Consider the following 118,012-nt stretch of genomic DNA (forward strand, 5'->3'; position numbering starts at 1 on the left):
CAAGGAAGGGTGCGTGGAACGAGATGTAGATTCATATACGCATGTATAATGTATTACTACTTATCAAACTTGTTTCAAAGGTAATGGATATCTTAGTTGTGGCAGATTTATATGGGAAATATGATGGTGTGCAAGAACTACACTCCGGAAACTGGCAAGAGCAAGGCAATCAAAGTGGGTGATTCTGTGCATGTTTTGACGATGGTTTCCTCTTATGATGAGTGCGTCATTTAGCATCTTCCATTCAAATCTTGGAAGATGGTATGTTCCAAATATTGTAACATTAGCTTTCTATATTTCTGATTCAGTTTCATCAACTGATTTTGGTATTGTACTGAGATATTTAGTAATCTTCAATAAAATATGAATAAATATTTGTAAATCTGTTGATTCAGTTTCAATAACTAATTTTGGTATTGTACTGGGATTTTGAGTAATCTTCACTAGAATATGAATAACTATCTGTAATTCTGTTAAACTAATCAGATTCAGACAATTACAACAGATTTGTTACCAATGGCCAACCACAAAAACATAAAATTAAAGTGGATATGAAGCATTGGTCAAAATTTCTTTTCATCTCATTGATGTGTACATCCAATACAAGCTCTCACAACTTTACATGAATGGTACAACTCTAGTGCACCTAGTGTACACCTAACGATATTTTACATCGTAAAGTTGGCAGTAAACAATTGGAACTCCCTTCTAAACTCGTTCGAAGAAGGATTATTAAAGCTGATGCAATTTGTGGGGCTAGAAAGGTTGAACTATGTAGCTTGCCGGAGCATCTGTTGAAGTTGCATTACTTGTTGCTGTTGATCTGGTGGCAGTAAACTTAGCTGCTCCGGAGTCAGATTTAGCAGTTGCTGAAGCACGGAAGGATCCAAGTTGGGGGGAAGTTGCATCTGTAAACAGCAAAAATTTAGTCCTCTCAAAAAAAATTCACCAAAGATATCAAACATGTTATAAATGCATATTAGATCAAGATCTGATGAAGTCTCTCCATCTTCAAATGAAATATATTTCGAATAAAAACATAATGAAGATGAATTTGAATCATAATAAACAATAATAAATCCAAAAGTAACAAAAACAAATTCATAAGTTTCACACGTGTCTACAAGCAAGTAAGATAAAAATAACACAATTTGAATAAGGATGGATTTGAAAGATGCATCATGCAGAAATTAAGTACCTGAGTTTTCCCAGTGTCTGGAATTTCTTCTGTTCTTGGAGGTTGTCGTCCTGGAATTTCTGAAGACTGGAGTGGTGCGGACATAGGTGAAGTTACGTTCACAGCCTGTGAAGGAGTAGCTCTTCCATCATTCAATTTCACCAGTTTTGCTGCTCTATCAATCTGGCTTGTCTTACTAGGGACATTTAAAGCATGTCCTTTCAAATCCACATCTTCCATCATCCCAGAAGATGTTGAGGTGCTACGCTGTGTCAGCAAAAAAAGGAAATGCACAATTTTCTTCAAGATTCCAGTATACAACTATTTATCACAATTTTTTAGAACACTAAAAAAAGCGTAATGTATGTGAAATGAAAAACTCCAGGGAGTGAGTTCTAAGGAAAAATATGTTTTAGAATCTTTGTAATAGTAATAATACTTCTATTTGATCAACTAACCAAGTAATAGTAGTAAACGTCAAAGGCATAAACTTTAAAGTTACTTTTATCAATGATGTGTGTTATTATTGCTTAACTTGAAAGGAAGATTCTTTGAGGAAAGCATTTTTGACAAACATGAGCAATATGGTATTTTAAAAGGTGGCACCGCACAAGATGTATGTTAAATTTTTTAACTCCTTTGTTATCAGATTGACCAAAATTCCATACCTGAAAGCCTGTCGCTGAATATTGTGGATTTACAAGCACAGAAGAAGCATAGGTGGAAACAGTCTGAGACCTTGGCACAGCATTGTACCCTGAACTCACAGTCGGAACTGAGCCTATATTTTGTGACATGGGATGTTGCATTTGCTGGTTGAAAGAAGAAGTTGGCACTGGAATTTGCTGTACAGCTGACAAACCACTCAATGACTGAGGATGCATAGAGGGAAGGGAGGAAACTCCAGATAGTGCAAGCAGCTGAGCTTGCTGCAAGACTTGGTTCTGATTTAGTTGCGGATGTTGAATCTGAGTTTGCATAGGAAATTTCTGGAGTGCAGTATATTGGTTTGGTACACCAGCAGATACTCGACTATCTTGTGCAAAAGGCAGCGATCCTAATTGCATTTTGTTTTGTGGCAGTGGGGGTAGCCCAGAAAGAGTTTGAGAACTTTGCACCAAAGGCTGAACTGGTTGGTTCGAAGCTTGCCGAATATTGGGTGTCTGCAACTGAATAGTTCAAAAATTCAAATATACTAACTTAAACATAAAAGCTTGTAGCAAAACCTAGCGAATGGCAAACTGTGTGAAGTGAACATACCATTTGGGGTGACACTACCCCAAGCATAATCTCAACCTGAATTGAAGTCGAACAAAAAGTTGATCAGCATAAATAATGGCATATAAATAATGAATGGAAGAAGAAAAGCTAATTACTTGGATAACCTTAGAGATTAATAAATGTAATTTACTATGTGCATTAGATGGATGTTTAGTACCAGTAATTAACAAAAATAAAATAAAGGACAAACTGCAAAGTGCTCATAACTATACATAAAACTATCAAGGGGTGATGAGAACCTGGAAAATAGCTTTGGACAAGTTGGGGATACCGAGCAATAGTTTCCGGGCTTGTTCCTTATTTTGTGTAGCCAGTGCCTGTCAACACCATATGATGGTATAAGATCATAAATCCCAGATTGACATCTATACAAACAATTCCCAGTATTTCTCTAAATTTTTAGCCTTTTGATTTTTCGAAGTTATTTGTCATACTTAGGTCGTGAGTACTTTTAGGAGGCACATATTTAGTCACGAATCACGATTCACGAAATCACTTCTGTTTAAATCTACGATTGGCTCACTATTTTTTTTAACTTTCTTTGGGGAAAATAAAAGGAAAACACTCAGGAACAGAGTTGGTCCAGTTAAATCTATCCAGTTTTCCAGGCTGACTTGTGTTTAGATAGAGCCTTACCTTAAGTTCAGACAAAACCTCTGTCAGCTGACTCCTCGACATTTTGGCCAAGTGTCGAGTCAGAGGATCACCGCCTAACAAGGACGGGTTCTGTAATCCAATCTGATTTGGTATGCTAGCAGTCTGAGCTGATCCAAGAGCCCCTGCCATAACACTTGCAGCAGCTGTAGCAACTGAATCTCCTACTGGCTGATGAAGACTAGGATGTCCAAGGACTGCTTGACCCCCAAATTGTTTTGGAGCATCTGCAGGCAATGTGGGGATACACTTGATACTAGAGAAATGAAACTGAAATCTTAGCCAAAAAAGTGACTTCCTAGCTCCCCGTCTTCATATAAAATAATGAAATAGTACAAAATTGAATATTTTATTTACCAATCGAGCCAACACCAGGACCACCACGTCCCTGCAAGAAAAAACAATCTTTGAGAAATTAAAGAGGAAAACGGCATGTTCTGTCTCGAGAATGTTTGATATAACAATAAGAGTACAAAACATGATGAGCCTATTCACTCACACAAAGAGATAAATACATAAACTATTTACCTGTTCCCGGTTCTTGTCAGCATTCTTGTCATTCTCAGCAAAGTCAACTCTTAGCTGGCGGCCATTTATCTCATAACCCTGAAGATTCCGACGAGCACTCAAAGCTGTCTCTTCGTCCTTGTACTCACAGAACCCATAACCCTTTGGTTTTCCAGTTTCTCTATCAGTAACTAATCTGAGATGGCAAACAGCACGATCAGAAAAGTAACACTTAGTGTCATGGAAGACACAATCAAATAGTGATGTTGGGACTTGGTATAAACTATCGCTAGAAGCTTTCACTTATCCATATCTGAAGAAATTGGCAATGCCATTCATGACCTTGTTCCAACTATACATCATTATAGGTAAAATTCAGATGTAATAATTCACAAAAACGCAAAGCCCTCTCTACGCAACAAAACCATCAGTCAATCTAGATAACCTAAATTCGAATCAAACTCACCTGAAGGAAACAACCGGGCCAACCTCCTCGCATATCTGAATGAGTTGCTCTTCAGTAGCATCATACGGTATATTCCCAACTGCATACAAACACCACACTTCAATTAGCTAAAACTCTAACTCTCATCACTAATCACCAAAACAAAATTACAACCCGAGCGCAGTTTAAAAGCGAATTTCCCAATCAATAAACCAAATCTCGACCAGAAATCAAAGCACTTTTGACGTGAGCATAAATTATAGTAAAAAAAGAGAGAGAGAAAATACGAACCGAAAACGCAGCGATGCTGAGACTGTGCATTGGTGGCCATGAAAAAAAAATTGGTCCTAAAACAAACTGAGCCTGCAGCTGCGATTGGGATCTGGCATCAGCTTCTTCGCCTTTATCTATTACTCCACCAATCACGTAGCTAATTCTAGGAATCACGCTTAATTTTTACCCAAACCAACCTTGGAATGAGTATATTTCTACTGCTGCGATTGTATTCGAGTCGGTATACTGGCAATTAAACGCTGGCAATCAATTTCAATTGAAATAAGAGACTGAGAGTTTGAGATGGGATGAACTCTTGATTCGAACAACAATTTTTATTTATTTACAAACAGGAATTTGGAGGAGAGGGTGGGATTTATAGAGAGATCGAAAGGGTGTTTTTGTTGGCGCCCTTCATAGATTTCCTACTCCTTTTTTGGATTCACCTATTAATATGCAAATTATAAATATTAGGGGAGAATTAGAAAGAAAAAAGTATTGGGCTTCGTCTTTTTATTAAGTTGGGCTTCCCATATATACTGGGCTTTTCTAGTTTGTAAATTTATTGGACTATTTAATTGAATATTTTTCATAAATCATTATTTATTTTTCCGGTCTCTGATATGCTACTAGTAAATAAAGTTTTTAGCTATGAACATATAAAAAATTCAAACTACAAAGTATATAATAATTTAAAGCAATAAGAATGCAATTATGCAACTACACTAGAGGCTTTAGGCGAAACTTTAAATTGCAAGAATTCATAATATTCATCAATTTATAAAATAAATAATTTATTGATATATAAGTTGACAGGAGAACATAGAGTTTAGTCATTAAAATTATGAATTGTCATTCAATTTTGATTTCTAGCATGATTTTCAAATTTGAATAACTTTTAATTTTTCTTATTTTTCTAATAATGAAAAATTATAGTTAAACAATATTGTTAAGTGACATACGAAGTAAGAACACAATATTGTTTCATTTAGAGTTGCCATAGATATGAATGTCGGGTTCAAACATTCGGCCCCCGAGTGCGCCCTGCGCGGCTGCGCCACATTCGCACGAAATTAGAGGGTTGGGTCCGGGTGCACAAATGTGCCAAACACACGGGCATTAGAAAAATTGTGAAGAACCAAAAGTCCGTCTCATCTAAATTTTTTTAAGTAATTAGAGAAACTAAAATAAAAATATAAAATTGGTTACTAGGCTACTACCGACGATTTTATAATACTCCTATTTCCGATTTTGCCCAATTTTCTTTCTGCGGCGGCGCCAATCGCTGTTTTTGAGTTTCTTCCGCCATTAATCCTCTCCCACTCATACCTCAAAACCTAATTGCATAATCGCACTACCTCACCGCCACCACTTCTCCTTCTCATCTCCTCTGATTTATTTGGAATACCTAGATTATCCCCTTTGCAGATCTCATTTTCTTTTCTTTTCTTTTTTTCTTTAAAAAAAAATTCTATAGCTGAAGAGTGTAAACCCCGTGGGTTCAGCTGCCCATCTTTGCCAGTTCTGCAAGTTTTCACCAGGTGATTTTATTATTTCCTTCAAATTTTGATGTCTACAGATTTCTGTATGTTGATTATATGAATGACTGGAGCTGTTCTACTTTACTAGCGCTTTTTCTCTTCGGTCGCCCTTTTTTAGTTCAGCTGCTTTCAATCGATGAAGAGTGTGTATAGAGTTATTCAGTTTCTCCGTTGCTGACAACTTATCTAGGGTTTATCGATTTCATGAATTTATGTTCGTATGTTGCTATGGCGCTAGGGTTTGATATTGGTTATCGTTTGTAGATTAGAAAATGCTGGGTTCATTGCCTATATTGCCCCTACCGGCACCCCCCGAGGACGGAAATCTCGGCCCATTACCGGCTTCTCAAGTAACTGAGGATTCTGATGATGAGAAAAATTTGGAGAATGAAGACCAGAAGATGGCCATTGATAAACCCAGCTCAGCTCCACTGTCAGTAGCAACACACACGAGGTCGATAGGAGTTATACACCCACCTATAGACATTAGAACTATAGTGGACAAAACTGCTCAGTTTGTGGCAAAAAATGGACCAGAGTTTGAGAAAAGAATTATCGCAAACAATGAAGGGAATGCAAAATTTAACTTTTTACGAGCCTCTGATCCTTACCATGCTTATTATCAGCACCGCCTAGCTGAATCTCGAGCACAGAATCAGGCATCTGCTACACAGCCTCCTCAGTCGGAGCCTGCTCCTGAATCAGTTAGTAGTACTCCAGCGGCTGATGCAAATGATGCCTCAGCCAAGCCTGACCCTGCGGCTCAATTCCGAACTGTACGTAAGGTTCTTGATCCACCGGAGGCAGAGCAATATACTGTTCGGCTCCCTGAAGGGATTACCGGGGAGGAATTGGATATAATCAAGCTCACTGCTCAGTTTGTGGCAAGAAATGGGAAGTCTTTTTTGACTGGTTTGACTAGCAGAGAGAGCACCAATCCTCAGTTTCATTTCTTAAGGCCAACACATAGTATGTTTATGTTCTTTACATCTCTTGCTGATGCTTATTCAAAAGTATTGATGCCTCCCAAAGGGCAGTCTGATAAGCTAAAAATTAGCGTCCTTGATATGACTACTGTCCTGGAACGCTGCTTAAATCGCCTTGAATGGGAAGGATCGCAAGAGCAGGCTAGGCAAAAAGCTGAAGATGAGATAGAGCAGGAGCGGCTGCAGATGGCAATGATTGATTGGCACGATTTTGTAGTGGTTGAGTCAATAGACTTTGTTGATGACGAGGATGAGGACTTACCTCCTCCAATGATTCTTGAGGAAGTCATAAGAAGAAGCAAGATGTCAGCTATGGAGGAAGAAGATTTCATTGAGCCTAGCAAGGAGGTAGAAATGGAAATGGATGAAGAAGAGGTCCAACTGGTTGAGGAGGGCATGAGGGTGGCAAGTCTGCAGGAGAATGGCGATGCCAAGAGTAATGAGGGCAAGGTATATTTAGAAGAGAACGAACCACCCATGAGAATTGTGAAAAATTGGAAGAGACCTGAAGATAGAATACCAGCTGAAAGGGATCCTACTAAATATGTTGTCTCTCCAATAACTGGCGAGCTTATCCCTATAAGTGAAATGTCCGAACACATGAGAATTTCTCTTATTGATCCCAAGTTTAAGGAACAGAAGGATAGGATGTTTGCTAAGATAAGAGAGACCACCCTTGCGCCAGACGATGAAATATCCAGGAATATTGTAGGACTTGCAAGAACCCGGCCTGATATTTTTGGTACAACAGAAGAAGAAGTTTCTAATGCTGTGAAGGCTGAAATTGAAAAGAAGGATGAGCAACCAAAACAGGTCATATGGGATGGTCACACTGGAAGCATTGGCCGAACGGCCAGCCAGGCCATGTCTCAGAATACTGGTATTGATGACATGAGTGATGGTTCAAACAATGAGGGCTGGAGCCTTCTGGGTCCAGCACCTCCTCCTCCTAGGCCCGGTATGCCATCAATTAGGCCGCTACCTCCACCTCCTGGTCTTGCCTTAAATATTCCCAGGCCTCCCACAATGGTTCAATATCCAAACCCAACTGGCATTGGTAGTGTTGCACCACCACCACCTGGGCCCCCTGTTGTCAATGTAATTCCTTCTATTCGCCCTCCACCTCCTTCAGTGCCTATGATGCACGGACAAAATCTTATGGGCAACCGCCCTCCAATGCCGCCATCTATGCCCATAAATTCTAATATCCCTGTTCCACCACCACCTGGATCACAGTTTACACCTTTGGGAGGTCATAGGTTCCAACCAGGCATGCCTATGGTTCCTCCACCACCCATGCCCCTTGGCATGCCTCCACCACCACCACCTGAAGAGGCCCCTCCACCCCTTCCTGAAGAACCAGAGCCCAAGAGGCAAAGGCTTGATGACTCTTTCCTCATTCCGGAAGAACAGTTCCTGGCAAAACATCCGGTATATAGCTTCCCCAAGTCTTTTGTTACTTCTTTATAATCAATTTAAATTCAAGCTGATACGTTTTGGGCTATTTCTAATTTTCTGTTTAATGTGTGTAATTCCAGGGTACGGCTCGTATTAGTATATCAGTGCCTAACACTGATGAAGGAAACCTGAAAGGACAAGTGTTGGAGATTGCTGTGCAATCCTTGACTGAAACAGTTGCAAGCTTGAAAGAGAAAATTGCTGGCGAGATCCAGCTTCCTGCAAATAAACAGAAGCTTAGTGGGAAGGCAGGGTTTCTCAAGGACAATTTATCTCTTGCTTATTACAATGTTGGACCTGGAGAGGCACTATCACTTTCTCTTAGAGAACGTGGTGGTAGGAAGAGATGAACTACATCACAATGTAGATCTTGTGAGACTCTCATGTTAAAGCTTCTGGCGTTTCCATAATGATGGTCTTATTATGAAGTTCTGAGACATTTTTGTTGTGTCTTTGTTGATTTTAGGGATCTTGATGGTTGTGTACTTGTTAATCTTCGAAACTTTAAGCTAGTGGTATGGTATCTATGAAATATCTGGCATACTGATAACTATTAATTGGTGTTGCATACTTTTTGTGTGGCTGATCTGTTTCTGTTATTCTGTGTTCAGCTTCTTGTTGCACTCCTGGTATTAACTTAGGGTTCGGCCCAGTGCCCTGCAACGCGTGTTGTGTCCGTGGCCGGACTGCAATCCAGGCCATGTCTCATACTGCTCAAGGGGTCCAAGTCCAGCTTGGGCCAGACCTGTCCTGCTGCAATGCATCCGAGCCTGACCTCACAGCAAGATTTGTAGTCCGGCCCCACATTTGTGTCCCATGCATTGTTGATACCCTTATGACCAATTCAAAGTTCTATTGCCAGAATTTGATCTTATAGCCATAGGTGTTTTTATTTCTGAAATAATTCTTAGATTAGGACTTAGTAGGCCCCAAGTCAATTCCGTGTGGCTTAGGTTGAAGCCACATATCAGTTCTAGTATCATTTTCTTTAAGTCCAAATCACATGGTAAAAAATTATTTTATGCGTTTGGTACAGTGTGTTTATTTTTAACAATTAACAAGTACTCTAGTAGCAGTAGTAGTTTTTTTTACATCTACTCTTCCTAATATATAGATCTATATTATAAAGATTTAATTTTTATGTGATTTGTAATACTAATAGAGAATTTCGTTTTCATATAATCAAACTGTATTTATGGAAATTATAATATTGAAAAAGAAGATTTTGTCCCATTAACAGCTAATCTATTATGACCAATTCAAAGTTCTAATGCCAAATTTAACAGACTAGGGAATAGGGATTGCTTGGCTGAGCTTATATGTGTTTTTTTCTAATCAATTTTTTGATTTGGACTTAGAAGGACCTCCAGTGAATTCCTTGTATCTTAGGTTATAGCCATATAGTTCCATCATTTTCTTCAATCCAAATCATATAGGCCCACTTGTGGAATTTAAAGAATATGGATTGTCTTTATTTAAAAAATAATTAGTCTTTCAAGTAATCTGTCGTAAAAATTGTTTATATAAGCCACATGTAACTAGTTAGCTGCAAGGCAGTTTGTTTCCAAAAGAATTATACTACTATCTTTCACAATGTTTCCAAAGTTCTTGGTGTTGTTCATTTGTATACTAATTTCTTCCTTTAATTTCACTACTCATTCCTTCAATAACAAATGTCTTCACGATCAGAAACTGCTGTTGCTTCAACTCAAAGATGAGTTGATCTTTGACTCTTCTATCTCAACAAAACTGGCGCGATGGAATGAAAGTGATGAGTGCTGCACATGGTCCGGTGTGCAGTGTGATGCTTTTGGCTACGTCGTTAGTTTGCAGCTCGATGGTGAGGCCATTTATGGAGGGATTGGGAATTCGTCAAGTCTCTTCAGATTCAAATATCTACAGAAGCTTAACCTTGCCTACAATCGCTTCAACTTCAACGTTGATCCCATTCCGAAAGGTATTGGCAATCTCACCTATTTGACACACTTAAATTTGTCGCGTGCTGGTTTTGGTGGTCAGGTTCCTTCTGAACTTTTATCGTTGAAGAGATTGGCTAGTCTCGATATCTCCAACAATTGTTCTTTAAGTCTTAAGCGCCCGAATTTGGAGATGCTTGTCCAAAATCTAACTGAGCTTCGAGAGCTGTATCTTGCGTGTGTTTATATCAATTCCACGTACGAAACGAGAGAATGGAGCCACATAATATCTTCATATTTACCTAACCTTACCTCTTTGAGTCTGGTTGCTTGTGGTGTTTATGGCCCTATTTCTAAATCCTTTTCCAAACTCCATTCCCTTTCTATTCTTCAGCTTGATCATAACCCTCTATCAGTAGTAACAGATTTGGACTTGTTCACGAATTTTCCAAATCTGACTACCTTGACTCTTGCTGACAGTGGATTGGAGTGTTCTGTTCCATCCAACTTTGCTAACCTAACAAAGCTGATTCGTGTCGATTTGTCACGAAACCAATTAACCGGCTCACTTTCTCCCACGATGTTTAAAGGTCTTTCCAGCCTTGCTCATCTAGATTTGTCAGAGAATTTACTATCTGGTAATGTTCCCGACTCTCTCTTTGCTCTCCCTTCATTGTTGGAACTTGATCTTAGCTACAACGGATTCAATGGCACTTTTCAACTTGAAAACTTTCGAAACCTTGCCAATCTCACATTCCTCAGTCTATCTCATAATAGCTTGTCGATAGAGGTTGGCAACGTCAATTCAAGTTCATATGGATCTTCCCAACTGGAAGTGTTGAGACTAGCTTCATGTAACTTGCCCCATTTTCCTGCTTTCTTCAAACATTCGAAACTGGAAGAATTGGATCTGTCACACAATCGGATTGCAGGGGAAATACCTAGTTGCATTTGGGGAACACAGCTTATGTATCTAGACCTCTCATTTAATCGTCTAACGGGTCTGCAAAAGCCTTACTCTGTCCCTGCTTCTCTAAAGGGCATACGCTTGCACTCTAACCAGCTTAGGGGCGAGTTGTACATGCCCGTTCCACTTGAGTCTAGAGTAGAGTTCTTGCGACTTGATAATAACAGTTTAAGTGGATCGATTCCAACTTCCCTCTGCAACGCCACGCACCTCTTATCGCTTGACTTGTTTGGAAACAAATTAAGTGGCAGCATACCCCCTTGTCTATTTGAAAGCATCAACATGCTCAACTTGGGGCGAAACAACATCAGCGGTAGCATTCCAGATATCCTTTCTATGGATTGTAGGCTACAATTTTTGAATCTCAACAATAATGCTTTAGGAGGGAAGATCCCAATGTCCCTCGAAAGTTGCCGGTCGTTGCTGTTCATAGACGCTGCAAACAACAACATCAGCGGCAGCATTCCAGATATTTTTCCTCTGGATTGCAGACTAGTTTATTTTGATCTCAACAATAACAGTTTAGAAGGGAAGATCCCAAAATCCCTCGAAAGTTGCAGGTCGTTGCAGTTCATGAATGTTGGGAACAACATGATCGACGACACTTTCCCATGCATCCTATCATCAGCCTTGCGTGTTCTGGTTCTGCATTCGAATAGATTTCATGGGGAAGTGAGATGTCAAAACAACTTGACAAGGCTCCAAGTTCTTGACATATCTTCTAACCGTTTTAATGGAAGTTTGGAATCAATAGACTTCGCTAGTTTGAGGGCAATGAAGATTCGAAGTCTTGGCGAGTACTCATTGTTTATGTATAACTCATCATCATCATCAAGTGTGGCATTAATCATCAAAGGCATAAATTTAGAGTTTCAAAAAATTTTGCCAGACTTTGGTAGCATTGATTTCTCTTCCAATAACTTCTATGGAGGCATACCAAATGCAATTGGTGATCTTACCTTACTTCATCATGTCAACTTCTCCCACAATGCCCTCAACGGAAGCATCCCAAAGTCATTTGGCCAGTTGCGAGAGCTTGAATCACTCGACCTCTCTGGAAACCAACTGACAGGGCTAATACCGGTGGAGCTTGGAGAACTCACATTCCTTGAAGTGTTGAACCTGTCCTATAATAAGCTGGTCGGAATGATCCCAAATGGCCGACAGTTCCAAACATTTTCAGTTGAATCCTTTGAAGGGAATCCTGGCCTATGTGGTTTCCCTCTCCGCACAAACTGTAGTCATACTGATGGCAATGACAGTGACCATGATGGCGCGGAAGAGAAGAGGGAGATTGAGTGGGAATACGTATCTGTTGCAATTGGATATGTTGTGGCCTTAGGAGTCATTGTATGGCTACTTCTCTTCTGCAGAAGCTTCAGTGATATATACTTCGACAAACTTGATGAGATTGTTGAAGAGATATGCGATGGCAGAAACAGGAGACGAAGGCGTGCAAGAAGAAGGCATGCACAAGCACGAATGGTGGAGGCGAATCGAGTGAGGAGACAATAGTGTTTTCTTCACAACCTGTTTCTATATATGTCTGTTTGTTTTGTTCTAAATAAGTGAATGTTGTTTTCATATGAGCTTTGTTCAACTACTTGTACAAATTGAAGATACATTGCTAAAAATGTTATGCTATTTTAGTTTCCTTACTTCTGTACTAGTAGTTCACAGCCAGTTTCTAGTTGTCCAATAAATGTCATCATAAAAAACAATTAACAGCATAAAATCGTTTAAACAAAAATAAATAAATAAATAAATAAATAAAGAATATATAAAATCATCTAAACACAGAATTGATAAAAGAATATATAACGAAATTCTCAAATTATTTACTCCTAGTTATTGACTTTTATATCTGCTCTCATATTTAGAAGAAACATTGTAAAACTGCTATGGACTATGGTATTTATTTGCTTATGTTTCTTTAGTTCACTAGTCAGTGTAGCGTGTACGCATGATTGTCATAATTAATAAACAACCCATTCTTCTTAAAAGAAAGCTTAAATTTAATGTGAATTTAAAATTTATAGATCATACTGTAATTATTAATATTAATACAAATTATTACATCTTTTAATTAATTAAATTTAACTAATTAATAAATTCAAAATTCTAATAATCTTCTACACATGGACACTAATCTCTCATCAATTATATTTTCAAAAATTATACTCCTATTCTGAAAGAATTTAATTTCCGAGACAAACAATATCACCTATTTTGTAGAGCTCTTTCTACTTTTGTTCTAGTCTAGTAATGGAATTCCATTTTAATGAAGATGTTTAGATGTATTCCGACTCATGGAGTGACGCACAACAATTATGCGTCGTTATTAATGAACGACGCACAACCCTTATGCGTCTTTGGTTAATGACGCACAAGGGTTATGCGTCGTTCAAAGACGCATAAGAATTATGCGTCTTACCCTTGTGACGCATAACCCTTATGCGTCACACTGGTAAGCATTTCCACCTGTTACCCGGGTGACCCGGGTTCGATCCCCGGCAACGGCGCAATTTTTTAAGTGATTAGTATTTGATAAAAATGAGTTATTCTAAACATTTATTTTTGGCAAATAGATATTACTCTTATAAAAGAATTATGCGCCTTTGCCGGGGATCGAACCCGGGTCACCCGGGTGACAGGCGGGAATGCTTACCAGTGTGACGCATAAGGGTTATGCGTCATTAGGGTAAGACGCATAATTCTTATGCGTCTTTGAACGACGCATAACCCTTGTAGTCATTAACCAAAGACGCATAAGGGTTGTGCGTCGTTCATTAATAACGACGCATAATTGTTGTGCGTCACTCCCTGAGTCGGAATACATCTAAACCTCTTCATTAAAATGGAATTCCATTAACATGCATTACCCAAAAAAGAATTATTCCCTATTTTGTATTGTCAGCATGCGTTTAAAAGTTTGATGTTAGTATAGTGGGGACTCGTCACGTCACGTCACGTCACGTCACGTCACGTCACGTCATACAATATTTCATAGCTTTGGCATATGAAATCAATTCCGTGCCACATAAATCTATATCATTCGAATGTAACGTCTCTCACAACAACACCTCCTCCGCCGCTAGTCTCAGCTGCAAAATTAGGCCATGGCAAAATCGACAACGGCGGCGTTATCTCTGCTGCTTCCGCCGCCGCGGCGCTCCAAAATCAGAAATCCCGTTGGCAGAATTGGCTTTTCACGCACGACGACAGCATCGGCGGCGGTGAGGTGCTGCTGCATTGACGGTGGGGTGGCGGAGGCGATGAGGGAGGCGCAGCCGTATTTTGTGGCGCATCGGGGTAGTACTTTCGTGGTGGTGCTCGCCGCTCAATTTGTTGATGGCCCCCACCTGCCGTCTATTCTTCGGGTGCGTTTGTCGTTTCCCATCTTTTTTATTTTGCATGTGCTTAATTCATTAATTTAAACTTTTATCTAAGTACCAAGTAAATATCAAAATTAGCGCTATATCTTTTTTTTTTTTTGAAAAAATTTCACCACATTAAATTACTAGGAATAATATTCCGTCCCTAGCTTAGAGAGGCGTTTCTTCTTGTGGAGGGATTTAAGGAAAGAAGTTATGTGAATGAGAATAAGTATAAGAAATACTCAAAGAGTGTCAAAAAAGAAAAAAAACTCATTTAACAAGAGGAAGGGAATGAATATATATTGTGAAATACTTCAACTATATTGATCTATCATTTATTCGTCAAAATTAGTTCTATATGGAGTATTTATTTTTGAAAAAAATAATCACCACGTTAAATTACTAGTAATATTATAGTATTAGAGTAAATGTCAATTTTGATCCCAAACATATAGTATGAATTTGGTCCAAAAGATTTATTTTTTGAAAAACATGTCCATAACAAATGAAAATGTCGACAAAGTAGTCCTTTTTTACGGTTTTGTCAAAAAAACTAAATGTCTACGCTAATTGCATAGTGGTATGATCGTTAGTTTTTTTATGGAACTGTCAAAAAATGATCATTTCAATAAGAATTTCATTTATTATGCACCTATTTTTTAAAAAGTGAATGTATTGGACTAAATTCGTATTTTGATCATAGATCAAAATTGATCTTTACTCGTTATATTATAATGTAATCACATTATCTAGTACTATTACTTTAACTAATTTTTTCTATTTCTTTCGCATATTTTATTAATATCATTTATTTCAATTGTTTTAAACAGGGGTGTAAATTTTAATGCTTCTTTTTCATACAAATTTGTATATTTTTGTTGTAGGGGACCCACAAATAAGAGGGTGTTCAATTTTAATGTTTCTTTTTTCACAAACGTTTCTGTATTTTTTCGTGGTAGGGGACCCACAAATATTCGGTTGGTATATGTGCATGAGCGTAAAAATTATAAACGTGGTATATAGTACTATACTGTTTGATACTGTACTGTAAAATTCCTTACATTATCACATATGATGACGTGAATGATGTAATAATATCAGTTTTTTGCTTTTGTATAAGACTCTTAATTAGTTAGGGCAGAGTTTTAAAAAAATATAAATAAAGTGAGTTGAATAAGTTAATGAAATATGAGTTTCACTTATATATATTATTTTTATAATAAATGTGAGTGAAATAAATTGATGGAATGTAGAGCCTAATACCATTTATGATAAAAGTGAAATATAACTCTTAAATTGAGACATAAGGAGTAATAATATACTTCATTCGTCTCAAGAAAGTTAAGCCACTTTTTTTACATTGGTTTTAAAAAATTTGTAATAAATAATTAGAGTGAAGTTAAAGTAAAAATAATATACAGAAGCTATATATTAATAATTTATAAAAATGAGTGATTATGTTAGAGAAAAAGAAATGATTTAATTATTGGCTGGCCGTCGCGAATTATATAGTGTACAGGCTAGCTAAAATTCAGGTATTGATGTTGAAATCAATAAATTAATAATTCACACAATAATCACGTGTTAATTTCGATAGGAAACATATTTGATAGAAAGAACTTGGATTCGTGACGTTCCTGATGAGTTAATATGGATGATTATGTTAGAGTAAATTGGTTTAGTTGCTCGTTAAGTCCAGTTAACAAGAATGTGACTCTATCAAAGGACTCAAGATATATATACAATTCAATTAGAAACCAATGTTTTAAAAACTGGACCGATAAGCGAACCGACGTCGTTATTGGTTCACTGGTCGAACCATTGGTTGAACCGGAATACTATATATATATATATTTATTTATTTAGTAGTAAATAATAAAATTTAATTAAATGTTTTATCAATAAATATAGTGTTATACATTTAATAATATTATTATAGAAAACAAGTCTTGTACTAGTAATATTAGAATATTTAATAACGTTAAGTTTAAATACAATAATAAATTATAATACACAATATTAAAAACTAGTATTAAACTCTATGTATAATTATAAACTCCTATATTGTAAAATATTAGTGATTCTAGAAGTATAATTAAAATATAAGAAATATATTATAATTAACAATTTCTTAAAATATAAGAAATATATTATAATTAACAATTTCTTAAAGAATATAAAATTAAAATGAATTATTAGTTTTAGTGGAAAAAGAGTTTCAGATTTAATGTATAAGGATAATTAATGTTCATAATATTTTAAAATGACCATGTGGTAGAGACCGGTTTCCAGTTCACGGTCGGACCGGTCGGTTCCACCGGTTCGTGGCGGTTCAATGTGCTAGTGGTTTTTAGGGGTGGACCGGACTGCCTGCCGGTTTCCGGTCGAACCGGTCGGTCAGATCCGGTTTTTAACATAACTCCTTATTCATAACGTATTCCCTCGATTAAAAACATATTTTAAGGAGTAAATCTTATTTTTTCAATTATAAAAAAGAAAAAAAATAGTGTGTATTTGACTAAAAGAGTAATTGTTAAAAAAAAACGTTCTTATAATATAATTTCCCCGTAAAGTCGTAAAACAGAGTGTAAATGCGTTTTAGGACGTATTTTAATTGTAAAATAATTAAAATTACTCAAAATCGTAGTAAAATTTAGGTATTGAAATTCCAAAGTAAAATTCAGAATTATATAGAGCAACCGCAACACAGTACATAGAATTTGAGTTACAAAACCTCATTTGATGAAATGAGGTTTTGTTAATTCTTCTCCCTAATCGTATTACCGGCGGCTCTGCAATCCAATGGCCGCCCTATCTCCGAGCAACGCTACTCCAATCCACAGCTACCAATGTCGTCGTCGTCAATCAATTTTGTTTTCCCGCTCATCTGCAATGCCGATTACTAATTTTGGAGGGATCGAATCCTTAAGATCTTCGTATTTTGGGGCTAAATTTGTTCGCGGAAAGAAAATCAATGTATGTGGGGAAACAGAGGCTTCGGAGATAAACGACGATGGGAATGCTGTCACAGACAAGCTGTTCGTGCGATTCTTTCGTGAGGCGTGGCCTTACTTTCGGGCCCACAGAGGGAGTACTTTTGTCGTAGTGATATCTTCTGACATTGTCGCTAGTCCTCATCTGGATCATATTTTAATGGCAAGTTTTGTCCTTTGTTTTGTTTGTTTAGTTTTAATTTCGTCATCAGCTTAGCTGCATTTCTTGTTGCGTTTCTCAACTGATGGACGAGTTTAAGATTGAAAGTTTGATTCTTTGTATGTGATCACTTTATTCAGTCAAGTCTGTTTAGCAAAATTAGTTGTTGAAATATGTGTCTGATTAATGAAATTCTCGTGTAGGATATTTCTCTGCTTCATGGGCTCGGAATCAAATTTGTTCTTGTTCCAGGAAGTCACATCCAGATCGACAGGCTTCTGGCGGAAAGAGGTCTTAAATCAATCTAATGTCTTCCTGTAGTTTGCTGCATGACTGACCTTTCATCTATCAAAATAAGTGCTAGATTTCTGCTCGTTGTTTTAACTGTTAGAGCTGAATCTGGATGATATGCCAGCTTTCGTCGTTTTGGTAACTTGTTACATAAAATGTAGTATTTTTTTTGTTTCCTCAGGATCTGAACCAAAGTATGTTGGTAACTTCAGGATTACTGACTCTGACTCGCTTAGTGCTGCACTGGATGCAGCAGGGAGGATTCGTATCATGATCGAGGCAAAACTTTCCCCTGGACCTTCCTTAAGTGGTATCTATCGCCATGGAGATAATGATCGTTGGTATGATGGGGTCAGTGTTGCCAGTGGCAATTTTCTGGCTGCTAAGGTTAGACTACTGTGTCTCACTGGAGGATTTTCTATTATATGAAATGTATTATGTATGTAATATCAGTTATTTTGTTCATTGCTTACTTATTCTACAGAGAAAAGGAGTAGTTGATGGAATTGATTATGGAGCTACAGGAGAAGTTAAGAAAATTGATGTTTCTCGCATTCGTGAGAGGCTCAATCAAGACTCTATAGTTCTTCTAAGCAACCTTGGTTATTCAAGTTCCGGTGAAGTGATAAATTGCAAGTATGCTTAATTGCTTTTATAGGTATTTTTGTTGCCATATGCACAGGATAAATGTATGACTTAATTAACTAATTCTTGAACTATCATTGATTGTTCTAGACTGATGAGATGATAATATGATTGCAATATGCAAAAGCATAGTTGAGTTATCATTATATACTTTTACAAAATTTATGCTTTTGGAACATGCTATTTTATTATGCATGTTCATTATTATGCATGTTCATTGTGATTTAAACTGTAAATGTTGGTTTGTTAGTTATTAAAAGCCACCTTGATTTTGAAGTTCTGAACACCATTTTGTCTTCTGTATATTGTAGCACGTATGAGGTTGCAACAGCATGTGCTCTGGCTCTTGGAGCTGAGAAACTCATCTGCATCATAGATGGACCAATTCTAGATGATTATGGGAGGCTTATTCATTTTTTAACTCTTCAAGAAGCAGATTTGTTAATTCGTAGGCGAGCTAAGCAGAGTGAGACTGCTGCAAATTATGTAAAAGCTGTTGATCAAGATGATCTAGTCTGTGCAGCCTACAATGATGCAAGTGATACAGTACCTTCTCTGAATGGGAAGGCATTTGGTCGAGCCAAATTTCAAAATGGTGTTGGCTTTGACAATGGGGATGGACTTTGGTCTGGTGAGCAAGGTTTTGCGGTTGGAAGCCAAGAAAGACTGAGTGGGCTAAATGGCTACCTTTCTGAATTAGCTGCTGCAGCTTTTGTCTGCAGAGTAAGTTTCCACTGTTGGGTCATCAAACTCCTAATCAGTCAATCAAGAATTTTTGCTAACAAAGTGTTTCCTTGTTTATTACTGTTCTTACGTGTTACCAATTTTTGTTTCTGAAAGCTGTTTGTTGCTGAAATCCACCTTTTTTATTCGGATATGTTACATGAAGGTTACAAGCTTGAATTACAGCTGCATCCTTCTCTGCTTACAGGATGCATTGATTTTCACTTTACCATTTTCAGACAGATTTTTTGTTAAATTATTTTTTTCACTTTTCTATTTTCTGCTTACAGGATACATTGATTTTCACTTATACATCACTCATTTTGGGGTTCTAATATCATTTTCATCTGAATAATAGATGTTGATGTAATATTAGTCCCATGGTGTCCTTCCCTTTCTTGAAATAAAGTCCCAAAAAGCACCATGTTTCAGCCAAAAAGCTTTCTCGTTACATATGTGATGTTGTTTGTCATCAGGGTGGTGTCCAGAGGGTCCATTTATTGGATGGCACAATTGGTGGAGTGTTATTGAAAGAATTGTTTCAGAGAGACGGAGTGGGTAGTGGGTACTATGGTTGCTAGGTATGTCCCTCATTAACAGATACTTTCTCAAGCTATTTTCAAGAATATTTGTATTCTCTTGAATATTAGTTTTATCTCAGCTTAGCATTTAAAAATGCCTGGAATATACTATGTTGTCAACTTCCTGTGCCTTTTTATTCAGCTCCAAAACTGCAAACTAACTTGGGAAGTAAACCCCTGCCTGTTGCAAATATTTCTTCTTCTTTTTCTGGTTAATAGTAATACCAATATTTATGATTTAGCCTCCTTGTTCACCATGGAGTTTCTTTCCCTCCTTACAAAGTTTCGATCATTTTTTCTTACCATCTGTGTATGAGTAGTGATATCTGAGTCCTCTGTCTTCAGATTGGTAACTCCGATGGTTAGAAATTAAGTTTGAGGAGATTATTTTGTTATTTGATTATTTCTTCCAATTCCTTCCAGTGATCTTTATGAAGGCATGCGGATGGCTACTGTCGCAGATCTCCATGGAATTAAACAACTTTTGCTGCCTTTAGAGGAATCAGGCACTTTGATAAAGAGGACTGAAGAAGAGGTTTGTACATGTGATCTAGCATATTATTTGACATTGCAGGTATTTCGCGCATTATGTTTGTGAGTTTGATCATCATTCCCACAGTGCAGCTACTTAGAGCACTGGATTCATTCATAGTTGTAGAAAGAGAAGGTCAAATAATTGCTTGTGGAGCTCTCTTCCCCTTCTTTGAACAGAAGCGTGGAGAGGTAGCTGCTATTGCTGTTTCTCCCGAGTGCCGTGGGCAAGGACTGGGAGACAAATTACTTGGTATGTTATCTGTGAATCTCTTCTATTGTATTTTACCATTCTTGTTGAATATGAAAGTGTATAAATCCATGTCAAGTTGCATGGATATCTTTCCAACTGATAGTTCAGATTCGGATTAACTATGGCAAAAAATCTACCAATGGTATCTAATATGGTTCCAGTCTGTAGCAGCATGTTGATGGTTTAGTTTAGTCTAGTTAGCAGTTGAAACATAAATGTTGCACTCCTTATATGAACATTCCTGTGCATCTTATTTTAATGGCATGGTGTCATCCATCGATCTTTCATCTGTACCACACTCATCTTCACTGTGAAAGAAACATCTAGAATTACCTTCATGCCCACTGCCCTCACTTGGTACTAGAATATTTCATGAAAATAACTAATTATCCATTATCTTGTCACATATCTTGTCCATGTTTTTCATGTACAGTTAAACCTCTCATTTATGATAATTCATTTGTTGAACGTGATTAGATTACATTGAGAAGAAGGCATCATTACTTGGACTAAGAATGCTTTTTCTACTGACAACTCGCACAGCAGATTGGTATGCACTTCTTATTCTAGCATTATAATATTTGCTTGGTGGCAAGAAAACTTAAGTTATTCAGTTTTCTGTGTATTTCTAATTTATATTATTATACCATACCTTCTTTAGTTTTATTTCTCAGACTTGGATTTGTAAATCTGAATCCACTATTCAGTCACTTGCACTGTGAAATACTTGCTGGCTCTAGAAATAGGGAAATCTTGAATTCTTGATGAGTAGAGAGAGCTTTTTCCCAGTTACTTTTTTTCCTCTCTCTGTTGGTATGAAGGCTCAAGCCCATGTCGTCTTTGCCATTTGGTTTTGAATCAAAGTTGTTGAGTAGTCTTGTAATGTTTGTTGCTGATTTGACAGGTTTGTAAGGCGTGGCTTTTGCGAATGCTCAATTGAGTGCATACCAGAGGAGAGGAGGAGAAGGATCAACGAGCTGCGCAGATCCAAGTATTACATGAAGAAACTTATACCTGATGGAAGCGGTATCCGTCTCAATGGCGCCTTTGCATGACAAAAAGCAATATCAGCAGCAGCAGTTGCATTCCATATCATATGTTATGTACATTCAGAGTTGCCAATTGGGTCATCTTCTTGTATAATTATAGTCCAATGTTATCGAGTTGGATGGATTTTACCTCTTGCATATATTATTATGCATGTAAAGGATTAAGATCCCCGACTTTGCACTAAACACAGAAAACAAAATTAGTACAAATATACAAGTGGTGTTGCAATAACTATTTTCTCCCACATCCCTTTTCAACTGTTACTATTTTACCGATTTAATTGGCTTTTGTTTCATTTTCATTATTTTAATTTAGTGTACAATTATTATGATGTTTCTGGATCGTAAATGAGGATTTGTTTAGAAACCTAAATTTTGAATCTTATAGGTTTGACAGTGAAAATGTATTGGTTATTGTTAAGTAAAGAAATGAAAACAAGCCTATAAAAACAAAAACAACATTGTTTTCTTCAATCATTCTGTAATACATAGGTGTATCCTGTCTTACAACAACAAATGAAACAAGTGCAAAGTGGACTGGACTGAACCTCTGCACAAACAAAGCAAGCATGAAGGAATCCCATGTTGTAGTATGATTTATTCATTCGAAGGATTACACGAAGTACTCATCCTTGGTCATTCTAAGCTAAACCCCCGAGCAAAGGATAAAACTTGAAAAATTAGCTTGCCTCAGACGCAGGAGGGCCCTTCCATTTGAAGTTGTCTGCGTATGCCTTCACCTGCAAACCAAGTAGGAAGAATACCATAAGTCATGAAAGACCTCAAATGGAGTATCATTTTTAATTCATCGAGCGGGGGAGAATGTATATCTTCTAGAACAAAAAAAATAATTACTAGCAACAGAAAGTAATGGTCTCACAATCACCAACCACACACTATACCAAACATAAAATTCACCATAGGTGAAAAGAAAATATACAACATATAAAAATTTAAGGCATTTTATGTACAAGTTAAACCACAATCACAGTAAGAGTTCAAGTTTCTTAATAGATTGTTGCTAAATCACTTTGAGCTGCTAAATTGTTAAAATAAGGATATCTAACCTTCAATAGTGGGGTGTGGTGCTTCTTGACCTGTGAATAAGAAGCAATATGAAAACATAAGAGGACTTGATTTCAAAGTTGAAAATATAAGACTAGAATTTTCAAATGTTAGAACCAGTGAAACAAATATACATGAAAACAATTCAATAGCACTACGATTCACTCCTGACACAGTGCCATGTCTAATATCTACCCTTGCAAAAAGAGCCTAAATGAAAGTGCACAATTTTAAACTTTTAGTAATTTTGTTCACTTGGGATCTCAGACCAAGGAGACCATACCGTGTACTCCCAACCATGTCTCTCAGCAAATGATACTGCAGCTTCTTGACTGTCAAAGCTTAGTGCAGAATCTCCGACATTGGCATATGGGTCTCCAGTGGATGTCCAACCCATAAGTGGATTCTCCCATCTGAAAATCAGCAACAACAAATGCATATTGACAACCATAATGATACAAAAATCAGTTAATAAATTTATCATAAAACAGAATTGACCAGTACGAATCTGAGGAGAAGAATATATCCCTCCTTACCGCACAAAGTATCAAAAACACAACACCAGTTATAAATAGACTGGTTTAAACAAGCAGTACCTATTAGTTGATGAGTGCAAAGCAAATGGAACATCTACTTTATGAAAAATGTCATGTAAAGACACCCAATAAACCTCCGTCCTTCAGAGGGGGGCCTTTTCTCCACTCAAAATACACCAAAAACTTGTATTAAAACCCATGCCACACCCCCATTAGGCCTATTTTTAAGGGATGAAGAAAATATATAAAAAAATAGTGTAACCAACAAATTATTTGTCTAGAAACTTGTGCTAAAAGATTATCAAAACATTATGACTATTGATAACATATTTAATTGTTAGAAAATCAAGAAATATTTTCTTTAATTCCTTAGCGTGTCAGTCCCTAGAACCATCATTTTTATGAAATCCTTTCTCATCTTCATTTCATTCATAATTTAATCTCATTCCTGTAGAGTGAATACATTTATCTTCTCATTAGTGGACAAATACTTTCCTTTATATAGACATATCAACTTATATTCTCATTGTCGGTAAATGTTTCAAGTACAAAGTTGCAAGAAAGTGTTAAGGCAAGTATTTGGGCAGAATAATATTTACATCAGCCTACATGGATATAATAGTTCAACCCATATGGATCAACTTCTCCCCTTCTAGTACTAAAAGAGCACTGATTCAGCAAAGGCAATCAAATTGATAATATTGGAATCAAAGAAGGGACTTGATGGAGTCAAATGAAAACTTGCTAACTCCAATGCTCGTAACACCATTAATTCAAAATTTCAAATGCAGGAAGTCATCGTCAGCTCAAAAGTCTAGCATCAACCACGTTCCTAGAAAGATAATGGAAACTACAACCTGATCCAGCTCAAATTTGACAAAGTGAACACTTTTCCCAATAAAGATCAAACAATACGACATGAAGCCCGGTTTATATTTGTTTGAGAAATGTAAACAGTGGGTGCCAATTCGTCAAACATAAAGGCTGATTCGACCAAAGAAAAACTTGCAATCAAGAGAAGAAAGACATACTTTTGCGTGGACAAGAAATTGATTTTCCATCTACCGACCTTCCCAGCTCCTTGCTGAGTAGCAGTCCGGGCAGGTGAGAATATCATAACCTATGCGATACCATAACAAATCCAGAGAAAAATATCATGCATCTTTCAAATATATTAACCTACTATTAACTTTTAGACTCAATCCAAAAAAGATAAATACATAAAATTCGAGGGATTTGGGGAAATGGATGTCCTAGACAAAGTTCATATGCATAAAAACAAAGGCATAGCCACTAATACTAAAAAATGCATTAATCGAGAAGAAAATACGAATAGATGAAATTCATCTTCTATTTAAAAATTTTCAAAACAAATCGCTAAAATGAAAGTATACCTTTCGCCGGAGGTGCTCTTGGGGGATGCCCGAAACAGTGCCGATCTCGCCGGGTTTTGTTTCGACCAATGCGCTTTCCGTCGAGAATGCTCTTGGAATCGCCGATCGAGAAATCACGGCGGAATTGCTCGCCAGCCGCCGCAGAGAGCTCGCCATTTCGCGATTGGTAGAATCAGTGCACAGAAATGGATTCCTAAGGTTCTTGTTTGAAGAATTGGGGCAGCAAATTTTTGGGGCACTGAAAATATATCAATTCCAACGGAGGGGCAAAATGAGAAGTTTCATTTTTTTTCGTTTTTCTAATGAAATTAGGAGAATTATTTTTTATTACAATATGATTTTAGATGAATATAAAATTATAGTATATCTATCCAGAGATATTTTCAAATAAAAACATTGCTTCACTTTCTAAACAAAGATTTTATTGGCTTTATTAAAATTATGCTCTATTAAATTCTGCCTAATCGTGTATTGCAACATGTCCGTATCCAACAGTCGTGTGTGCGATATAAGTATGTAACTCGTGTCAATTATTATAATTGCGTAACTATGTCAACTGTATCAATATTACATAACGTCAATAGTTTAATCGAGTCAACATATGGAATATCAATATACGCGACATTCAGATATCCTTGTATTTATGCACATTTGCGTTAAAAAAAACATAAAGTAGAAACACTTAACTTATTTCTAGCTATCATTGTTATGTTTAACGACTTACATATAAATTTGCTATAATTTATTCTAATAATATTCGAAATAAAATAATTAATATAATCTGTTATTGGAAAACGAAATGATTTGGTAATTGGTACTACAAGGTACGCTGAAGATTCTTCGAGAAGAAACTCTGCGGCGATTAACCACAAACTGAAATCTCAACCGGGAAATTCCCCCCTAATTCTTCGTATTTCAGACTTCCTTCCGATTAAGGCTTCGATGCTTCTCAATATACTGAATTTCAATTGCATAAATCAGTCTTTTCATTGAGTATTTTTCGAGGAATCACTCGCCTCTGCTCCGGGTATGGCTACTGTATTCAGTTCAAGGCCTTTTCCTTTTTCCCCTTTTCACACACTAAATTGCGTCTCCCCTTTTCACAAGACGACTCATTTTTCACTTGGGATTTTGATTGTGTAAAAAATTTTTTTTGACTCTAGTGATGGAATTGTGTAGATTGAATATGATAGGGGCCTGAATAAACATCTTGAATAAATGTTTAGTTAGCTCCAAAGGTTTTCTTTCATGTTGCAGTTGATTTTGATGTTTGGCGTGGAAAAAAAGCTGCTCTGTTCACTATCATGCCCTAATGTATGTATGAGTGTGGAATTTGTGTGATAAAATTGAACCCTTTAATGCCTTTTACGTTGAATTTTGGCTTTCGTAATAGTGGGACGGACTAAGAATCAGTTTGTCAATATTATAACTCAGACATTCAAGGTTATGTGTGTGTGAATCGGCCAAGTGGTAGAATGGTAATAAGTGAGGTGAAAGGTCTTAGGTTCGAGTCCACCATGGCGCGTCCTTTGATTTTATATTCATTTGCCCATAAAAAAAGACATTCAAGGTTGTGTGTTTCTTGTTAACGGCTCATACTGGCATTAATTTGAGTATATGGGTCGGTAGGGATAGCTTTTCTGGTGCAATTCCCCTCATTGTTGGAGTTTGTTTATGATTTTTTGTAACTTATGATCAATTGCAAATGCCACATTCTCTATTCTTGATCAGTTGTACTAAAGCATGCGTAGAATCCAAATAATTGTAGCTTATACTGGATTCGTTGATTGCAGTAATTTGAGTGACGGTTTTACCATAGTACTCCATGATTCTTGCATATCCAAATGTGATATGCAAAGTATAACAGGTGAAAGGTTGTTGCTTTGGGATATTATCTACCTACTTAGGATGATATGCCTTAATCTTTTGATTGATTATATTATTCCTCTTATTGTGGTGATTCAGGAGTCATTAAATGCTGAGATAATCATGTTTAAATTTTAAAGAAGTTTCCTTGTATGAAACATCGTACTTAATAGTTTGATAAAGATTAATCTTCTCTCTATAATGATTTTGAGCCACTTCATTCTTTATTTTAAGTCTCAATTGGATTTCTCCTCTAATTGTTCGATGACTCTGCATTTGGCAGGTTTTAAAAACTAGCATTACTCACTGGGTCATTGTGTGAAAGATTTGGAGTTTCGATGGGTGCTCCTAAGCAGAAGTGGACACCAGAAGAAGAAGCTGCTCTTAAAGCTGGAATTCAAAAATATGGAATAGGAAAATGGAGTACTATACTCAAAGATCCAGAGTTCAGCACAGACTTACGGTCACGTTCTAATGTCGACCTTAAGGTACTAATTACTAGATTTTTATCTTATCCTCTGCATTTGCAGAAATTAATATCTTTCAGAGGACTTCTTCTGGTTTAGGATAAATGGAGAAATTTGAAGTTCATGGCAAATGGTCTTGGATCCCGCCATAGGGCTAGAGTTTCAATTAAAAGCAGTCAGCTTGTCATCAAGCAAGATGAAGACACTACGACTAGAAGCATGGTGGTTCATAAGGATATGGAAGTTATTGGTGTAACTTCCATTGCTGCATCCAATGAATTATCCCAGGATGTAATATTCAAGAAAAACATACCAAGGTTGGAATATGTGATCTGATCAAGTGCCTATTTTAAATTGGTACATTAATATCCAACTTCTTCATCGCCCACCTTTCTTTCTAAATATTTTGATTTTAAGTTTTCAGAACTTGGCCAATCAATTAAGAAAGGTAGTACATTTATTGAATCAAATTTTAAAGGCTCTGTTGATTTTTCCATGCCATATTTCTTGTCAGTGCAGTGGTTATCTCATGTAGCAACTGCTGACATTATACAGGAAAACAACATTCTTTCATTTATTAGTTTTCAGATATCCGAACTAGGAGCTTCAGAAGATTGATTTGGAATTTACCATTGGTTTTTCTATGTATAAGCATGATTGGGGATAAATACTATTTCTACAATGAATAATTCTAGTTGCTCTTTAATACTAAAGTCATTTGAGGCTTCTGGCTGTGAATGCAGGATGGGTGATGTTATTCTGGAGACCATAACAAAGTTAAAGGAACCTCGAGGATCTAGTCGGGCTGCAATTATGCAATACGTAGAGGTACTTGTTTTCTGTCTTTTGATGTACGTTGTTTAGACTTTAGAATAAAATGACTAAAAATGAAGTCTGTTGAAGATTGAGAAAATGCTGGTGTTCAATAATGTCTTGTGATTACTAAAGTTTTGAAGGTACATAATTTTCTTTGTGTAAACTTACATATAACCTGTCCTATAAAATAATTGGATTATCGTCACTCTTTCTGCCTATAATTCTTAAGTGAGAACAGCCACTATATGATTCAGTTGAAGCATAACTTCATGAATAGTTCGTCTTACCTTGAAGGGCCCGTTTGGTACACGGAATTGGAATTGAATTGGAATTGGAATTATATGGAATTGAATCGGAAGGAATTAGAATTCAATACCAAATCCTTTGTTTGGCAAAATGAAATTATTGATATGGAATTGAATTTGAAAAATTGAATGTGTGCAGTGTGTGTGAATGTGTGTGTGCATTGTGTGTAAGAATGGGTGCAGTGTTTGTGAATGTGTGTGTGCAGTGTGTGTGTAAGAATGTGTGCAGTGTGTGTGTGAACTGTGAATGTGTGTAAGTGTGTGCAGTGTGTGTGTGAACTGTGAATGTGTGTGTAAGTGCGTGCAGTGTGTGTGTGAACTGTGAATGTGTGCAGTGTGTGTGTGAACTGTGCATGTGTGTGTGAACTGTGAATGTGTGTGTAAGTGTGTAGAGTGTGTGTGTGAACTGTGAATGTGTGTGTAAGTGTGTGTGTGTGTGTAAGTGTGTGCAGTGTGTGTATGTGTGTGAACGTGTGCAGTGTGTGTAAGAATGTGTGAAGTCTGTGTGAATATCTGTGTGCAGTGTGTGTGTGTGTGCACTGTGTGTGAATGTGTGTGTAAGAATGTGTGCACTGTGTGTGAAGTCTTTTGATGTAATACAGTGTGTGCAGTGTGTGTGTGAACTGTGAATGTGTGTAAGTGTGTGCAGTGTGTGTGTGAACTGTGAATGTGTGTGTAAGTGCGTGCAGTGTGTGCGTGAACTGTGAATGTGTGCAGTGTGTGTGTGAACTGTGCATGTGTGTGTGAACTGTGAATGTGTGTGTAAGTGTGTGCAGTGTGTGTGTGAACTGTGAATGTGTGTGTAAGTGTGTGCAGTGTGTGTGTGTGTGTAAGTGTGTGCAGTGTGTGTATGTGTGTGAACGTGTGCAGTGTGTGTGTGTGTGCAGTGTGTGTGTAAGAATGTGTGCAGCGTGTGTGTAAGAATGTGTTAATGGTTGTGTGCAGTGTGTGTAAGAATGTGTGAAGTCTGTGTGAATATCTGTGTGCAATGTGTGTGTGTGTGCACTGTGTGTGTAAGAATGTGTGCACTGTGTGTGAATGTGTGTGTAAGAATGTGTACACTGTGTGTGAATATGTGCAGTGTGTGTGTGTAAGAATGGGTGCAATGTGTGTGTAATTTAATAAATATTTGGAATTTCACTACTTTTAATATGAAATTTGTTACGGACTCAATTCCCACATCGGTTGTGAGAACAACTGATGTGGGGTATATAGACTAAATGGGCTCTCTCTTCTAATAGGCTAGTCTTTTGGGATTAGTTCTCCTGTTTGGTCTGTATCAATTGTTGCTTTCATTGAGAGCCCAAACGGCTTGGAGTGGTGGCCTGGCAACAAACTCGCCGTGAGCAACGAGTGCGTTTGGGACCGCACGGAGTGGTGGCCGGGCAAAGAATCCGCCGTGACCAACGTGGCCGTGACCAACGAGAACTCGGAGTGGTCGCCTACGGAGTGGTGGCCTGGCAAAGAACCAGCCGTGACCAACGTGGCCGTGACCAACGAGGACGTTGGCCCTTAAAGGAGGGTCGAATGTTACGGGCTCAATTCCCACATCGGTTGTGAGAACAACTGATGTGGGGTATATAGACTAAATGGGCTATCTCTTCTAATAGGCTAGTATTTTGGGATGAGTTCTCCTGTTTGGTATGTATCAAAATTCAAGTTGTGGAACGGGAGGATTTGGAATTGAATTACAATTCCAAATCCAAGAATTTTTATGATACCAAACACTGGATTTGGAATTGAAGGTTCCAATTCCAATTCCAATTCCACACCTCCAATTCCGTGTACCAAAGAGTTTTCTATCCGCTATGAGAATGAGTTTCTGAATGTGAAATCATATATCGTATATGTGTAGGAAAATTACTCGGTCCCTGCAGATCATGAGAGGACTTTGGCTGCACATTTGAAGATTTTGACAGAAAATGGACAATTGACTAAGGTAGCCTTTTGAAATAAATTAGTTTCCTTTTCTTTCTGGAGGAATCTCAAGTCTATATGTCTTACAGCTGTAAGTTGCAGATTATTAGGTAGTAGTAAGTGCCGATTAGGTGTCTAATAGCCTTCATCAAATATATTACTCCCTCCGTCCCATAGTAGATGTCACACTTGGGAGATGGCACGGGATTTTAGGGATGTTATTTTGTGTGTTAAGTGGTGAGAGAAAATATAATTTTATAATTGATGTGAGAGAGAACTTTTTCTAAAAGAGGAAATGTGACATCTTTTGTGGGACAAACTAAAAAGGAAAGTGTGTCATCTACTATGGGACGGGGGAGTACTACTATTAGTTGTTACAGTACATTTGAAGATTGTGATTGGTGCTTTGATTGTATCAAGAGTGAAACACATTTCCGAGCTTTTGCTGGCATATCAAACTTTTTTACCTTTGGTTTTCGAGTCATATATACAATATGAAATCAAATGACCTCTACATAGATGGAAGTAAAAAATGAAGAGGTCGAGTAGCTATGATCTTCAACTCGATAATTTGTAGTGTCTGATTGACAGGTTAAGAATCAATACAGAATTGCACCAAAGCTGGTCTCGTTTTGTGCTTTGGAAGAACCAAAGTTGTTGTTACTTGAAAATGGAGCTACGAAGAATACTTTTCAAGCAGAGAGAAGCAGCGACGTTGTACTTCTTAGTAAAGCCAAGATTGATGCCGAGCTAGAGGAGATGAGGAGCATGTGCACTAAGGAGGCTGCTGTAGCTGCTGCAAGAGCAGTTGCGAAGGCTGAAGCTTTGATGGCAGAAGCTGAGGTGGCAACAAGGGAAGCCGAGGAAGCCGAGGCTGAAGCAGAAGCCGCACAGTGTTTTGCTGATACTCTTGCGAAAGAATTGAATTGTCAAGCCATCCGTGTCTGGTAAAGTTGAAAACTAACTATTTCTGCTTGCTTCAACGATTGTCCAATATTTCGACTTGTGTGTCTGAGATTGCCCTGTTTGATTCTTTCTGTGCAGATCATCTGATTACCTGTCAAGAACCTCATCTTTTTGCAAGCATATATGTCCATATATTGTATAGATAAGATGCAGATTTTGAATCTATGAATTGTCCCCATAATTGTAGTGACTCGAACCCCCGCCTATTGGTTGGAGGAAAAACGCCATACAACCTAAGATGCACTTCACCGTCCTCAACAATCTATAAATTTTGCCCCCATGGTTAGTGGTGACTCGAATCCCTACCTATTGATTGGAGGGAAATGTCTTACAAACTACTATGTTGGTTTTCATCGTCTTCAAGGAAGTATTTTCTTGTGAAACTCCATGAGAATTGAGTTGCATTAGTATTTTGCAAGCATATATGTCCATATATTGGCAGGATGTTGAACCTATGCATTTTGTCATTTCCAAAACTCTCATATCCAAGCATCCATCCCTATGTTTATCCAATTGCTTTGCTTTTTTTATTTCTTTGTTTCTCTGTATATCTTTTATTTTCTTCTATGTTTCTTTTTTTCTTTGTTTTGGTTTTGTTTAATTTACTTTTTTTGAATTATTTTACATTGTTATAGACTTAGAGATGTTGCAGAGACGCATGTGATTAAGAAGTATGGTGAGGACGAAGATGACTGAGCTGGGTTTAGGGTTCTAAAATTGCAGATGCTGTATTTTATTTACTTATTTTTGTCATTATTATTACTCCTATAAAAATAATAAAATATCGCAAAACTATTAGAAATATCATACATTTGTCAAATTATATTTTAAAATTCAGTTGTTAAAAAATCGTTAATTCTAACATTTTTCTAATTTTCTCTCGTGATCTATTTTAAATGAAATTGTATCTACGTGACATTCGAAAAATTCTACTACAAAAACTAAAGCGTTCATGTATATCACTCAATAAATAACTCAATTTTGTCACTAATTTAAAAAATATAGTATATCAAATTAACTAGAATAGAACTTTGAAAATATAAGAAAATTGACTTAAAAAAATAAATTTTAGTGATTGAAATTGGACCTAATATGTGCTTCTTCAAAAATAAAAAATGTTGAAAGGGGTTAAATTGCAAAATTAGAATGCTGAATGGGTTAAATTGCAATTTCCCTTTCTAAGGAAATGCTAAAATAACACATGTTCTTCATTCATTTCTCGATTCAGGAATCGATTTGAGCGAGCTGTGAGTTGTGGCGGTTAGCTGTTCATCGTGATGATCTCCCAGTTCTTCGTGCTTTCGCAGAGAGGCGATAACATCGTCTTCCGAGACTGTATGCTCCTCTCTCTCTCTCACTAACTTGCACAGATTTGTCTTGTTTCAGTTTTATGTTTAAATTGTAGGGTAGTTTCTTCTATACGCTTCAGCTGTCCGATCAATTAATTATTTTCAATATTGTCATCTGGTAATTGCTTTGAACTTCTTGCCTTACTTTCAGATTCAGCTTACTCTAGGAATGTGATGTTCGTTTGATTTTCGAATTCGATGTTTTTTAAAATTATGTGCAGATCTGTTACTTAGGCAGGAATCACAGTGGTATCTTAGTTAATAGGTATAGCCGTATAGGTGAGGGGGCTTTATATTTGCATGATGATAATTCTTTAGAGTTTCAGTGAGCTTCTGAGGAATGTCTTATGTTGATTTAATCTCTGATCCCGAATTATTGATTTGATCTTCTACTCGCACCTGATGGAAGTTAGTTCTAAGTATGATCAGTCCATCTGATTGACTATGACTTTTTTTCATATTTCATTAACCTATCTTTATTGTTTTTTGTTAGTGTTTGCTTTTAAAAAAAAACTTTTACCTGATTATAATGTTGCAAATGCAGACCGTCGTGATGTACAGAAAGGAAGTGCAGAGATATTCTTCCGCAAAGTAAAGTTCTGGAAAGAAGATGGCAAAGAGGAAGCACCGCCTGTATTTGTGGGTATTTTTAGTGACATATTTATACTTTCACTCCTTTTATTGATAAACATTGTTAATAAAGATTGATATATTTCAATGCATAATAACATGATTGAGGTGTTTGTATATATTCTAACAGTGTTATTGAAGTGAAAAAGTGCCTCCATGGCTTTAGTTGATTTGCTTATGAAATCACACTTAATTTTCTAATGGCCTACTTTCTGCTATGTGCTACACAAATATCAAGACTCATCACTCCCAACCATATCCTTTTTTTTTTTCTAGAATGACTTAGCTAGCACATCAAAATAATGCTAGAGTTGGACTACTAATTTTATTTTGTTTCACGTCTTCATGAACAGAATCTGGATGGCGTGAACTATTTCCATGTGAAGGTCGTTGGCTTGCTCTTTGTTGCAACCACAAGAACCAACTTGGCCCCTTCCTTAGCTTTAGAGCTTTTGCAGAGGATTGCGCGTGCCATCAAAGATTATCTTGGAGTTCTTAATGAAGAGTCTATGCGAAAAAATTTTGTGCTAGTCTATGAGCTTCTTGATGAAGTTATAGTAAGTATGAACCAAAATATATGGTATTGTAGTTTTTGTTGCCCTAAGAATAATATGCTATCGACATTTGTCTATTTTTGTCTGTAACGTAGAAGTTATAGATCAGTTTAATACCACATTGAATTAAGCAGGAGTTAGTGGGATAATATGTACTGACATCCCAATGAATCTTCCTGATATTTCATACGTACTAGTAGTTTTATATAAAAAAATTCTTGTTCATTCTTAGGAGTTATGATCCCTACAATTTATATTTCTGGTTATTTGCCAATACCTATCTTCTGATCACAGGATTTTGGATATGTTCAAACAACATCTACTGAGGTATTGAAGTCTTATGTCTTCAACGAACCAATTGTGGTTGACGCTGCACGCTTGCCGACCCTGGGCCCTGCAGCCTTATTTATGGTATTAAGTTTATGATAAATTCGTGTAAAATATTCAAAATACACGTTTTTACTAATGTTTAATGTCTCAGTTGAATATGGCTGGTGTAAGTATTCATGAGCCTGATGGCAGCTGTTTTGTTTTATTCAGCAAGGAAACAAAAGAATGCCTGGTACTGCTGTTACAAAATCAGTCGTGGCAAATGATCCTGGGGGCAGGAAAAGGGAGGAAATCTTTGTTGATATCATTGAGAAAATAAGTGTTACCTTCAGTTCCAGTGTAAGTTACAGTTTCATCTCCTTCAACTTGCCTATGTTCTTTTGCTGATACCCTTGACTGTTATTTCTTGAAAAGACTTAGTGCAATGTTGTAATTTATTCTAGATTGCGAATTTTGTTTAATACTTTTTCCTCATTGAGTATGTAACTAGTTAATCCACTCTCATTTGCTGATGGGAGGATAGGAGCTGCCTAGATTTAAAGTAACATACAGATTACGTCCAGAATCGAATGTTGTATATATAGTTATTTTTGTGGGAATTTGAGCGGCAAAGATGAAATGATAGAGGTCTAATCTTGTACTACTATTTCTTTATTAGTCCACATTTAGTACATTTAACATCTTGTTCTAGGGTTTTTATCATCTCTTGTTCAAACTTCAATGTGAAAGTCTTTAATATGTTATGTCACTTAAGTACTGACCTAAGCTAGGTCAAATGATGATGAACAGGGATATGTATTGACTTCTGAAATTGATGGTACTATCCAAATGAAGAGTTATTTAACGGGGAACCCAGAAATCAGATTAGCTCTCAATGATGACCTACACATTGGAAGAGGCAGCGTACCGAGTTTTGGTATTCTCTTGGTTGATCTTTTGGAATTACCAGTTTTTATTTTGTATATTAAACTTACTCTATTAGCATACTAATGTCGTCTGATTCAATTACAACGTAATCCTGTTTTGATAGTCAGCTTTTAATATTTTTGTATATCAGTACCTTCGTGAAATGTGATAGTCTGTGACATCAGGGCATTCGCCTTTTTTTTGCGTAGGCTATAGTGGTTCTTCAGGGACAGGAGCAGTTATTCTGGATGACTGCAATTTTCACGAATCTGTACATATGGATAGTTTCGATATAGACAGAACACTGAGTCTGGTAAGAGCTGTAGTTTGCTTTGCAAGATTCTACTGTTTTGATGTGGTCTTTTAATTTATTTTCCCTAAAGAGGTGTTGTTTTTTTATTGTTTGATGTTACTAGGTACCACCCGATGGGGAGTTTCCTGTCATGAATTATCGCATTACTCAGGAATTTAAGCCACCCTTTACAATCAACACCTTAATTGAAGAAGCAGGATCACTAAAGGTATTGTTTATTGGAACTGTATTATGTTGTGGATACATCATGAGCTTATTTAAGTGATGTAACTACTTAATTTTTTTTCTTTTGCTATTAGGCTGAGGTGATTCTGAAGATACGTGCTGAGTTTCCTTCAAGCATCACTGCTAACACTATTTTAATAGAAATGCCATTACCAACATATACAACAAGGTAAAACTTTGCCCGTTAGTACTTCTATGACAGAGTTGTTCATTACTGGTACTAAATCTTGATTGTTTCTCAATGCATTATCTTTTGGTCCTCCAGTGTTAGCATAATGACAGTTCTTTGTCTAGATATATGGGAAATTCTTCACCTCACTGATCATTTCCTCAGTTCTAGCCTATCTAGAGGAGTTGCACAACCTGATGTTTTTTATATCTTGGCTTACTAGATACTTTTAATTGATAACTTGATCTCCATCAAGATTGAATAGTAAAGAAGGTATACACTACAGACCCGTGTATAATTCAGGTTTCAAGCTATAATTCAAGAATGAGCTTAACTAATTCATCTTGAGATTTAAAATATCTAAAGACGCGTGTGTTTTAGTACAAATCTCTGTGCTGTTTTAAGTTCTGGTTCTGTATGCATCAAACCTATTGATATTACACCTATGCCTGATTGAAGTTTGCAGTTGGTCTCAGTAATGATTGTCTTGAAGGCACTGCATGCCCTTATAAATAAATATTTTAAACAAATCTAAATTGGGAATCTGAGATGATACTTGACTACTTGAAAATTGATATGACACTTGTCCACTTGAAAAAAAAAATCTCTCACGGTCATTCTTCCTTTTTGACATGATTTAACGATTGCTGAGTGTTATCATTATTAGTATCCAGATGCGTCATGCTTAGATTCTATATAGTCTACTGCTTATCAAACCCAAAATACTCCAATAATTATTTCAGTTGCATATGTAGTTCTTTACAATAGCATGGCATTCTAGATCTAGTAGGATATTTCCTTTACCAACATCTGTAGAATGAATTTATGAGCATCTACCAGCTGCTTTTATACAGTTTCAGTCCTATTTGTGCTCGTGAAATACTAAAAAACTTATTTTTTGTGTTGCATTTTAGAGTCAATTTTGACTTGGATCGCGGTATAGTTGGTCAGAACGCTGATTTCAAAGAATCGCAAAAGAAACTTGAATGGAACATCAAGAAGGTAACATCTCCTGCTACTGAATGAGTCGTGCGTGAATTATGTTTTTATGTTTACTAGTAGTCATATCTTTCGAAATTGTTGCTAATAAGTGCTCATGTTCAACAGATTGTAGGGGGTTCAGAACACACTCTACGAGCAAAGTTAAATTTTTCACAGGAATTGCACGGTATGTTTGTGTAACTTGTAAAATTTATGCCTGATTTTGTTTGCATTAGCTTGTATTGTCTTGCCTTATATCTAATGCCATTGTTACTTGGTTTCACAGGAAATATCACTAAAGAAGCTGGGCCTGTGAGTTTGACATTCACAATACCTATGTACAACCCTTCAAGACTACAGGTAAAGTTGACGTTATGATTTCAAATTGAAGTGATGCTTGTTAGAAGTCTCAAGATTGGCTTGATCAACCAAGAAGGAGATGGCTTGATCAAGCCATCGATCAAGCGTGTTGATCGTGGTCGTAATGGCGGCCAACTTGAGACTTCTAACAATGCTTCCTGATCTATAGTTGTAGGACTAATCTTCATACCTGCTTCATGCTATGCTATTGGTCCACACAGATAAATAAATAAAATAAAGCCTAAGGGGGTGTTCGGTTGGCAAGATTAAATCTCATGATTAAATATGTATCATGTTTGGTTCATAAGATTGAACCCTTCAACTTAATTCTAGATGGATAGTCTCATGATAATAATTAGTCATAGCCTCCCTCCCCCTCCAACTAAAATAATCCCACAACTTAATCCTAGATGAATAGTCTGATATTAGTCATGGCAACCGAACGCCACCCAAGTGGATTACTTTGATAAATTTCTTATGACACAGGAGTCAAAGCTCAGTGACTAAACAAATAAAGAGTATTTACGAAAAGTGTTCAGGACTTCATTTCAGCCAAAAAAAAAGAAAATGAAAATGAAATAAGTACTCCTCATTTAAAGTTTTTAACCTTGCCCAGAATGATTGGCTCAGTGTTCATTTAAATTTCCCTACCCATGCATACAAATTCTCTTGTTTGTTGCATTGGCATAATTTACCTACTTGTTTCTAGTGAGAACTTACATTATGTCTTATGAGGGAGTGTTATATTGCTAACTTAATACTTAATTGCTAACTACAATGAAATAATAGCCCTTAGATATTCAAATCAAGGGCATAGATCATCAGCCTCGGAATGTCAATACGATAAAAAAAAACGTCAATAAGGGTATTAAGGTCAATTTACAACAAATAAGTTGTAACTAACTTTTGAAAAATATCACATAACTTTAATACGCATATAACTTTCTCGATTTAAATTATTTTTTCGCACAACATACATCAAATTAAAGATAATTTCATAAGGATTCAAACGAGATCTCACTAGCATATGTTCTTGCATATGTTCCGATGTCAAAATTTGAAAAAAAAAATTGAAAATTTTCAATTTTTTCGTACAACAACAAATGTCAACATAGTATATAAAATATGTAAATATAATACATGTAGAATGTCATTCTTAAAGCAAACGCATTGGGTTCAAAACACTATATTGACATTTTCATCTAAAATCCTAATTTGGTAGTTTTTTTTATCTTTTTCGATTTAATTAATAAAAACGAAAATTGTAACCACTAGATTTCTAAAATCCTATGGTTTTAAATTAGTTGTAGTTCGCAACTTGAGGGCAAGTTAGCAATTGATCACTCCACATATCTTATGATAGTCTCCTCCGCATTTCCTTTTACTAAATTATGTGCTCATGTTTTCTGTTGTTACTCGAGTCACCATTTTTAGTGTCGTTTCTCAGTTCAAGCATTTTTCTTTTGAGAAATTACACACAAAACAGACATAACAGAATCGGAAAACGCACACACGTGATTGCAAACCACACACCATCAACAAAAGGATCCGACCTCTGTTGACGCCGAGTGGTTTATATACTTGCACATACACCCTTTGATCAAGCATTTTGATTGTTGTACATATTAACTTTTAAAGGATGATGTAAAATGGTAAAGATTATAGTTTTTGGGTGATTGTAACCAAGTTGATGCGTGAATACAGGTGAAGTACTTGCAGATAGCTAAGAAGGGCAAAACTACCAACCCGTATCGGTGGGTGAGATACGTGACTCAAGCTAATTCTTATGTTGCTCGCATTTGAAAATAGACATCTCTTTGCATGTGTTAATTTTCTTCATGACATGTTTACTACAGCGAGATCGATTTTATTAGATAATTTTCCTTTCATTTCCCCCCCTTTTATTGCATTGTATTTATCATAATAATAACATACCTGGTGTTGTTACTTGACTTAATTGTGCTACCTATACCAATTTAGTAAGTCACCACTTATGTTGTTGTTCGTGGTTCAAGATTAACTTGTCCTGAGATTGAATTTCCGAAATTACTCAATATTAGTCTGCATATATGGCATTGTTCCAATATTATGTTTTATTTATGTAAGTGAACAGCATTGATAAGTCTCCAATGTGTATAATTCAAATGAATATATGAATAAAAGGAAGCGCTGTTAAGGTATGGATGAGAGTGAAGTTAAGGAGCATTCACTTTTTAATAAGAACCAAATTAAATATTGACTTCATATGTAGCTGCTGAGAGCAGATGAAATATCTTCATTTGCATCCTTAATCCCATTTAAATCTCTCTCGGAGAAATTCCCTACTATAATACACTTTCTCACCTGCAACGGAATAAAATCCAACACAGATGAAAAAGAAATTCTTCACTTTTTATTCCAAATTTCAAGAATCTCATAGGCTGTAGGAGTATCTGATTCTTCCGAGTTGAACTCATCATTGTCAGAGTCCCACTCTCCATCTTCAGAGTCTCTGTCATCACTCCAACTTCTCGATACCAAATCACGGTCTAAATTCTCTGCCAGTCGGGCAGGATGAGCTCTCACACGATCCTTTTAATCACATAAGTCAGGCGTACTAGACGCCTCGTCTGTCTCAATTCTGCTGCCACTCGACTGGTAATCAAGCACTCTGCCTCTGCTTGTCCAAATCTTCAGAAACCTTCTCTACTGAATTTACCTTGTCCTCACACACGAATTCCAACGCTCGTGACAGATTCAAGACTGTGAGTTCTCTTCGTAATTCATGTCTGGTGAGTTCCTCCTGAAGTTCTATAAGAGTAGCCTGATCCAACCTGTCTCGGTTTCTCTCAAAGAAGTCAATCCAGTCTTCGAAACTGACTTGAAACGGAGCATGACCCATCGTGTTGAAAATATTAACAGCTCTTTCATAGTCACATTGGATATTGGCTTGACAAGCCATTTCAGTGAAGAATGGTAGAGGAGGTATCTCACCAGCTTCAAGAATCGAATTGAAAGAATGTTCCAGCAAATGCCACTAAATCACCAAGGATATAATTTAATTAAAACAATCAAAGTTAGATACAGCCACATAATTCAAGGCTTGATGAGGTAAAAGTGAACAAGCTGTACCTTTCCAGCTTCGGATGCTTTGACTAATAGAGAAGAGCGTTTACGTTGATCAACTTGATGACCCGAAAGGGTCATCTCTTTGTACACATGCTCAAAGTACTCCCACTGGAGAGCACTTGCAGATGTCTCGAGCATGGAGCTGAAGGTGAAACTATCTGCTTTCACACCATGTTTGCCAACTTGAGAACCTGAATCATTTCTCCTGGTCTCTTCAAACAATTCTTTAGCTTTAAGAAACATATCATTCCGGCCGTAAACTTTCAACATGGCATTTATCAGACCAATATCAAGAGCCATGCACGTTTTGCAGTGTTCATAGAGGGATATACAATCTTGAACATGTCCACCATCCATGGACGATAGTATCATGCCTGTAAAAGTTATTGCAAGAGGCCTTTTTGGTAGAAGATTCTTTAACTTCTCAACCTACAGAAATAATGCACAAGAACAAATAATAAGAAACCAGAAACCAATTGTTACCCCTTTCCAGAAAGAACGTACATTCGTGTATGATTCTCATCTTATACGGCTACACCCAAATGCAAATCATCTACCTTTAAGAGCTATTTATTCAGCTAAACCAACACCATTCCATTCAAATGCTAACTCAATCCTTGTGAGAACTGACCTCATGAATTGCTTCTTGCCACCTGCCATAGAAACAAAGGCAGCGAGCTAGCTCATAGTATACACTTCTTGTTCCAATTATCCCTCTTTTTTCCATATCCCTGACAGCTCGAACAACATCATCAACTTTACCTTCTTCCCAGAATGCTCTGACAAGAGGTAATGGAAAAAGGAGATAATCCAGTAATGAAAACTTATTAGGAAAAATGTTAGTGATGGGATAATAATGCTACTACCTTTGTACGTCAGGGCTTTTAAAGACTCCCCTTTCCTTTTCATTTTCTCAAAAATTCCATGGACAAGGTCATACTTCCCTGATTTCAGCATTACCTTCAAAAAAAGAACCACCGGTAAGGATCGACTATATATATAGTGGAGCATAACATTTACATTTGATATATTAATCTGGTAAGTAGGGTTATCACAAGTCTAGTAGGAAAAAGGGGCATGAAAAAAGTAGTTGGTCACTCAAACTTTTTTCACGCTGCTTTTCACTACCATTCATTTCATTGAAATTATGCCTTCATTAACCAAATTTAGGATCTCGACTACAAAAGAAACTACATCACGCAGTTTGCATTTCTGAGAGCCACACACCCATAGCATCTTCTTGCAACAATCTTTTGCTAATAATCGTCAACTTAATTAAAGCAATGCTCGAAAATAGATTGTTTTCTGTTTCAAAAACAATTACCTCCATTGCCAGCCCATAGCTTGCTCCATTAGGTCTAAGACCATTCCTTCTCAACTGTTGAAAGACCCACGATACTCCCTTCCATTGGCAAGTCGGAACACAAAGCATTTAAAACCTAGGGATCAGCCAGTTCAGCGACATAATTTTACACATAAAATCTCTTAGAAAGTGCCAAACTCTCTTACAGCATTGAATACAACAATGTCTGGTTGAAGTTCAGGACTCCAATTTTTGTTCCTCATATTTTTGATCTTTTTCGGTTTCTCCCTCATGGTTTCAATCACATTCAGCAGCTCCTTCAGCAAACCAGCTTGGCCCAGTATAACGGACAAACAATGATATGCTGCCATACCCGGATATATATGTGTGTCCCCCTAATACAGCTCATGATTAATCTTCCATCAACACAGTCATCTAATGCAATTCAAAGAAATTAGTTGCAAGAAAATTAGTACTCGCATCAGATTAAAGACTCGAAGAGCTTCACGAGGCTTCTTGGCCCTGCCTAGCACTGTCAACAACTTTGTATACAGGTACCTAAACTTGCAAAGTCAAATACAACAAATCAAAATTCAAGAAACTGCAGCAAGCAAGCAAGCACTTGGAGGGAAGCAAAGGCGAGAAACGAACCTGCTCTTGAAATGCTTGTGCTCTTTTGAGTTGTACAGCCACTCTACAACAGAGCAGGCATGCCTCCATTGCCCCTTGTACCCAAGCCCTTCAACTATCCTCAACATTTGCATTTCTGTATACTGCAAACCCGAGTACCTCATCGTCCTCGTAAACTTCCAATCCTTCACACTAGGCTCAGTTGCACTCAACCTATCAAACAAAACCTAATTCCAATTCACTCTACAACCAGAATTGAACCGATCGAAAACAAAACAGAGGAAATAGAATTAAAAGTTCAATACCTAAACCTAATTCCAATTCACTATAACCAGAACTGAACCAATTGAAAAAAACAGAGGAAGAAGACCTAAACCTAATTCCAGAAATTGAATCAATTGAATCAAAAAACAAAGGAAAAAAAAATAGAAGCTCGATACCTATCAATGAGAAGCTTAATCGACCTCAACATCGTCATCCAATAGCCATGCGAAACGATCCCTCTCGCACTCGATTATGTAACTCAGCTCCCTCAAACGGTCAGGATTCAGCCTCGCAATCGGAGGCGGTCCAGCCTCTCCCAGGGGCGGCCGACCAGCTTCGCGCTCTGTTCATCTCTCGTGAATCTATTGTACTCGGACTTGATTGCTTGGAAATGCGATTCTTCCGAGATTGCTTGCTTTTGGGCGTCGGTGAGGTCGGAGGAGTGTTTGGCTTCGCGGCGGTTGATTTTCTGGAGCTCCTTTTTGCGGAGGTTGTGGAGGATTTTGGGGGTGGGCTGAACGCCGTGTTTGAGGAGCTTGCGGCTGATCTTTTGGGGGTCGGGCTGTGGAGGGTTTGGAGGAATTTGTGAGAGTGTGGGGAGGTTTTGGGGAGCTATTGAAGCTTCCATGGAAGTTATCAAGGTTTAAGGTTTCTGTTGAGAAGCGCCAACCATTTTATCTTTATTAGCAATATAAAAGCTTATTCTTTTTAAAATAAGTTTTAATTCTCCATTTGAAAAACTTATAGTAATAAAAATTATGAATTTCACGATGCATTTATTTACAAAGAGCAAAAAATTTATGGTAATTTTGTTTGAAAGCACAAAATAAATTCTGTTTGGGTAGATTATGATGCCTAAACTTAGCTAAACATTTTTGTGTCTGCACAAAACAAAGATGATAGAATTAAAGAGCAAAAAATTGGAATTAAAGGCCAAAGAAAGAGAGTGACAAAAGTTAGAGAACATAAAGCAAATGTGAGTTAACATATAATACAGAAATAGTTTTAAATAAAAGCAGAGGCAACCCATCGGCCACAAATAAATTGATGCACTCATCAATAATAGCAAACTCCCAGACGCAAAAAATTCTATAACACAACAGGTTGCACTTGCAGTTGATCTTCTGTTCAGGTCTTTGACTTCGAATGCTTCACCAGCCAGTCAATCACTTGATCGATGTTCGTTGAGTTCTTGCAAGAGATCATGTAGCAGCACACTTCTCTGTCTGTGATCGACTTCAAATCCCTGCACCACCACCATCCAAAAATTAAACACACAGTTCAGCAAATGAATGTCAGATTCGTCTCATTTTGTACGTACATTTGATCAGTCAATGCTTGTTTCGACAGGGCAACAGGCTTGTCGATCTTGTTCCCTAGAACCAGCAATGGGATCCCACTTAGTGATGGTTTGCTCAACAAGTCGTGAAGCTCGCTTTTGGAAATGCTGATATTATCAGGATCCGCAGCATCAACAACGTAACTGCACCAGAATGCATGATTTAGTGACAACATTATCATTTTGAACAGAAGCCATGATTTGGCAGATCTGACTTACAATCTGCGATAATGTCGTTCCCTTACTATATAGGAGCTTTTCTATTTGACTCCTCACTCATGCACAATATTTCAACTCAGTGATAGGTGATACATCAAAATTCCACCCTTGATAACAGAGCATTGGGGTTTCACAGATATATTTGAGGATCGATATAATTAAGGTGCTATTGAAGTATAGCATTAAACAGATTTTTTTCTAGATAATAAGCACATAGTAGCAAAGGGACAAAAGCATATAAGAGGATAGGCTTATATCATGAGTCCTATTAGGCAACTTATAATTAGGCAATGCTTCGAAAGAAAATACACAACGAAGAAAGAGTTACTGGTAGCATACACAATTGCAGAAACTGCACGACAATATCTCTCCCACATGCTCCTAAATCTGGGTTGACCTCCAAGATCCCACAGCTTTATTGTGACATTCCCTTTAGTGACTTTCCGCATATTAAATCCTACCTGAAGTGCCACGACAGAATTTAATTAGTAAAGATGAACATTGTAGGTGTTCCAGAAAGAACCAAAAAAAACAAATATTTAAGAAATCAAGAAGTAACCTAACCGTTGGGATCATATCTTCACTGTATCCACCAGTCTAGAGACGGAAAGGGGAAAATAAATGAACAGTGCTTGATCAAATAAAGAATTATCAAATAGAACGAGAAAGATTTATCGCAAAGAAAGGATACTATATGTACTTACAGCGACAACATTTACAAGCGAAGTTTTCCCAGCATTCTGAAGACCTATAAGAGACAGTTCCATTTCTTGCTTGAAGAAAAGGCTGCAACGCAAGATTGTTCGTGAGTCAACATCCTTTTAAAAGTTAACTCATGAAGAAAAATCTCAAAATAACCACAAGAGTTTTATCCTAAATTCTTCATCAAAGGACTAAAGACACTATCACGAAGAAACTGAATTTCAAGATACTCAGCACAGCATTCTCTGAGGATATGTCGACACTAGCAGTTAATTGCTTAGCAAGTCTCCAACCAGCACACATTGCAGTGGTTTTACAAGAAAACACTTCCAAATTGCATGTGTTACAATAAGTTTCCAAACCACCATGCTTAACATTTTTGCCACTAATACTCCAAGAGTAAGTTAAGCATGCCACTAGACAACTCAATAATTGCATTTATTATCACATTAAAAGGTTGTATCTTTCATATGATCTAGGGATCAAAACCATAAGAGGCATCGTTTCGCACTTGAACGAGAACTATTGAAAAGTTGAATGTACTCTTCTTAATCAAGAAAGAATTTATGGAACAATATCCAACATCCTAGGGATATAAGCTATGTATATGAATATATAAGCAGAAGAATTTTCAATAAAAGAAGAAAGGCAAAACAGATAAATTCTTGTTTGGCAAACCAGATTATCCAATTGAGTAGTTGTATACCCACCGCAAATTGGCAACATATACCATACAAAGATCATAGCAAAACTGGTGTAGAAATACTGAATTCCAAAATAAGAAATCAACATAATTATAACTCGCAGATAACTGATAATGCAATCAAGTTTCCTCAATCTTAACAAAAGAAACACAAGGCTAAAAAGAGTAAAAAGCAAAAAAAGGCCACAAACAAAGCTAAAAACAAGGCGAAAGCTGGAGCTATGGATAAATTCCTCAATAGCAAGCCATATATTCAAAAAAAACATTGATTTTCAGGAAAAACACACCAAAATCATCCAAAGCCGTAAAGCAAATTCGTCCACGATTCATAGCATATTTTGTTTCTACATACACACCTTCTAAGCCAATTGAGAAAAACTTCCCAGAGACCCATTGTTACGATTGATGGAGCGGAAAATTCAACAGATCTCTAATCCGTCTTCTCCCAATTGAGCTCTCCCCAAACAAATTCGTGTTCTTTCTGTGGAATCCTAACCTACAAGTAGAACAATTTTCCGGCTTCGCATCAACGATTTATGCCATGGGATTCTTTGCATACCACAACTAGGATTAGGAAAATGCTGCAACCAATTTATTCTAACAAATCACAATGGCCCCTCTATTATTCCATAATTATACTTCTGCCCCGCGTAATTTTCGCTGTGTGATTGATTCATCTTTGGACGAATGGGGTGACAGATAACCAATTTCACTCGCTCTTTAAGCGCGTGTACTCACTGCCAGTACATGTTGAATTGTTTGGAGGTGTGAAATCCACGCGCTGACGTGTGCCGCGTGTCCTGCTGGATGCTTCTGATTGGCTACAGGGTGGAAAGGGTGGCCCAGTGCTTTCCTTCTCCGTTTGCTATTGGGTTTGAAATTTGAATATATCTTTCCTTATTTATAAAATCCTTAGATAGGTATGACGTGTATCGCGATTATCATTCGTAATCTATAATTATTTAATTTTATTATGTTTAATCGGATTTTATACTACTAGTATTTAGATTTTTAAAAAAGCGCTTCACAGATAGAGTATAAATCTTTTAAGTGATTGTGTAAATATTTGCAATTTGAGTGGATACTTAGTTGTAAACGTATATACTACTCACTAATACTTCATATGTCCCATAAAAATATGTTCATTTTTTATTTTCATTCCTCTCATAAAAATATAAGTTTTTTTATATATGGAAAGTTGTTCAATTCATTACTTATATACATTAATTTATTTACTATTTATATCACTATGTCTCATCAATTTATAATAATATGAGTTATAACTGATCTTTTATTTATCTCTCTTACTTTATCAATTGTGTATCAATTCTAGTGTCATTTCAAATGCACATATTTTTATGGGATGGAAAGTAACATTAGTTGAATTTTATATTCTTATAATTATAAATCATTTTACTATTTTTATTATAATCAACTAGATTATACTACTGTATGGAGTACACTAACTAATAATTCATATTGTTACTTCGGTTTTGATAAATGGTCTAACCAGTCCGACCAGTTCAATCACGAACCAATAAGTTAAATCTAAGAGGTGGAACAATCTAATACACTACTATCCTTGTAATATCAAAATTCTGTGTCCTATAAATTGAAGTATAACTATTCTGGCCCAATATCAAAACGGATCCATTAGAAAAAGCCATCTCGTTTGATTTTAGATCAGACAATATCTTAATTTTAGCCCATACAATTTAAATTTTCTCCAATTTAATTTCAAATTCATGATCCCAAATTCTTCCACATTTTATAGCCTATATGTCCTTACACAAAAATAAAATCAAGTAAATGTTAATAGAGTCATATTAATACATACGAGCAAGCTAATATCCAATATAGATTAATTTTGGTTGACAATTTTAAATTAGTAACAATTAGACAAATGGTAAATACGAGAAATGTCATACTCCCTCCGTTCGTTATTAGAGTCTTATTTGAGTGTGACATGAGTTTTAAGAAATACAAAATAAAGTGGAAGGAAACAGATGGTGGAATGTGAAACTGATTTATGTTAAAAGTGAACCGGGACTCCTAATAGCGGACGGACTAAAATGGTCAACTGAGACTCCTGATGGAAGACGGAAGGAGTATATTTTACGGAGTTCTTTTAATTTAGAAGGTCTTTGATCTCAAAATAATAGTAATAAATAAATAAAACTCAGGTAACCTTTCCATTTTGAATATGCATTTTCGTGTACAAGAAACTCCCTCAAAACGTGACATGATTTTAACATGTGGGGGCCTTATTTGGGACCAACGGTGGATTTAGGTGGGAAAGAAGTTGATCGATCCTACTGTCGGCTCATGGAAGTTGGAATGTTCCATTAAAGTCGATATTATAGCTATCGCTAACTTTCGGTGTGACAGTTCCTTCTCGGCTTTTTAGGGTTGAAGTTTCTTTTCGTTCTTCGTTTTCCATTCATTGCAGCAACAATCACTACACTGTAAAATCTCATTGAATTTGTCTTCCGATGCCGATAATGAGTTCTTCATTGCATCAGTCCCACAAATTTCGTATCCCGGATCCACCTCTCTCCGGGACAACTTAATCAATTGTATTCTTCAATCATAACGTCTAATACATACATGTCTTTGGACCCAAAAAAAAGTACACGTAAATTATGTGTGGGACGCATATGTATGTAGGGACGAAAAGAGGAAGATTGGTGGGAAAGGAGACATTTACCAACTTTATTCTTGTTGATAGAAAGAACATGTTCTAACTAATCATACTTTACCTCTAACTTCCGTTTCTATTATTACACAACTGTTCAATAACCATGGATTGCCCAACCCCACGCTCTTCACGTCTTTCTACATTTTTTTAAGTCAATAAATCACATATTTCGGATTTTATAATTATCACAACTCTAATTTAATAGACATTACATTTATCACTATCAATCTAAATTTATACGGTGCATTAATCAGCTCTCAGCCTTTAAGAAAATTATAGGTACATTTGGAAAAATAATTTTTACTGTAAATATCTGTACGTACAGCTATATTAAATTATTGTGAGCAATTGATAAGACGCTTTAATAGGTTGAAGTTTGAGTCGCGGGAGGATAAATAGAGAACCACTATTGATCGTTTTTAAATTTTTATATGGAAAGGAAAAAAAAACTGTATTAAACTATTAATATAGTATCTCATAAATAGTGAAAGGAAAAAAATTCAAGCTTGTCATTGTAAATAATAAATGCTAAAAGTCAATTTGTGTTTTAATGACTATCTACAAATCGAAGTATGACATGATTGTGTCATTTCTTCCCCAATTAGGTAATTTAGGTTTATATAACTCGGAGTTAGAATGAGTTTTGAGAAAATTATTTATAACAGTGGTTTGAGACTTGAGTAGATAAAAGATAGGAGTATTACTATGTGATACATATCTATACTATGATTAAATTGCTATATTTATAAAATTATTTTGAAATTTCCAACTTAATTAAAAAGTGACACGTGGGGATTAAAGTCACCATTTTCGTGTCCTCTGTTTTTCTTGCTCTGTAATAAAAGTCACCTGCTAATGCTATGGTAAAAACTAGAGAGAGAGAGGGAGAGTTTGTAGGTCACAACACAGTCGCCTCCTTCATAATTGCGATCAGAAACAATATCCAACAAATAATCAATCCCACCTCCATCTTTTTCTCTCTTCCACTTTACTCATTAATTAACTTCAATTATTCCCTTCTTCTTCACGTCTCTGGTCGGAATAACTCCACACGATTCCCGTGTGTCGAAATTACTCAACTATTTAGCTCAGCATAGTCCAACAACTTAGAGCGGGCTGTCAATTTGGATTATTGAATGAATGGTTGGGAGATTCGAAAGAGCTAAGAGCAGCAAACCGATGTCAAGAGGTATCTCTCTTTCAACTTCAGTAGACTTGCTCAATTATTAGCTTATGTTGCTTAGTTCTTATTGATTTAGACCGAATTGGATTGGGGTTATCGGTAATTTGTAGATCCGTCTGTTTATGTTAATTGTGGAATTGATTCAATTGCTCGTGATTTATTGTTGAATTTGAAGTTCACTGCTTCATCTGCTATCGGGTGATTTCGATTAGGTCAAGTTTTGAGGGGATTTTGATCAGGTGGTGTGAGGCTGTGCTTTGCAATGATCTGTTTTTTTAGCATGATTGGCTATTTTAATGGATTCTATTTCTCCAACTTTTTTGATTGATTGATTTTGTCATCTGCAAATCCTGTGTAGGAATATTGATGTGCTAGTTTGCCGATCGACGTGTTGCGTGTTTTTAAAAATGCAGCATTTTGTTGAAGATAAAACGGCATCAAAATGAGGATAAGGAACAAATACAGAAAACCAACTGCTTTACGTTGCATTGCAGGGAGCAGATGCTCGATGTCGAATGTTGTGTGGAGCCTAGTAGGCCTCCTTGTTATGCTTCATTTGTACACCCTACTTTCGCATACGAACGTGCAAAGTAGAGTGGCGCGAAGCAGCAATATAAGGAACAATCCGCTGATAAGTGAGCTTGAGGAGGTTGAGGAGGAAAATATACAAATGCCTCCTCCACGAAGGCGATCTCCCCGTGCTGCTAAAAGGAAACCGAAGCGGCCTACTACCTTGATTGATGAATTTCTAGACGAGTCTTCCCAAATAAGGCACATATTTTTTCCTTCTATGAAGATGGCTGTAGATCCTATGAATGCTGTTGGAAATGACAGTTTGTACTATCATCCTGGGCGGATATGGTTAGACACTGAAGGAAATCCTATTCAAGCACACGGAGGCGGTATTTTATATGATGGGATAAGCAGGACTTACTATTGGTATGGAGAGTATAAAGACGGCCCAACTTACCACGTTCACAAGAAAGGAGCAGCACGGGTAAATTTTAAATCTTGGTACATTTATGTGTGTTTGCATCCTAAACATCATTGATTAGCAATCATCAGACAAATACTAATGCACATCATTGTTGCATGAGTACATTGGGCTTTAAGTTATTGTTTTCTTTATGCGCAACATAATATATAGCTATTTATCTTTGAGCATATTTCCCTGCGGATGGATCAACGATATTGCTAACATTGCGGCTCTGTGTAGAATGCTTAAAATTTGATCCAAACTTTGTTCTAGGAAGAGTTGCCTTTGTCACTTTAGATGTCTGTTGATGAGATTTTTTGTGAACATCCTGTTATAACCAGTGTAATAGTAGCTGCACTGGAACTCCTTCTGGAGGCTGTAATGAGGATGCATCGTCATCCATCACTTTTACAATCCCTTCGGTTTTGGTATGGATCATTGTTCATTGTTTATGTAACTTACCCAAAACTAGGTAAAGTAATGAACACTCAGGCTGACCTTGCCATCACATACTGATAAGTTATAGATTATCCTCACATTTTAGTTCAGCCCTCAGTGGTTTTACACTTATCCTTATTTCTACCAAATGCATCCTCATGCCTTCCTGTCATTGTTGGAGACACTGTCAAATTATGCCTCAAAAAGCAATCATGTGAGTAGGCTACGTTTCTTCTGATTGAACTACTAAATAAGGGGTGTATTGAATGAGTTAATTCCTTTTGCATACTCTTTAACTTAACAGACTAATGTTCCACTTATGCATTAGTCATTTTGTCAATTCATTCTTTTTTTGTAGTAGTGTTTGACCATTTGTCACCATATGTTTTAAAACTTGTCTCTCTCCTTTTTATTTTTGATTTTTTATGCTACAACTCCTTTTCTCAAATATTCTAAATTAGTAGATTGTGAATGTGCCTACATGCACATTGAATATCACAACTTACACTGTTTTGGCATAATGGTATACTATGTGAATATATGGCAAAGAAATACAGAAAGTACTGTATCTAGTTGTACGAGGTTTTAGGTCATACATGACAGGTTTTGCATCTTCCTTTTAAAAATCTCCAATTCTTTCTTTTTTCTACTCAATATTTTCAAGAATCTTATCGTTTTATTCTAAACTAAGAATATTTACTTGAAGGCATTAAATATATTGATTACCTACATACCTTAGTTTCAGGTGCTGATAGAATATCGAATTCAAAATTCAAAATTTTGGCGAGTTAGATGTTGAGCCTAGCTAAAACAATTCAAAATGATCAAGTTGGACCAGCTTAAGGAATAATTTGTGGAAACTAGGCGCTCGTGAAACTTGCAATTTCTTCTCTTAATTTTTGTGGAAATCTATTGGATGCCATCATGATTTACCCAATAAAATGCTCAAAGCCCTTCATGCATGTCGGTTTCTTAGAGACCATGCTTATTCTGAATTTGTTGTGAAACCACACATTTGGCGTGTTACCTTACAAGAAAATAAGATTCACCACTTGACTGTTTCTGCAACTACACATTTCCTTTGTGCTTACTTCTTACCCAGTTGCAAATCTGGTTTGAAATATTGTTTTTTGAAGCAAGATATGAAGTTGTATAAGATTGTGATGTGGTCAGATTCATCGAATAGTTCTCGGTCATGAAATTTATCATATGAAAACATTCATGCAGATATGAAAAGCCACTCTACCAATTGATGTAACCATTTCCAGAAGTAATTGTATGAACAGATGACATTAGAAAGATGAGGCAGCTGCATAGCTTTTACCTGGTCTGTGTATGGATATATAGCATAGTACACTTCAAATATTAGTTCTGACTTCCTAAGGCATCGAAACTTGTTCGGGGACCCTAACGTATGTTTTAGGCTGAACTAAACAAACAACTGATTTTGTCTTAGATATGTTACATGAATGTGGCAGTTACCATCATCAGTGTATAAGTGTCTTGCTTAGTAATTGCTATGTTCGTTAGGAATTTATTCTCATGGCAGTTTTCTGTCGCGTTTGCATATGGTTGCTGATTTTGACGAAGATAACAACAGTATCTGTAGAAACTAGAAACTAAACTCATTTTCTTTCATTCAGGTTGATGTCATTGGTGTAGGTTGTTATTCTTCAAAGGATCTTTGGACGTGGAAAAACGAGGGTATCGTGCTTCCTGCGGAAGAAACTGACGAGACTCATGACCTCCACAAGTCCAACGTGCTCGAGAGGCCAAAAGTAATTTATAACGACAAGACAGCGAAATACGTAATGTGGATGCACATCGACGATGCTAACTACACAAAAGCCTCAGTCGGTGTAGCCGTTAGTGATTCCCCCACCGGTCCATTCGACTACCTCTTCAGTAAACGCCCCCACGGATTTGACAGCAGAGACATGAGCATCTTCAAAGACGACGACGACGTTGCCTATCTCATATATTCGTCCGACGACAACAGCGAACTCCACATCGGGCCACTCAACGAGGAGTATCTAGACGTGACAAATGTGATGAAAAGAATCCTCATAGGGCAGCATCGAGAGGCGCCAGCTCTATTCAAGCACGAGGGGACGTACTACATGATCACTTCCGGGTGCACTGGCTGGGCTCCGAACGAGGCTCTTGCGCACGCAGCTGAGTCGATCATGGGCCCGTGGGAGAACATGGGGAATCCTTGCATAGGTGGAAACAAGATATTTCGTGCCACGACGTTCTTCGCTCAGAGCACGTTCGTGCTGCCACTGCCGGGGCTTCCCGGTTCGTTTATCTTCATGGCGGACCGGTGGAACCCGGCTGATCTACGGGACTCGAGGTACGTATGGCTGCCTTTAACAGTAGGAGGAGCTGCTGATCAGCCATTTGATTATAGTTTTGGGTTTCCTTTGTGGTCGAGAGTGTCTATTTACTGGCATAAGAGATGGAGGCTTCCTTCAAGGTGGAGTGCTTAGATTTTTTTTTTCAAAGGTTTTAATACTTTGCCACATAATGTTACTGGGTTATGATTAGGAAACTTTAATTTTAGAATTATGGAGATTAGATGTACATTTGATGTATTTGCTACGGGAATGTTAATATAGTTCAGGAGTATTTTATATTTTTTGACAATCTTTGATTTTAATTCTATCACATTTGAAAGACATCACTTGTCATTTGTCAATGTAAGGTTACCACTTCAATATATTTAGAACATTAGCTAGAAGGAAATAAATCTTTATTTTTCATGATAATCCGTGCACTTGAAATATTTTATCAGTTGTTGTTCGTTATATTTATGATAATTATTATATGGTACATACCGATTATTATAATACATGGATGAAGTAAAAATCAGAGGACCCTTTTTTAGTTTTTCAATTTTGGACTTGGTAAAATTATAATATTGATGAATAGTCACCATCCATAGCTGAAATCATATATTGACCTAAAAAAAAAGACAATATTTAAAAATGCCTCCAATAGAAATTGCAGCATACATTTCATAAGGGTCCCAAAATCAATCAATATTATCTAATTCAAGAAATCGTGTTATGTACTTCTACTTGCACATGAACCCCATTCTTGACTTCTTGTACATATTACACACACACACACACACAGTGTGTGTGTGAAAATCAAATATTTTAAAGATAAGTAGTAGTACTATGTATGGATTATATGCAAATGAAAAAGATAATGCAAAAATGTGTAAAAAAGATAGTGGTAATGTTAAAGTGGAGGGAGCAAGTCTCATCAAAAGATTAACAATATGATTCTTAAAAGAAGTTCCCACTATAATATATATGTGGGCCTAAAGCATTACTCTTTTTCCTCTTCTTGATTTATGATGCAACGTCACCATGATAAAGATTTTTGGTCACAAACTATAAGGGGTCTTACTTTTTTTTTTCATTACATTAGTATTATTGTAGAACTTCAATTTTTTAAATGAATATTAATTAATCTCATTCAAATGTCAATTGGGTTGATCATAATGAATGCATTATTAGGTTGATTTTAGGTGCAATAGTTTTTCGATGATGAAGGCAAAAACTAATATTCTACAAAGTGTGTTTGGCACCAAAGATATTACACCACTAATTATTGATAAACACATTTTAAGAATTTTAAGAGATTCCAAACACAACCTAACTCGATTGCCGTCCTATGATTCTATGGTCCCAAACAAGATAATGACCCTTTCTATCTTAATTAACTTTAAACAACTTTTTAACATTCATATAATATAATGATGATATCAACTTAACCCCACACTAATACCAACTCCAATATAAAATATTTAAACTATATATCTGTACAAGTTAATTAGATTAGATGTCAAATCATAACTAGAAACATACCAAGCATGTACATGCAATCATGTAACCATAATTCAAAATGATGTTTTTCCTTTTCATCAATGTGGGATTAGAATTTGGTTTGTCCTAACACTTTCACCCTTTAGCTCAAAACCCACTTCATGAAATTGACAGTCAATACATACATATATATATACTAGTACATTAATTCACTTCCAAATCTAATAACTAAATCTTTCTATTTAGATAGAAAAAATGATACTAACAATCTCAATAAGATCAATTTAGTCACTTCAATTCTATCAAAATATCCAAAGTGAAGAAAAATAAAAGAAAATTCATGAAGAAGAAAAAGAAATTAACACCATTAATTAATTAATAGTACCTACTTATTTTTTTCTTTTTCCAAATTTCTCACTTTGGCTTCGCACGTGCGAGCATTGGTGAAGTCTCAATCAGCAAGGCTTCCATGCACTCGCCCACACCACCGGCTGTTCCTTCCACGAAAGGAATATTCCGGCGGAATCCGGCGACGGCGCCATCGTCCACCCCTCCCTGTACCTCCTCAGGAGCGACCTCACGTCATCGCACGCCTCCTCACTTAGCGCGATCGGCGTGAATCCGCCTCCATGCAAGCGCCGCGACCACCGCGCCGCCGTCTCCCGCCGCTCCACCGAATCCTGCGGCGGACACGCCACCAGATCGACGATCGCTCTCCCCGCGTCCCTCTCCAGCATCAGCCGCTCGTTGCTCGTGCGCGGGAAGCTCTCCTCCAGCGCCTCGAAGTAAACCCTAAACCACCGCAAACACTCTCTGAATCCGTCGATGAATTCGACATTTGATAATCCTAAATCGAGATCCGCCTCCTCCTCCACCACCGTTAAAACCCTAGGCCGGAGGCGGCGGAACAATTCGATCAAATTATCCCTCCGATCGCCGATCGCCGCCACGGATCGCATCGCTCCGACGCAATTCACCGCGAGCGCCTCGTCCTCCTTCACATCCAGATCGGCGAGGCTGAGATCCGCCAGATCGCCGCCGTGGTGCACAGCGGCGAACGCGAACGGAACCCCCATCAGCCGCGCGAATTTCTCCATCCTGCTCCCGATCTCCCTCATCACCCTCCGCGCCGCCGCGGACGACGATCCCCGCGCGAGCACGGCCGTGATGCGGAGGTGCGGCGTGACGTCGTCGGCGCGCGTGGCGATCGCCTCCAGCAGCGTGGGCCACTGCGTACAGAACGTGTTGCTCACGTCGACGATGTGGAGGCGCCTCTCCCCCTCGAACGCCTCCATGATCGCGCCGTTCGACGCCACGTGGCCGAACGTCGTCCACGGGCTCACCTCCTGGAACTTCAGCACCGTCCGCCGCGTCGATTCGAAGGAGCAGTTCCCATCCGCGGCCGCGACAAGCGTCGAATAAGTCCGATCGCCGGAATCAGTAATCCGGCTGAAAATCGCCTGCAAAAAATACGAAGCAAGCTTCTGATCAATATCTCCATAAGGAGATCCGAGCTCGTTCAGCATCCACATCAGCTGCTGCACGCGGCCGCTGTTTTTATCCTCGATGGCTCTAGAAGCTTCCAGAAGAATGTCGTGCGACCAATTGGCGCTGTTTCCGGATAAGGCCGCAGCGAATTCGACAGCGACGTCGGGAGGAGGAGGAGGAGGAGGATGAGAAGGAGGTATAGGGTGGTAATGCTTGGAGGAAGAAGAAGAGAAATCCTCGTCATCCATGAAAAGGTTGAAGCATTCTTCGTCGAAATTAGGGTTTTGCTTAGCGGATTTGGAGCTGGTGGTGGTGCTGGACTGATCAGATTGAAGGCTGACTAGTCTGAACAAGGTATCCATCTAATCAACATCAAATAACAAAACAAATCTTCTGCTTTAACTCATGGAATAATTTTTTTAGGGGAGGGAATTTTACAAGTTGGATTAGCCTTCTTTTTCTTTAGGTTAATGTTTTAGATGAGGAAAAGTGTGTTTTTCTTTATGGGGAAGAAGGGTGGAGTGGGATGGTGGGGGTGGGTAGGGTAGTATAAGTACATATTTCTTGGTAAAGAAAGGTTTTTTGAAGAGGTCTTTTTGGAGCAAGAAGGGATTGGCTCAAATTTGTATGTTAAAACATAGGATAGAAAAATTTGTGTGAAAAAAGCAGCAAGAAAGTGAGGAGTGTGTGTTTGTCAAGAAAATTATGGCCCCTCCACCTTTTGGCTCTAAATGTGTGTATATGTGTGTGTGTGTGTGTTTTGGTTGTTTGTGGGAATAGTGGGTGTTGTTTTGTGAATAAGGAAACTAGGTGGGTTGTGAATATTGTATAATGTGAGTGGAGGAAAAGCTGCGGGTGGGGGGCGTGCATATTTTTCATCATTATATAATGCACCACCAACTTTATCATTTAATTTTATGCTACAAATAAACTTGTATATACTCCATCCATTCTTGTAAAGGAATAATGTGAGTGGTTTTAATAAAAACGATTAATTTGTTGTTAAGTGAAAAAATAGTGGCACCTTGTGTATAGTATTGATTGTCACTAATAATGTGTGGTGGGGGAGGAGAAAATGGTAGAGGATGTGATAGAAAAAGTGCATAAATTGGAGTATATTAAAAGAAATAGAAGGTAGAATGAAGGAAGTACTAATATTTATAGAGATTTTAAAGATGGAATTTTCTAGATCATAAGTAATTCATGTTGCAATTTCATTTTCTTTTCTTTTCTTACTATATGTGACCAGGGTTTTATTCTACGAATCTAGTGACTAATTTCATCACTAATTTGTCACTTCCAACTTATGCACATATATAAAGGAACAAGATTAGTACTAGCATTTTAAAAATATTTATAGGTATATTTCAGTAACATATTTTGATAATAATTTATTCATGTATATGTCGCATATATTAATAATGATATCACATGAAGTGCGTGCATACTAGTTTAAATAAATAAAGTGGTGTGCATAAATAATTATATTAGTATGTCTATTAGATTATAATTGAGACCAAAAAGACAGGTATAAAAATTTAAGTGATGTCAGTAAAGAAAAGTGAAGCTTATTTAAAAAGGGAACCAAAAGTAAAGATGAATCTGCCCTTTACTTTTTTGCTTTTGGGTTCCAAATTCAATCTTCTTTTAATTGGTGCTCTTTCTTTGATCCTTGAGACTGTCAGACTTTACTCACAAAATTAATAAATAAATAGCCCGAGCTATGTATTTTAAATTATTGGTATTTTATTTGAAAATCTCGGGTAAAGCTTATCATGAAATCGCATAGCTTGAAAAATAAAATTTTAAATCTCAAATCAAAATATAAATAACTCAATAATCAAATATAAATCTGCATAGCTTTATAACTTTATTGTTGTTATATTGGTAGTACTTTTATCAAGGCATTTACAGGTTGTGTTTCTTACTTTATATCTTTCACTACCCATAGATTTTGTTTATGATATTCATACTTCGAGACATTCACCAAGTATATATGAAATTCATGATATTTAAATTTAATTACTACTCCATGATTTTGTCAATCCAATTAAATATGTGACACACTCGATGGTCATATACTATAATTTTGCCACATGCACACTTTTCCTTTGATGAATCCGACATGGCACATCACGATTCACGTCACGACGACTGATTGTCTGATTTCTCATAGAAGAGCTTTGTTGATAGAACTGTTATAAAATCAAAAGTATTTGATAATCATACTACTATAAACTAAATAAATAATTTAATAAAAGTGGTAAAAGTTGATGTCTGATCTTAACTAATCCATCAAATACAGCAAGAGATCAATATTATACTAGTATTTGAAGAACTAAGCTGGATGATAAATCCTAAGTGTATATACATGTGGATCCAATCAAAAGATGAGGTCGAATTCTTCTTCTTCTTAGAAAGTGAGTAATCAAAACATCAAAATAATTCAAACACTAAAAATAAATTGAGAGAGAGATATTTTCCAGTTGGCTTGAAATGATTACGAAGAAGAATATGGGTTGCAACTCAGGTGACTCCCCAAAATGACACAACTTATTTGAAGGCCGGTTCAATTTTTAAACTCTATTCAAAATATAAACTTATTAATTATAATTAGCACAAAATAAAAAAAATGTTGTAAATATATGTAGTGGATTAGGAATCAAATGGATAGGATATGATCTGAATTATACCAAATTCATGACCAAACCCACAAATACTGCTCCATTACAAACTGTTGTGGAGTATGAAGATGATAACATTTGGTAAATAACTACACTATATATGAAGTTGATAAGTTAGAGCAGTTCATAATATAAGTTTAATTTTCATGTTTGGATATTTTTTTCATAAGTTAATTAATTTGTTAAGACCTACGAAACAGTAGGTACTATGCCAAACTATTCCTATATAGGCCCATAAAATTAATGATTTTTTAAGAATAAATTAAAAATTTATGAGAAATATCAACTTTTGCTCAAAGTTAATGGTATTTTGACTTGGAGCACTATTAATTTAGAGTTTTAGACTACAATAAATTGAGTGAGCGAGTGAGAAAGGAGAATGAATTCTTAAAATTCATGTCAATTATTAGTTCTAATCGTACTACAAAAGCTCAAACCAACTTATCTTATAGTGGTATCAATTGGATAAATTAGAGAACACAAAGTCTTCAATTAGATAAATCAAGTGCGATACTTATTTCAAAATAATACTCCTGTTAGTATTAGTTTATGAGCCTTGGTACAAATTAAATCCTAGATAATTTTGAACCGATAATACTCCCTCCGTCCCGCACTATTCGCACTTATTTCCCTTTTGGGCGCCCCAAGTTACTTGCACTCTTTCCATTTTTAGTAAAAAATTTCACCTACAGCCGTAATTTTTTACTTTCCTATACACTCATTCCTTAATCTCCGTGCCGAAAAGGAAATGAGCGAGTAGCTCGGGACGGAGGGAGTATAAAATAAATTAATCTTGAGCAACTGAATATCTCTTAGTACAAGTATAGAATTTAAAAATGTTTGTAATGATTGAAAATAAAAACTTGTTGGACTGATGTTGTCTTTTCTTGAGAATTGAGAAGATACGTGTGGTTAAAGTTGCAGACAAAACGTGCACAAAGCGACATTATTTCCCTAAAATCTAAGAAAATAAATACATTTGCAACCATCCAAATTTAATCATTCCATTCAGTTTTATATAGGGGGCCGTCTTGTGATTTCACCTATTTCCCTATATATGTCATCTCAAATATATTCATTCCATTTATATATTCCTAAATTAGAAGTCTCGTTTCTTATTTCTTATATTTAGTTGATTCATTCCATTTATTATTATTATTATTATTATTATTATTATTATTATTATTATTATTATTATTGTGAAGGTCTATGGATTCTTGTACTCCCTCCGTCCCGAGCTACTCGCTCATTTCCTTTTCGGCACGGAGATTAAGAAATGAATGTATAGGAAAGTAAAAAATGACGGCTATAGGTGAAAAATTTTACTAAAAATGGAAAGAGTGCAAGTAACTTGGGACGCCCAAAAAGGAAATACGTGCGAGTAGTGCGGGACGGAGGGAATATATGAATACTTTATACCGTGCTCCACAAGTACTAATTAATTATGTCATTTTCAAAGTACATATATTGTTAACATATCAAATTTATTCATTGATCCAAAATTATCGAAAAATATTCAAAGTCGGCATCATATATGATGATAGATGACTTTTTTTTATAATAAATATGGTGAAGTCTATGTTTATAGGAAAAAATATCAAATGATGCAACGCGGTTTGGGAATCAAATATTAATAAATGTACAAAAAGTGGAAGGATATTTCCTAGTACAAAATTGACCACTTTATTGATTATGTTATCCACATCGTTGTCATCTAATTCACCACCAGCATTGACTGTCGACTCCATTTCCTTCTTCGCCATGACTTGAATACAATCCTCCCGCCCGAGATTAAATATCTTATTCCGACTTGATACATATTTTATGAAAAATAAAGAATTTAGTGAAAAAAATAATGAAATATAGATCATACTTTTATACTATACATATTAATTTATAATACCAACTCTTTTATTTGAAAAAATAAAGTTTAATTAGATCGACATTGAATACATGGTGACGATGATTTTTGTAGGGAAACGCCATTAGATTAGACATAGCTAGCTCACCACCATCAAGTTCTAAACCTCGAATATATGTCACAATATTCTCCCCAGACCCGGAAAAGCATGGACCATGGGCACGAGCACGAACACAAACTTGGGGATATTCTCGTTTTGTTGCCCCAAAATTCAAAACTCGACTATCAAATACATACATTGCGGTGCCTACCATAGCCAACATTTTTTAACGTCTCTTGCAAAACAAATACAAATCTCACCAAGAAGAAAAATCCTTAAGTTCGCCGCGTGACCCTCCCACCTTTCTCTTCTTCCCTACAGACCCCGATGGCAAATCACCATCTAGAGGAGCAGCAGAAGATGCAGGCTGAGTGATCCTTGCTTTCAAGTACTTTCCGACTCCACTGCCAACGGCAGGGGTATCTGAACTAGTAACCGGATTGCTGTACCATGAGCCGATCTTTTCCTGGAAAGTGTTTGGAAAGATGTTATTAAGATAACACAGAAAGGGATGTAAACTTGGAAGACAGATAAACTAGTAGAGCTATTATGGCCGTGTCAGGAGTCTAAAACTTACATTATCTTCATCCTTGACGTTTTTGTCTTCTTCGACTGTCTTCCCTTCCTCCTCATCATCAGATTCAGCGTACGGGTTGACAAATACATCAGCACTTATAATCTTGATCTCTTCCTGAGAGGGTGACATAATAACACAAATATGAAAATAGAGCTTGGCCAAGATTTCAGGGGAACAAAGAATTGGCAACTACATTAAGAGAAAAAACGTGAAAGGTGGAATAATTTGGAGATAAAAAGTTATCAAACAAAAAAATTCCACATCCTGATGACACTAAACGAAAATATAGAAGAGCGAAATCAATGAGGACACAGAACCAGTAACAAAAATAGAACTGGATGAGAACTGGGTGGAGGGTAAGTATAACTCCCAGAAGTTCCATGATGCGGACATGACAAGATTATTTTAATGTAAGTTTGCAGTAAACTAACTACCAAAGACGAGAAATAGAGGAAAGGTGGTAATGTACAAACCAGGGGTCGATCATCATCATCAACAGGTACTTTCTCCATTGCTGAAAGCGTTGTCAAACCTCCAACAACCATTCCAAAAACGGTGTGCTTAAAGTTCAAATGCTTTGCAGACTTGTACAAGATGAAAAATTGTGAACCATTTGTATGAGGACCGGAATTTGCCATGCTAACAACACCTCGTCCAGAATGAACCAACTTGGAGTTGAGTTCATCTTTGAAGGGCTTTCCCCAAATTGACTCACCTCCTCTCCCAGTTCCAGTAGGATCACCACCTTGAATCATGAAATTTCTATATACCAGGACAACAATAGTTGATGTCAACATCTTCATTAAAAACCATCAAAATTTCTTATATTGAGCTTGGAGCAAATAAGGTTCAAGTACCTTATACTTCTGTGAAAAGCTATTCCATTATAATAACCACGCTCACAAAGCGTGATGAAGTTTTCACATGTCCTTGGAGTGATGTCACAGTGCAGCTCAATGTTCAAATCACCATGTGTTGTTTGCAGCCGTGCATAACCCTTCTTCTTTGGATTTTTCTCAACTTTAACATATTCGTATTCATTTTTAGTCACAGGATCATAAGATGTAGAAGTGAAAGATCGTGAAGCAGCGCCAGATGTGAAACGACTTTTAACCTGAGAATTATCGAACAAACAAATCAAATGAAAAGCTAACAAAATAGCCACAGGGCCAGGGAGAAAAGAATATAACAAAAATATATCTCATGAAAGCAACCTAGTTTAACATGCCATAGTTTCATAAGTCAGCAATAGAATTATAGTAGGATGCCTTTAGTTGACAAAATTAAGGTGATTTTCACCAACAAAATACTCAAGAAAGAATAAACCACAAATTACTACCAATAATGGTTTCAATTCTCATATCAACTTTCAGCTAGGGTGCTTAAACCCTAACTTTGTAGTTTGGATCAATAATATGGTTTCCTATTCTCATACTTATCAAGTTTCAGTACAGGTGACATAGATTTAGGCTCTCTTCAGATTAACTATACCTGTAATTGTCCAAGGCTTCAACAGAATACAGATAACATAGAGAAATGCTAACAAAGAAATTTTAGACAGGAATCCCTTAGTATGTACTATGTTCCCAATAAGCTATATATTTGTGGCCAATTCATCCAACAATTACATGAGCCAATACCTAGATATCACTAAGCAAGCAACAATTGCTAGTAATTAAGAACTAAGTAATACTTTTCAGATACCTTCTATATGAAAGTAGGATCAATATTAAAAATACTAAATCAAAAACTTACCAGCTTTGCGTTCACTGGAGTCCTCTCCCCTGCCATGTGCATCGCTATGCGAGCAGCAGTTTTATTACTAGCATCAGACCTTGCAGCATCAGCGCTTCTCCCATGGACTGCTGCAGATGCAGCATCCACAATACTGAAGCCCTGCTTGGGCATGTCCCCATTCTTTGATACATTGTCATCCTTGATGCGTGATCTAGCTTCCAAAATTGCTTCAAGAGCAGCAGCTCTTTCATCCCTTGCCTTGCTTCCTCCTCCACCATGTAGTGCAATCTCCTTTGCCTTTTCAGTACCAAGTTCCTTAAGCATTTGCTTTATATCCCCAATAACATTTATGTTGTAAGACGGGTCAGATTCCATTTTCTTTGACTCTGTCAATCAACAAGTATGATTATTTTCAATTATTATAAGTTATGTGATAGGTAGAATACAAAAACTGAAGCAAATTTTGAAGGTATGCTGTTCACCTTCATCATCAATTTTTAGGTTCTTCTTGACATGATCGAAATCCACAAGAGCCTTGGTATCCAGTGCATTAGGATTCTAGACCAAAAGAAAATGAACAAAAATAAATAATTCACTTCCACAATTCAACTATGCATGAACCACAATCATAAATAGAAGGATGAAATGGATCCTTACTTGAATAGTTATAATATCTTCTCTGGAGAATGGTTCATCAGTGAGAAGCTCCTTCCAGTTCTTAGTTTTAATGTTTAATTCCTTAATGGCCTGAGCAAGCAACAGTTACATGTAATGAAATGACTATACAGTTAAGAGGACAGTCACAGAAAGGACTGGAATGTACCTCGTAACAAAACACATTTCCAGTGGTTTTAACAGCAACTATGTGCGTGAACTCCGTAAAAACTTTATTTAGGACAGGGCAATGATACTCTCCTACACAAGGGAAAATTTGTCAAAATCCACTAAAGCAAATGAAGCAATTAATGCATAGATTATCAATCAATCAGGCATAGTAATGCATTAGCACTTGAAGAATAAATTATACTCCCTTCCTCCACAAAAACTATAGCACATTGGATGAGCACGCACTTAAAGAAAATAGTTGGTTGATGTACTTTTGAGTAGATAAAAGTGTATTACTAAGAGTCCTGTTATATAGAAAATGTGGGTGTTTAGCACGTTGAAATATAAAGTAGAGTGAGGTGTGAGGTGTGCGGTCATGTTTAAAAAAAGGAAAGTGCTAGTAGTTGTGCTATAGTTTTTGGGGATGGAGGGAGTATCTATTAAGTTGCAGTGACACTGGAACAGTTCTTATGAATCTGAGACTGGAATTCTTGATGAAAATATGTTGTAGCTGCATCATCAAGGAAGGTTCTTCGTGTGATTGAAACAACATCCGAAAAACAAAAATAGGTCCATGTGCAACTACAAACTTTTAATTTTCCAAAAAGAAAAATACAGTAACTAATTTTAGCTGCTTTATGCATATTTCTCCCTGATGATTGTTGGATATAAGTTCTCCCATTTGAAACCCCTAATCTTATCTACTCTAAAAGTCATATTTCCTACATTATCAGTGTCAAGCTTCAGACAGCTCCTATCCCATATGCGGAATCGGAAATACTAAGAGCCTTGGCTGAGATGAACAGATGACATAAGCTATTCTCTTATTTAAATTAACAATAAAAGTACTATGAGTTTCAAACATAGCACACAAGTACCTTCTTGATTCTTGTGAAAAGTGAGTGGGATCAAATCCTCCTTCTTCAATGGCGCTCCAGTTACAGGATGTCTCCCGTACTTGTTGATATATGGCATTATGTGCCTGCGTTCAAAAACCAAAACATTAGCACAAACATTCCATCAATCTCACCAGCAATTTCACTATCAAAAAACAGTTGAAATCACTAACATGATGTCAAATACGTTGCCATCTGAAGTGCAAACGGGGACTTCAAACTGCGTAAACGTGAGTCTGCATCAGTAGTTCATAAATCAGTTCACTAATTATACAGAGCGAGAAAAACGGACAAGGCAAAAGTTAAAATAGCTACGCGCAGCAATAGAAAGGAAGCCGTTTAAACGGGGCTAATTCTTTGGACTTGGCGCCGCCCCACTCTGTGGCCCACTCCGTTTTCGTGATGAACATCCGATCCTTACTGTGCTGCTTTTTCCCCATTTTTGGAGTTATTCGGTCTCAAAATCTGGTCGATCAAGGATTAGGTTAGGATTTCGGAGGATACAGCTGGAGACTGATAGAGCTCGAATTCGGAATGCTTTGAGAAGAATATCCTCAGCGAACGACTGCTAAAAGCTGGGGCGGCGGCGAGATCTAGCTGCTGGTCCAATTTTGGTAGCCCTAAATTGTTCAGCACTTGTTTTCCTCGTCGGAGGGAGAGAGCGAAGCAGTTCTTCTACTACAAGATTGAAACGATAACTAAAATTTAGTTGAATTTATAGTTAATTTCATATTCAATAATCGATAGTTTTATGAAACAATTGCAAAGTATAGTAAAATGTTATGTAGTAAATGATAATTTTTCTATTTATAAATATATTTAGTCACTCAATAATTATTTTATCTCAAAATTACTCGAAATTGAATTCGTTCAAGATTGATTTGGAGGACTCTAATCAAGAATCATATAGTATATTAATACTAATCGTATATGATAATTAATCAAAATAAGTAATATTTATAGGTTTATGTAGATCAAATAGTTTTATTGAAGTTTTGTTTAATGCTGGGGCAAAATTACATTTTTATAGAAATTTTGTTAAACATGTAGGGGCAAATTTATAATTCTAGAGAATAAAAAGAAAATGTCCAATTCTAATATTGGGCCTGGGCCTGGGTCTGATGGGCTTAGTTTACAGATTTAAAATCAGAAAAAGAAGACTTCGCCGCCGCCGCACAGCCGCAGTATGGGTGGTGGTGGCGATCGGAGCAGCAGCGGGGAGGAAGACGGAGATGCCGAGTGGATGGCAGCCATAAACTCGGTGATCTCCTCGGAAGTGCACGCCTCTAATGGCGCAGCTCATCAACAGAAAGATGAAAAGCACAAATCCAAAGGTCTCAAGCATTACCAAATCAAGGTCTTTTTCTTTTACTCCACTGCTTACAGTTTCCTCTATTCGACGGTTTGTCTAGTTTCTAAGCGTCAGTAGGAAAAGATTGTGCATATTTTTTGTCAAATTGGAGTGTAATGCAATGAGCAGCTTGCAATCGGTATGATTATGCTAAAGGTTGGGTTTTAGCATTTTTTTTTGTTATTGAAAGTTGATGAATGTTACTTTTCCTATTTGTTTAGTGATTTGGTAGAATGAGCCTCAGCTTAAATTTTTGCGCATGCTTGATTATTACTCAAGTTGCTAGTGTATAAATGAAGGGTGATTTGTTGTGGTTGAACTTAATTAGAACTCTTTATTACTCCATATTTGTAGCTGAACTTAAGCATGGGGTTTATCTATCTGTTAAACTCCTATTCGACAATAACCAAAGCAGAGAAAAGCTTGATATCTTTGCAATTCACCTTTTTGAAAATTAGAGATGTGCATTCCTCAATTCTAAAGCATGGTTCTTGGAAACATATACGCCTCATGCGTTTTGTTTCCAATGTTTTTGTTGGTGGCTTTGATTGAACAACCTTAATGCATCTGAAATGGCTGCTCGATTTCTGCTCTCTGTTTGATTATCACTTGCAGTAGTTATCTCTGCCAAGATTTGGATTATGCGTTGTTTGGTCGAAGCTTGTGGTCCATGTTTTAAGGTGATGGAAGAGAAAACATTGCATGAGTTAAAATTACAGATTGCATGTTACTTGGCACTGAATGATATGCCTTTAATGTGTAAGTGAATGACGGGTTCACTATGCCAGGCGGGAAGGTTACTGGATGACCTCTTAGACAAGACTATAGAAGTGGTAAGAGCTCCTGTTGTGGAGGAAGATCCAACTCCAGAAGATGCTGGAGTTCGACTTTTTAGAACTGCTCCTCGTGGAATAGTGTTTGATAAAAGAGGTAAGAACATGCCAGCTTGTTGTTATTAGAACGATGCCAATCAAACCACAGCTGAAATCATACAATTTTTGTTTCCTTTCTTCCTCTAATCCAACTTATTTCCCCGTATTTGTTCCACGTTACCAGAAGAGCTCCATGGACCGAAGAAGAGACCAAAAATCATTCCTGGAGAAGAGCTGGATGAGAAATCAAAAGAGGCATGCACATATACATCTGTTGTCAACTCTTCGTCTTTTTTGTTGTTCCACGCTTCTAAGTATATTTCGCGAGTTCTTGCAGTTTAGGAAGCAACTTAAATCAGTTGCTGTTGATGGAGAACACGTAATTGCTGCAGCAAGTAGACAGTGCCAGAAGACCTTAGCTAAAAGCGAAGCTTGGGAAAGTGCTGCCAAGGCAGCAGCAAAACAAGAGGAGGAGCGTGTGGCTGAGCTGAAAAAGATTAGAGGAGAAAGATGGCTTCCTAGTATAGCCAGAGAAATGCGGTTAAATGCTCAGAATCGAAGATAGTTTATCATGGCCACTGATGTGCTGCTGTTAGACTGTTTCTCTCTCCTCTGGTCTGGAGAATTCATATTGTTGTGATCTCATATTGCATCAAAGTAGACAAACTTTCATCACATGGTGAGATGAGTGTAGAAGAAGAAACAAGGCAGTTTACTCTAGTAGACAATATTGAGTTTTGGTATGATGGGCTTTATTTATTTATATTGTGCTTTCTATATTTGCCTTTTGGGGCTGCATATGTTAATTGAATTGTATTTTCCGCTAAATATTTATCAAAATCTGATTTAGCAACCAACTTTAAAATTTACTTATAAATTATCAAACTATTGTATTATACTACTACTACTTACCAAATTAAATAATTTCATTTGTTTTACTTCCATCTCTTTTCTCCTCATATTTTCCATTTCATCTTATTTTTTTCTTAATATAAACCATGATTCAACAAATAAAAATGTAATTTAGTATCACCCAATGTCTTTTTGCTTCCTACAACTCGTGGCTTTGTTTTGGTCAATGTCCAATTAACGCTACATAAATAAGTCATTAAGTTATGCCGGTGCTAAAATTTTCCTTAGCTGCAAAATCAAATGAAATCAATAGTTTTATTGTAAAATTAATAAATCAATAATTATATATTTTTAAGGAAAATTTTAAAGTTTATATGCAAAATCATAACTCTTGCTCAAATTTATAGAAATTTTCAGACAAATTATTCTCGTTGATTCGATAACATACATTAAAAAATTGAATATATATTTATGAAGTTAATCGCATCTGAAAGAGCCCAATTAATTTCAAGGCCCAAATTAAACAAGTCCGAGTCCAATCAACCACTATAAATAGTCAGAGCCGATTGCAAAAAACCCTAAACCTAAAAGCTCGAATTCCCCCAAATCTCACTCCCAGCCGCGATGAAGTACAACCCTCGCGTATCCTCCTCCCGGCGCAAGAGCCGCAAGGCTCATTTCACGGCGCCGTCGAGCGTGCGCCGCGTGCTGATGAGCGCGCCCCTCTCCGGCGACCTCCGCTCCAAGTACAACGCGCGGTCGATGCCCGTGCGCAAGGACGACGAGGTGCAGGTGGTCCGGGGCACCTACAAGGGGCGCGAGGGCAAGGTGGTGCAGGTCTACCGCAAGAAGTGGGTGATCCACATCGAGCGCATCACCCGCGAGAAGGTGAATGGATCCACCGTCAACGTCGGCATCCACCCCTCCAAGGTTGTCATCACCAAGCTCCGCCTCGACAAGGATCGAAAGTCGTTGCTCGACCGCAAGGCGAAGGGCCGCGCTGTTGCGGACAAGGATAAGGGCACCAAGTTCACTGCTGATGACATTATGCAGAACATCGATTGATAAGTTACGATTTAATTTGAGCTTTTATGTTTAATGTTTTTTATTTGGGGCAAAAGCAGAGTACGCTATACTTTTGTGTATTGGATTTTGTTTTTGAATGCAATTCTCATAGTTATGCATCTTAATTTATCGGTTTATTATTCTGGTTTTTCGATGAGAAATTTATTGTGTTTGAATTGTTCTGTCGGTACCTCCTTTAGAATTTCTTTATGCATAAACGGGTTGAAGAAAGAGTAGGTTTTGTGCAAACGTTTAATTCGGTCATGTTTTGATCATTTATAATCATTTCCAAAATCCTAGTCTGCGAATAATAAATACAAATTTTCATCGTTTTTCTGTAGTAGTTCTGATCCTAGGTTAAATTCCCCACTAACAATTATCGATTTAAATCGAAGCGCAATTAATGGTTAAATGAATTTTTTTCTGTTTATTTCAATCAAAGTTAAGGATTCATACTCTTCTGGATATATACTTTCAGAACACCTCAATATACCTCAGTAGATTAAGATTTAAGAGTCTCACTTTAGCATTTTTTAAAATTTCTTTTCATTTGAGTGTAATTTTTCACTCCCGGCCATCACATTGCAATATTATGAAAGTACTCTAAAAGTGATACTTACATTTCATATAATTGCCCAATTATTCCATTTATAATGTAACTTTACAAGTACAAAAGTAGGGTTAACGTTTTATTTGTTTCTTCAAATCCATACCCAACAATTGATTGAAACCATTGAACGCATAATATAAATGTGATTTTGAGCATGGAAGAGTCGCAAATCATATGCAACGAAACCCCACCAAAATCTAGTTCAATAAAAAGTCAAGATAGAACAAAACATCAAAAACACTGTAAAAGAAAGGTGAAAATTGGTGAATTAAATATAAAAGAAATTGCAGAATTCTGATACAAAAGTATTTGCAGAATGGTAGTACTAATAAACAAAATTTTACAGACGAATAAAGATAACCCAGTGAAACCAAACTTCATTCTCATTTGTTAAAACCAGCAAAAATAATTGAATTTAAACGGAGTAATACTTTTCTCATGTCAAAAAGCCTCAAGGAAGACAGAAGGGTGTTCAAAACCCACAAAACATCATAGAATTTCCCCGTGCATCAATGCATGATGATATGTCAACTGCCGGGAACAATACATTTCTGCAACTACTTATTTGGCAACTTCTTCCGATGCAATCCTAAAAAAGTTCTAAAACAGGCAGCTTTCTTCATGGCTTAAGAGCGAGCGATACACCGAATTTGGGAGTCTTTTCCAAGGACTTAGTGTCGAATTCGCTGGAAAAGGTCACAAGAGACTTGCGAATGACCTCATGCTGCAAAGTGGCCGCTAGTGTACCGTGATTATTGAGCTTCACTTTCACTAGTGTCAGGCTGTCAACAGCGCATGATCCTCCTACTGTGAATGTGTTCTGGTTTGTGGAGAATTTTCGGGTTATTTCTCCCACAGCAGCACTCCTTTTAAATTCATCAAGGTAGTGTATGTATGATGCCTTTATGGTATCTCCCTTATCACCACTACATTGACAACGGAGCGATGCGAAAATTTTCAGTTTTCAAAGAACAGAGCAAACTATGTACAAGACTGTTATACTTAAAGCCATCAATCTATGTAAAGGCTTACAGAATCACTGAAGCGGACGAATCTGGTTTTGTTACAGTGATGCCAGCCGTATATTTCGTTAACTTTCCAGAAGCAGTTTCATAACCTGCTTCTGCCCCCAAAGCAAAGGTGGGAGTACCGAGGGTGACTGTGAAATCAAGTGGAGGGGATTGGTTCAGACCAACAGCTGCAGTCAGGGATGCATGAGGATGGAAGTACTGAAATTCTAGCTGTATAAGAAAACGGAGAATATATTAGTACAAAGAAACATCTGACTGTCAAATTACTCAGAAAAATGGGACTGCAGCACCTTTCCAGACTCATAGTTGGGAAATTTCAGGTTGGCAATGGTCTTTGATGAGGGAATAATATCAGCAACAGTGAAGGTGGCTGAGATCTTTTCAGGAAAAAAGAGAGAGATAAAGAGTAAGTTGCAATGAAGCAGGATTTTTTACGTGAAGAAGTTATGAATCAATGTCACATACATTGGACTCAGTATCAACTTTCAGATCAGTAAAAGTATTCCTATATGCGTACTGAGCTGCTACATCACCAGACGAATAACTTCCTTTTTTTACTGTGGATGTTGTGAGGGCCTGAATTGATAAAGTATAATAGAAATTAGATTTTCACTTATGGAACAGAGAATTCACGTTAGAGAAATTGACATAGTAATGCACAAAAAACCAAAACAACAATTAACTGCCAAAAAAAGAGAGTACAAGATACTATTCCATCTAAAGCAATAATTAGAGGAGTAGCATATAAAAATTACAAACAGTTCATGTAAGATATAAGTGTATACAGTCAATAGCAGTGTTTAGTCAGATCTGAACATACAATATTCAGGAAATCTCTAAGGAACAAAGCACCTGTGGATTAATTGCTATAAATAGATGGCACAGATTCTACAAAAGAAAGATTGTGCAACACAATATTGATTAGTAATTTCATAAGATAATTGCTTATTCATTCCTATCCTATCATCCTAAAACCGTCTAAGTCTTACTTCACAAACTTATATGACAGACACATAGCTGCATACTTCCTAACTAAAAGCAATTTTATTAAATATTTCAAACAAAAATTGGTTAAGGAACATCCATATATAAGTGACTCATCGACATCCAGCACTAGTGAATCAAGAAAATCATCCGACAGGAGTCTATAGAAGCACGGAACTACAAACTCATTACAACATCACAAACATTGCTACCGTGAATATACCATGAAATAACTGAAGACAGAGGCACCGGATAGTAAACGCAAGAGCTTCAATGGGATAAACTTACAATACTAATGGAGTCAATTAACAAAAGGCATATAGTATAAAGCAGAAGGGACACTGTACTTCAAAATATATACTAATTCAGATGTCAAATTACAACATCCTATCTTTTATCATTTAAGAAGCAAAAGTTAGAAATGATCGCTGCTCCTAAATAATGAAACCTGAGTGCGTTGGGGGAACTTAAAAGGTCCGGCCACGTTCAAACTCTTAGAGCCAAGTCAGAAATATGTGGAAATATCCACAGTAAACTATTTTGTACATTTGACCACAGATACAACGTAGTAGTATTAACTATTAACCAGTTTATCATTGACAATAATCATAAATCCAGCACCGAATAAGCCTAGTAGGACTGTAGGAGATGTATTCCATGGGGTCGATGATTTCCTACCTCCAATCCCTTTATTACTAATTCTCTTATTTTCTACAAGGTCGATTGATAACGAAGAATTTAAAGTTGAAACCCTAAAATAGTACCAGCAATTGATAACTTCTCAAATCGGCTGGATTAAACAAAACACGTTATCAAACTTATCCTAAGCACGTCATGTTCTGAATTCAAAAGGCTGTATAAACGTACCACTCCAGATTCGCTGTAGGTGGAGACGGAGAATTTGTGATCCGATAGATAATCTCTAGTCAGCAGATCTACAAATCAACATCATATAAAATCAACAATTATTGAAAGAAAACAAAAAAAAGCAAACGAGTATCACAATAAACCAAAATGCCGGATCCACAATCACTAGACCTCTGGCTTTCTTGCCGATATCTGTGAAGAGTCCCGGTCCCTTGCTCATTTTCAGTTCTTCTCAGCTAATTTCAAAAATCAGAAGCGGCTGCGAAAAGCGAGAGCGAATCGAGAACCCTGCGAACAGAAATGGAGGAGGTGAGGAGGATTTGGAAGGCTCTTTTTCGTGGTGAAGGGCTACTGTTGAGGAATTTTCCAAAATTGAAGATGATTTTGATGGGACAATCTCGACCGTTGATTTATTGGTATTCGACATGGACGGCCTTGATTTCGTCAAATTGTAATGCGAATGAGATGGGTAGCACAACGCAGCCAGGTCAACGTATTAAATCAAATAGCTGCTGACATGATTCTTTTAATCAATAATATTAGAAATTATTGGATTTGCAATATTATTTCATAACTAGGGTCACCCATCGGATCAATTTAATTTCATTATAGTAAATTGATATTTTGAATTAATTACTTAAAGTCAAATATAACTCTATTATCAAAAGGTTAAAAATCACAAAACAATTTAATGTGCTATTAAATACATGTGCGAAGCACACATTTTAATTTAGTTAATATTAATAAAAATTTATAAAAATAAAGTAATATCTACACGCAAAACAAAAATAAATATATGTGTAGAGAAAATAAATATTATTAATAGATTATTGAAACAAAAACAATTCCCAATCACAAAATAATCGAGAGAATGAATTAAGGGTGAAAGCTCACTATTAGTACATAAATGAAAAAAAAATCTATCTTATAGAATACTGATATTATCTTTAAAAATGAATCTATCATAAAAAAAAGGTAACTCAGTGAATCATTCATCTTGCTTTCTTTGGATATGATTTTCGCTCTTTCTTGCTTTTTTAATGGACTGGGGGGTGAAGTTATTATTTTTGTTCCTGAAATAGATAAGTGTGTAAAATTTAAAGATCATTCAAATCATAATAAATGTGCAATTAGTAAGAAGAATGGAAGGAAGGAACATTGGCTATATTAAAATAATAGTATATAAATATATATGGCTAAAGACATCAAAATTCAAAAAAGGATTAAAACAATCAACAACAACAGATACATTAACATAACAATAAAAAATAAATAATACATAAGCAAGAAAAATTTGAGGTGATATTGTGAATTTAGAATAGCAAAAAATCATATAAATAGATCACTGGAAAAAAATTCCTCAATCACAAAATAATTTAGAGAATGAATTCAGAGTTCAAATCAAACATTATTAATACACAAATGAAATGTTAAAACAATATTGATGTAGAATTAGAACATTACCTAAAGGCTAAAATCGAATTAGATTTCTGCAGAAAATGTAGCGAAGAATATAGTAGAAAAAAGGTAGGCACATGTGAATTGTAGACTACGAAATGTCATATATTTATAGTGAAAAAATGGAAGCCTCTTCCAAAACTTTTCATTTTATAAGAAAAAAAAACCTTTTGAACTTCCCAAATTCAAAACCTATAATTTGCACTTTAAATATGAGAAAATTGATTAGTGGGGTTAAGGCTTTACACATAAATCATTCCCCCAATATCCTGTAACTTAAAAAAAAGTACATAAAAAGTCAATAATAATTTGATAATTAAAATATTCAATTTCTATAATTATTGGCATCATATTGCTTTAGTGCTAATAATAATTGATAATTATATATACTAATTAACTAGGAGTGATGAGCATTAACTCGATCACCAATGTAAATTGTAATGTAATCATTGAAAACGTACAAAAAATTAAATCAATAATAATTTGAGAGTCAAAATATTCAATTTCTATAATAAATAGCATCATAATTATTGATAATTATATACTACTAATTAACTTGATTTTAACGGTCTCATGATTACATTTATATGTATATAAAGAAAAATTGATGCGGTAGTTTTTTTTCACTAAAATTGATGTCATTTACTATTGCCCAAAAATTATAAATACTAGTGTTATCACCCGTGCTATGCACGGGCCAAACGATTTTCAAAAAATAAGAAAATATATTTACAAAGAATTAAATCAAAATAAAAAATATATAGAAAAATGTAAAAATTATTGCAAATCAAGAATAGAAACTATTTAAATTTTGTACTCATAAGATTATAAAGAATTTAAAAACACACTTCTACTTCTGCATCTATCAATCCACTGTAACGAAAGGACATGAGGGAAATAAATAGAAATAGAATAGAATATAATGATGGAAATAAATAGAAATAGAATAGAATATACAAACAAAAGATTGAGAAATACTAAATACCAAAGTAAATAAATAAAATTATTTGAATAAATAAATAGTTCATTATAAATTCGATCAACAAAACATAGAATTAAAACATCTCATCAATAAAATCGTTCAAACATCTCTCTGACGCCCGTAATTCATACATTTTGAAATACTTCTTTGTAAACAACATTAAAAGCAGAATCACTTCTACTATCATTCTCATCCCGCAAACTAAAATCTCATAACCTTCACGACTTCTGACTCTAAATATAATAACATAAAGTTGTCCATGACTGAAGACCGTTTTTAAAAAAATAATCCAACATGGGATAGAGATTGACATTGACTTTTGTTAATGGTCATTGCCAGTGGCGGAGCCAGAGATTTCATAATGGGGGGTACAAAATTAAACTTCAAAAAAAATTACATAAATTAAATTATAAGGTTCAAAATGTAAAAGTCAAATGCAATCACATCATAACATTTGTCTTCTATTCTTCATCTTCTGAAACCGCTGCATAATAGTTTTATTGGTAACTTTAACAAACACATCCTTTTCGATGTACGGAACTAATCAATCATTCAATAGTTGGTCTCCCATGCTGGATCACTTGGAAGATTCTCTAAATCAACCTTACTTTTATCTTCATTCGATAATTCTTGAGGTTGAAGAAGTGAAGGTTCAACTGATGAAGAATCAACGGAAGAAAGTTTCTTGAAATAACGATCCATATACCTACAAAAATAGTCAACACTGATTAAGTTCAAAATATTTGATATTTTCTGTATGCAAAACTATTAACACACACATCAAATAAAGAATTGGAGTTATAAAATTCCAACTACAGAACCACCGTAGTCCGTAGCCATTGAATTACATAAGCTAGCTTCTTTCTCCCCCTTTGAATTATTATTGCAGCCAAACAAAAAAACAACCTATGTAGAAAAATTAATTGAATTATATTTGAGTTTTGAATATACCTAGTTCTAGTTTACCAGATTTCAGACTTGGAACGGCAGAATGAATACGCTAAATTCAGACTTGGATTGGAACGACAGAATGAATACGCTAAATTAAGAGGCACGATTCATATATATTTTGCTGAAACCTATCTCTAATATTATATTTATTATAAATTATAATTATTGTGAAATTACTAAAATACCCCTAAGTCTAACATTTATCATATATAATATTCCCTCGGTCCCAATTTACTTGAGTCATTTATTTTTTGCACTCATTTTGAAAAAATAATAAGAAATAGTTAAAGTGGAGAGAGTAAAGTAAGAGAGGAAAAAATGTAGAGGAGTGTCTTATCGTTCGTATTCTCTCTCTCACTTTACTATTTCTCCATTTTAATCTCTCCACTTTAATTATTTATTACTATAATTTTTTAAAAATGAATGCAAAAAAGAAGTGACTCAACTCTCAAATAACGTGCGACAGTAATATATTTGGCTTTCGAAAAACTGGAAACCTAGACCAAAATTTAAAAAATCTTAAAACAGCCCAATTACATTATTATAAAATAGCCCAATCATATTATAAAAAAAGGCCTAAAAAAGAAACATGACGAACACAATATTTCAAACAACATAAAATGGCCCAATTGCATATTTTTATCAAATTTGAGAAGCCCAATATTTGAATGCCTCTCAAGTTGCACAATAAAATTATGAGTATTTTGTTCAGTTAGATTAGCTTAATATTAGGAAATAATAACATATTTTATATAAAAACTTTTTTATTCCTCTTCCTAAAATCCCAAATCGCCTCCCCCTCAACCTTGATCTTTTTTGCTACCAAAACGGCGAGAAAAATGGGGGATCGGTCGACAACTCCACGACGGCAAACGACGACGACTCCATCACAGGCACAATGCGCCGACTCCAACATAGGCAGGGCGGGGACTCCAGATGCCCAGCGCTACACGAAAAGTTTGAAACTTTCTGGTAAGTCGGCAACGAAACCCTAATCGGACTCGCCTTCCCAACCCGAAGCATTCCGATAGATCGACAATAGTCCATTTCCCGACAGACTACAACAAAGCAATCGAAGGATTTCTTCCAAAACATAGCACAAATCAGTCGAAACTCTGCCGCTCACCACAATATTGAAACCACCGCTTCATAATCGAGATAAAAAGGTATCAATTTCTTCAAGTAGGATTATAATATTTTAGTTTTTGAGTCGCATGTTTTCAAATTGAACTAAATAGCTTGACAATATTTTGTTTGCTATGGAAGAAGAGGCAGAAACTGTAGTAGATCTGGAGATACTAATATCAATTTGGAGCAACTTATATCGATTAGGAGTATCATTTGCTATTAGAGATTCAAACTCGAGTCAAAAATGGAGAAAGAAGACTCGTTCAACCTAACCTAATTCTAAACGGTAAAAATTCCTTCACAATAAAACTGTACCTAGCTTATAACAAATTGAATGTCCAAGTTGGATACTCTAAAATTTGTACTGGGTTTAGGGTTCAGTAATGGGATTATGCTCACAGTTGGTGTGAATGTTGGGTTTATATCCTAATCCACTTATAAAACTTATTCTCAAAGTAGATTTTACATACGCAGAAGCAAATTGAACTTGGATACTTAGTTTGTGCTGCATAAAGGTCTTATAGCAGGCTATACATTGTTGTACATAATTCCCATCAAGTAACATCTGTATTGAAGTTTTATTTAAGATGTACTCCTATATATATAATTTAATATTTACTTCGAATAAATTGTATAATCATCAATTGAACTTTATTGAAGTTACCTACTATGCTTATCTTTTAGTCGCTTGAAGTGAAAGACTTGAGAAAAAGCTTACTGCTGAGTTGCATCACAAAGTTATAAAGTATTCTGATTTAAATGACTACACAATACTAACTAAATATGCAACAATTGTTTTTCTTTTCTACACCATCTCTGTAATTTGTATGCGAAACAATTTCTTTAGTTATCATACAAATTTTACTAAACTATTTTGCAGGGGAAATGAATGGTGGAATCAGAATACAAAAAGACTTAAATTGGTGCTATGCAGTCAAGGTAACTTAGTAATTACTTGATACATGGATTGTTATTGAAATTGCGTGCCAAGTCTGCTGATACTGTAATAGTGTGGTCAGTCTGGAATCAATATGGGAGTTTGTAAATAAAATAAGCGAATTCAGACAGATTTATAATTTATTTGCATAAAAGATGTGATTTTGTGCAGGTACTGAGCTACAACAATGAAGATTGTAATGGCAGCAAAAGGAAAGCAGAATAAAAAAAATCCTGCAGAGGTAAATAACAGATATTAGTTATCAATATCATTAAACTGAATTGAATTGAGAATAAATAAGGACGTAGAAACAGAAGGTCAAACTAATATAGATAAACATGCCATACAGATGGAGAAATAACAAATTAAGTTAAGTTTATACATGCATTAGACCGAGTCTGGTCAAATTTAACAAAGAATATATTACATTCTAAGGACAATATGTATATTTTGTCCAGGTACTTATCTACAACAAAGATGATATTCGTAGCAGCAAAGAGAAAGCAGATTATATACAAATACTCATGAGATAATGTGAAATCTAATCAAACTGAATTTTAAATTAGAACAATATACTGAATGTGTACAGAGCATTTATAGGAGCTAAGCAGTAGTAACAATCCATTGACTTTCAAAATCGATCAGAAATCAGGTAAAATTAAAAACGGGAATAAATAGATATAGAAGAAACAGGAAGAAATAGATGAAGAATAAAGAGTGCATATGCATAGAAGATTAGATAAAGACTAATTTGTTTCATTAAATGCTAAGTAACTGAATGCTGCTTCTATTTTTTCTTTTTGCAGGGAATCATCTTAATGTATTGCAAGTGACAATAGGAAACAATTCCACATTCTACATGCAAGGACAGATTGTACAAAAAATCTCAAATAGAGGAGGCATTCAAGGTTTCAATTTGAGATACATGGAAACAATGACAGATTCAAGGTTAGAATGCATAGATGTGAGTATTCATAGGAGCTCATACATTGACTATTACATTGATCTTCAAAATCAATCAGATATAAGATGAAATTAAAAACATGAAGAAGAAGAGGAGAGGTTGGTAAGTGATTGTAGGAGTCGCATAACAGGGTATTTATAGGGCTATCATGTTAAGCAGCTAAGATAATAATGCAGGTTCCCCATAAAAACACAATAATGAGAGACCTTTTAGAAATACCAATATATATACCAAATATATCAGATAATAATATTTACATTGAAAAGTCTTAACATGGGAAATATTAATATAAAGAACTATAAACTAATATTAATACAAACACTTAAAGCATAAATATTACAGAAATATATTGTCTAAAATTCAGCTCATTTTATTTCATAAGTTTGAATCACATAGTAACTTCATTTAAGTCCCTTTTCGTTTCTCATTTATTAATTATTCTTGTATTGTATATAGGTGACTCATTCATTTCACAAAAACAAAACTAAATCCTAAAAACATAACTGCAGCCCCTTATTCTTCACTCTGCAGAAAAAAGGAGAGAGAAGAAGAACCTTAGGAAGATGAACAGCTGCACATGGTAGGCGTGGGAGGCTACAATCTACTCTATCTACTCTATGCATCAACATGCTCTATGCATCAACATGTAAACATGTAACACAAAAGGTATGAAATTCTTTCTTTATAATCTATGAAACCAAAAAGACTTTTACTCATAGATTTCGAATGTTACTGTAATGGGTGCACATTAATTCCTATACATGCTAAAATTTTACCATCTATGATAGAAATAGCACAATAAAACTTACATTTTAATGTCATGTGACACTCAAGATTGATATTAGTTTGAACTTAATAGTTCAATGTCACTTTCCTATTGGTAGACAATAATCTTTTACTGATTAAACATTTGTAATAACATATGATTGGTAACCAACTAAATCCGAAATCTAATTATATGGTTACTGTGACTCATCTAAGAAATGGCCCTAAGTTTCTTTGTATTAGTTATACTGTTTACTTTGACTCGTCTAAAATAGATCTTGAATATTTTAAGTGGTATCAAATTTATATTAAAGTCAGTAATTTTGATTTCAGATTTATCTGGTGTACCGGTACTAATGCCATACTCCATTCCTTGGATATTCCATCTTTTTAACATAATATTCCATTAAGATTACATGTTCTACTGTAAATATTTAATTTGGAGTGAACATAATCTTATAGAACATTTTACATTTCTCGAAAAAATTTACTATCTGATACATATTTTGGTAAGTACATTGATGAAATATAAAAATGACTAAACTTTATGTATCAATGTTTTGAATGTGATACTTCTAACACATGGTTCTCTTTTATTTTCAGGGGAAATGGAAAGATGCAAAATGGATCTCATTGTTAGCTTTGGAAGAATATATTTTGCAAGAATAAAATAATTACAGTTTGTGCAACAGAAAAGCATTTCATGCGCCGCCCTATGCTTTTTTAATACAAACAGGCCTGCACCGAAGCACTTTTCGATGAAAAATAGACCTGCAATTTAACATAAATAGGCCTGCAGTTTAGTATTGACAAAAATAATTTTTCTAAAGCAATAGAAGAAAAAAAAACCCTTAATCTTTAATAGGAGCAACCTCTTTTCTGTCCAATCAACTTATTTCTCAAAATGACTAAAAGGGTAAATAAAATAGCTTCATATTTTCCCTCCAAAAAGGGTAAAAATGTCCTTTCATTAAACTGTCACTTTAGATTAGTATAGATTAGAAATTTTGCCCAAAATTTATAAATACTCACCTTTTATATATGTATAGATAGGTAGATTAAATAGTAAAACAATTTAAAAATGAGTGTCCTCTTTTATTCACCCAATTCACTAACACTAACAGATGCATATACAATAGGGGTGGGTAGGTACGGTATACCTTACCGAAACCACCATACCGTATACCTTACCGTAAATACGGTATGCGAAAAAATCATACATTTACCTTACCAAAGTTTTCGGTATACCGAACTTCGGTATACCTTATTTTCGGTATGACGAATTTCCATACCGATACCGTACCTCATTTTCGGTATACCATACCGAAGTTCGGTATACCTTACTTTCAACATCAATTAAAATAGAAAATTAGATTTTTTAGAATATTATTTATATTTTATAATTTTAAAAATAAATTAAATATAATTTATTCATAATTATATTTATATTTCACAATAGACTTTAAAATTTAAAAATATATAAAATATATTTTATATATAATTGTGTTTATATTTTTGTGGTATATACCTTAGTTTACGGTATATACCTTAATTAACGGTATATACCGAATTTCGGTATGCAGCGGTATACCGCGGTATTTGAAAATCCATACCGTTACCTTACCGAAATTTTTCGGTAAGGTATCATACCGTACCGAAAGTCACGGTATACCAAAAATTCGGTATTTTCGATATTTTTTCGGTACGATAAGGCCGGTATTTCGGTATTTCGGTATTTTTCCCCAGCCCTATATACATGTATGCTAACTAATTTACAGTAATAACTAATAACTTTCAATTATGTGTATTAAAATTATCAATACAAAGACATAATTATATCAATACAACATTTGTATCATGGGCAGACCCATGTGTATTGGGGGTGGGGCTTAAGCCCTCAATGAATTTTTTTTACAGTTTTTTTTCTACTAAATATTTTTAAAATTTCTTCAAATTTAGTGTAAATTATAATGTAAAAGCCCCTACAAATTATCTAAATTACTCAAAAATATACTTTAAAACAAAATTTATAAATCCCAGCCCCTATCATTATATATTTCTGCGCCCGCCCCTGATTTGTATTGATATTTTTAACATACAAAATCAATATTTAGTTATTAGTTGTATTAGTTATTACAATAAAAAGTTAGTATTTGATGACGCACCTACGGAGATATGCTACAAATGCATATACAGATATACTATTTCTACTAGTCCATTTAACTCACAGATGAGAGAGTCATCTTTTGATTTTATGTGATTCTTTCTATTGTTTTCATGATTCATTATTTGTGGGAATAATACACGATTACAAAAATACAATTACCAAATTAATGGAAGGTTTAAATACAACACCATCATCTTTAGATTAAAAAACTAATTTCAAAATTATTGCAAATTAAACTGCGCTGTAAGAATACACAATTCTAACATTCATAAAAAAGATAATAATAATGTTGAACCTAGCTAGGTGTCATTTCTCCTCCATTGAATGCCTCCCTTGTTCATAAATAAATGAAGTCCAGACAGGCTCAAGCAATGTCTTTGCACCATTTAACCTTTGCCTATCATCCTCACTGACATCTTTCTTGTCAGCTTCCCTCTCCAACTCGCCGTAGACCTTTTCGACAGATGCTAGCATGAACTTGAGTTCTTTCCAGTCCTGAGCTCTGATTAGTTTCCTACAAACAAAATGCAGAACACCCAAGACCGTGTCGAGATTCTTGCTTCGTAATGCACTTAGTGAACCAGTTAAGAATGTAACTCCCACAGCATCTAGTATTTCAGCATTCACACCCAGTAGCTTTGACATTGTTTCGACGAGTCCCTTGAATGCTAGAAAGTCATTTGGATGCTCAATCTCCTCAGCTGAGCCAGTGCTTCTTAGTTCACAAAGCTCAATCCTTGCTAGTTTGTGAAACCAAGAAGGGACATGCAGCGTGGGATTCTCGGATGAATCAAAAGTTAACCCATCATCCGTGTTCTGCTCCAGCAAGCAGCTGGATCCCAGAGCTAGAGCCAGATCAGGAAGCCATGGCTCAACAACTGTGGAGAAACGAGCAGCGCATGCGTACCCAAGATGCTCTTCGACTGCGACTAGGAGATTGAGAAGTTCATTCACAAGAGAGTAAGCTCCTCGCTGAAGAGATGAAACTTCACCAGCTTTAAGCACTACGTTAACTAACTTGGCTCCATATGTGAATGAACTCTTCAGACAAATAATTAGATCTTTCAGATCATCTTGGAAAAGCTGTGACTCATCCGTGGATATTTCATTCAAATTTGTAACGACGAATCTCAGATTTTCAGTGGTGAAAGTCAAGCATCTTTCTTGATAGCGAGGAACAAGGTCCATTGCAGTTGCATCAACTATGAACTTCAGAATTGAAGTTAACCCCTTAATTGTATTTATATTTATTTGTTTTGTCAAACCGGTACCTATACAAAATAGTTAAACATTTTAGAAATCATAGAAACAAAAGAAGCAAATACATAAACAAAGTGAGGGATTATATGTATCCAGATGTTTCTCGGTTTGATAACTTCCATATTAGACAAATAAAATCCTTGAGCTGGATAAAGGATTGCTGTAAACAATGAAGTTGTAAAGAAATCTCACTTCACATATTGGTGTCTATCATAATCAAGAGTCACTAAAGGAAGAATAGACCTGTAATAACTTTTCAATGCTCACCCTTGAGAAAAACAAAAACAAACCACAACTAAGTTAATTGTAGGCTAAACAGCTAAACGTACCGGTTTGACATTCTTTTGTACTTGTACTGGATTCAGGTGGTATTTTGCTAGTGTGAGGTGATGAACCTGAAGTACACTTGCCAGACTTCTCGTCATTTTTGGATTTGAATAGGTTATATGCACAGTCAAGCAGATGGTTCAGCGTCAAATCTGAGGGGTTATCCTGGTAAGAGAAAAGTCAATATAAGTTTAGACAACTTTATGGAGTACTACTATATACTACCAAAGTTCAATTTCTAAACTACAAACTGTGAGAGATTACTGTAATGGGTGATACTTGATATTCAAGAATTGTGATAATGTTAATCCTGGGAAATTCTAGTCTCTGTGTTATGCGTTTGCTATACTTTTGTTTCCAAACAGAAAACAGATGCTGACAAAAAATCACAGAAAAAATTATACTGCTCCTATCTAAGTTTAGAAAATTTAGATTTGGTAATCAATAAACATAAAAACAACATATGAAATTCCAGTTGGTAAACATGAAGGTAGTACAAATGTACCCGATTATTTGAGTCACATCATTCAAGAATTTTCTTTTGAAAGATGAGAATATCACTTGCCTGAGTAGGGTCCCCACTTACATCTGCCTTGACATTATGAAGAGACATATGCAGAGTCAGAGCTGTGTATGCAGAAACAGGAAATGTGTTTAAATCTTCGTACTGCAAGGAATGCAGAATACTCGCTTCAGAAATGACCTTCAACGCTGAGTATGCACGTTTTAAGTTTCGTGAACCTAATATAGCTTTGCTTGTACCGTCAGACAGAAGCAAGTCCTTGATCTGCCATGCAAGCCCAACAGCAAGAGCATAATCTTCTAAAAATCTGTTTTCACCAGTGGCAGATGGTTTTTTACCTGTGCCATGTTTCGACTTCGATTTAATTATCGTAGAAGATCCTTTCTTGGTTCTTGTGGTGGACTTTGTACTTTCTTTTCCTGAACCTATTCCAAATTTTACATGGCAACCGTGGGCAGCTCTTTGCAGAAATCCAACCAGATCTTCAAACATGTCATCAAACCAACCACTCGATACAATCATCTTATGGGCATGCCTCACTTCAGCTTGCTTTTCGGTATCATCTAGTAAACTGCTGCATTTTTTGATCAAACCCATGCAGTCTTCAAAAAGGTCGCCTGCAGCATCTGGAGATGCAAGTGATATAATGTTGCAGACAGAAGCCTGAGCACGTGTAGAGGAAGCAACAGCAAAAAGGGCCTTTAAATTTTTTGCAGACAACTCTTCCTTGAGGGCTGCCAGGAAAGATGCATCCTTCGAAAGAACAGTACAAAGGTGAGAGGAGGCAACAAGTAAACCCTCTATCTGCTCTTCACTAAGCTTAGGAGATGAGAGAGTCAAACCAATAAATACTTTAAAAAGTCTCATAAGAGATCTCAGAGAAGCTCCTTCCAGTGCTACAAACTCACAAAATCTTGCTCCAGCCGTAGGAGACCTTTTCATAAGAGTGATAACACGCTTACATGCTTCTTCCTCAGTCACTTTGGAGGGGAAATAAGATGGTACAAGAAGTCTTGTGATTTTCCTTGCAATAACTGCTTGGTCGTCGACAAGAGCTGAAATCAATACATCCAGGGGAACTACCTGAAAGAGCAGAGCATACAACTAATAAAAAGACAACTATCTAATGGAGAATAAGTGAGCTCAGAGTGTAAGGCTTATAACCTTATGGAAATGAAAATTCCGTATGTCGTTCAACAGGAGAAGGAGATCAGCAACAGCAGCACGTACTACTGATGTGGAATCCGTAATCAGATTCCCAAGTTTTGGTAAAAGCACTTTAAGGACCTCATGAGACTGAGGATTGCCAATCAAATATATAACGCCATTCACTGTTGAGAGCCTGACCTCAGTGCAAGCATCATAAATCACGTGATCAAAAATTCTGGTAATCATCTTTGTAATGGTTGGTGAAGGAACGACTTCCCAAAACAGGTGAAGAGTTCGACAAATGCCTTCTACTGCTACAACTCTGACATCTGGACATTCATCAGAGAGTAACTTCTCCAACAGAAAAAATTGCTTTTCCAGTAGTGTATCTTTAGCCTCCTTAGTAGCATCAGGATTCTCCAAAGGAAACAGGTCCAAAAGTAAGTGCAACGCATTCTGGCGAACATTTGAGTTAGCAACCTGCATAAGAAGCAATGATGTGAGAGAAGTTTTACAGTAAACAACAGTGCCTCGTAAATAACAATTTGTCCTTTGTTTTCTCCACAGGACTCAAAGGATGTCAATGTCTTTGTTAATTGAATAGTTACAAATATTGGCACAAGGACTTTTAAAATCTACGTTAATAGCTAACTCTCGACCACTCACAGATTGCCAGAATAAGGCAAGCTTGGTTATCTTATAAGCACAACAATTCCAGCAGACATTCAACCTAACTAACTTTTACCGGGTTGCTTGGAAGCTGGTCCTCAAACTAGGCAATGACAATGGTAGAGTAATATCCCCATTGATGAGTCAGATTCAAAACCAAATTCATAAACTACCCTCCCATTTTCATTTACTACTCTCCCCTCATTACTTAGTTTATTATACATACCCTTAATCAAACAGTTATGATCACGGAATTTATTTCATTGCATAAAATACACATTAAGAAAACAGACTTCAGTACCTGTAGTGACCGGAAAACCACTGGCTCCGCCAAACGAAATATCAGTTTCTCTACTCCCTCCGTCGTTCTCTGCTGAACAAAGGCCGATAAAATCCTTCTAATCGACGCTGCTAAATCTGGAGAGCTGGCGTATATAGCACCCTCCACTAACTCTTGTAAGAATCCATTCTCAATCTTCTCCTTGCGTTCAGTTTCCACCGTCTTCCATCCTCTAAAGAGTATTTCACCATATGCCTCTAACATTGATTTTCGCCCAAATGGGATCTGCGATTTTATCATCGCACACAATTCCTTAATGAGCTGCATGCTAAGACCGAACAGAAAAGCGATGAATTTCCTACCATCCTCTGTCTTCAAATACAGAGGTGAAATCATGCAGCGAATTAGCAGATGTTTCAAGTCCTCGATGCTCTCATCCTCAAAATCAAACAACGAGAAAGCTTCTCGAAGACTATAAACTCTGTGGACATCCACTTTCTTCTTCAAAGTCAGAGAGCGCGACAAAATAACTGGCAAGGATTGAGAAATTAGGGTTTCTTTCCCCAATAAACCCGCCTTCCACCACTCTTCACATAGATTAGCGATATCCGAAAGCAAACTCGAGTCAGACTCAAACAGGATCAAATTATCATGCAGCTCTTGCGCGGCGGGCAATAAATCAGAAACGGTGAACACATTCTTCGGATGGAAGACGCATAGGTGCAAGACGTAGGTATAAACCTGGAGTTTCTCGGCGGCTGACAGTCCTCCATTATCGTCGCCGTCGTCTCTCTTGTTCCTAGCAGATCTGCGGACACGCTTCGCCGGAGGCGTCAATGGAGATGCCGCCGCGAAGGAGGAATTGGAGTGGCTTTTGAATTTGGAAATGGAGCGCGAAACGGAATCTTGGAGAGTGGAGGGGAGAGTGGAAATTAGATCCGACGAGGGTTTGATTAAGGTGCTGACCGAGCTTTTTATGGCGGCTTTGGAAGATTTAAGCGGTAATTTGGTCACGACAGAGAGGAATTCTTCGGCGGAGGATTGCAGCGATGAACGGAGTCGTTTCTCCATTGATGTTTCTCTGTGATTTTCCGGTGCTGCTTGCACTTGTTATTGCTGCACCGTTGCTTTAGTTAAAGGTGAGTTGGTCACAGCATCACGGACCAATGAAGGGGCCTGTGATACGTCACAGCCGGCTTTCTTTGAGCATTTGGAATATTTGAAACTGGTTTTGGCGGTCAATTGATTTTGGCCTGGGATTTTTGCCCAAAATCATTTTCAGCTCATTGATTATAATCATTATTCCCTCTGTTTTTCTTATGAATAAATAAATTACATAACAAGAAATAAAGTTACAAAACATGCTCTGGTATACCCTATAAGCAACCGACGGACTAGTCTAGGTCTAGAGAGTCGCGGATGGATCAAGTACAATTCAAACTTGGACATATCCAGGAGTCTACTAATAATAACTTAAATAGCCGTAGCCATGTAATTTAAAGGTAACCCTGTGTAGATAAAGTACAAACACAAGTAGACTCATGCTAATGATATTGCATGCTTTTCTTCCGAACTTCATGTCACCCGCTTGAACCCAATGAGGACGGGCTTCATCAAAACCTCGCAAGGAAAAATCATTAGAAAAAAAATCTCCAAAAGTTAAAAGATGCCCTAGTGGATGACACCAAAATATGGTTGATAGTCTTCTTCCTTCAGTCTCCTTAATACCTCCAACAATGTACTCCTCCCTCCTCCTCAATCTTCTCGAAGAGGTGTGATAAGACTTGGTCATGATAAAAAAAAATTAAAAAGAAGAGGAATGTTACACACTATAAGTGGAAGCATTTTAGATATAGAAATTAAGAATATAATGTTTAATGAGGTTTGTATATCAAAAAACTCATCTTTAAAAAATACAGTATACTATTGTGAGTAAAAATGAGTCACTTTAAATATTATTGTAAATGAAAAGTGATTATTTTTAATTGCCGAACCAAAATGATAATGTGACTATGTTTTAAATAAAATAAATATTATTTAATTACTTTTTAATACAATTATCACCAAGAGCAAATTCCCCTACAAGATCTCAACCCTTCACCAACAAGAAAGAATCCCATTTCCAAATAAACAACAATTGTCAAAGGACAAAAATGCACACCCAAATACACTAGTACAAAAAGTGATCATCCAAAGAAGCTTTGGACATTATTCTCTTAGGCTCCCACTCATCATTTGTGTGGACTAATCTTTCAAAGGTATACATACTTTACATTCATACACTTCTCTTGATTGCAAAACTTCCAACTTCTAACATCATTAACTTAATCAAGATGTAGTGAAAATCATTGTTTAGGAGTCTTAGGCTGTGGGCAATCTTGATCACCATCCATGAATGTCACTCTCCTTTTCCTGCTAGATCTCCTCATCCAATCATCATCGGACTTCGACATCACACGTTCTTGCAGCAGATTGTAGCAGAAGAGTTTGTGTTCCTTCTAGAGGATAATTTTCAATCCATCTATGAAACTACAGCATCAAAAAGCAAAAGAGAAGCTCACTTTTTCCACTGGCCCCCATGATGGAACAGCATCAATCTTGATCTCAAGCGTTTCGTTCGTCAAATGATGATCATCGCAAGCTGCTAACACTGCTGCAGCAGCAACGACAGAAGGCCGATGATCCGTCACGTTTATCTCTGCATAACCCATGGCTTCTCCTCCTATCAATTAACGCCGATCGCATTTCCAGATCAGATCATGAGCTCAATTGTGAAGAAAATTATAAAATCACACTTACATCTACTGATCTTCTGGAAAGGAATCGATCCAAGTAAAACAGCGAGAGGTAGGCCGTGCGGCAATGATATCCGAAATGAACCGTTCCCTGTCAAAAGAAGGAGAATATAAAAACCTATAAATAATCCTAAATCGAAAGTGCAATTAGAAGATGAAAGAAACCAGGCGGAAGCAAGAAGATGATTGTATATTCATATTGAAAGGTGTTGATTCAATGTATCTCAGATTATCACAATCCTTTTTTTTACATGAATCGAAAGATACAAATGACATGGGTATATATAGATGTAGCCTAAATTCCTATGAACTAAATACACGTCAATAGCAATAAACAATTACATCAACAAACTTGACTTCCCACTTCTTTCATAACTGCTCCAGCTATTATCGTGTCTTGATGGCATGTGTCTCCAATTCTCATGTTTGCACGATCTTGAACATTACTCACGTTAATGGCTCCTTGGTCAGTTGAGGATGCATCGCTAACAGAAGAAAACTGACATCGAGAATCCGTTCGACGGCATCTCGGCGCTTCCACCAGATTCCTTCGATTTCTGCTGAATATTTCGATTGGAAGATGGTTTCCTTTCGGATTAACATTTGGATGTATTCAGAATCAAATTCGGAGACGGGGGAGAAACTGCAATTGATATTGAAACGTTCGTTGTTGAAATTGTCGAAACAGGATTCATCTTCTCCGCAGAGAAGGGTGGGCAGTGAGATCTGGGAAACTTGCTTCATTGCAATTTTGGAGACGTAGTTAGGGTGAGAAAGTGCAGATCGTGGGAAGAGAGAGGTGGCTCCAAATTCATGCGGTGGAGGGAGAGTTTATAGTGATTGTCCCTATAATTTAATTATGTGATTATAAAAATGGTCATATTTTTAATTTGGAAAAAAACTACTCTTTCTCGTCACACTAGTCTTTTGTGTTTTTCTTAAAAAAAATATTTGCATTTCTTTTTAAAAAAATCATCTCTTGTATTAATAGATAGTATATATATTTTTATTATATATTTAACGTATAAAACAATATCTCTTGAAACCTCATATCATCATCCAAGTATAACATCTATAAAGAGAAGGATGGAGTACTTATAAACAAAGCCACTTTGTAAGACTAAATCACCACCATTATAAGATTAATTCACATTTTTGGATGAATGCAAAAATGCTTGAAATCAAGAATTGGTAAGCATAATGCAACACTAACAATGATAATTATACAAATATTAACAAAACCAACAAATAGCAGTGTTAAATTTCATTACCTTTATGTATCATGTTAAATTTCCTTACCTTTATATACCAACCTAACAGCACACAATAAAATCTACTCAAAATAGACTATGGACTATATTCACAAATTGTGATGTTGAAAATGTGAAGAATAAGAAGTTTATAGTTAAATACTTAGCGAAATAGTTAATGGTCAAATTTTGTACCAATGTTCACTGCATTTGGTGTAGATATTAGTCTTTACAATTTTCACAATCCTTATAAATTGTTTACAATTTTGGGTTTGGTATTGATTATGGACTTATGGTATGCTGCTACTCTATTTTTATGTGAGCTTATTGGAAAACTGGTGGTATGTTTTAAGATGCTGTCAAAATGACTAAATACTTGCACATTGCATTAATTATTGTAAATATGAATGCCCTTTTCTGCTGACTAATGGGGAACATCAAGTAGCAGTATAGAAGCATATCACTCTATTAACAACAACAACAAAAAAACAATAAAAACTGTTGAAAAAAATAAACATTCTATCAGAATCACTGCATAATGAAAAATAGCAATAGTAAAACATAAGCAAATAGGTCACATCGTTGCAAACTTGAGACATCCTGACAATATCCGTCAACCTCAGAGCATCCACAACTGTGCTCTTGCCAGCGGCACGGTTGTGGGCCCGGGCGGTACTATTCATGCCTGCTCTCTGGCAAGAGCACAACACCCACAACTGTGCTCTTCCGCAAGGACGAGCACAATTAATATAAAATTCAATTACACAAAAACATTTTCATAATACTAAAATTCATTAAAAAAACCACAATAAAAATAACAAATTACAAATAAAATAAAAAGACATAATTAAAATCCTAAAAATTAAAAATTACATAATTAAAATACTAAAAATTAAAAATTACATAATTAAACTCCTAAAAATTAAAAATTACATAATTATTGGCTAATATAACCCGAGGAAGACTACGCATCCGGCGGCACCAACCCCAATTGTTTTTGGAGACCCAATATCATGGACTCGTGCGTTTGAAGTTGCGTGGGGGTCATAGTTGACCTATCGGCCATATTGAGTTGGGCCAAAAGGGCCCACAACGAGTTGTTCGGGGGTGGAGGTGGAACATAGGGTGCGGGTTCGGGAGCAGGGGCAGATGGAGTCGCGGCGCGACGTCGTTCGGCCGCCGCCTTCTTCCTACCTTGCGGTCGGCGTCGGGAACCGCTTGGTTGGGCATCGGGGCTACCCAAGTTAGCTTCGGCGAGTTGGCTAGCCACTTCTTCGCCGGCGTCGGATAGGGATGCCGACCGTGAGCGTTTGGAGGAGCCGCTAGAGGAGGATGTTATGCCTCCCTTATACTTCGGGTGCGTCCGCGTCTCCTGCCAAACGTTAAGATATTTGAACGACTTACCGTTCATGGATTGGTAGGTGCTCAGCGAGGCGGTGATGATGTCGACCTCGCTTCGGCCGCTCCCGGCATTCCGGGACTCCTGGATGAAATAGCCGTTGAACTTGCCAATTTCTTCGTTGGCTCGGCCGATGCAGTTGCGCACCATACTCTCGTTGCGCTCGATCGTTCCCGGCGGCCGGTGTGCATTGTACCGGCTAGAGACGCGCCACCAAAAGTGATCGCCGGATTGGTTCGTTCCAACCACCGCATCTTCGGAGATTTCCAAGTACGCCTTGAACAATCTTTCCATCTCCGCCGGTGAGTACGGTGTGCGGACACCGGCGCGAGATGGAGGATTCGGCATTTGGGAAGGGGCGCGAGGCCTAGGCTCCGGTGTCCACCCGTAGCGCCCATCGGAGGCACCTTGATCGTCGATTGGGTATGGCCGGTAGCCACTCGGAACGCCCGAATCTTGGGTGAGAGGAGGGGCCGAATATTCCGTTTCCGGACTATGAAACGGTTGCGAACCGAACCATTCGGGGTTCCAACCGTGAGAGCCGCTTGGGTTGTCGTCGTTACCGGACATAGTGGTGTTGTAGGGTGTGAGAGGAAGATGAAAATGGATATGAGAGATTGATGATGAGAATTGTGTAGTGAAAGTGTGAATTTTTTGGAGTGAAATTGGGGGTATTTATAGATGAAAGTGTGTATATTTGGGGTAAAAAAAATAAAAAAAAAATTAAAAAGTGGGGAAAAACGGTTATAAACGGATATAATTTTTTGGGGAAGTGAAATTTTTTTTTTTATTTTTTATCGATTTTTTTAATAAAAATCCGATTTTTAAAAAAAAAATAAAAAAATGTTTGAAACCAACGGCTATGCCGTTGGCGAATGGGAGACCGCCACGTGTGCGTCCGCTGGCACGGACGTGCTCGATACATCGAGCAGCGCCGTGCCAGCGGCGCGGTTGCAGCGGTGGCGGTCCTTCGCCTTGCCGCTGGCACGGACGGCGGTGGCGCCAACCGCCACCGCTGCGGATGCTCTCATCCACCAGAGAGAAGTGGTCTCACAATAACGTCTAACCGAAAGAAAAGTTTTAAAACAACAATCACAAAACACACAACATAACATCCAAATGAACTAAAAAGACAAAAATAAAGTGATTAATGCATGAGGTTAAATGTGATCAGTTTCTTGTTAATATTGAAACAATCTTTATTTTTTTTGTTTATTTATCTAAAAAAGCTAATCAATAATATACAACTTAGGGTAGTCATTGATGTAGTCATTGCTTTGCACTCAAATATGATGTTAGTGAAAAAAATGAATTTAGGTCGGCCGTACAATCCCAACATTTTATAAGTCGGTTATATAGTGAAGGCACAATTTCATGACCATATTGTAGAAATGAAAAGTAGAAAATTAAACCTTAATTTGATGAATTTAAAATGGGGTTTGACTTGGTTGTTAACTTGTTTTTTAAGTCCAAATTTTAAAAAATATATACTGTATTATTTTTTATTCAACTACTACATTTCTAGATTCTCTCTATTTATTTATCGTTTTCAAAGTATTATTGAAAATTAAAACAGTGGCTTAAATTATATTAAATCGATTTTGTTTAGTCCAATTTATGAATAATGACGTCTGGAAATGGAAGGAAAAAGAGGAAGAAAAAGAATGGAGGGACAACCAACCTGCTCTCCTTCCCTCTGCAACACTAAACCGCCTCTTCTTCATCGTAAATGCTCACAAATTTTCCCTTTTAGCTTTCTACAATTTAAATTTCTATCAATTTGCCATTTTTTGTAATATATAATCGCATTGCTGCTTTTCCGTTACAAGGTGATTTTCTCTGGATATACGTAGAAATTTCCTTACTCACAAGTCGATAATCTGTATCTCCATATACGTATATGAAAAATCTCGAATTGCAGACGCCGTTGAATCGTTGATCGTATCGCATTGGATTCATCGAATGCAGAATCAGCCGATCGGCATTGCTGGATCAATTTCGCCCGATCGCGGCGGTGCTAATCGAAGAAATTCAAACGTAGCGTGATCTGAAAATCGACGTCAATGTCGTGGGGGCTGGGCTGGAAGCGACCTACGGAGGTCTTCCACCTGACATTGAGTTACGGCCAGGATGTCGAGACGATCGAGGAAGTATCGCCGAGGTCATCGCAGTCGTCATCCGTTTTCTCAGGCTCGTCCCCCTCGTCTCAGGAGGATGCCGCGGCGGCGGCTCTCGTTGCCAATAGCAGCGCCAATCCGGATCAATTAGGGTTTAAGATTGAGCTGGATTGGAACGCCAGCGACGGCGATGATCAAGTGGCGCTGAAGCTGCAATCGCAGGTGATGGTCGCCTTGCCGACGCCGCAGGACACCGTTGAGGTTGAATTGACGGAGAGGGTGCAGGACGGAGATCACGAGGTTGATTTGGAGAACGGTGAAGGCGAGCGAATGGGGACGGTGGGGGTGGAGATGCGGGTGGTCAAGAGGAGGGAGCCGCTGAAGGGGGTTATAATGTGGAAAGCGGCGGGATCGGGGCAACAGACTGATGGCGGAATGGGGGTGTTGGTGAAGCTAATGAGGTTGAATTTTGCCAACGGGGTTGCAGATGCGGTGGCTGTGGGGTCTGAATGTGCTGATCATTGGCGGAATGTTTCTGTCGTCAGCCTCTGTGGTCTTGGATTATCCGTAAGTGCTTTCTTTGATTAAAAAAAACCTTACGAAAGTCATGCTTTTGATTATTTCCTACAAGTCACGCATTTAGGTCCAGAGTGATTTGAGGCATAGACTGATCATTTTATATTGTTTTCAAGTGTATTTTTTTTGTTTCTGTCATACTGTGTAAGTTTGCTTTTTACAATGATGATATCTCGTAGTTTTAGTCTTCTTCTCCACTTATTATCTGACTGCGTTGGGAATTGTTGATGTTTGTGTTCCTTAGTTTTCAAAGTCTATACTGGACATTGTAGTGTTTGAGAATAGAGTTTAACTTCAATACCTCTATATGTCTTATGCTTTGGTTAATAGTTCTACTTTCTGGACAATCCTGGTAGGGGCGTCTCTTCGGAAAAACTTTTGGAATGTAACTTGAGTTGTATTATGTTCAGGCATTGCCCGTCGAGATAACCCGTCTTCCTCTTCTTGAGAAACTGTATCTTGATAACAATAAGCTTTCAGTTTTGCCACCTGAGGTTGGTGAGCTGAAACACTTGAAAGTTCTTGCTGTAGATTATAACATGCTCGTTTCCGTGCCTGGTAAGTGTTGGATTCTCTTCCAGGTTATTTTCTCCTTTATGAGTGGAGAATTAATGCTAGTTACCTCCACAACTAATCAAGATGATGTAAAACAATTTATCCTATGATACAAGCATTCTAATATCCATTCTATTCATTGCTCGGATGCAAGCAGTTGAGTTAAGGCAGTGTGCTGGTCTTCTTGAGTTGTCCTTGGAACAAAACAAACTGGTTCGCCCTATTCTTGATTTCAGGTCAATTTTTCCACCTGTAGCTTTCTTTGCTTAAGGATTATATTTCGGTCTGTAAAATTATTATTTTTTAATTGGGTCCATTTACTCCTATTGCAAACATTGAGCCCCTTTACGGCTATGTACTTCCACTTTTTCAACCTTTACTCTTGCTTGTAAAAACATAGACTCTCTACTTTTATGGAATAATATTTTAAAGTATTTCCAATGTTATTCGAGTAGCATAAGGACTTAATACAACACAAAAGTATAGGGACTTGAGTTTTCTCACGTAAGGTAGTAGTATATGGCTTAATTCTAACAAATAAGAGTACACATACCATTTCTAAAAAACTTTTAAAAAGTACAGGCCAGGGACATGATCATGCATTTTCATGCTTTATATATACAAATTTCCCTGGTGATATCTTGGTTATTTTTCCAAAGCTTAATACTTGTCTTCAGCTCGTTGACAGGGCTATGTCAGAGTTGCGTGTATTGAGACTTTTCGGGAACCCCCTTGAATTTCTTCCTGATATTTTGCCATTAAATGAACTCCGACACTTGTCCCTTGCAAATATTCGGATTGTGGCTGATGAGAACTTGGTAACACTTGATGTACAGATTGAGGTATGATGGTGAAGCCTTTAGTAATTAGTAGCACACCGAGTCTTATAGGTTCTTAAGGTTAATTATACCTTCTTTTTCTTGGTTGATTCAGATGGAGAATAGTTCTTATTTTGTTGCATCTCGGCATAAATTGAGTGCCTTCTTTTCTCTTGTATTTCGTTTTTCCTCTTGCCATCACCCTTTACTGGCATCCGCTCTTGCTAAGATAATGCAAGATGAGGGAAACCGTGTGGTGGTGGGAAAAGACGAGAATGCTGTGCGGCAGCTCATAAGTATGATAAGCAGTGAAAACCAGCATGTGGTATGCTTTCGGTTCATAGAATCTTTTGGGAAGTTTTTGCTGAAACGTTGTACTTACAATTTTATTTATTTTTGTAAGGTCGAACAAGCTTGCTCTGCGCTTTCAAATCTTACTTCAGATAGTTCAGTAGCAATGCAACTTATGAAATCTGATATCATGCAACCTATTGAGAGAGTGCTGAAATCCACTGGGTCAAAGGAAGTTATCTCTGTCTTACAAGTTATGGTCAAGTTAGCTTTTACATCGGATATTGTAGCTCAGAAAATGCTGACAAAAGATATTTTGAAGTCGCTGAAGTTATTGTGTGCTCACAAGAATCCTGAGGCAAGCTTCACTAGTTTTCTTTTACGTGCGTAGTTTTACATCATCTCTCGCCAATGGTTTTGCTCAAAGTGAAGGTTTTTCTCCGTTAGGTCCAAAGGTTGGCGTTGTTTGCTATTGGAAATTTCGCCTTTTGTTTGGAAAATCGCCGTGCACTTGTCACGTCAGAAAGTCTGCATGAACTTCTTCTGAGACTAACAACTGCACCTGAGCCAGGTGTATGTAAAGCTGCAGCCCGTGCTTTGGCAATATTAGGTGCGTTCTTGCAAGAATATTTCAATGATGTAACATAGATTCGGGCAGGGAGTCTTACATCTCTCACATTTTTCATTGTAGGGGAGAATGAGATTCTGCGCCGTGCTATAAGAGGAAGACAGATTCCCAAGCGAGGATTACGCATACTTACAATGGATGGTGGTGGAATGAAGGGATTGGCGACGGTTAAGATGCTAAAAGAAATTGAGAAGGGTACTGGAAAACAAATTCATGAGCTTTTTGACCTTATCTGTGGAACATCCACAGGCGGTATGCTTGCTGTTGCTCTTGGAATAAAATCAATGTCATTGGAAAAGTGTGAAGAAATATACAAAGAACTTGGTAGCTTTTCTTTCTTCCACAAGGAGCCTAAATATTCTTTTCACCCCCAACCATTTTCTATCATTATTATTTTCCTTCTCTCATATAATTACTGTTTATCTCATTTTTCAAGGGAAACTCGTGTTTGCTGAACCTGTTTTTAAGGAAAATGAAGCAGCAACATGGAGAGAAAAACTGGATCAACTGTACAAGAGCTCATCACAGAGTTTCCGTGTTGTAGTTCATGGATCTAAAGTATGTTATACTGCTGTTCTCTTCTAGTCCGTTCCTCTAATTTTTTGCACATCATACTTTTTGGCTATTCAGCTATTGTTTTTTAAACTTAAGTACAGTGTATTGTACTTCAAGAAAGTATGTTGTTCTGCTGTAAGTCTCTCTTCTGGTTCTTCATTTTGCTAAATTTTCCACAAATAACCATTTGGAAACTTCTTGATAAGCGGTGTTTCAAATTACAAGTGAGTGTGACTGTGTGAGCAATTGTGGGTATGAAAGTGGAGTTGAAAGGGAATGGATATGGACTCCATGCCCCTATTTGTGAGCTAGTCCATTCATACTCTTGGGGAATGGAACTGGTGGTGGTTGAATTATTACCCACACCAAGCGATCCTCATTTGTCATTCTATTCATGGTCTCCCATACCTCAGTACCGAGTACCCTTTAGAATTCATCATGTCCGTATGTATTAACTTGGTTCTTCTTCCAGCACAGTGCAGATCAGTTCGAAAAACTGCTGAAGGAGATGTGTGCTGAAGAGGATGGAGATCTCCTAATAGAATCAGCTGTTAAAAAGGTCCCCAAGGTTTTTGTAGTGTCTACTCTGGTCAGTGTTGCACCAGCTCAGCCATTTATATTTCGAAATTACCAGGTTTTGTGCTTTCCATTTTGTAGCTGTTAATGGTTGTTCTTGTGCCTGAGGGAATTCTTTTGGTTGCCTTATATTGACATAACAAATATTTTCTGAATCCCAGTACCCTGTTGGAACACCAGAGCTTTCTTTTGCAGTTTCTGAGAACTTGATAAATGGAGGACAAGGAGTTGCAACTACTGGAGCTCAGGTTGGATACAAAAGAAATGCTTATATTGGAAGCTGCAAGCATCTAGTATGGCAGGCCATAAGAGCGTCGTCTGCGGCACCATATTATTTAGATGATTTCTCTGATGGTAATTTCCTTTTTTGTGGTTTCTAGGATATCTTATTGGCTATTTTGTCCATATTATAGATGGATCTCAAGGGAAGCTTTCATTTTCCTTATTTTTTGAAATTTTTATGCTACAGGTATATATCGCTGGCAAGATGGGGCAATTGTAGCTAATAACCCTACAATTTTTGCAATACGAGAAGCACAACTTTTGTGGCCTGATTTGAAAATAGATTGTTTAGTTTCAATTGGCTGTGGGTCTGTTCCAACAAAGGTATCAAAGGACTCACTATTTTGCTTCAGATACTGATAAGGATATCCCCCTCTCCCATCTCTTTACCTAGCCCAATGTCATATTGCCTTGCTGTTTCCTATGGGTTCTTCTGTCAGAATGGTTTTTGTTTCCATTGTGGTGGTTGAGTTATATATTATGATTTAGAAATGTTTCCTTCCCAGCTATCGGTATTCAGATCTCTGTTTTTCTATCCTGTCAGGTTCGCAAAGGCGGCTGGCGTTATTTGGACACTGGACAAGTGTTGATTGAGAGTGCTTGTTCTGTTGACCGCGTAGAGGAAGCTTTAACTACACTGCTTCCTATGCTGCCAGATGTACAATATTTTCGATTCAATCCAGGTAAAGTTTTAACTGAAGCTTTATAGTGCTTGGCTGCAGTAAGGATTATGAGGCAAACTTGTATTTCCTGCATAACAGTTGAAATGTTTTCTTTAAACAATATGAGTATAGATTTTTGACATAAATATATGTCCTCAACTCTTTGCCTAAAGTGCATAAGTCTATTGTATATTAGCACTAGATAAATTAGATCTATGATGGTTCAGGAAAAATACATAATGAATTAAATGCAAATAGCTTGTAGCTTTCCAGTTGCTACATTGCCACTACAGTGTTAAGAAGGATGCGTGGATAGATTGAATTAAACGAGTTCTGGATAGGCTGCAGACAAAAGAGATGTGAAATGTTCTAGAATTAGACGAATTAGAAGCAAAGGTTCCTGATTCATGTCAAGGCTAGTTATGGATCCATCCTTCCTACTGATGTTTGAATTATCTGAGGAAAGCATATATATTTCTTACAGGAGTAAGCTCCACTTATTTGCTTAATATTTATCTCTAAAGTATCATTGATTGTGCAGTTGATGAACGTTGTGATATGGAACTTGATGAGACTGATCCAGCAATCTGGTTGAAGTTAGAGGGTGCTACAGAGGAGTACATCAAGAATAATTCTATGGCATTCAAGAATCTTGCTGAAAGATTGCTCGAGAGTACGCTTGATGATAAATTCCCAGATAGTGTCAAGTCTCAGCTCAGAGCAAAGGGTACTAGTCTCCTTTTAACTCTGAATCATTCTTCAGTTTCTTCAACTTTTGAATTCTTTCTGAAAATGATAGAGCTGGTTTTTTGTATGTGATAGTGTCAAATGACAACACTGCCTGTTTGGGCTGGAGACGTGGCGTACTTCTTATAGAGGCGTCCAATAGTCCAGATTCTGGTAGAGTTTTTCATCATGCACGCTCACTTGAGACATTTTGTGCTAATAATGGAATAAGATTATCACTTGTCAATGGGGCATTTGGGACCATCAAGGCTGCTTCAGGATCTGCATTTCCAACTCCATTTATATCACCCTTGTTTACTGGAAGCTTCCCATCAACTCCTCTAGTTTACAGTCCCGACACTGGCACCCAGCGGGGGGGTAGAATTGATTTAGTCCCACCTTTGAGCTTAGATGGACTTCATTCTGCAAAATCAACTGCTTCATCCCCCGAGTCTCCCCCTAAGAGGAGGCAGCTTGCTATGCCTATTCTATCCTTGCATGAGAAAATACAAAATTCACTACAGGTAGGCGTAGTTCATTTGGCACTGCAAAATGACACACAAGGCTCCATTTTATGGTATATTTTATAACCCATCATTGCTTCTTTATTTAGGTTCTCATCTTGTTGGATTCATTATTAATGACTTTAATTTTCTTCTTTTTAAATTAGTTGGCAGAATGATGTATTTGTGGTAGCAGAACCCGGAGAATTAGCAGAGAAGTTTCTGCAGAATGTGAAATACAGCTTGCTATCAATGATGAAGGGACGGAAGAGGAAGTATACATCAGTAATTACCAACATCTCAACAGTTGCTGATCTTGTTTCTTGCAGGCCATATTTCCAGATTGGGGGTGTGGTCCACAGATATATAGGGCGCCAAACACAGGTATCTGTCCACTGCTTCTTTGTACTGATAAATAATTGAATTTTCTCACATTGGATGAAAGTGTTGATATGTCATAATATTGTGAAGGTCATGGAAGACGATCAAGAAATTGGTGCTTACATGTTCCGCCGAACTGTTCCATCCATGCACTTGACTCCAGAAGATGTCCGATGTATGGTATGTGCATAAATCTTGTCTCTTATTGTAGCATAATAATATACAGCTTGATAACGGGTAATAAAAATTGAAATTGATTTGTTTATCTAGACTGCCTTTGGTAATTGGAGGTTGATAATGCAAAATAAGAATTTTTAATATTATTATACGTTCTTGTTCTTTCTCCCCAGAGCTTGTAAGCCTATAAGGTGTTTGATCACTTAATTGTCAAATTTTCCTTGGTAAAATCATATAAAAAGTTATTGGATCCAAATAAACTCTTGAACTTTAAAAATCAGTTCATTTGGAGTCTTGGATCCTCCATTAGCCCTCCAAAATTCAACATTGTCTAGACGAGGTCGTCCAGCAAAGTGAATGAGCTCATCTGTGAGAAGACTATGGAGATTACTTAGTGATGCTGACTCGTTTATCTTGCAGGTTGGATCTTGGAGGGACAGAATTATAATTTTCACAGGAATACATGGTCCGACACGAGCTATGACGAAAGCATTCCTTGATTCTGGTGCCAAAGCTGTGATATGCCCTTCTTCCGAGCCTGAAGAGTTGCAGCTGACATCATTTTACGGGGCAGGTGAGTTTAGTAGTTACGAGAATGGGAAGTTTGAGATAGGATACGAGGAGGGAGAAGACGAAGACCCTGAACCTTCGAGTCCAGTAAGTGACTGGGAAGACAGCGAACCTGATAAAAATGGGGAGCCGCCAACGAGTTTATGGGATGACGATGAGAAGGAACTGAGTCAATTTGTAAGCAGGCTATACGAATCAATGTTTCAAGGTGGTGCAAGAGTGGATGTCGCTCTAAAGCGTGTACTTGCGTCACATAAGAGCCTCAGATATTCGTGCCACCTCTCGAGCAAACCGTAGATGGGAGAGGGTACTGTTCTGTGACTTGTTGTTGGCCGTCCGAGGTATCCACTCCCGTCGTTTTTGTAATACTATGTACTTGTACATACTCAACTATATTAGAGGAGAAAAATATTATAAGAGGAAAATAGACAGCAAATTATAGGAGAAATAAACAGAGGAAATACACATTTTTGAGTTATACTACTAATAAAATTTTATATAGAGCTGACTTTTTGTTTTGTCAAGGGAGATAGTATCTCATAGTTTGTAGGGAATGGGTGTAAGCTTATTTTGTTACCGTGTAAGCAGTATTTTTTTTTGGAACATGATAAAAGATGGTAGTGTTATTATCTTATTACTTACTATTTGAAAGCTATTGCAAAATATGACACCACACTTACTGGTTACGTGACAATTGAAAATTTTTGTCAAGGTTATGATATTATCAGCTATACTACATTTAAAAATTGCGGGATTGAGAAATTTTTTGTGAAGGTTATGATATTATCAGCTATACAACTATTTGGTCATATCGTTTTGTGTTTGAACGAAAATTTTCTAAGTTTAGAGGGTTGTGATGATTGTGAACGTTAGTGTCGAGGCGAGAAAATTGAAAAAAAAAATTTGGAGGCAATTTTATCCGAAACTTTTACCAGACATTTTAAGTTAAAACTGAAATATTGAGGATCTTTTTGCAACTATCCCACATTGGAGATTATGGGTGACCATTCAGGTTTCGGTTCAAAATTGAAACCGAACCGAAATTGAAAAATAAAAAAACCAAACACCAAACTTAAAAAATTGAATTAAACCGTAAAAATAATCGTACTGGAAGGTGCGGCTGGATCACCTCCTTTTCAGGGAGAGCTAATGCTTGTTGGGTATTTTGGTTTGCCACTGCTTCACACCCAAAACAAAAAGAACTGAAATTTTATGAAATTTCAAAAAACTAAAACCAAAAAACTGAAAAAAAACATATATATATATATATATAATATTATATATATTATTAAAATATAATTTGGTTTGCAGGTTTTTTATAAAAAAAAATCGTCTGAACCGAACCGAAAAATAAAAAAAAATGAACTGAATTTAAAACGTTTCGGTTTGATTCAGTTTGTAAATTATGTACTATATGAATGACACAACTAAAAAATTTTAACATATCGTGATCTAATATTTATATTTTTAAAGATGTGACTACCAAATTTTATGATATACGTAAACCACTATTATTCCATTCCATTTTGAAAAGAAGATAGATATTTATAATTTAATCATATATATAAACTAGTGATAAAATAAAAACTCTAAATATTGTATAAATTTTAAATTATGATCTGAACCGTTAGAAAATGTCAATAAATAATAACATAAGAGTAACAAGAAATGTCAATATAATATTAACATAGTATTAATAGTTAATATTTTTTATTATTTATTAATATTTTTAATAATTCAATTTATAATTTGAAATTTGTAATATTTAGAGGTTGCATTTAATTATATGCTAGTCTAATTGTTCAATTATGGCCCAATAAAAGTTACGAGGCTCAATACTGGATTGCTACTCAGTATTTTATGGAGCACTATAATTTAGGAATCATCTTCCAAATTAAGCAAAGGCCCGGCTAACCCCTCCCTCTTCCCTCCTCCGCCGCCTCCGCCGCCGCCGTTTCCCTCCGTCCATATCCTTCTTCTCCAAATTTTGAAAATATACATATCATTCTTCTTCTTCTTCTTCTTCTTCTTCTTCTTCTTCTCCAAATTTCGAAATATCAAAACATGTTCCAAGGTATCAACACCAAAATTCTGAAACTTGAAGGTACTCTCTTCTTCTAATCTTTTAAATTAATCGCTAAAGCTTAGTATGGGTTGAGTTAATGTTGTCATGAACGAAAATCTGCCAATTCAAATTTGTTGTTGTAAATTGATGTTAGAATCAAGCCATAGGAATTGCGCTAAGCTTGTTATTGAGGGGGGGGGGGGGAATGAGCGCTAGTTTCTTACAACTTTTTTTTCGTATCTGTGATAGTTTCCCAGACAACTAAATCCCACTGATGATTCAGTTAATATGTAAACGGGGATTCAAATTTCCGTCCAAATCACATTCTTTCGCTTTAGTGCACCAACTAGCTTCACCAATTACAAATTACAAAGAAAAATCGGTCTTCAAAGCTTCAATCAATCAGGGTGCTAAAGCCACCATTCTCTCTCCTCAAATTGTGTTGACGACTCTGCAAAACTGCCCTTCTGATTTAGTTGCTCTGAGCTTTTACCTGTGGTGTGCGCGTCAGCCTAATTACTTTCATGATAATCTTGGATTTGATCACATGGTGGGCGTGACATCAAATTTGACTGATAAATATGGGACTGTGAGAGTCATTATTGAGGAATTGGAGAGCATCGGTTGCTTCACAAAGGCACAGACTTTGTTGCTTTTGATGAGGATTTACTGGCGTGGAGCCATGTACGATATGGTATTACAGGCTTTTGAAGTGATGCGCGGCTATGGTTATGTACAGAATACTTACGCAAGAAACATTGTTGTCGATGTCTTGTTCAAGATTGGGGAGGTTGACGAAGCCCTCAGTTTTTTGGAGGGAACTCAGGCCCCAAATTTTCTGAGCTTCAACATTTCCATCTGTAACTTGTGCAGGCTCGGTGAGGTTGATAGAGTTAAAAGTGTCTTTAGGCGTATGTTGTCGAGAGGGTATTATATGAACCATGAGACCTATGCAGTGGTGTTGAATTGTTTCTGCAAATTTGGGAGGTTGGAGGAGGCATTGCAGCTGCTTGGAATGATGGTGGTTTTGGGTGCACCTGTTTCTGTAAATGTATGGAGCATATTGATTGATGGTTACTGCAGGTCGGGTTCAGTCGAGGTTGCAGCTTATATTCTTGAGAAAATGGTGGCTGTTGGTTGTTCACCAAACATCGTGACTTGCACATCATTGATCAAAGCATTTTTAGAATCTCAAATGGCTGAAGAAGCATTTAAGCTCCTTGCCACTCTAATATCCAAAGGTTGTTTCCCTGATCTTGTGCTGTGTAATGTATTGATTGATCGCCTATCTAAGATTGGGCATTACAAGAGTGCATTTGAAGTTTACTTTAGTTTGAGAGATCTAAGTTTAAAGCCGGATTGTTACACTTATTCGTCTCTTGTAACTCTAATGGATTTGTCTGGGCAGTGTGCTCATCTACCTTCCATTACGAGTGGACTTGCAGTGCAACCTGACCTGGTGCTCTGCAATTGCCTCCTAAGCTATTTTTGCAAGTCTGGTTATCCAGAGGGTTCTATCGAGTTCTATGATATAATGATAGACATAGGGTTTATACCAGACAAATATAGTTTTGCGGCAGTGTTGAGTGCGTTGTGCAGGTTGGGTAGATTGCATGATGCAGTGAATGTTTACCATGGATTTATTCACAACTATCCAGGTATCGATGCTCGCATCCACTCTATAGTCATTAACGCACTTGCAAAATCAGGTAGGTTTAATCAAGCTATGAGAATATTCAGGAAAGCTAGAGATGAAAAGTTCCCATTAGATGCTGTGTCATACAATGTTGCCATTTATATACTCATTAGAGTTGGTCGGATGGAGGAAGCTAACTGTACGTTTAACCAAATGAAGGAGATGGAGGTAGTGCCAAATAAGCGGACGTATAATCTGATACTCTCTGGTTTCTCCAAGAACAGTGATATCCATGCGGTTAAACACATCCTGAAGGAAATGAATGGTGCAAATATTGCAATGGAGTATCATGCATTCAGATTGATGAAAAAACATTTTTCTCACTCCTCCGACTCTGTTTTGTCTGACCTTGCTTTGGCAAATCGGAGGTTGCCTAGAGGGGACGAAGTGGTGTTGCCTAGAGTGGATGGAGTGGTGTTGGTAAATTGGCATGCATCAAATGATAATGTGAATGCCACGGACTCTGGAAGATCAAGCTCTGATGAGGAATTCGATGCTATTGTTTCTGTGTTGAGTTAGTGAAGGAACTTTTCAGATAAGCTATTGGCGACCAATAGCAACGGAGCCCCAGTGTCGACGAAAAGATTGGAGGTACTCAGAAAGGAATTGTAATTATCATTGATCTTGTATTCAATCAATAAGTTCTCATTTATATATTTATATGGCTAGAGACTTTTGTATTTATTTATTTATATTGCAGTATTGGTATGATGATGAAGCCTTTAGTAATAGTAGCCACACCAAGTCTATAGGCTCTTAAGGTTAATTATACCTTCTTCTTCTTGGTTGATTCAGATGGAGAATAGTTCTCATTCCGTTTTTCCTCTTGCCATATTACCCTTTACTGGCATCCGCTCAAGCTAAGATAATACAAGACGTGTGGTGGGAAAAGACGAGAATGCAGTGCATCAATCATAAGTATGATAAGCAGTGAACATCAGCATGTGGTATGCTTTCGGTTCATAAATTCTTGGTGCAGTTTTTTCTGAAACGTCTTACTTATGATATTGTTTTGTATGTGTAAGGTCGAACAAGCTTGCTCTGCACTTTCGAGTCTTGCTTCAGATGGTTCAGTAGCAATGCAACCTATTGAGAGTGTTGAAATCCACTGGCTCAAAGGAAGTTATCTGTCTTAAGCTATGGCCAAGTTAGCTTTTACATCAGATATTGTAGCTCAGAAAATGCGATATTTTGATGTCGCTTCAAGTTATTGTGTGGTCACAAGACGAGGACCATGAACCCTCGAGTCCAGTCAGCGACCAAGTTGTACGAATCAATGGTATTTTTACCACCTTTCGATCAATCTGCAGACGGGAGAGGGCATTGTTCTGCGACTTGCTACTGGCTGGCCGTCCGAGGTATCTACTCCCATCTTTCTTGTAATAAAGGAGATGAAAATATACATCAAACTCTAGGAGAATAAACAGGAGAGATTTCGGAATATGAGTTTTAATTGGCGGACCATGCACATTTTTGCAAGGAATATCTGTGATTATTTGGGACTTCGATTCAAAATGTGAAGAATTTAAGCATTGGAAGATTTCTCTCTCTGTTTTTTTTTTGCCAAATTCGGTATCTGTTATTGGCATTCATGTTAGTGGAGTATAATTTAGTAGTAATGCTATATTTTATCATTGTCATTCTTAATGATTTGATATGATAATTTAACATACAAAATTTCTCTGATTTGAATCTCCACTTATATGGATGATGAATGGATACACATTTTCCACCGACACAATTAGATATATATGTATGTTGGCGAGTATTATTTCATGCATGCAACGTGAATTATTTTAATACTACTCAACTAGTGACAAAAAGTAGAAAGATGAGTTGGATTTTTTTAATAGATGAATAGTAGTCTACTACAATATTTGTTTATTTATTTATTTTAATTGATTAGTTTGGATGCCGAAACTGATTAAACTTAACCATAAATTAGTTGTTCTTAGATTTTCCAAAATTGGATTGGTTTGAGATTATCCAAAAAGAACGTCAAAACTAATCATGATGACACTATTTATCTCTCTAATCGAACAACATTTATAAAACTCAATATTATCCAATCTATCAAACAACACCAACATCTTACTATTCCTTGAGTAGTGTGTAATACCCAAATTTTCCATGTCTTCGTAAAATGATAATTAAGGTTTATGAACTAGATTTTAAGCTATAGAGTTTTAGAGTTTTATTTAATATTGAAATCTTATAGTAAGTTTCAATAGCTAGTTCACCTAAGTTATGGGCATGCTTAGTAATTTTGTGATAAGTTTGTATATGAGAAAAAAAAGGTTTATTTCTTTTCTCCTTAAGGATTAGGAGTAAGACACCTAAGGGTGTCCACAATGGGGGAGCCGCGGCCCGCGGCCCCCCATTACAAAGGCCGAGAGCCGGGGGTGAGGCGAGAATCGTGGCTGAGCCACGGCCGCGGCCCTCCCATTGCAAAGGCCGCGAATTGCGGCTGGGCCGCGGAAATTAGTTTTTTTTTTTTTTTTCGAAATTTTGTTATAAATATACACTCTCACTTCCATTTTTTCACTTCATTCTACACTTCAAATCCCTTCATTTTACACTCTCAAACACTACAAAAAATGCAAGGTGGAGCCTCGGGATACGGCAACTTCCCCAATCAGACGTGGAGTCCGCACTCGCACGGGCGAGCGCGGCGACACCGCACCCTTCAACACCGACCGCGGCGTTGACTCAAACACTGGAGGTGCAAATGATGAAGCAACTCCAGGATAACTTGTCCTTGTACGAGAAGTCGACGGACCCTATCACCAAGATGATGTACTACGACCTCATTCTTAGGTTGAGGTCGAAGTTGGGCTTCTCCGATGGGTCGGCGACGGGCGAAGCAAGCGGCAGTGGGGCCGGCGGCGGTGGAGGAGGTGAAGATGATGTGCCGGATTCCGATGACGCCACCGAGTAGGAAGCGGTGGCGTTTTTTTCATTTTATTATTATGTTGTGTTTTTAAAATATTTTCGTTGTAGAATTTTCCCATATTAATAGTACGACGAAAATTTGTCTCTACTTCTCTCTTTATTAAATTATTTTTATTATCCAAATTATTAATCTACTAAAATTTAATAACATTAAATTAAATTAAAAAATAACATTAAAAAAAAGCAAAAAAAAAAAAATTAACATTTTAGAGGGCCACATTTGGTGGCCCTTTGAATTTGCATTGACTTTTTTACATTTGCCATTACAAAGGCCACATGGGAGCCACAATTGGTGGCCAGGCCACAAATGGTGGCCTTTGAAGGCCACCATTGTGGACACTCTAAGCATTTAAGGAATAGGTGTCATTTTCTTAGGCAAAAAGAGAAGTTTAATTTAATGGCAAGTTTGACTAAGAAATGAAAGAAAAAGGAAAATTAGAGAAGAAAGACTCTCCAACTTCTCTATATATCTCTGTGCAACTACTCAAGGAAAGAAGAAAAAGAAAGGGAAAAACTACTCGTCGACATTATCACGCTCTCTTCATAGGGGCAGTGTCAAAATCCCTCTCTCACCATCTTCTTTGTGTTTCTTTTCTCCATGAAAGTCCCACCATGAATGAATGAAGCTAGCTTAGAAATTCTTCACTCTTTTGCCAAGCTTTCTAATTAAGGTGATAAGAATCCAAGCACAAGGCAAAGAAAAGGTGTTAGGATAAGTGCTCCTCATGAAGTTTTTGTGGGCTTGCTAAGGTAGGGTGTTCATACTTCTTTATAAATGAGTTAATATTGTTGTGTGTTTCTATGGTATGAATATATTGTCTTGTAAATTGTATATATTGAAGGTATTATTTGATCTCTTATTGACTACGGAAGGTAATGTGAATTTGGGTTTGAAAACATGGTATGATGCTGATGTGCTTTTTATTTTGATAATCAAAGATGAAAATAATATATACATGCCCCATTTTGCTTGAGTGAGTCATCGGGTATAGTTGGCATGCCATAGAAAAGCAGTACTGATATCCAATCAGGTTTATATATGTGTCCTTGCCTGATTATAGGCATATATGGAAACAGTGAGTGCACTGCCTGGTGATAGGCATACATGGAAATAATTGTTTAATCATAGTCTGACCTTATAAGAGTTATGTCCTAATTTATGAACTCAATACTGGGCTTGTCAAAGCTCACACCACACCCCTATAGACCTTCTTTTGCAGATCTAGTTTGAAAGGTTCAAGTGGTTGACGTTGCTGCCGGTGTAGAAGTCACAGACAATCCTTTTGGGTAATCAAGTGAATGTAATAGATGATGTGGCATGTTAGTTTTCTAAGTCATATCAGTTTTTTTGTGAGCCCCTTTTTGTGTATAAGCTAACTTAGGCGGCTACTTACCCCTACTTTACGAACACCTCTTTTAAACCATGTTATGGGTTTCTAAATCAAGATAGTTTGATATATGTATGATGATGGGGTACGGACTAAACAAGCCCAACAGCAATGACGGCCCATCAGCCCAAAGCCCAAGGAAGAGTATGAGTCCGGCATTACCAAAGAGTTCGGCCTCAGCCTACAGCTCGGTAAAAGCCAACCGATCAAGCTCTGCTCTCAAGTCGGCACCAAGCTCTCAGATCGGCAACCAAAGCAGTTCGGTCTCAGTAAGAGTTCGCCCTCAGCCTACAGCTCGGCAAAAGCCAACCAATCAAGCTCTGCTCTTAGGTCGGCATCAAGCTCTACTCTCAGATCGGCAACCAAAGCAGTTCGGTCTCAGTTTTCGACCGAACAAGGAGTTAGTGGACCCATGCAGGATTTCCACAACTTCCAACACACCCACTACCACGTGGCGTCAACTCAGGCCACGATCTTAGGCCATGACCTACACGACCTCCACGACCTAGAGTGATGATGTAAGCCACGATCTTAGTTCAATGTATAAATAGAACTTAGACCTGGTAGAAAGTGGTTGGAATCTCTCTAGAGAAATAATCAGATAGCAAGTCTGTGTTGTAAGCTGTAATTGGCAGATCAAGCAATACAAACCTGCCTCCATTTCTCCCCGTGGACGTAGATTTACCTCAGTAAATCGAACCACGTAAAATTCTCTGTGTCGTAATTTATTTTTACGAGCATTCATCATCACCAAAAATTCGCCGATTCATCACATGATTTTGGAGAATCGTGAGACTTAGTTTCAAAGGGGCGTGAGTTTGTGTTTTGATAAAAAGGGTTTTAATTTAAAATCAGGTTCATCAGATCCTTAACTTACTAAAACGTGACCTCGATTAGTTAATAATCGAATAATGGGTGTTACATAGTGTTTCAGCTGCCGTTTCTTGTAATAATAAATTACAATTACAACTGAACTAAAAACCAAAAAAACATGAGAGATTATTTCAAAAATCAAAAAAATGCTATTTCCACATTTTTCACGGATTACGACTAATTCCACACTTATCATTCTTCATGTGAACATTTTGGTTGTCATCCTATTTTTGAAAAATATTTTACTTTTATCGATTTAAAAAATAAAAAACCACAATTATTAAAGAAATCCGATATTTGAATTATTCTTTTTGGAATCACTATGTGAAAATGAAAAAAATTGTATTGTAGCTTTGGACCGCACGTTTTTCTGCAAGGGAGAAAAAGAGCTGACAAATTGCCACATCATTTCCACATTTTTTAATTTATCCGAATGATCTTCTTCACACGCCAACGCATATACTATATGTATATATAGGGTAGTGATCAAGATATAACTAATCTTAAGTGTATAACTAGAGAACAAATCTCAGCCACACATCTTAATGGAACAAATATTATTTATTTTAATTATATAAAATAGGCCAAGGGTATTTTGGAAATTACAATATGAAATTTAAATCTGCGTAGGTTTCATTTCTTTCTCCTTCAAATCTGCGATAAAATATCCATTGATTTCCTTCCAAATCTGCGTAGGTGCAGCTGCTGGCGTAGCCGCAATGCTCGCCTTGCTTCCGCGATCGCGGGGGTGGAATTCGTGCGTGGAGAGCATGACGGCGGGGTGGCGATCGCGGCGTGGCCTATGCATTCCGACCAGCCGAGCAACGCCGCGCTGATTGCAGATGTTTTGAAGACGGAGATTGTGGTGAGGGAGTGGAAGGATAGGGCGGGAGTAGTGAAGGCGTCGTTGATTGAGAGTGTCGTGAGGAGATTCATGGCGTCGGAAGAAGGGTGTCGGATTAAGGAGACGGCGGAGAAGCTGGGCGCCGCCGTGAGGGAGGCGACGGAGGCGGGCGGCGTTTCGAGGATTGAGTTGGATTCGTTCATTGCTCATGTCATTAGATAGGATGCATGCCCCATTACATGTCTACGTAATTGTTATCGTATTCTACTATTAGTATTTATTATATGAAATATAAATTGTTACTATACTAGTACAATAATATTATGAGGATTATTTTGATTCCACCTATGAGTTCCTTATATATAAATGTAAAAACTTTGATTATTGAGTTGACGGTTTATTATAATGATGCAATGCACACTGGTTTTGACGAAAGTGGTAACCAATATATACGGTCCTAATAATTTAACACATCACTCTTATTATGATATTACTTCACTATTGTTTACAAAACACATCACTGTTATTATGATTTTACTTCACTCTTGTTTACAAAACACTTCACTCTTATTATGATTTTACTTCACTCTTGTTTACAAAACACATCACTCTTAGCATGAATTTAATTCACTCTTGTTTACAAAACACATCACTCTTAGCATGATTTGTCAGATTGTGAAAAGCAGCAGTATGATCGAAGTTAGTGTGTTAGATTCGATTCAATATAATGTGGCAATTTGACACTTGCAAATACATCAAACCAAAGCGTCACATTTTGGAGAGAGTAGGTAATTAAATCTTCATCTACGGGAATTTGGAATTAAATTTATTTTATAGTACTAATAAAAATTAGAATGAATTAAAATAACCTTAAATTCAATTACAATACAAATTGAATTTCATTATACTAAACATATTATGATGAATGGTAGGGAAAATTGTGATGGATTACACTAAAAAAATCCGAGAATTGTATATGAAGATAATGGAAGCGGCGGCTGAATATCTGGAATTGGATAAACATTATGTCGATCAAGTTTTGAAGATGGATTCCATGGCACAAATGTTTGTCGGGAATTGCTATTCCCCAATGAGGAAAATCCCAATGAGGAAAATTGAGAATAAATCAAGCCTGCAAGTCGCCTTCACCAAGCGCCGCGGCGGGCTCTTCCGCAAAGCCACCGAGCTCTCCATCCTCTGCGGTGCGGAAGTCGTGATTCTGGTGCAGTCCCCGGCGCAGAAGCTCTACGCTTTCGGCCACCCTACTCTGATCGACCGCATCGATCCGATCTCTCGCCGCCGCTGTGACGACGGCGGGTACAAGGCGGCGATGAAGATGGAGAAGAGGAGATGAATTCAATTGCCGACGTAACCTATTTTTGGCTATGCAATGACCATTATACCTCCGCCTTGTTATTATGGAGTAAATTTGTGATTGAGGGAACTAATTTCTCCTTAAATTCAAAAATCACATGTATTAATACTAGCCCTTGATTTTCTTGATCTTGTGGCTGTGATTTGTTCTCTAGTTATAGGTTTAAGATGTGTTTGCCATAAATCATGACCCTCTATATATATATATATATATATATATATATATATATATATATATAGGGTAGTGATCAATGTATAACTAATCTTAAGTGTATAACTAGAGAACAAATCTCAGCCACACATCTTAATGGAACAAATATTATTTATTTTAATTATAGAAAATATGCTGAGGGTAATTTTGGAAATTACTTTCTGAATTAAAACATGCGATCAAATTACGCGAAATCTTCCAAATCTGCGATCCTTTCTTCTTCCAAATCGTAATTCTGAGCTGGGGGTGGCGCCGGAGAGGATACTGGCGGCGGTGGGGGAGCTGGCAAAGGCGACCGGGGCGGAGGGGCTGTTGGCGGATTCAATCGTCGCGCCAATGCTGAAAAAACCCCAAATCAAAACCTACCTCTACGTCGGACTCACCGGAATCAGCGTCGGCGGGTAAGGAGACGCAACGATGAGCTGCCGTAGAAGAGAAGCGGAGTTTCGGAACAAGAGCGGGGCGCGGTGGCTGTAGGCTCTAAGATTCGTCTTCGATATAGTTAGTTTCCGTCTACGTTTAATGTTACTGATGTATCTTGTGATTTTACTTCACTCTTGTTTACAAAACATCACTCTTGTTCTGATTTTACTTCACTCTTGTTCACAAAACACATCACTCTTGTTCTGATTTCACTTCACTCTTGTTCACAAAACACATCACTCTTGTTCTGATTTCACTTCACTCTTGTTCACAAAACACATCACTCTTGTTTTGATTTCACTTCACTCTTGTTCTGATTTTACTTCACTCTTGTTCACAAAACACATCACTCTTGTTCTGATTTCACTTCACTCTTGTTTACAAAACACATCACTCTTGTTCTGATTTCACTTCACTCTTGTTTACAAAACACATCACTCTTGTTCTGATTTCACTTCACTCTTGTTCACAAAACACATCACTCTTGTTCTGATTTCACTTCACTCTTGTTCTGATTTTACTTCACTCTTGTTCACAAAACACATCACTCTTGTTCTGATTTCACTTCACTCCTGTTCACAAAACACATCACTCTTGTTCTGATTTCACTTCACTCTTGTTCACAAAACACATCACTCTTGTTCTGATTTCACTTCACTCTTGTCCACAAAACACATCACTCTTGTTCTGATTTCACTTCACTCTTGTTCTGATTTTACTTCACTCTTGTTCACAAAACACATCACTCTTGTTCTGATTTCACTTCACTCTTGTTCACAAAACACATCACTCTTGTTCTGATTTCACTTCACTCTTGTTCACAAAACACATCACTCTTGTTCTGATTTCACTTCACTCTTGTTCTGATTTTACTTCACTCTTGTTCACAAAACACATCACTCTTGTTCTGATTTTACTTCACTCTTGTTTACAAAACACATCACTCTTAGCATGATTTTACTTCACTCTTCACTCTTAGCATGATTATTTTTGGGACAATTCAACATTGATATTATAATTAGATCAGAGCAAGAAGAAACAGAAAGGGGCTACATCTGAAATGCATAGCTAAAATCTCACAAAATTCAAATACTACACTACATCCCATCATAAAAATTGCAACGATAGCTTATCACCTAATGTTAATTCCCTAATTAAAGGAAATCAAAACTAAGAAAAACAGAAGATAAATTGGGAAATGCAGGCTAAATTATATCATAGATCTGTGTGTTCCCGCTCGGGGTCAGATGCCACGATCATGTGCGACAAGATGTCGTAGAGCGGCCCGCCCTTGGCCATCGCCTCCTTCTTCTCCTTGATCACCGCGATGAGCTCCTTCCGGAGCGCCGCCGCCGCCTTGTTGACGGTGGCGGTGTTGTTGGCCGCTGGAAGAGTGATGATTGGAGACACCGATGCAGATTCCTTCGTCGGGGAAAGAGAGTCACTTGAATCGCGAAAATATTGATAATTTCCAATCGAATTCCTCTTCAATCGGACGAATCGGCGGTAGGAGAGCTGAGAACTATTTTGCAGAAGAAGGAAGAGGAGGAGAAGAGAAGAATGCGGTTTCTTTTTCAAATGCCAATGATGTAATCTAATTTTGGATGTGCAATGACCATTATACCCCCGCCTTATTATTGTGGAGTAAATTTGTGATTGAGGGAACTAATATCTCATTAAATTCAAAAATTAATACTAGCCCTTGATTTTTTTGATCTTGTGGCTATTATTTGTTCTCTAGTTATATGGTTAAGAGGTGTTTGCCATAGATCATGACCATATATATATATATATACATATATATATATATATATATATATATATATATATATATATATATATATATCTGTGTGCTGTGTTTATTTCTATATATATATTCACCATTTTTTGAGTTTGCATCAAACTCTCTTTCGAATGAGAAAAAATTCTCTAGTCAAGGAATACTAAGGTGACAATCCTATTTGGTATGTCATACCCATAAACTTTTGACAAATGAAAATGTATATAACCCCAAATTCTAACTAGATATATAAAATTTGGAAACAATCTAAATATAAATGTACACCATTTGTAATTATATGAAAAGTTTATGCATATTCTATATATATAATAGACACTGTATATAAACACTAAATAATACTAGTAACATAATAATTGGGATGACGATCACTTTTTTTAATAGTAGTTTTAGTTTATAAAATTTTAAATTTAATTGCTTTATCATGCAACAATCATTTGTCTTAATTTGTTTATGAAGTTTTTCATGCTATATTAAAAATAATATAATAAAATTAATTTCTAGATCATCTTAATAAAATTAGTTTTTTAGATTATCTTATTATTATTAAATATTTTATAATTTAACAAAATGTATAATATTCATACAGTTAATGTCTAGCTATATAATTACGTATTTAATTTAATTTATATGCTACATAATCATTTGTATTACTATTAATTTAATTTATATAGAGTAGTAATTAATGCCAACAAATTTGAAGTTATAGTTGCACTTTTTATTTGTCTACATTTTTTGTATTTATAAAGAAGAAAAAAAGTAATCTCCTAAAACTCTTAAAATGAGTGATGTGATTAATTTTGTATATTAATTTACGAGTAAGATGACTTAGTGAAAACATAATTTTAAAATATTAAATACATGAAATAATGGGCATATATGTAGAGTGTATTTATTATACATAGAATGTGCACAAACTTTCCATATAATAAGTGGTGTATATTTATATTTAGAGTGTTTCAAATAAGAGGAGTGATCAAGGTCAAATTAATTTTAAGTGTATAACTAGAGAATAAATCACAACCATACAATATGTCAATCCAAAGGCTAAAAATAAAGGTAGCAAATCTTTCATATTTAATTAACAAAAATAGAATAAGGACATTATTGGAAACCAAATTTTATGGTAGAAGCATTCAATCTCACCCAGAATTGCTCACACAAAATCAAAATCGGCGACACCATCCTCCGCTCCGCCATCGCTCGCAGTACCGGCAGACCTCCATGCCCGTGACCTCGCCTCCTCTTGCTCCTCTTCCGCCTCCTGCAACTTCATATCCCTCTCATCCATCACCGCCAGCCACTAAGAGGTCTCCGACGTCGTCGATGTGGAGCGGCGTCGCAACAATAGTAGAACCCCTCTCTTCCTCGACAAATTCCTTCGAGTCAACAAGACGTAGCAAGACTCATGCCGATTTGCTGCAATCTTCATCGTTTACGCTCACTCTCAGCAATCTCCATTGTTAATTGCAAAATCTTCATTGCAAGAGCTGATTTCTCATTCTCACTTGTGGATTTCGCGATCTACTATATTTGTATAGCATCTCAAAAGATGATTTCTCCATCGTCAATTGTCGATTTCAAGATCTGCTAATTCAATATTTTATCACAAGAGTTGAATTCACCATCTCATGAATTGAATTATTAGATGATCGAACATGGTGCACTTTAAGATAAAATTAGTTCACTTTACTTCACTAAAATATCAAATATCATATTTAATTCACTATAAACAACATTTCACAAAATATTATGCATCACTATATGCTCAATATACTTCACAAAAATGAAAAAATATTACACTATAAGACATGCATAATTTACTTCACTATATACACAACATACATCACTATATACTCATTATACATTATAAGGCATGCATAATATGCGTCACTATATGCTAAATATACTTCACTGAAATGAAAAAATTATACACTATAAACAATATTCTTCACTGAAATATCAAATATCATATTTACTTCACTATAAGAGCACCCGCAACGCGGGCCGTGGGCGTTCCGCGTTTCGTTCCTCCGGAACGAAACCGTAGCGGAACGCGTTGCGGCGCTACGTTTCGTCACGGTTCCGTGCCCATGCCGTCCCGGGTGCCGTCGGCACGAGACGCGGCACGGTCTGTGCCGCCACGCGCTTCGGTGACGTGGCTCTCCCCGCGACGTGCGTGACGCCCACTCGCTGCCCCGCGAGTGGGCGTCGTCACGGTGACGCAATAATTCGATTTTTTTTAAAAAAAAAAATCAAATTTTAAAAAAAATACTTTTATTTATAAAAATTGTTTTTATAATTAAAAACAATTTTTACAAATAAATGAATACAAGAAATTCGTAACATCCCATATATATTTGATGGACTTGCGAATTTATGAAACCATTCTTGGTTGTTTCTCTTTTATAGAGACAACCTTGAATGTTTTATGTTCCACTTTAGATGTGGGACAAACTCATTCTTGGTTGTTTCTCTTTTATAGATACAACCTTGAATGTTTTATGTTCCACTTTCGATGTGGGACAAACTCATTCTTGGTTGTTTCTCTTTTATAGAGACATCCTTGAATGTTTTATGTTTCACTTTCGATGTGGGATAAAATCATTCTTGGTGGTTTCTCTTTTATAGAGACATCCTTGAATGTTTTTATGTTTCACTTTCGATGTGGGACAAATTCATTCTTGGTTGTTTCTCTTTTATAGATACAACCTTGAATGTTTTTATGTTTCACTTTCGATGTGGGACAACTCATTCTTGGTTGCTTCTCTTTTATAGATACAACCTTGAATGTTTTATGTTCCACTTTCAATGTGGGATAAAATCATTCTTGGTGGTTTCTCTTTTATAGATACAACCTTGAATGTTTTTATGTTTCACTTTCGATGTGGGACAAACTCATTCTTGGTTGTTTCTCTTTTATAGATACAACCTTGAATGTTTTATGTTCCACTTTCGATGTGGGATAAAATCATTTTTTGTTGTTTCTCTTTTATAGAGACATCCTTGAATGTTTTATGTTTCTCTTTCGATGTGGGACAAACTCATTCTTGGTTATTTCTCTTTTATAGAGACAACCTTGAATGTTTTATGTTCCACTTTCGATGTGGGATAAAATCATCCTTGGTTGTTTCTCTTTTATAGAGACATCCTTGAATGATTTTGTCTCACATCGAAAGTGAAACATAAAACATTTAAGGATGTCTCTATAAAATTGTATTTTAAATTATGTCATTTTTTTTAGGATTTTAATTATGTCTTTTTTTATTTTTTTGAATTTTAAGTTATATTTATATTTTATGTTGTAATGTTATTTTAATTTTAATGAAGTGTGTTTGTTTTAATTGAATTGGATTGGAAATAAAAATAAAAAATGAAATTGAATGAATAGTAATTTAAGGAACGGTTAAGGAACGGATAAGAAACGGAGGGTTGCAGGTTCCGTTCCTTAGTTAAGGAATGGAGTAAAAAAGTACAGTGGGGCCCTCAAATAGTGGTTTAAGGAACGAGATAGGAACGGTATATGAACAGCGTTGTGGATGGCCTAAACGACATTTACTTCACTATATACACAATATACATCACTATATGCTCATTATACTTCACTGAAATAAAAATCAGTGCACTAAAGTGATGTATATTGTTCATAAAGTGATGCATATTGTTCATAAATTGAAGTATGTTCTCCATGTCTTATAGTGTACTGTTTTTTCATTTCAGTGAAGTATATTGAGCATATAGTGATGTATAATGTGCATATAGTGAAGTATATTGTGCATATAGTGTACTGTTTTTCTATTTTAGTGAAGTA

The 118,012-nt window shown here is 36.7% G+C and overlaps 18 protein-coding genes and 2 pseudogenes across 32 annotated transcripts; 12 read left to right on the plus strand and 8 right to left on the minus strand.

The window, feature by feature from the left end:
• LOC121768656 overlaps nucleotides 1-384 on the plus strand; it is a 1,810-nt pseudogene extending 1,426 nt beyond the window's left edge.
• Nucleotides 385-559: 175 nt separating this feature from the next.
• Nucleotides 560-4,768, minus strand: LOC121768953 (cleavage stimulating factor 64-like). Its single transcript, XM_042165570.1, has 10 exons — nucleotides 4,356-4,768; nucleotides 4,086-4,164; nucleotides 3,641-3,815; nucleotides 3,470-3,500; nucleotides 3,095-3,339; nucleotides 2,698-2,775; nucleotides 2,438-2,473; nucleotides 1,846-2,346; nucleotides 1,199-1,444; nucleotides 560-908 (listed from the first exon to the last, which is right to left on the minus strand). Exons 1-10 carry the CDS (start codon nucleotides 4,393-4,395, stop codon nucleotides 771-773), a joined length of 1,569 nt encoding a protein of 522 aa, XP_042021504.1. The 5' UTR covers nucleotides 4,396-4,768; the 3' UTR covers nucleotides 560-770.
• A 789-nt stretch (nucleotides 4,769-5,557) lies between these two features.
• LOC121768530 (probable splicing factor 3A subunit 1) lies at nucleotides 5,558-9,463 on the plus strand. 3 transcript variants are annotated; one of them, XR_006043390.1, is made up of 5 exons: nucleotides 5,558-5,878; nucleotides 6,143-8,295; nucleotides 8,403-8,694; nucleotides 8,789-8,837; nucleotides 8,934-9,463. XR_006043390.1 is itself a non-coding variant. In XM_042165065.1 (3 exons), exons 2-3 carry the CDS (start codon nucleotides 6,151-6,153, stop codon nucleotides 8,670-8,672), a joined length of 2,415 nt encoding a protein of 804 aa, XP_042020999.1. In that variant the 5' UTR covers nucleotides 5,558-5,878; nucleotides 6,143-6,150; the 3' UTR covers nucleotides 8,673-8,872. The 3 variants fall into 3 exon arrangements, 1 of the variants encoding a protein (XP_042020999.1); XR_006043389.1 differs by having other exon boundaries at nucleotides 8,403-8,837; XM_042165065.1 differs by lacking the exon at nucleotides 8,934-9,463 and having other exon boundaries at nucleotides 8,403-8,872.
• Nucleotides 9,464-9,869: 406 nt separating this feature from the next.
• LOC121767296 (receptor-like protein 7) lies at nucleotides 9,870-12,863 on the plus strand. Its single transcript, XM_042163538.1, has one exon. The coding sequence runs from the start codon at nucleotides 9,916-9,918 to the stop codon at nucleotides 12,718-12,720; it is 2,805 nt and encodes a 934-aa protein (XP_042019472.1). The 5' UTR covers nucleotides 9,870-9,915; the 3' UTR covers nucleotides 12,721-12,863.
• Nucleotides 12,864-17,242: 4,379 nt separating this feature from the next.
• LOC121766339 (probable amino-acid acetyltransferase NAGS1, chloroplastic) lies at nucleotides 17,243-22,053 on the plus strand. Its single transcript, XM_042162605.1, has 10 exons — nucleotides 17,243-17,738; nucleotides 17,939-18,026; nucleotides 18,208-18,413; nucleotides 18,511-18,662; nucleotides 18,983-19,394; nucleotides 19,871-19,955; nucleotides 20,386-20,510; nucleotides 20,600-20,759; nucleotides 21,237-21,309; nucleotides 21,664-22,053. Exons 1-10 carry the CDS (start codon nucleotides 17,385-17,387, stop codon nucleotides 21,812-21,814), a joined length of 1,806 nt encoding a protein of 601 aa, XP_042018539.1. The 5' UTR covers nucleotides 17,243-17,384; the 3' UTR covers nucleotides 21,815-22,053.
• A 199-nt stretch (nucleotides 22,054-22,252) lies between these two features.
• LOC121766406 (NADH dehydrogenase [ubiquinone] iron-sulfur protein 4, mitochondrial-like) lies at nucleotides 22,253-25,075 on the minus strand. The gene is made up of 5 exons (XM_042162698.1): nucleotides 24,804-25,075; nucleotides 24,441-24,529; nucleotides 23,157-23,286; nucleotides 22,876-22,905; nucleotides 22,253-22,548 (listed from the first exon to the last, which is right to left on the minus strand). The coding sequence occupies exons 1-5, from the start codon at nucleotides 24,957-24,959 to the stop codon at nucleotides 22,489-22,491; spliced, it is 465 nt and encodes a 154-aa protein (XP_042018632.1). The 5' UTR covers nucleotides 24,960-25,075; the 3' UTR covers nucleotides 22,253-22,488.
• Nucleotides 25,076-25,611: 536 nt separating this feature from the next.
• On the plus strand, nucleotides 25,612-31,523 carry LOC121769226 (single myb histone 6-like). 2 transcript variants are annotated; one of them, XM_042165964.1, is made up of 7 exons: nucleotides 25,612-25,830; nucleotides 26,953-27,157; nucleotides 27,236-27,453; nucleotides 27,880-27,964; nucleotides 30,113-30,196; nucleotides 30,766-31,121; nucleotides 31,219-31,523. In XM_042165964.1, coding segments are annotated over exons 2-7 (894 nt in total). In that variant the 5' UTR covers nucleotides 25,612-25,830; nucleotides 26,953-27,007; the 3' UTR covers nucleotides 31,220-31,523. The 2 variants fall into 2 exon arrangements, with proteins under 2 accessions (XP_042021898.1, XP_042021899.1); XM_042165965.1 differs by lacking the exon at nucleotides 25,612-25,830 and adding an exon at nucleotides 26,628-26,670.
• Nucleotides 31,524-32,328: 805 nt separating this feature from the next.
• On the plus strand, nucleotides 32,329-38,971 carry LOC121767580 (AP-4 complex subunit mu-like). Its single transcript, XM_042163882.1, has 13 exons — nucleotides 32,329-32,475; nucleotides 33,034-33,128; nucleotides 33,473-33,676; nucleotides 33,968-34,084; nucleotides 34,214-34,342; nucleotides 34,793-34,919; nucleotides 35,119-35,222; nucleotides 35,326-35,430; nucleotides 35,522-35,616; nucleotides 36,531-36,618; nucleotides 36,724-36,784; nucleotides 36,884-36,957; nucleotides 38,662-38,971. Exons 1-13 carry the CDS (start codon nucleotides 32,418-32,420, stop codon nucleotides 38,758-38,760), a joined length of 1,356 nt encoding a protein of 451 aa, XP_042019816.1. The 5' UTR covers nucleotides 32,329-32,417; the 3' UTR covers nucleotides 38,761-38,971.
• A 196-nt stretch (nucleotides 38,972-39,167) lies between these two features.
• LOC121767581 lies at nucleotides 39,168-45,837 on the minus strand (annotated as a pseudogene).
• Nucleotides 45,838-48,790: 2,953 nt separating this feature from the next.
• Nucleotides 48,791-53,203, plus strand: LOC121769521. 3 transcript variants are annotated; one of them, XM_042166354.1, is made up of 3 exons: nucleotides 48,791-49,112; nucleotides 49,465-50,103; nucleotides 52,164-53,203. In XM_042166354.1, the coding sequence occupies exons 2-3, from the start codon at nucleotides 49,549-49,551 to the stop codon at nucleotides 53,007-53,009; spliced, it is 1,401 nt and encodes a 466-aa protein (XP_042022288.1). In that variant the 5' UTR covers nucleotides 48,791-49,112; nucleotides 49,465-49,548; the 3' UTR covers nucleotides 53,010-53,203. The 3 variants fall into 3 exon arrangements, with proteins under 3 accessions (XP_042022288.1, XP_042022289.1, XP_042022290.1); XM_042166355.1 differs by having other exon boundaries at nucleotides 49,520-50,103; XM_042166356.1 differs by having other exon boundaries at nucleotides 49,601-50,103.
• Nucleotides 53,204-54,523: 1,320 nt separating this feature from the next.
• On the minus strand, nucleotides 54,524-56,699 carry LOC121769185 (protein SHORT-ROOT-like). The gene has a single exon (XM_042165906.1). It carries the CDS (start codon nucleotides 56,204-56,206, stop codon nucleotides 54,812-54,814), a length of 1,395 nt encoding a protein of 464 aa, XP_042021840.1. The 5' UTR covers nucleotides 56,207-56,699; the 3' UTR covers nucleotides 54,524-54,811.
• A 3,718-nt stretch (nucleotides 56,700-60,417) lies between these two features.
• On the minus strand, nucleotides 60,418-65,219 carry LOC121768831 (peptidyl-prolyl cis-trans isomerase CYP65-like). Its single transcript, XM_042165398.1, has 11 exons — nucleotides 64,840-65,219; nucleotides 64,698-64,760; nucleotides 64,507-64,610; nucleotides 63,627-63,718; nucleotides 63,461-63,550; nucleotides 63,286-63,361; nucleotides 62,822-63,189; nucleotides 61,924-62,180; nucleotides 61,540-61,828; nucleotides 61,067-61,180; nucleotides 60,418-60,955 (listed from the first exon to the last, which is right to left on the minus strand). The coding sequence occupies exons 1-11, from the start codon at nucleotides 64,962-64,964 to the stop codon at nucleotides 60,746-60,748; spliced, it is 1,788 nt and encodes a 595-aa protein (XP_042021332.1). The 5' UTR covers nucleotides 64,965-65,219; the 3' UTR covers nucleotides 60,418-60,745.
• A 459-nt stretch (nucleotides 65,220-65,678) lies between these two features.
• LOC121767409 lies at nucleotides 65,679-67,490 on the plus strand. The gene is made up of 4 exons (XM_042163675.1): nucleotides 65,679-65,881; nucleotides 66,664-66,805; nucleotides 66,932-67,002; nucleotides 67,085-67,490. Exons 1-4 carry the CDS (start codon nucleotides 65,711-65,713, stop codon nucleotides 67,310-67,312), a joined length of 612 nt encoding a protein of 203 aa, XP_042019609.1. The 5' UTR covers nucleotides 65,679-65,710; the 3' UTR covers nucleotides 67,313-67,490.
• A 701-nt stretch (nucleotides 67,491-68,191) lies between these two features.
• On the plus strand, nucleotides 68,192-68,789 carry LOC121767248 (60S ribosomal protein L26-1). The gene has a single exon (XM_042163475.1). The coding sequence runs from the start codon at nucleotides 68,224-68,226 to the stop codon at nucleotides 68,662-68,664; it is 441 nt and encodes a 146-aa protein (XP_042019409.1). The 5' UTR covers nucleotides 68,192-68,223; the 3' UTR covers nucleotides 68,665-68,789.
• Nucleotides 68,790-69,517: 728 nt separating this feature from the next.
• Nucleotides 69,518-72,512, minus strand: LOC121769345 (mitochondrial outer membrane protein porin 2-like). The gene is made up of 6 exons (XM_042166120.1): nucleotides 72,328-72,512; nucleotides 72,157-72,224; nucleotides 70,771-70,881; nucleotides 70,596-70,682; nucleotides 70,307-70,515; nucleotides 69,518-70,200 (listed from the first exon to the last, which is right to left on the minus strand). Exons 1-6 carry the CDS (start codon nucleotides 72,374-72,376, stop codon nucleotides 69,894-69,896), a joined length of 831 nt encoding a protein of 276 aa, XP_042022054.1. The 5' UTR covers nucleotides 72,377-72,512; the 3' UTR covers nucleotides 69,518-69,893.
• Nucleotides 72,513-81,649: 9,137 nt separating this feature from the next.
• On the minus strand, nucleotides 81,650-86,810 carry LOC121767801. Of its 3 annotated transcripts, XM_042164132.1 has the most exons (6): nucleotides 85,738-86,810; nucleotides 84,783-85,247; nucleotides 84,471-84,701; nucleotides 83,661-84,371; nucleotides 83,098-83,260; nucleotides 81,650-82,779 (listed from the first exon to the last, which is right to left on the minus strand). In XM_042164132.1, exons 1-6 carry the CDS (start codon nucleotides 86,785-86,787, stop codon nucleotides 81,815-81,817), a joined length of 3,585 nt encoding a protein of 1,194 aa, XP_042020066.1. In that variant the 5' UTR covers nucleotides 86,788-86,810; the 3' UTR covers nucleotides 81,650-81,814. The 3 variants fall into 3 exon arrangements, with proteins under 3 accessions (XP_042020066.1, XP_042020065.1, XP_042020064.1); XM_042164131.1 differs by having other exon boundaries at nucleotides 83,682-84,701; XM_042164130.1 differs by having other exon boundaries at nucleotides 83,661-84,701.
• Nucleotides 86,811-87,799: 989 nt separating this feature from the next.
• Nucleotides 87,800-89,299, minus strand: LOC121768657. Its single transcript, XM_042165184.1, has 4 exons — nucleotides 88,963-89,299; nucleotides 88,763-88,814; nucleotides 88,516-88,602; nucleotides 87,800-88,445 (listed from the first exon to the last, which is right to left on the minus strand). The coding sequence occupies exons 1-4, from the start codon at nucleotides 89,253-89,255 to the stop codon at nucleotides 88,254-88,256; spliced, it is 624 nt and encodes a 207-aa protein (XP_042021118.1). The 5' UTR covers nucleotides 89,256-89,299; the 3' UTR covers nucleotides 87,800-88,253.
• Nucleotides 89,300-92,795: 3,496 nt separating this feature from the next.
• LOC121769110 (phospholipase A I-like) lies at nucleotides 92,796-101,214 on the plus strand. 5 transcript variants are annotated; one of them, XM_042165801.1, is made up of 19 exons: nucleotides 92,796-92,989; nucleotides 93,082-93,844; nucleotides 94,264-94,411; nucleotides 94,566-94,644; nucleotides 95,097-95,250; nucleotides 95,342-95,551; nucleotides 95,630-95,875; nucleotides 95,965-96,127; nucleotides 96,209-96,469; nucleotides 96,582-96,703; nucleotides 97,173-97,334; nucleotides 97,438-97,630; nucleotides 97,746-97,882; nucleotides 98,103-98,241; nucleotides 98,762-98,947; nucleotides 99,043-99,523; nucleotides 99,617-99,833; nucleotides 99,921-100,010; nucleotides 100,428-101,214. In XM_042165801.1, the coding sequence occupies exons 2-19, from the start codon at nucleotides 93,224-93,226 to the stop codon at nucleotides 100,872-100,874; spliced, it is 4,056 nt and encodes a 1,351-aa protein (XP_042021735.1). In that variant the 5' UTR covers nucleotides 92,796-92,989; nucleotides 93,082-93,223; the 3' UTR covers nucleotides 100,875-101,214. The 5 variants fall into 5 exon arrangements, with proteins under 5 accessions (XP_042021735.1, XP_042021737.1, XP_042021739.1 ...); XM_042165803.1 differs by having other exon boundaries at nucleotides 93,129-93,844; XM_042165802.1 differs by having other exon boundaries at nucleotides 92,806-92,885.
• Nucleotides 101,215-102,446: 1,232 nt separating this feature from the next.
• Nucleotides 102,447-106,074, plus strand: LOC121766371 (putative pentatricopeptide repeat-containing protein At1g16830). Of its 4 annotated transcripts, none has more exons than XM_042162655.1 (4): nucleotides 102,447-102,681; nucleotides 102,892-104,929; nucleotides 105,134-105,285; nucleotides 105,364-106,074. In XM_042162655.1, exon 2 carries the CDS (start codon nucleotides 102,917-102,919, stop codon nucleotides 104,855-104,857), a length of 1,941 nt encoding a protein of 646 aa, XP_042018589.1. In that variant the 5' UTR covers nucleotides 102,447-102,681; nucleotides 102,892-102,916; the 3' UTR covers nucleotides 104,858-104,929; nucleotides 105,134-105,285; nucleotides 105,364-106,074. The 4 variants fall into 4 exon arrangements, with proteins under 4 accessions (XP_042018589.1, XP_042018591.1, XP_042018590.1 ...); XM_042162657.1 differs by having other exon boundaries at nucleotides 102,926-104,929; XM_042162656.1 differs by having other exon boundaries at nucleotides 102,447-104,929.
• A 5,306-nt stretch (nucleotides 106,075-111,380) lies between these two features.
• Nucleotides 111,381-111,749, plus strand: LOC121768659 (agamous-like MADS-box protein AGL62). The gene has a single exon (XM_042165192.1). It carries the CDS (start codon nucleotides 111,381-111,383, stop codon nucleotides 111,747-111,749), a length of 369 nt encoding a protein of 122 aa, XP_042021126.1.
• Nucleotides 111,750-118,012: the final 6,263 nt, after the last annotated feature.

This window comes from Salvia splendens, chromosome 15 (genome assembly GCF_004379255.2).
Source record: "Salvia splendens isolate huo1 chromosome 15, SspV2, whole genome shotgun sequence".
Taxonomy (NCBI): Eukaryota; Viridiplantae; Streptophyta; class Magnoliopsida; order Lamiales; family Lamiaceae; genus Salvia; species Salvia splendens.

Bases quoted from the DNA above. Each gene is read 5' to 3' on its own strand.
- LOC121769345 (XM_042166120.1), bottom strand. From the start codon at position 72,376: ATGAGCAAGGGACCGGGACTCTTCACAGATATCGGCAAGAAAGCCAGA. The intron at 70,683-70,770 runs GTATGTGACATT...TTTCCTGAAAAG, and splicing joins AAGTTGATACTGAGTCCAAT to ATCTCAGCCACCTTCACTGT. The intron at 70,201-70,306 runs GTAAGCCTTTAC...TTGTCAATGTAG, and splicing joins TCGTCCGCTTCAGTGATTCT to TGGTGATAAGGGAGATACCA.
- LOC121768659 (XM_042165192.1), top strand. From the start codon at position 111,381: ATGGAAGCGGCGGCTGAATATCTGGAATTGGATAAACATTATGTCGAT.
- LOC121766406 (XM_042162698.1), bottom strand. From the start codon at position 24,959: ATGGCGAGCTCTCTGCGGCGGCTGGCGAGCAATTCCGCCGTGATTTCT. The intron at 24,530-24,803 runs GTATACTTTCAT...GGTATCGCATAG, and splicing joins AAGAGCACCTCCGGCGAAAG to GTTATGATATTCTCACCTGC. The intron at 22,549-22,875 runs GTTAGATATCCT...CTTGGTTTGCAG, and splicing joins ACCACACCCCACTATTGAAG to GTGAAGGCATACGCAGACAA.
- LOC121767580 (XM_042163882.1), top strand. From the start codon at position 32,418: ATGATCTCCCAGTTCTTCGTGCTTTCGCAGAGAGGCGATAACATCGTC. The intron at 34,920-35,118 runs GTATTCTCTTGG...TTTTTTGCGTAG, and splicing joins AGGCAGCGTACCGAGTTTTG to GCTATAGTGGTTCTTCAGGG. The intron at 35,223-35,325 runs GTAAGAGCTGTA...TGATGTTACTAG, and splicing joins TAGACAGAACACTGAGTCTG to GTACCACCCGATGGGGAGTT.
- LOC121768530 (XM_042165065.1), top strand. From the start codon at position 6,151: ATGCTGGGTTCATTGCCTATATTGCCCCTACCGGCACCCCCCGAGGAC. The intron at 8,296-8,402 runs GTATATAGCTTC...GTGTAATTCCAG, and splicing joins AGTTCCTGGCAAAACATCCG to GGTACGGCTCGTATTAGTAT.
- LOC121769226 (XM_042165964.1), top strand. From the start codon at position 27,008: ATGGGTGCTCCTAAGCAGAAGTGGACACCAGAAGAAGAAGCTGCTCTT. The intron at 27,158-27,235 runs GTACTAATTACT...CTTCTGGTTTAG, and splicing joins GTTCTAATGTCGACCTTAAG to GATAAATGGAGAAATTTGAA. The intron at 27,965-30,112 runs GTACTTGTTTTC...GTATATGTGTAG, and splicing joins CAATTATGCAATACGTAGAG to GAAAATTACTCGGTCCCTGC.
- LOC121768953 (XM_042165570.1), bottom strand. From the start codon at position 4,395: ATGGCCACCAATGCACAGTCTCAGCATCGCTGCGTTTTCG. The intron at 4,165-4,355 runs GTTCGTATTTTC...GTTTGTATGCAG, and splicing joins TCAGCATCGCTGCGTTTTCG to TTGGGAATATACCGTATGAT. The intron at 909-1,198 runs GTACTTAATTTC...TGCTGTTTACAG, and splicing joins CAGACACTGGGAAAACTCAG to ATGCAACTTCCCCCCAACTT.
- LOC121768657 (XM_042165184.1), bottom strand. From the start codon at position 89,255: ATGAAGCAAGTTTCCCAGATCTCACTGCCCACCCTTCTCTGCGGAGAA. The intron at 88,815-88,962 runs GTGAGTAATGTT...TTTAGTTCATAG, and splicing joins CTGACCAAGGAGCCATTAAC to GAATTTAGGCTACATCTATA. The intron at 88,603-88,762 runs GTAAAAAAAAGG...TTCTTTTGACAG, and splicing joins ATTTGTATCTTTCGATTCAT to GGAACGGTTCATTTCGGATA.
- LOC121766371 (XM_042162656.1), top strand. From the start codon at position 102,917: ATGATTCAGTTAATATGTAAACGGGGATTCAAATTTCCGTCCAAATCA.
- LOC121769521 (XM_042166354.1), top strand. From the start codon at position 49,549: ATGAGGATAAGGAACAAATACAGAAAACCAACTGCTTTACGTTGCATT. The intron at 50,104-52,163 runs GTAAATTTTAAA...TCTTTCATTCAG, and splicing joins ACAAGAAAGGAGCAGCACGG to GTTGATGTCATTGGTGTAGG.
- LOC121767801 (XM_042164130.1), bottom strand. From the start codon at position 86,787: ATGGAGAAACGACTCCGTTCATCGCTGCAATCCTCCGCCGAAGAATTC. The intron at 84,702-84,782 runs GTTATAAGCCTT...CTGCTCTTTCAG, and splicing joins GGAATTTTCATTTCCATAAG to GTAGTTCCCCTGGATGTATT. The intron at 82,780-83,097 runs GTACGTTTAGCT...TATTTTGTATAG, and splicing joins TACAAAAGAATGTCAAACCG to GTACCGGTTTGACAAAACAA.
- LOC121769110 (XM_042165801.1), top strand. From the start codon at position 93,224: ATGTCGTGGGGGCTGGGCTGGAAGCGACCTACGGAGGTCTTCCACCTG. The intron at 96,470-96,581 runs GTAGCTTTTCTT...TCATTTTTCAAG, and splicing joins AGAAATATACAAAGAACTTG to GGAAACTCGTGTTTGCTGAA. The intron at 100,011-100,427 runs GTATGTGCATAA...TTTATCTTGCAG, and splicing joins CAGAAGATGTCCGATGTATG to GTTGGATCTTGGAGGGACAG.
- LOC121768831 (XM_042165398.1), bottom strand. From the start codon at position 64,964: ATGGGGAAAAAGCAGCACAGTAAGGATCGGATGTTCATCACGAAAACG. The intron at 63,719-64,506 runs GTACTTGTGTGC...TCCCTTGTGTAG, and splicing joins TTTTCACAAGAATCAAGAAG to GAGAGTATCATTGCCCTGTC. The intron at 61,829-61,923 runs GTACTTGAACCT...CCTGGTATATAG, and splicing joins GCTTTTCACAGAAGTATAAG to AAATTTCATGATTCAAGGTG.
- LOC121767296 (XM_042163538.1), top strand. From the start codon at position 9,916: ATGTTTCCAAAGTTCTTGGTGTTGTTCATTTGTATACTAATTTCTTCC.
- LOC121766339 (XM_042162605.1), top strand. From the start codon at position 17,385: ATGGCCGCCCTATCTCCGAGCAACGCTACTCCAATCCACAGCTACCAA. The intron at 18,414-18,510 runs GTTAGACTACTG...CTTATTCTACAG, and splicing joins GCAATTTTCTGGCTGCTAAG to AGAAAAGGAGTAGTTGATGG. The intron at 19,956-20,385 runs GTGGGTACTATG...GATTATTTCTTC, and splicing joins TCAGAGAGACGGAGTGGGTA to CAATTCCTTCCAGTGATCTT.
- LOC121767248 (XM_042163475.1), top strand. From the start codon at position 68,224: ATGAAGTACAACCCTCGCGTATCCTCCTCCCGGCGCAAGAGCCGCAAG.
- LOC121769185 (XM_042165906.1), bottom strand. From the start codon at position 56,206: ATGGATACCTTGTTCAGACTAGTCAGCCTTCAATCTGATCAGTCCAGC.
- LOC121767409 (XM_042163675.1), top strand. From the start codon at position 65,711: ATGGGTGGTGGTGGCGATCGGAGCAGCAGCGGGGAGGAAGACGGAGAT. The intron at 66,806-66,931 runs GTAAGAACATGC...CCACGTTACCAG, and splicing joins AATAGTGTTTGATAAAAGAG to AAGAGCTCCATGGACCGAAG. The intron at 67,003-67,084 runs GCATGCACATAT...GAGTTCTTGCAG, and splicing joins TGGATGAGAAATCAAAAGAG to TTTAGGAAGCAACTTAAATC.